Source organism: Eleutherodactylus coqui, chromosome 13, assembly GCF_035609145.1.
Source record: "Eleutherodactylus coqui strain aEleCoq1 chromosome 13, aEleCoq1.hap1, whole genome shotgun sequence".
NCBI classification, from domain to species: domain Eukaryota; kingdom Metazoa; phylum Chordata; class Amphibia; order Anura; family Eleutherodactylidae; genus Eleutherodactylus; species Eleutherodactylus coqui.
Genome location: NC_089849.1, coordinates 27,430,336 through 27,547,979, shown reverse-complemented (window position 1 = coordinate 27,547,979; position 117,644 = coordinate 27,430,336). Strand labels below are relative to the sequence as shown.

Here is a 117,644-nt window from a genome sequence, read left to right as displayed (position 1 = left end):
ATATTGAATATCAACTGCAAATACGGTATGAGTACATGCTTCACCTTGCAGTCAAAATGACAGAAGCCACAACGGAATTATTGGGGGCTGGATGGTATGTGCTGGTCTTTGCTCCTGGGGTTGATGTTATAGTGTAGCGTGGTGCAGGTTCCCCAGTGAAAAGGAGCTTTAGGAGTCAGGAAGGAGTTAATAGCAAAACTTATGCTATTTGTAGTTTCTGGTGGCAAACAGAGTGACATTCAATACAATCTGTTTCCATTCATCCAGCTAGGAAATGGTGACTGGAGATACCGTTGTTTATCAGAAAATTCCTGTATTGCTTATCCAGGTTTTTTACTGTGCCCCTGGGAAGAATCCTACAACGTATCTTGCACCTTGCTCCTACCTCAGGAATGGGGCTGTGGATGGCTTTTCCTTACCCAGCTCTATACACTTGGGGCCTTAGGTTTTTGTGGCCCACTCTATATACTGAATGGCCACTTTGTTAAAAACTTCACAATTAAAGTTTCCCGGTATGGAAATTCTCCCCGTGACCCCGGAGTGCGGCATAAAATCACCTGACAAGTTTTCCATGGATCAGTTACAGTGTGAATCCACATCAGATGGGAAAATCCAGCGATCTGAGCGACTTCCAGCAAGGCCGGTCATCGGTGGTAGACTAGCCGAGGCCGGGATGTCATGGCCAGCCACATGGGGTTTTCTCATGCAGCGGTGTGAAAAGCATACCGAGAATAGTGTGATTAAGGAAAAACATCCAGCAAAAAAAAATCCTTTGGATGTAAACAACACTGAAAGGGGTCAGAGGAGGATGTCAAAAATTGTTTTGATTAACGGGCTGCACAGTCAAGTAAACTGCAGCCAAATAAAACGCTGGTGCTCCAACTTATGTGTCTGAATGCACAATACTGCGTCCCCCAGAAGGTTCTCGCCCCGTCCCCTGCCCCTTTATCTGGTAGCGTCCACTCCTCGTTCTTCAGGTCTGCAGCATTTAAATAAATCTATTAATACAGAAAGCGCCGAGCGCCACGGAGACGCTTGCTCTGCAAATAACTTGTGCGTGGGCGACGTGAGAGGCAATGTGGGCATCACTCAGACTGTGCCAGTCTTTTAGGTAGATTTATGTCCTATCAACAACTCCATGTGTCATGTTTGTGTAAGTGCATGTAACATGTCCACGTGTCACTTGTATGTGCAGGTAGGTTCACACTATTCTGGAAAGATACAACTTGTGATCTGACTTTATGCTGATGGTGAATCCTCAGCAATGGAAATATCCATTACAGTTCATCTCCAACCTGTGTCTCTACAACCCCCAAGCATGTGGTGACGACTGCAGATGGTGCAGAGCCATATAGCAATAATCAGTGGAATCGGGCTGCAAAACAAATCGTAGTGTATAAAGCAAAATTTGTAAAAGAGGGATAGAGGGGTATTCCAACCATATATATATAGTAGTTATGGCACGTGCTATTAGGACTCCAGGCTACAATCTCCTCCCTGCACTAACAAACGGTAGCAAGCACTCAGAATAGCCGTTGTGGCTGTGGTAATCTGCAGGCGCCCGGAGGTCAGACCCCACTAATAATAATTCCTTAAGGATGCATCCTTTTTTTTTTTCATTTTTTCCTCCCCACTTTTGGGGTGGAGGCGGGGCGGAGGCGAAGCTAGGTCCTGCGACTTAGCTCCGCCCTGTCCCTCCCACTGCAAATAGTGCCGAGGGGCAGAGAGGGGGCGGGAGCTCAGTGCACTGCTCCCGACTCTTCCAGCCTCCTCCCCCTGTATAGAGGGACGCCGTATATCGCCCGACGTAAATACCCAGCCGATATACGGTCGTGTGAATAAGCCCTGTGGGCTTGTTTTTTGTGAGACGAGTTGTATTTTTCAATGGTGATATGTAATATACTATATAATTTACTGAAAAAATTCAAAGTGCCATAAAATGAAAAAAAAATAAAACAACAAATTCCACCATCTTTGGTGGGGTCTTGTTTCTACCGCATACACATTAGAGCAAAAATAATATAACTTTATTCTATAGGTCAGTATGATTGTGATGATACCAAATTTATATATATATATATATTGTGAGACGGTGACCGGCAAGGTGCTGGAGGGCAGGTATGTGTCGCCTAGGATGCTCTCCTATGAGGCCTTGGGGAGCGCTTGGGCAGATACGTGCCACCGAGCAGCCTGGGCTCGGTGGAGGAAGCCGGTAGTATGGTGTCAGTAACATTAAGTTACTGACACGGTGTAGTAAGTAAATGGCTCCAAGCCGCATAATCCGGGCCGGCTTTTCCTGGAGTGACCAAAGCGAAGGGTGGGATGGTCACTCCCACGTACCAGGTGGGGCTGGTACCAGGCCATATAAAGCCTGGTCCTACAGGGCTTATGGGAGAGCTGAGACCTCTGCAGGTCTGAGAGCCCTGGCTGGCTGTGTGCAGGAGCCATTTGTTACCAGTGTGTAGACAGGGACGCTACATGTATAGTAAGTGCTCGGATGAGCAGGATTTATGTTATGTTTGCCTGATGTTAGGGCCTGTATTTTGCTTTTGTTTGCTTGGAAATAAACCCAGGCAAAGCCTGGACTAAAGACTTTATCCTATGTGTCACTGTCTCTGACTGCTTATGCCCAGGTTGCTACCGATCCTAAACGCTAATCCCTCACATATGGTGTTTGGATGCGGGCAACGGTCTTAAAGAGACATACACCAATTAATGGACATTTTGCTGCAGCAGCTGGAGAACCGTTGCTAAGGGCAACCGCCCAACTGAGATTGACGGGAGAGTGCTGTAACCCCCAGGTCCTGGGTGAAAGCTGCAACGGCACAGCCATCAGATACTGCCAAGATGGAGGAACTGATAAAGCAGCTGGTACAAATGAACGTGCAGCAACAGCAAGCATTGGCCCAGCAGCAACAAGTGGCTGCAGCCAGAGGAGTCGTCCCCGACGGAGATCGTTCTGGACAAGTTCATCCGCTCGTTGCCCCCCGCAATTCAGCGCTGGGTGGGACAAGGGGGTCCCCAGGATGTGGGCCAACTCGTGAGCCTCGTCGAGAGGTATAAAGCCACAGAGGACTTACTGCAAGCCGTGCCTCCTCGACGTTCCAACCCCGGGAACAGCAAGTCGGCCGGAGCACCTGGTAAGACTGTTCCATATGTAAGGGGTGTCAAAAGTGTCCCCAGGGCAGGCGGCTCAGAGGGGGATCGTTTGGGGCAGAGGAGGAGCCCCAAATGGACATTCGGGTCCCGGGTAGAACCCCAAGGAGACTGGGCCCCCATACGATGTTGGCGCTGTCATGAGCACGGGCATCTTGCTGCCAACTGTCCTCTCACTGTGGAACCCATGGACTGTGACTCTGCCCGGCGGAGGTCGATGTTCGCACGGCCAGTATGTTCTGCAGAGACTGTGTCAGAGACTGATCGACCATTATGTCACCTAAAGGTGAATGACTTTGCGGTGACAGCTCTACTGGACTCAGGGAGCTTGGTTACGCTGGTGCACTCCAGCCTGGTCGATCCCACAACCTTCACCGGCTGTCGCATGGGGGTTGTGTGTGTGCATGGGGACACCAAGGAGTATCCTATTGCCCTTGTAAGACTTGAGACTCCGTGTGGACTTGCCACCCATGAGGTGGGCGTCGTAAAATCCCTAATGCACACCGTGATCCTTGGGAGAGACTTTCCCCTATTTTGGGACTTGTGGCGACACCGAGGGTCGTCTGCAAGTAATGTTCATGATAATGCAAATGTGTATGATGTGTGTCCAGAACCGTTTGACCCTGAGGGTACGGTTCCGGCAGTAGGGGTGACCCAAGAGAATGGGGATAACTTTCCCTTAACAGTATTGGCGGGTGAGACGGAGGTACAGGATGAAGTAATTGCTATGCCTGACTTAGAGGTCTCACATGCCAATTTCGGAACTGAGCAGCTCCGAGACCCCACCTTAGTAAAAGCCAGGGAAAATGTTAAAGTGATAAATGGGGAGCCTCAATTCCCAGGGACTGATACTGTGTTTCCACACCTGGCAGTCAACCAAGAATTGTTGTATCAGGTTGACAAGGTCCGTGGGGAGGTTGTGGAACAGCTGGTGGTACCTCAGTCCTATCGTAGGATGGTCTTAGACCTGGCGCACAAGCATGTGCTGGGAGGTCATCTCGGGAGCGAAAAGACTAAGAAACGCATCCTTCAGCGTTTTTTCTGGCCGGGGGTACATGGTGATGTAAAACGTTACTGTGAGTCGTGCCCGGAGTGTCAAATAACAGCTCCTATGCCCCATTACCGGAGCCCCTTAGTGCCCTTGCCCATCATAGAGGTGCCGTTTGAGCGGATCGCTATGGACCTAGTTGGGTCCTTGGTAAAGTCTGCCCGGGGTCACCAACATATATTAGTGGTTGTAGACTATGCCACCCGTTACCCCGAAGCCGTTCCTTTACGCAATACGTCATCCAAGGGTATTGCAAAGGAACTACTTCACATGTTCTCCCGCACGGGCATACCAAAAGAGATCCTGACGGACCAAGGAACCCCCTTTATGTCAAAGGTCATGAAGGAATTGTGTAAGCTGCTCAATATTAAGCACTTACGGACATCTGTGTACCACCCACAGACGGATGGTCTGGTTGAGAGATTTAATAAGACCCTAAAAAGCATGCTAAAAAAGGTAGTCAATAAGGATGCGAAGGACTGGGACTGTCTGCTGCCATATTTAATGTTCTCAATCCGTGAAGTCCCACAATCCTCCACTGGGTTCTCTCCCTTTGAATTAGTTTATGGTAGACATCCCCGAGGGCTCCTTGATGTAGCTAAGGAGACCTGGGAGCACGAGTCCACCCCCTACAGGAGTGTTATTGAACACATCTCCCTCATGCAAGATCGAATTGCGGCGGTCATGCCCATTGTTAGAGAACATTTACAGCAGGCTCAAGAAGCCCAAAGCCGGGTATATAACCGGTCCGCCAAGGTGAGAACCTTCAACCCTGGGGATCGGGTACTAGTGTTGGTGCCCACCCTAGAAAGTAAATTCCTAGCAAAATGGCAAGGGCCCTATGAAATAATTGAGAAAGTCGGAGAGGTAAATTATAAGGTATACCAGCCAGGTAGGCGGAAACCAGAGCAGTTGTACCATGTAAACCTAATTAAGCCATGGAAGGACAGAGAAGCCCTGACTGCAGTGAGCACCCCCCATGGTGGGGTCTCAGAGGTGTGTGTATCAGGGTCCCTGTCCAAATCCCAACAACAAGAGTCGAGGGAATTTATACAACGTAACTCAGATGTGTTCTCTGATATACCATGGCGTACTGGTGTCATAAAACACAACATTATAACTGAACCAGGGGTAAAGGTTCAGTTGAAACCATACAGGGTTCCAGAAGCCCGCAGACGAGCCATCTTAGAGGAGGTCAAGAAAATGCTAGACCTCTGAGTAATTGAGGAGTCGAAAAGCGAATGGTCCAGCCCCATCATGCTGATACCAAAACCTGATGGCTCTCTGCGCTTCTGGAAGCTTCCGGAAGCTAAATGACGTGTCAAAATTCAACGCATACCCAATGCCGAGAGTGGACGAGTTAATTGAGAGACTGGGTCATGCCAGGTACTTTTCCACTCTCGACCTTACTAAAGGCTACTGGCAGGTTCCCCTTACAGAGAGCGCGAAAGAAAAGACCGCGTTTGCCACACCAGAAGGGTTGTTTCAGTACATCTGCCTACCCTTCGGTTTGCATGGAGCCCCAGCAACCTTCCAAAGATTGATGGATATCATACTCAAACCCCATCGTCAATATGCGTCAGCATATTTAGATGATATCATCATCTTTAGCGAAGACTGGGACAGCCATCTACCCAAGGTACAGGCAGTACTGAACTCCCTTAGAAAAGCAGGGCTCACAGCAAACCCAAAGAAGTGCGCCCTAGGTCTTGAAGAAGCACGATACCTGGGGTATATAATAGGTAGGGGTATTATAAAACCCCAGGTCAATAAAGTTGAAGCCGTTCAGGACTGGCCACAACCCACTACTAAAAAGCAGGTGAGAGCTTTTTTAGGCATTGTAGGGTACTATAGGCGGTTCGTGCAGAACTTTGCTAGCATAGCAGCACCCCTAACAGACTTGACCAAGAACAGCAAGTCAGTCATGGTCAAGTGGAACCCTGACGCAGAAAAGGCGTTCCAAGAGTTAAAACGGGCCCTCTGTAGACGTCCAGTGTTGGTCACACCTAATTTTAAAAGAGAATTTATGGTCCAAACAGACGCGTCCGATGTGGGACTGGGAGCAGTTCTGTCCCAGGAAGTAGAAGGAGAGGAACATCCCGTAATTTATCTGAGCAGGAAGCTCACACCACCGGAAAAAAATTACTGTATCGTTGAGCGGGAGTGCCTAGCCATCAAGTGGGCTCTGGAATCCCTAAAATACTACCTGCTAGGTCGGCACTTCAGGCTGATCACAGACCACTCCCCCTTAACCTGGATGTCACAGGCAAAAGAAAGAAATGCCAGAGTCACTAGATGGTTCCTCACCCTTCAAAATTTTAGCTTTTCGGTAGAGCACAGGGCCGGAAAGCTACAGGGCAATGCCGATGCCTTATCAAGGACGCATTGCATGGCGGCTAAAGGTGTCCGACCCCACAGGCTCGAACAGAGGGGGAGGGTATGTGAGACGGTGACCGGCAAGGTGCTGGAGGGCAGGTATGTGTCGCCTAGGATGCTCTACTATGAGGCCTTGGGGAGCGCTTGGGCAGATACGTGCCACCGAGCAGCCTGGGCTCGGTGGAGGAAGCCGGCAGTATGGTGTCAGTAACATTAAGTTACTGACACGGTGTAGTAAGTAAGTGGCTCCAAGCCGCATAATCCGGGCCGGCTTTTCCTGTGGTGACCAAAGCGAAGGGTGGGATGGTCACTCCCACGTACCAGGTGGGGCTGGTACCAGGCCATATAAAGCCTGGTCCTACAGGGCCTATGGGAGAGCTGAGACCTCTGCAGGTCTAAGAGCCCCGGCTGGCCGTGTGCAGGAGCCATTTGTTACCAGTGTGTAGACAGGGACGCTACATGTATAGTAAGTGCTCGGACGAGCAGGATTTATGTTATGTTTGCCTGATGTTAAGGCCTGTATTTTGCTTTTGTTTGCTTGGAAATAAACCCAGGCAAAGCCTGGACTAAAGACTTTATCCTATGTGTCACTGTCTCTGACTGCTTATGCCCAGTTTGCTACCGATCCTAAACGCTAATCCCTCACAATATATATATATTTTTTTGGTGTACTAATTTTAAAAAATACAATACCTTTGGCAAAAAAATAATTTTCCGCCGGCATACATAACGTTTTTATTTTTGCGTTGATAGGTTTGTGTGAAGCCTCGATTTTTGCGAGACGTTCAATAGTTTCTAAACTTTTAATGCTTTTCACTTTTTTAATAAATAATGAAACTTTTTTTTACTGATTTTTACATTGTTTTTAGTCCCCATAGGGAACATGATCACTCCTGCAGTATAATGTAACAACATAGTATTACATTATACAGTGATCTGACAGGCAGTCTATAAGGTCACGCTACGGGTATTGCTTCTTAAGCAATCTGCAGTGTGAGCCCTGGGATCCTTCAGAAGGCTGTGCCATCTTAACACGTGAGCCTGATGGGCACTTGCCTGGGGGCCCCACACTAATCTATATATATTAACATTTTTAATGGACCTTGTATCATATATGATAATGTTGTGTGGCTCCAATCGGTCCATGCCACGTGTGAAGACGTTAATTTTGTCACTTTCTGTTTCACTTTCAAATTACACATAATTCCTGTTGTAAATGATCCATGATTTCTATGATATAAAGAGAGCTTTCCCACCAAATAGATGTGTGGATCATCTTGTGAAGCGTAGTACATCATCTCATTACTTTCTAGAGTAAAGTAGCCTGCCACTATGAACAAAGAGACGTCTACAGTGCAAGAGGAAAGTGGACCCTAGAGACTTAGACTTCCAGTTCTCCAGTCTAGGTCGCCAGTTACTAACTCCCTCTTCCTCCCGAGTTTTCTCAACTCTGTCCGGTGCCTGGTGCGACCTCCGAGGAGCAGGCCCTCAGCCGAGGAGACAGTGGGGTAGAGCAATACCTTGTCACTGGGCTTTACCATCTCCTCCCTAAGGGTAGCTTGGGACCTGACCTCGTTACCGACAGGGGGAGATCACGAATTAGTAACCGTGGTTACCTGAAGTCCTGTTTGTCACTCGTGACACCAACGTTCCATCCCCTGTGGTGAATCTTTCAGTTGGAATAAAGTAGTCCATGCACACAGAGTGTATTCCTGAACAAGAATCGTGAACATTCTGTTCTGTCCGTTTGCTTAAACGATAACAACAGATAATAATAAAACAGTTCTTACAGTGGTGAAGCAGGGAGGATTCACAGGGCATTTGTATATCTACAGTCCTAGTTATCTGCAGGAACTCACTCTCCTGGTAATTCTCTCCTCTCCTGTCAGTCAGTCACTGTCTTTTTCACTCTCTTGCGGTTACTCTGGACACACGTGGTTCTTCCCGGGTGTGGGCTCATGCACACTTTGTGGCTAGTCTCTATCTCGGGAAGGATAGTCCCAAGCGGGAACAGCAGACCACCTCTCGGCATCCTCCATGTCTCCCTTCTCTTGCTAGCTCTCCTCTCTGGAACTCCTAGAACTACTTCTGAGGCTGGCACCCCTAGAACTCCTGGGCTCCCACGTGTCCACACTTTTATATGACACACAAGACAAAACTATACATTTTTTCAGACATGACCAGACATTAACCTATTCATGCCTGCAGACATCCAATACACATAAACCTGATGCATACCACATATAAGTGCACAAGACAAACATATAACATGTATTTGAGGTGCTGGAGGGGAATCCAAACTCTGGGCCACTACACCTGCCGCATCCCCATTTTTGTTCCTGTGAGTAGTTGTCATAGTACACTGCTTTGCCCGGGGGCCACATTGTATTGAGCAGGATTGACCCCCCCATCCTGCTCCATACAAACCCCGAAACCTCCATGATGTAACTGTATGTCATGGAGCATTAAGGTGTTAAAGGGAACCTGTTATGTCCCCACATTGCATAGACTGAGTTATGGAGCTGTTAGGAGCGTGACAGGTACTTTTTATACTCACTTTCTGTGGTAATCCACCTGTGTCTCACACTGAAGTCGTCGCGCAGCACAAAAAGCTGACTCTTTTCAGAGTCCTGTGCACACGTTTTTCTATACAAGTCTATGGGAGAGCAGATATACGGGACTTATGATGGATTCTATTCAGGGGGTTGAATCATTCTGAGCAGGGCTGAGACACGGGGTGTGAAGGCACAGGGAGTTACCGGAATACATGAAGAGTTGTGCATATTAAGCACATCGGGTCTTACAAAACCCAGCATCAGAAATGCTGATCTTAGTAAATTTCCCCCATAGTACTTAGTGGTCAGTGGTATGGCCAATATCCAGTACCTGGTGGTCAGTAGTATTGCCAGTACCCAGTACTGGTGATCAGTGGTGTGGCCAATACAATATCCAGTACCTGGTGGTCAGTAGTATTGCCAGTACCCAGTACTGGTGGTCAGTGGTGTGGCCAATATCCAGTACCTGGTGGTCAGTAGTATTGCCAGTACCCAGTACTGGTGGTCAGTGGTGTGGCCAATATCCAGTACCTGGTGGTCAGTAGTATTGCCAGTACCCAGTACTGGTGGTCAGTGGTGTGGCCAATATCCAGTACCTGGTGGTCAGTAGTATTGCCAGTACCCAGTACTGGTGGTCAGTGGTGTGGCCAATATCCAGTACCTGGTGGTCAGTAGTATTGCCAGTACCCAGTACTGGTGGTCAGTGGTGTGGCCAATATCCAGTACCTGGTGGTCAGTAGTATTGCCAGTACCCAGTACTGGTGGTCAGTGGTGTGGCCAATATCCAGTACCTGGTGGTCAGTAGTATTGCCAGTACCCAGTACTGGTAGTCAGTGGTGTGGCCAATATCCAGTACCTGGTGGTCAGTAGTATTGCCAGTACCCAGTACTGGTAGTCAATGGTGTGACCAATATCCAGTACCTGGTGGTCAGTAGTATTGCCAGTACCCAGTACTGGTGGTCAGTGGTGTGGCCAATATTCAGTACCTGGTGGTCAGTAGTATTGCCAGTACCCAGTACTGGTGGTCAGTGCTATGGTCAATATCCAGTACTGGTGATCCCTGGTATCGCCAATATCTGGTGGTCAGTTGTATGGCCAGTATCCAGTACCGGATTGTTATTTGTCCTTTAAAATGCTCTGGTACTGCCACTTTAAAAAAAAATATGAGTGGTGGTTTTGACAGTTGGCATCTGAGAAGTTGCCTGATATAGATGGGTGGCATTTGAGTAATGAACAGAACGACATCCACATCTAGTAACACAATACATGAGCAGGTAATAGACCATAATTATCACAGCGCCATGTAGTTGTACGGTATGTAGCCGATGTAAATATAACTTAGCCTGATGATATCACAAGGTATGGGCAGCCGGTTATGGTATACAGGACACCAATACAATGTCATGAGGCACGATGGATTTAAAGTTCAAATTCAGTCTTGGACACCAAGGAGAAGCCGTTTGGAAAGAGTCTCCATAGCAGGTTCTCAGCAAAAAACTTTTTTCGTTTGCATTTTTGAGTTTTGTTTAAACTCAGTCCTACTAGACACTTGGGTTTTCAGTGTCTGAAGGCCACAAATGGGTTTGGTTAATAGTTTTTTGTAAATAGTATATGTTATAGGTATAAATAAGGCTCGGAGGGAAGAGGTTTTTTCTTAGGAAGCTAAACATTAGAACAAGGGGGCACAATCTGAGATTAGTTGGGGGAAAATCAGAAGTAATATCAGCAAATACTGTTTTACTAAAAGAGAAGTAGATGGTTGAAACAAACTTCCAGCAGACATGGTTGGAAAGTCAACAATAAAGGAATTCGTACTGCTTGGGATAAAATAGATCTGGCCAAAGAGAGGAATAATATAAGGGCAGAATAGATGGACCATGTGGACAACGAAGACGTTGCTGCTTCCCTGTCAGCAGGAACCAACAGCCACTCATCACTACACCTGCTGACATTACCTTCAAAAGTCAAAAGTTAGAAGGCTCAGGATCCTCCATCATGTGCAATATGTCTGATGGACTATGGACCTGAGGAGAAGCAAACCAATCTTGCCTGCACCCACCATTTTCATACTAGTGTAGTGTACAGAAGTTCATGTATGGAAGTTTCAGGAAGGTGCTGGATGATCTATGTAGTCTCGTGCTTATGTCTATTATCAATACGTTTTATGTTGCATGCATATGAAGTGTATTGCCTAGATGCAGCACTGAATGCGTTACTGTTAGGGTCAAGTCCGGAAATGTATCTTTTGTAAGTCATTTGACCGATTTTCATATATGTGTTTGCAAGTTGGGTCTTTTCGACTTTGCTAGAGTTTGGAGTGGAGTGTGACAAGAGAGCATGCTGAGGAGTGCTGGCCACATGCAGGTACCTTTAACCTGCATGTAGAGAAGATGGAAGAAACAGAGAGGTGACCTAGAAGTTTGTCTCTAGGATCTGTGTGTCTGAATTGGGGAGTCCGCTGTGCAGAGTTCAAGTCTGGCTAAATGAATCAGTGACCAGTAGAGCATTCGTGTTCTCCTATGAAGTATATATTTTTCCAGGAGCGGTGTGCTGCACAGATAACTTGGACTGTGGGCCTGGTGTCATCCTGTGTCTGCCTTCCTGTCCTCATCACTAATTCTGCCTGCACTTTGTGTTTATTACAATTTCTTCCATCCACCGTATTGCAATTTATGCGAGTTGCTCAAGTAACTCGTTCTCGGCAATTGTGTGTTTTTCACTACTACCCGTGTGGGTGGACTTTATTACACCGTCAGTTTCACCGCAGAGGAAGAAACAGGGGCATCACCCGTGACAACCACAGAGCCAAGTAAGCAACCAACCCATTTAATAGCCTGCCCTCAGCTGCTGGGACTTGTTCTCCGGTTACAAGGCCCTACTCTAATCCCCGCCGTCTCCTAGGCCGAGACCCGCTCCTCGGATGCTACACTAGATGGATTAAAAGATGGATGGAAGAGCATTATACATGTCCACTGTGCAGGCAAGATATCCAAGTTCTAGCTCCAGGCTGGCTGGAAAATGTCGGACAGATCTACATCAACATCGGACCCATTATAAACTATGAAGGCCATTTAATAGTCCAGATTTTGTTCCTTTTGTTCTATTTGCCTGGTGGTTGATCCTATTATGGAGCACCACTTAGTTCTTCATCTCTGGATACAGATTTCTAAGCTTTTTAAATTGTGGTTCTAATAAAGTGTTACATTTCTAGTTAACTATTGTGGGATGTCTGTTTCTTTTGTATTTCTCCATTTCATTCTTCTGTATCATGTATTGAGTAAGTGATTTACATTTCTTTAGTAATATCTTTACATTTTTAGTATGCCCGACTTTTCTTCTCTTGTTTCTAGTAGATAAAGACTCACACATTTGAGCTGCAGTATTGCTGGGGGGTAAAAGATGACTGGACTGGGGAAGGCAATGGCAAACCACCCCGCCAAAACAGTCTGCCAAGAAAACGTGACGTTGTGACGTCACCTGAGGAGTTAGTCATGACTCGGTGCTTGCACACACACATACACTGACTTGTCAAAAGCAATGGGACAGAAGCTAATATCCTGTAGGACACCCTCTAGCTTGGTGAAGTGCAACAACTCAATGTGACATCAATTCCAAGTGAACAGAAGATAGCTGGAGGGAAGTTGAGCTGCCTTGATAGGCACCCACAGCTCCATGGTATATGTAGTTGTAGGATCTTGGATGTGAATGGACCTCTCCACCACATCCCATAAATACTCAGTTGTGCTCATGACAGGTAAATGTGCAGGCCACATTATTTGTAACATAGTAACATAGTTTGAAAGGCCGAATGAAGACAATGTCCATCTAGTCCAGCCTGTAGAAACTCTTCAGAATGCTCCTCAACCCAATTCCTGACAACATGGGCCTAATGGCACAGTGCATTATCCTGTTGGAATATCCTAACATTGTTGGAGTACATAAAGTCCATGAAAGGCTGCACAAGGTCACCAAGCAGTGAAACATAGAGGGCACTGGCCATGGATGTGTGTAGCCGGACCAATGGACCTAATCAATGCCATGAGGACACACCCTACACCATTATGGAACCACCACCAGCCTGCGCAGTGCCTTGTTGATAATTGGTGTCCAAGGCTTCGTGGGGTCTATTCCATATATGAACCCTTGCATGAACCCTACCATCAACCTGAAACAATTGGTATTGACAACACATTGTCAGTCCTTAAGGGTCTAGTTAGCAACCTCGCAAGCCCAGGTGAGGCGCTGTGTCCGATGCCATGGTGTTAACAGAAACCCTTTGGTCTTCTGCTCCCATATCCCGTCGAAGCTAAAGAACATTTCACTGACCTGCGGGATATACGTGTGAGGAGCCTCCTGCACTGAACATGGATGTGATCTCTGCCAGAATCAGTTGTCTGGACAATTAAAGGCAAAAGCTGCTGGTCACAATCATTAGAGTTTACTGGAGAAACAAAGATGGTTGAACTGCTTACCTGATTACCTGCTGCATACTGTACATTAGTATGCATCGGTAGTCTTAGGCCTCATGCGCGTGATGCATAGGGATGCATTGGACACCCGCAGGTGAATAAATACCTGTAGATGTCATTTTCCCTTGAGGCGTGGATTGCGTGTGCGGGAAAACACCCGCAGCATGCTCCATTTTAGCGCGGGTCTCCCGCAGGGATGGCTCCCTCAGGCTTCTATTGAAGCCTATGGAAGCCATCCGGTTCTGCGGCACACCCGCAGCTGAATTCCTGCTCTCCGGCGCGGGAGAGCGGGAGAGCAGGAGTTAAAAAAGAAGGGGTGCACGGCGCATGCGCGCTGCACACTGCCGGCGTGCCGAGCACATCCGCCGGGCCAAAGAAAGAAGGTCTGGCCGCGATGGAGGGAAGATCCGCAGCGTCCGGACAGGTAAAAATCTTTTTTTAGGCCTCATGTTAGCGGGAAAGGAGGGACCCGCTGCAGGATTCTGCATCAAGAATCCGCGGCGGGCCTGATTTTCCCTGTGGACATGAGGCCTAAGTAGGACAGTACATGCTGATATGACTGGCTAGAACTGCTCACATGGGCAGCACGGGTCAATCAAGGTAGGTGTAGTGTCTTAAGGCCCTTTTACACGCAACAATTATCACTCAAAATTCGATCAAAAGCCATCTTTTGAGCGATAATCGTTGGGTGTAAATGTGCCCATTTTTCACTTTTCTGCTGAACAATGATTTTCAGTTCGGCATGAAATCAATCGTTTGGCAGAAGAGCTGATAAGACGGACCGCACGCTGTATTCTACCCAGGGAGCGCTGATAATATTTTCTCAGCCGTCAGCCCCGTGGCAGAACAAAGGGAATTTAATCAGAGAACAGCAGGTGGTCTGTTCCCTGAATACAGCTCCTGGCAGCTCACATGCTACTAATTGAAACTAATAGGCATTAGTACCAAGTAGCAGTTTATGCAAAATGATTGCTCAAAAGACATCTTTTGAGCGATCATCTTTGTGTGTAAAAGGGCCTTTAGACTAATCATGTATATACTAATGCACAGTGTGCATCAGGTAGTTAGAAAAGTGGTTTGGCCATCTTTGTTTCTCCAGGACCTGAGGGTCACTTTAAGGACTCATGTATGGCCACTGCGCTGTCTACCGTGGTGGTAATACCTTCTATAACGTTTTCACGGTACACGTGACACTGTGGATCGAGGAATGTTAAATGTCTGCACAGCTTTGGAAATGTAATGCCCCATCGATCTGGCGCCCACTATCTTACCCTGTTCGAACTCCATTCTGGGGGTCTGAGGACAAGCGACCTAAATTACATTCCCATCTCCAAACATTTCACTCCCATAAATACAGATGAAATATTTTAAGAATGAGACAAAGACAATGACTCCTACTGTGAATTGTTTTACTTGTACTAGTGTTATTGTGGGAGTGAAGCATCTTACAAACAAAATATAACACCTCAGCCATCCGACTGTCTGACAGTTCACTATTAAATGTCTGAAATTGGAATAAAAGTCAATATTTTACCTCCGAAACAGCGCCCCCTCTTGTCCATAGTCTGTATCTCATATTGCAGTTCAGCTTCGATTGAACGGGAGTCAGCTGCAATACCAGGCACTGTCTACACACTAGAGGGGTGCTGCTTTTCAGGAAAAGAAAAGTTTTTTTTCAATTTCAGTCACCTCCTTTAAATGACAAGTGTAACTCTGCTACATTCATGCGTCACTTTGACATGGATGAAAATCCGTCATAGCTGCCAGGGCTTTTCACGTAGACCCATTTTCGAAGTCTTTATATGGTTGGCTTCTACTTAGGTTGAGAACGAATGAAGTCATCTGTTTTAACTCATAAGACAAATGAGGCTTGGAAACCGCAAAGTTTATTCCTGAAGGACTTGAAGCACCTATCAGTTGGACGGAGGCGCTAACACTTTAGCCTTCTTTCACACAAGTGTTTTATCGCAGCTATTTTGTCGCGCTAAACCGGCAGCGTAAAATTGTGACCCTCTGATGCATTGGATTCTGGTGCGTAAAATTGGACGGACGGTCGATTTTACGTACGTCCGGAAAAGATAGGACTTGTCTTATCTTTTGCAGGAATACGCCGGTCGTTCCCATAGACTCCTATGGGAGCCACCAGAAAAGAAAAGGGGGAGGGAGTTTAGCAGCAGCTCGCGTTTCTAAAGTCGCCCCCCCTCTCCTTGCCGGCAGCTCCCATAGGCTGGGACGGAGAGGGGGAGGGAGTTCTTGTAGGGCACCTGAGTAGAAAAAGAGAGGCCTCTCCACTTGTCTCCTCCTATTTTCTTGAGTATAACAGTGTTTGTTCATTCAGACTAACGTAATTTTCTCCCCTTTTGCGGCCCTGATAATCACGTCCGCATAACAGGACAAGCCGAAATCACTGATTTCAATAGATTTTAGTGGTTTTGTATTCACTATCGGGATACCGTATGTCCAAGAAAAGATAGGACTTGCATTATCTTTCCTGCACGTAGTATTAACCCTTTCCAATCCACTGTCTGACATCTTCCTACATTCTGATTGAAGCTTGTACAACTCCAATGTCAGAAGACATCCGACAAGGTATTCTTACCGTCTATTGCCAGCCACTCTGCTGTTGGAGCCTCTCTGGCGCGCACACACTGGCTTCAGCCAGCAGATGGCACTGTTGTATAACAGCAAAAAGAGAAAGCCTTTTAGGAAACCCTGAATCCAAAATTGGATTGGAAAGGGTTAACACAGTCGTCCCGTATTAAGGTAGTATACCGGTAGTTCTGGAGTATCTGTTAATAGTAACAGCAGGGGGCACTATTAATCCTGGAATATCTGGAGATATGAACATTTGTAATAAGCGTAAATACCAAAAATAAATATGGGCGGGATGTAGCTGTAAACAATATTTTTGTGGAATGCCTTTATGGGCTTTTTTCAGACAACTGTATTTGAGCGTGTTTTGGAGTGTGCGCAAATGTATGTGCATAATGTACAGAGAATAGAACCCACTGATATCATCATGATGAACGTGTTTTATTCTATTTTTGTGTGCATTTGCCTTATAAAAGTCTATGGGAGGGGCGCAAAACCACACTCAGTATGCGCGCAATGGGCTACGCAGTTCTGTGAGAAAAAGAACACATCTGGACCTCATTAGGCTTAATACTAATTATATCACGGCAGGGGGTGCTGCGCATGCTTGTGAACTGGCCTTGTGAGCGCAAAAACGACAGTACTACGCACCGATGCACACGCAAATCTACCTCATCAAACCTCGTCCACGGCACAAATACGTTGCGCGGAAGCATGTGCAATTGCGCATACGATCGCCTGAAGCCACCCTAATAGATACATTCAATATCTGAAAACTTAAAGAAAGAGGAGGCGGACGCTGCCAGATGGGGGTAGGGGCGGTGTGAGAACCGCTGCTGGGCACAGTGTCGGCTCCTCATTAGTTTCTCAGTGCTCGGGGCTCTTTATTATACTTGAAGCCATATTATGGGTGTTATATAGGGATTATTACAATGTTTATCACTAGGGATGAGCGAGTATACTCGCTAAGGCACTACTCGCTCGAGTAATGTGCCTTAGCCGAGTATCTCCCTGCTCGTCCCGAAAGATTCGGGTGCCGCCGCGGGGCGGGGAGCTGCGGGGAAGAGCAGGGAGGAACGGAGGGGAGATCTCTCTCTCCCTCTCTCCCACCCGCTCTCCCCTGCTCCCCGCCGCAACTCACCTGTCAGCTGCGGCGGCCCCCGAATCTTTAGGGACGAGCAGGGAGATACTCGGCTAAGGCACATTACTCGAGCGAGTAGTGCCTTAGTGAGTATACTCGCTCATCCTTATTTATCACTATAGATGGTTTACTTAGTGCAATATCAATGTTGTGAGAATGGTAAGGGCCCTATAACTGGTGGCTGATCTGATTATGGAGCACTAGAGATGAGCGAGCGTACTCGGTTCTGGTGTTTTTGCACTTGAGCACCGCTTTTTCCGAGTAACTGACTACTCAGACGAAAATATTCGGGGGGCGCCGTGGTGGAGCGGGGGGTAGCAGTGGGGAACAGGGGGGAGCTCTCTCTCTCCCCCCCCACTCCCCTCTGCAACCCCCCGCTCACCCCTGGCGCCCCCCGAATCTTTTCGTCCGAGTAGTCAGTTACTCGGAAAAAGCGGTGCTCGAGTTCAAATACACCCGAACCGAGTATGCTCGCTCATCTCTATGGAGCACCACTTACAGTGCATATAAAAAGTCTACACACCCCTGTCATGTTAAAAAATCCAACATAGATGAATCAGTTCAGATTTATTTCCGCCTTCCTTGTGACCCGTTATCTCTACAATTCCATTATAAAACAGACTGAAATCATTTAGGTTGAAAAAAAAGCTAAAATAATGTGGTTGCATAAGTATACACACCTTAAAACTAATACTCTGTTGATGTACCCTTCGACTTTATGACAGCAGTCAGTCTTTTTGGGTCGGTGTCTATCAGCGGGGCACATCTTGGCTTGGCAATCTTTGCCCACTCTTCCTTGCAAAAGCCTTCCAAATCTGTCAGATTGCGAGGGCATCTCGGGTGTAGCGCCCTCTTAAGGTCAACCCACAGATCTGGGCTCTGGCCTTGCCATTCCAAAACATTGATCTTCTTCTGGCGTAGCCATTCTTTTATTGATTTGGAGCTTTGCTTTGGGTCGTTGTCGTGCTGAAAGGTGAAATTCATCTTAGCAGAGGTCTGAAGGTTTGTGCTAAAATGGGCTGATATTTGGAATTCTTCATAATTCCCTCCATTAAAGCCCCAGTTCCAGCAGCAGAAAATCAGCCCCACACATAAGGCTGCCTCCACCATCTTCACTGCGGGTCTGGTGGTCTTCTGGTGATGCGCAGTGTTGGCTTTGTACAGCATCCGAGGAGCGGGCCCTAGCCTAGGAGACAGTGGGGATTGGTGGTAGGCCCTTGTCACAGTGGCTCTATCATCTCCCACCCGGAATATAGCCAGGGGCTGTCCAGCAGAGCCTCAGGCAGGCTATTAAAGTGGGGGCAACCAGGGACTTGGTTACCTGGTTTCTTCTGCTGGATTGTCACGGGTGACGCCAACGCTCCTTCCTCTGCGGTGAAGCTGGATGGTAAAATGATGGTCCACACACAGAGTAGTATTTAAAAAAGAGAGCCGGAAAAGGTCAGCAATGTTGTTTTACTTTTAATTCAAGATTTAACAGTTCCAAAGTACACAAGTCCAATACAGGACGGCTATAGATAGAATTAATGGGAAGACAGGGAGGCAGAACACAGGATGAATAACCTTCCTTCTCCTCCATTCCTAGTAGCGCTGGCCAGACTACTTGCAGACAGACTAGACACAGACCAGTCACCTTGCAGACCGCTCTCTTCAACAACCACTCCACTCACTCACTGACTGACTTGCACTCACACTCTGCAAACAATAATATCAAGCATGGTCAGGTGACCACAGACTCACAGCACAAAAAGGATAGATTTCCAGACAGAGATGGCTCATGCAGACATTAACTCTTTCAGTGCTGCAGAGGTGCACCATACATACTTGCACACGGAAGTTGCAGACAATGCAGAGGCATAAGACAAATATAAAAGACCTTCTAAAATGCCTATATGTCTGGGCTACTACATTTGCACCAAACATACCTTTTGGAATTTTGGCCAACAAGTTCCCCCTCCATCCCATCAGATATAATGCGTTCTCCACAGACTGCTGGCAGACTTGATGGAGGTTGTGGTAAAACATAGCCGGGCTTGGAGGTTTTTCTTTGTTAGAAAAGGCTTTCGTCTTGCCCAACTATCCCAAAGCCCAAACATATACGGGAGATGGTTGTCACATGCACTAAACAACCAGGACTTGCCAGAAACTCCTGCAGCTCCTTTAATGTTGCTGTAGACCTCTTGGCAGAATCAGACATGGACCCATCATCAATCATCTGGTACCTTTCATTAATTTTTGAGTGATGTCCAGTTCTTTTTAATGTGACTGTTGTGCCAAATTTCCTCCACTTCTTGCTGCCCATCTTCACTGTGCTCCATGGTATATGTAATGCCTTGGACATTTTTGGTAATTCTCTTAGTTTCAGAAAACCCCTGAAAGGGGTTTACAGCACAAAACTTATTGATGACGTTTTAGCCTCAGAAAGCCTCTTTAAATGTTTTTTTTAGTGCAAATCTTATTGATGACCTATCCTCGGGATAGGCCATCAATATCAGATCAATGGGGACCCACCACGACTGCATAAGCACTGACCGTTCAGGAGCATCACCTGCAACATCATCAGTGCAACAGAGCCAGACTCCTCATCGGGCTCATAGGTGGAAGCATCAGAGAGGGCTTCACTAATCAGTGAGAGCTGAAGCCTATTATGCATCCCGTACTTCCAGCTCCTATACCAGGGTCAAAGGCGGAAGTGTAATAGGAGGCAGTGCTTCCATTGATTTCAATGCAAGTGAAGTCCCCTATCATGCTTCCGACCCCTATGACGACGTCCAGCCCCTCTCCACTGACAGTGGGCTAGGCGATCAACTGATTGCTGTGGATCCCAAACAGTGGGCCTTCAGCAATAAGCTATTGATGACCTATCCCAAGGATAGATCATCAATAGGATTTGCCCAGAAGACCTCTTTAACAGCAGCCATGCATGAGTTTCTCTGGGACCCGTACCCCAGTGGTCTCTATTCTGGGAGACTGAGGACAGGCGACCTAAATTACATTCCCATCTCCAAACATTTCACTCCCATAAATGTAGATGAATCGTTTTAATAATCAGACAAGGACAATTACTCTTACTGTGAATTGTTTTACTCGTAACAGTGTCATTGTGTGAGAGAAGCATCTTACAAACAGAATGTAACACCCCAACCATCCGACTGTCTGACAGTTCACTATTAATGTCTGAAATTGGAATAAGAGTCCATTTTTAACCTCCAAAATAGCGCCCCCTCTTGTCCATAGGCTGTGTGTCTTATTGCAGCTCAACCAATTTCAGTTGAATGAGTCAGCTGCAATACCACGCACCACCTACAGATGAGAGGGCGCTGTTTTTTAGAAAAAGAAAAGTTTTTTTTGTGTTTCCAGACATCTTCTTTAAATGATAAGTGTAACTCGGCTACATTCATACGTCACTTGCACATAGATGAGAATCAACATTAGTTGGTGAGGCTTTTCACATGGACCCGTTTTCCATCTCGATATAGACTTTATATGGTTGGCTTTTACTTGAGTTTAGGACCAATTAAATTATTTGTTCTGTTTCAACTCATAAGACGAATGCGATTTGGAAACCCCAAGATTTATTTTTGAAGGGCCTGAAGAGTCTATCGGAGGCCCTTACACTTTATGGTGTTGTCTCTCCTAATTAATGGATGCCTCTATTTCTTGACTTTCCTATTCGTCCTCACCCATCAATGCCATCACTATGCCCGGTTTTAGGGCCGGGGCACAATCCATAAATATCTTCAGTAGTAACCACATTATGGTGCTGCAAAGTATTGTACGGCGCAGATGAGCGACTACCAGCAAGCGGCAGCAAAGCAGATGGATGGCAGGTACAGAATGGCGCCAGGACAGCCTGAAGATGTATTAAAGACGCCAATACTGATGACCTAGTCTTACAACAAGTCATCCGTATTTGATCAGTGGGGTCTGTTTGACCGATCAGCTGTTTGAAGAGACGGTAGCCCCTTGGTGAGCGCTGCGCCCTCTTCCCAGGCATGTGACGTCACGTTCATTCATCACATAGCTTGAGGGCAGCTCAGTCCCATTCAAGTCAATGGGACTGGGTTGCTATACCAGGCATAGCCGTTAAGAAATGTACGCGGCCTCTTCAAACAGCTGATTGGAAGTAGTCCCAAGCAATGCATCCCCACCAATCAGATATTCATAAGTAAAGACACATATTGTTGACCTCATCTTAGGAAAGGGGCCATATCAGAGACCTGGAAACCCCCTGTAATAGACTTGTGCCGGGGCAATGTTTGCTTGGACTGGCATATAGAACGCTGGTCTAAATAAATCTGACGCTTGGTGTTTCAATTTCTTACCATTTTAAAGATCTCTGATTGCTATCGGTGAATGGAGACATTTTTTTTAACTGTCAGCTAAACGACTGCACAAGCACTGACGTCACGGCGAAGGTTGTTAGCAGCGCGTTTAGACAGGCAGATGCAAGCAGAGAGGTTGAAAATGGGGAGGAATTTAAATGCAAAGTATGTTAGAAAGTTGCAGAACTTTTCCTTATACAATAACTAAGGTTTTTTTTTTGGATAAACATGGAATGATGTCATCGCATGTGGCGTGGGGTGCAGGTAAGACGTTTGGGGTGCAAGACTTTGATGCTACGATTTTTCTTCCACCTATCTGAATAGGAGGCTTCATAAGAACCTTTTTTGAGATCCTGCCTTTCCTTTGGGTGCTCCTCTATCAGTATAAGGGCTTGATACATGGGTGTGATTTTGTCTCATTGTGCGGGACTGAGAAAAGATAGGACTTGCCCTATCTTTCCTGCACTTAGTTAATATTACATGCGAGAGAGGTTTCTGGGTCCTAGAAGTACAATGGTGACTGTAAGAGCTGCCAGTACAGCTATAGGGGTGCAGAGGTTGTAGTCACACCTGGTACATGTGGGGGCACCTCCGCCACACTACAGCACAGCACTACTATGGATGGGATGTGATGGTTGGGCATGGTTGGAGCTCAGGAGTTACGCCTCTGGTGCTGACCGCAGGATCATAGCCATAAATTTCTGTACGTTACATAAGTGAATAGTGCAAAAAATTGCTGGCAGTTGAAAAAAATATATATGTGCATTATAAATTGAGGTTCAATGTATAAGTATGGCTGCTCTGACCATAACTGTCTATTCAATTACCAAGAAAAGAAGGCACAGAAACTTGCTAGTGTGGGTTGTAAAGAGATTCTTTATATCACAACTAGTCAACCTCTTTATATGATGGCATCTTGAAATCCTATAGAAAGGCTACGCTGGTTGTTGCTGGTGCATCCATTAAACGGTTCCTGAAGCCACTATTAAAGGGGTTTTCCGAGCAAAAACTATTGATTACCTATCCTCAGATGCTGAAGCGGCTATTACACTTCTGTTCTCATCAATGGAGTTGGAGGTGCCGGAAGTGTAATAGCCGCCTTCATCTTCCATTGATTTCAATGGTAGTGAAGCCAGTTAGGCCACGTCCGCTCCCGTCTCCTATGATGCCCATCCACTCCGCTTTCAGTGATTGCAGAGGGTCCCGTGCGACTAGTCTCCGGGGATTACCTATTGATGACCTATATTGATGGGTCATGAACAGTTTTTGCCTGGAAAACCGTTTTAAGCATAAGTTAAGTGAAGATGAGCCTTTTTGGATATCTGTACCTCAAGCAGGGGCGTAACTATAGAGGATGCAGGGGATGTGGTTGCACCCGGGCCCAGGAGCCTTAGGGGGCCCATAAGGCCCCTCTCCTCCATATAGGGAACCCAGTACTATGAGTAAGGCATTATAGTTGGGGGCCCTGTTACAAGTTTTGCATTGGGGCCCGAGAGCTTCAAGTTATGCCTCTGACCTCAAGACCGACCTGGCTGGCGCTTCTGGACCAACTAAACCCTGTTTGAGCTGCAGGTCATCCAAGAGTGCGGATCCTTTACGCAAGCAGATTATCGCCTGCAACAACCACCGATTGACGATATAGCAGGCAATCGGTGATTTTACATTTACATGCTGCAAATATTGCGCAGTGATTCGTATGAACGATTGTGAACAAATCAGTTCACGTTATTGGCGGCAGCGCATCTTGTTTAAACGATGCGATGAGCGACAAAAAGCGTTTTATCATTCAAACATTGGGCATGTTTACACCAGGCAATGATGGGAAAAATGTGATCGCTCATCTGATCACCAGCCTACGTAAAAGGCGGGTCAATTCTGCATGTGCAGCTCTAACCACTGCTATATCCTTATAATGGCATGCTATAGGTCCTAATTTAGGCTCCGTTCACACATGCACTACAGTTTCTGTACATAATGGAAGCCACAACCCTTTGCAAAATACGTTCCATCAACTTATAATGGCGTCCATTGCAGTTTATGTCATTTTAATGGCAAGATGAAGAGTGTTTAAAATGCATCCATAGGCCCCCATTCACTCTTTTGGCTACCACTAGACTGACATTCATGTATGGGCATAGACACATGAGCATACTACAAAATACGCTCGACCCTGTGCAACTTTTTTGAGCAGCAAACGAGTGTACTTTGCGGCTAGCCTGTCCAAATACTGTATTTGTACAGGCACCGCTAGGTCACATGGGCGGGGGAATCACGCTGCCCTGATTTAAATGGCTATTAAGTCAAACGAGGTGCCGGTGTTCGCAGATAGGCGCAGCGTTTTACATATACCCGCACGTACATAGTTGCGCATTTCGTATAAACCTCTATGGCCTCTTTGGTGCGTAAATGTGCAAGAAATAGAGCAGGTCCTATTTTTTTTCACCCGTGAAGACTGCGTGCAAAAAAAAATGAGAATGAACCCTTTGAAATCAATTAGTTCAATTTTCCGTTTTTTGCTTGTGAGAATTTTTGCTTGTCTAAATGAGCCCTCACCTAATTCACCCTGTATTTGGGGCTGGCGATCCATTTTGCAATAGGATTTAATTACAAATGTTGTATGGTTTGTCTTTCTGCAGATTCTACATAGCGCTGTATACAGACACTGCAGTCTGAGTCTCAGTAGGAGATCCGTCAGTGAGGCCGGACCGATGGCTTAGTTTTCATGTGCTCTCTCCTATCCTGCACCTTCTTATCAGCTAATCTATGACAACATTTATCTCTGTTGTGGCCATAAACTAGCAGATAAGAAGGTGCTGGAGAGAAGAGATAGGAGCTGATAAACTAAACTGTCAGTCCAGCCTCACTGACGGATCTCCTACTGAGACATCGGCTGCAGTGTCTATATACAGTGATATGTAGAAGCTGCAGAAGACAAACAGGGCAAAATTTATAATGTAATCCTATTGCAAAAATGCTTGTCAGCCCCAAATAAATGCCTTAAACGTGTCCATAGTCTTTAAAAAGGTTTGACTGTTGATAACTTAACAACCATAAACTCATCCTCTGGATTGGAGATGGACCCTATTAACGTGCTTCAGCTCTGTATACGCTACTGGATTAAATCCGACTAGGACATATAATTTACAGCTAGATACAGCATATTTTAAGGTCATAGTCAAAACCCGTTACAAATACTCCATGTAGAAAGAAAATAAAAGAGCATCTGCAATTTTATAAATTGTCCACCGGGTGGCAGTATAAAGATAGGAAATACACTCAAAAGTACAACTCCCTGCTCACCACTACCCGGCGGACACCATTACTAGGGAGGTATTCATTTACAGTAAAGAACAGAGTTGTGATATTTATAAAAAAAAAACCTGAGCAACTTTTCACAGAACACAGTTCATCATTGTTTTAAGACCTATTGTTCTACATAAAATTAAAACGGTATCTTAAAAATTAACTTTTGGGCTGACCATCACAGTATCAATGACTGTAAGATGACGGGAGGTCACACTACTGGTTCTCTTTATGTTATAACACTATATACTAAGTCTGTAAATACGACTGTTGCCCTTTAAGGCCTGTACCGAAGGCAAGAAAGAAATATAGACCCTAAAACACCAAGGAAAATGAGTCTATAAAGTAGTCAGAGACTTAATTTCTCCCCCTGGGGTCTACAGTCAGTGATTTGGGGTAGTTGTTAATGTTCACTACATCAAGTGCATGTCTCAAGCATTGTTCCACCTTAAATAGGGAGAAATACCACCTTAAATAAAAATAATTTTTTACATTTCTGTATGCCATCACAATGGATCTTGCACCAAGTTTTCCTTCAACTCAGATATAAAGGCCAACGTTTTCCATCTTCTTAGGTACCGATACGTCCTGCGGGGTGGTGAGCAAACCAGTTCCATCATGTTTGAGAAGGGGGGTCTGCCGTGCGCTGCAGGGTCAACATTCCTGAGATACCGGTAGGATTTTTGAGGACAAAGACAATTTAATCTTCTGATCGTGTTGGAGCAAATAATTGGCGGTGCTGAGAGCCGCGAAGCGTCAGCTAGTCCAGGCCTCTGACCGATGGACACAATCAGATCTGTTCAGGGGTGTTCAGCTCAAGCAAAGCCCCGAAGCTCCTTGTGAAGCAAATTTTTTTTAGAACTGGCGCTGAGGAGCACCTGATGGCGTCACTAGCTCCGCAGCAGCAGGGGCAGGTGAGGGGCGTCATAGCAGCACCTCTTGTCCTTTTACTGAATAGTCCGTTGTTTCTTCAGGGACTTGAATCACTCCGAGTTCCCACGATACGTTATGTTGGTGAAGGTAGAAGTGGCGCCTTTGTACAGCGGGTTGTGCGCCTGAAACAAGAAAAGTGTTAGTGATGTGGTACAATTCCTGGGTTTAGCACTGGATGACAATCGGTCGCCCTTCCATGAAATAACAATTCTGAAGCATTGGTTATTATAAATCTGCATCCTGCTGTTCCTCTGTTATTCCTCCTGGAAAGGGATGGGTGTTAGCATTCCCTCTATCAAAGGGGTGTGTCTCCACAGTCAGCACTGAATGGAGAGTATTGGACTATGTAGAGACACGCCCTATCAACAAGGAGCTAATCTACAAATATGTGACCCCCAAGGGATTAGCTGTGATTTGTGGTAGAATCTGGCAGCAAGGGCCGTTTACATGGGATGATTGTTGGGCGCAGTGATAATAATTTCTGTGCAATCCAGCGAGAATCTTAATGATAATCGTTCTGTGTAAAAGGGCACTTAGTGTTCAAGTCATCTGCAGCGCCTCCGCAGGAATAATTGGGTATTACACAGTTCTCATGCAAATCTATGGACTGTCCATGCAATGTAAGGACACATAGGGTCCTCCAAAATGAGACACTCTTTGCCTTCTAATCTGATTGGTAGATGAGATTCCTGAGGCAGGGACGCTCTTCTATTAAAGCGGTTTGATGGGACTAAGAACATTTTAGCAGGAGGGTGTCAGCTCACCTGCATGAACACTGGAATGTGACCTCTGTGCACGGAAACAGGTTGACTCTATAGGCTTGGAGAAAGTCCAGCATGTCCAGAATTACATGAAAAAGATTTATTATGCAACAGGAGTAAAAACCATATGAAGGTCCAAAAATTGGCTATGTGTGTTGAGTGATAGGAAAAAGGCAAAAAAGGGGGTCCGGCTCGTCCAATGGGAAGATTGTTAAAAACACTGAGCTTTATTTTAGCATGCTTCTAAAAAAGTAGGTCATGTAGACCCAAAAATGACCATAAAACAGAAGATGCACTAAACCTCTCACGCATTTCCGGCGCCATCTAGCGCCCTTAGTCATGGCAAATAAAATAGTTTATTTAAAACCCGCGGATATCATCACATGGCACCAATTAGAGCCACATGATCAAAACAGCATTCCGTTAGTTTGCTGAGCCTGGTGAAGCGTGTCCGCGCTCTGTTCCTTCGGTGGGAATGGTTGGTCAGCTGGTTTTTATGTTTTTCCCCTTTTGTATTGTTTCGAGTGATAGCTCTTATTTTTAAGAAGATCAGGCACTGAACATGGGGGATTTGTCACAACCGAGCCAGGTAAGAGCTTCTTCAGACGGGCGCATGTGCAAATATGCTCGCAGCTACGGAGCGTCTCAGCGCATTAACCTGTCAAAGGTCTTTTTTCGGACAGTTCAAACATCGTGCTATTGAGCACGAGCAAAAAAACCCATGAAGTCCTATGTTTCCTCGGGTGTAGTAATATTGCATGAGAATCATACTAGTGAAAACAAAACCATTAAATCATTGGTCACGTTCCGATGTGATTCTCACATCCGAAAAACGTTGAGAAGACTCAGCCAGCTGGTGAAGCCCTAAGGAGTAGAAAATTCCAGGCTGCATGTTTTAATGCTAGAACAGCATCCTCATCTGGCCTTTTCCCAACCCAGGTATTAATATTCTATTTGTCACTACTGCTCTCTGTTATCATCTCATTTGTACCATGGAGCACCGTTTCTCTTTTAATTTAATATCTTATTCATGACATCTTGTATTCCTGTTGTGTATAATGTGACATGAATAAGAGCTATTGCTCGAAACACGTAGGGTTTCAGACCTATGTATGGTTTTTACTACTATTGTCTTGCATATTAAAGCTTTTGCATGTGATTCTTGAGCTGCTTGTTGTTCTCCAAGTCTAAAAAAATTTTAGCAGCAAGGAAAAGTGTTTAAAATAAAGAAATGAAGCATATTCTATCCTTCTGTGTCTCCATTCAGCACATGCCTGATCCTGGAGAAGCTCTCTGGTGGTCACATTCTGCAAGTGACCACTCAGCCAATCACAGGCTTCAGCAGTCATATGTTGGTCAATGGAGAATCACCACTGAAGTCTGTGATTGGCTGAGCAGTTGTGCGCCGAATCAATGCCATAGGTTCTTCTGGGACCAGGCTCCTGTGCTGGAGGGTAGCACTGAAGGAGGTGAGCATACTTTACTTCTTTTATACCACTCCTTGCCTATAATTTATTTTAGTGCCAGAAACCCCATTTAAATCAATTTCTTACTAAGGGTATTTGAAAATGGGTTTTCTACACCAAGAGCTCCTTTAGGGACCTTCCACAGGGGAGGGAATTACACCACAAGACGCAGCCAACTTCATAGCTGCAGAATCCCACACCAACATCTGCAGGTCTGACTGCGGATTGTGATGCAGAATTGCAGGCAGGTGTTAAGCCATTTTTAATTCCGCATCAAAATCTGCAGGAAGCCCGTGGATTTTAGTGCAGAATTTACTGCGGCGTGCGGCCTATTCCAGTCTGTGTGCAAAGTCCCTAAGGCCTCATGTCCACAGGCATGCACAGTTTCCAAGTGTGGAAACCCGCAGTGGTTTCCACCCGTGCCCGCAGCCATGAGGCCTAAAAAGACATTTTCTCACCTGTCCGGCTGCTGTCCGGATCTTTTTCGTTGTGGCTGGATCTTCTTTCTTCTGCACGGCCCAATGCGTCCAGACATGCTGGCGGTGTGCTTTTTTAGAAAAAAACTTTAGCTTTCCCGTGGGTCAGCGGCACGGACAAAGTGTCAGCTGCGTCTGTGCCGCGGATCGGACAGCTTCCATTGACTTCAATGGAAGCCGTCCATGTGGGAATCTGCAGAAAATGGAGCATACTGCTTTTTTTTGCCCGTGTGTGCAATCCGTGCCCAATGATTGTCTATGGGGCATATTGAACTGCGGATGGTTTGCAATTCAACTATGCCTGTGGATATGAGGCCTTAGTGTTGTGCTCTAGGACTACTGGCATTTCTGTACGGGTCTGTTCATATGTTGCTGATTTGCTGCTGACTTTGTTGCAGATTTTACCTTTTCAATTTAATTCACATGGAAGGGGTGTAATCTGTTGCCGTGTGAATTGGCTCTAATGATTTGGCACCTCCAGGAAAGCAGAGAGGGCACCAGTATTATGTTTTTACAGATGCCAATCTAATTACCCTACTAATGATATAAGTAATAGATCCAGCAGCTTCGATGACCATAAAGAAATATGTGTACATTCTCCAACTTCTTTACTACTTTCTGAAAACTTTCCCTAGAAAAATACTCACTAAATGATCCCAGAGAGGCAGTAATAGAACTATAAAGGAAATGTCCAACAATGGCAGGAAGCTTGTATACCCCAAGGGCCGGGCCTGACCTCATGTATTAACCCACTGATGAGAGTTCTCTCATCAGAAAATGTGCATTTGGTGCCCCAAGAGCCTTGGCAAAAGTACATCACATCATACATTACTATGTGAACCTGACAAGTTTAGTACCGTGTTAGCCACTAGAGCAAAGTGTGATTGTTCTCAGTAATCGAAGCCAAGTAATCTTGTAGATATGATACCTTTTAATGGCTAGCAAAAACACTTGATGACGTTGCAAGCTTTCAAACCTATGTAGGGTTCTTTCTCAGGCATAATGTAGCAGATCTAAAGACATAATTATATTAAAACATATACACATGATCACATGGGAGGGACAGACATGGTGAACTTAATTACTGCTCTGGGTTTCTCATCTTTGATACTATCAGTATGAATCTCGGAGGGCAGTTTATACACCAGTGGAGATTATGAGATATGAGAAACCCAGAGGAGAGGTAACATGTTGGCCTGGTGTTGACCCCCTAACAGCAATTTACAGACTATAAACTTTCACATTCACTAATTATTTACCGTTATGGTCATCCCTCCCTGGTATTTATCTAAGGGCTATTAATCACAATATCTGTCCCCTCTTGTCCTGTCTCTGGTATTTATCTAGTGCAAATTAAGTTCACCGTGTCTGTACCCTCCCATGTGATCATGTGTATATGTTTTAATATAAATACGTCTTTAGATTTGTTCCATTATGTCTGAGGAAGAACCCTGCGTTGGTTCTAAAGCTTGCTGTAACATCATGTATTTTTGTTAGCCATTATAAGGTATCATATCTACAAGATTACTTGGTTTCTCTTACTGAGAACAATCACATTATGTGAACCTGGTTTTGTACTGTTTCAGTATATGAAGCTGCCGCAGCTATGATACTGCTTTGGCTGCCATGCTGGGAGTTGTAGTTTTACACCAGCTGCTGGTTGTAGTCTTTACCATCAATCCTAGTGATATTATTAGTACAGTTCTCGTTCTTACCGTGTCCCACTTAGCCTTCGCTCTCTCCTCTTCAAACTTGGCAAACTCGCGCCGGTCGTGGATGGTAATAAGCAACTTCCAAATAAGTAGCGCCACAAGTCCAATGAGCAAAATGGCTCCCATGACTGACATTAAGACCACAAGGATGTCAGGACCCTGAGGACATTCTGTGGGGAACAAACGGGGATATTAACCATGGAGGTGAAACCTGGGAGTGCAACGTATGAAAGTGTTACCAAGCGCTTTCCAGGCACACCATTGCTACAGAGACCCTTTAAGACATTGGGGCAAATCCATGTGCAGCTGCCTGCTGAGGCTTCTGTGAGGAAACTACATCATGATTTGGTGCAGATTAGCATTTAATGGAATACTAAAATTGGGAAGATTCCACCATGGATTTGGGCGCAGAATCTTACACCGTGTGAACAGGGTCTGACTTTACTTTTTAATTACAGATTGGCTCTAAAATAATCCAACCAATAGAAACTATATGAATACATTGAATTACCTACTCTGTGTTGCATAGCCTGTATTGTGTTCCAGAGCTGCATTTATAATTCTGCTAGTCACTCAGAATATTCTGCCTATTTTGAGCCTCTACACCGCTTGCTATACGGCTGCGAATATGAAATCCATTATTTTGAATGGATTTATTCACATGAGCGAGAAAAAAAATAAATCACAGCATGGTCTATTTTTGGCAATTCCGTCAGAACGCCTCGCACGTAAGCGCAATACAGTTTCTCAGTTTTATATTGCGCTCACTCGCGATAATAATTAGCGGGAATCCTGGAGATTGGCCATCCACTGATGCTAAGGCCTTATTCACACGAGCATTTTTACACGACTAATTTAGCTAGTAGAGTTGAGCGAACGTACTCTGCCGAGCTTGATGCTCGTTCGAGTATGGTGCTCGTTACTTGAACGAGCATCAAGCTGTGTTCGACCCTGCCCCAGTTTTTGGCTCCGCCGCGACGCAGTGCGTGTCATTGGCAAAATTTTTGTCTGGGAGAGGGAGAGAGGGGGAGAGGGAGAGAGGGAGGGAGAGGGAGGAAGGGAGAGAGGGAGGGAGAGGGAGGCAGGGAGAGAGGGAGGGAGAGGGAGGCAGGGAGAGAGGGAGTGAGGGAGAGGGAGGGAGGGAGGGAGAGAGGGAGGCAGGGAGAGAGGGAGGCAGGGAGAGTGGGAGAGAGAGGGAGAGATGGAGAGAGGGAGAGAGAGAGAGAGAACCAAGAAAAAAAAAGCTCGGGACCCGGTTCCACATCCAAAAATGCTCGAGTCTCCCATTGTAGTCAATGGGGTTCGTTACTCGAGTAGAGCTCTCGAATTTTCCGAAAAGCTCGACTCGAATAGCGCGGACCCCAGCATTTAGGTGCTCGCTCATCTCTATTGGCTCAATAAAAAATCATTACCATCGGAAGCAATGGATTCAGTGCATTCATTCAGATGGCCGATTATTAGCCTCGTAAAAACGTCAGGCCAAGATAGGACATTGGCAGCCGAATATGCCAGCCGATGTTTTGACGCGGCCAGAAAAGGTAGGTCTTGCCCTATCTTTCGGCCCCGATCAGCTGGCGGCTCCCATAGGTTTCTATGACAGCTGCCGGTTTAAGGAGCGGGAAGGCGTTTAGCAGCAGCTAGTACTGCTTAAACATGTCAGCTGGCTCTATGGAGCCATTACAAGAATTTTCAAAGATTTATGCCACCCGAACGGAATTCCGGGCTGCAGTGTATGGACAGCACACCTGGTCAAGTGAATCGATGAGAAAACGCAAATTTTCTCGTTCATGTGTTTTCCAGATGCGATGCAGAAAAGCGCAACGTCCGTATGAATAAGGTCTAAAAGCGGTTTTCCAATTAAAGACATTTATGCCCTTTCCAACTACTGGACCCCCTGCGATATTAAGTCTGGCAAACCCGAATCCCCTTGTGAATGGATCGGCAGTCTCTATTCAGTTTAATGGGGCAGGAAAGATCAATGCACTCAACAACCTCCCTGCATCCCACAGAAGGCTGCATCCTTCACATGGAGTAATCTGTTGCACCGGTTTTGGGATCACTGGGGGTCCCAGTGGTCGGACCTCAGTGATCAGACATTTTTCTCCTATCTTTAGTGGGAAAACTTTTTTAAGATAGGCAATCAGTGTTAATGCCCGGAGAAGTCCTTTAACTATACTAGAGTCCACCCTTCCAGCATTTCATTCATAGTGGTTGGGAAGGAGGGAAGGAGGGGAATCTTCAGCCTTACCAATGTCTATATGCAAACTAGAACAGATCCCACTTTAGGGACAATTCATACCAGCTGCCAAAGAGTTAAGATCGCCGTTTCTGCATTTTGCGCTGTGTAATATATGACAGCTGATTAGAGGGTCTGGAAGCACCCTGTAAAGTTGATGTTTTTCTCACGCCCCTCCCTCCCGGCATCTGGGAGACGTTACGCATCGCGGCAGAAGGAGGGAACTTTAATAATGTTCAGGCAGAAAATCCTTTCTACCGTCACCAGATTCACCTACAAGCTGGATATTACATATGGCTGGCCGTCCGTGTACTCTGCCTGGAGATCGCTTGTAAAGAGAGCCATGATGGAGCTCTTCTTAGCTTCAAACATGGAAAAATGCCACTTTCCTGAGAATGCAGTAAATGTGCCAAAATCTGCAATTTGCAAAATACTTATACAACATCTTACTTTAAATTGTGTCATTCCTCTGTTATTCCTCCTGGAAATGCATGATTAAACTGACTGTGTGGTGTTACTATCTCTCATATCAAGTGGTTGTGTCCCGACACAGTCTGACACTGCAATGATTAGACTGCGCAAGGACATGCCCTACTGATGAAAGGAATGGTAGTACCGAGTTGTCGATTTATCATGCATTTCCAGGAGGAATAATAGGGGAACACCACATTACAGAATCCTAAGAAAAGATGATTCAAACTTGCTATTTCATGTGTGTAGTGTCCCAGCGGGCACTACAGAACACACACAGCACACCTGTCCTGTCTTACCTGTCCGTATGCCATCCTTGGATACAGAAGGTGCCGTCTGTGGGAGAGACCCTGCATCTCCCTTTCTGCTCTAAGTAACGAGCTCATCCCTGATGTCAGCTGCCATCTGATTGGCTGACAGTCAGGTTTAATCTCAATGGTGCAGAGCCCCAAGGGCGGGAAACAAACATGCAAGTCCCAGTGCAAGTGGGCGGGTAGAGAGAGAAGTGATATGAGGAGGAGACAATGGGCAGTTAGGGGGTTGTCGTCAGAGTCAGAAAGAAGGAGGACGTCAGACAGAGAAAGCAAGGAGTTCAGCACGTTTTTTACCCAAAGTCGAACGGGGTCAATACCCGTCCCCTTGACATCCCACAGCAGAGGAAGAGAAGCATCTCTGCGAGATCCACTTCTACAAAAATAGTCATAACTTTCCGCTGAAGTCAGAGTTGTGATCAATCTTCTATCACTTCGCCTCCTGCTTCAATTACTCTTCAGTTAATCTAAATCATATTTTCAGTCAAATCTACTAGTGGGGAAATTGTCTTATTTGTTAATCTTCAGTAAAGATAATAGAGAAAGCGTTGGTTCAAGTGTCAGCAATACAATTGTACTCAACCTGCTTGCTGCAACTATATTCCAACTACATTTTCATTAAGTACTGTAATTCACTGTGTTCATTGCAAATTACCCAAATTAGTAAATCTGCCATTTCCAGATTACTAAATGATAATGGACTTGTCTCCGTTATTTCTGCAGCATATCCTCCAGAGTGTCCAACTGGAGTGTGGCGTCACCGTGACAAGGACTTGGCCTCTGGCCATACACACTGTAAGTGTTTTGGGGTGTTACATGTGGAATACAAGTATTTATTATAACAGACATGTCAGAGGAGCAGATAGGTCATCCTTAAGGGATGATAAGTATGTTTTTTCTTAGCTCAGAGATTTATTCTGACACGTTGAGTTGTCACATGGCTCTCCAATGTTCTTAAATGGTGACCAGCTTTTCAACAAACTTGTACTTATGTAATAACTAGCAAAAGTGCAAATCTGTTTATTTACATGAAATTATGTAAGGTAGGGGGGTGCTGAAAAACCCTCTAAATTACTGATCACTAGGGCTCTCTCTTCCTTGTAATTTGCTGTCCACTAGCTGTTATTTGCAGTCCGCCTCTAGTAACAGAAGCATGGAGATGGGTTATAGGAAGTGAAGGAAGGACTGTCTCATGCTGCCCATAGAAGTCTATGAAGAGGAGAAGGATCTGCAGGAGAGCGACAGAGGCAGAGAGGCTCACAAAGACAAAACACAAGACCGTTTCGGTCTCATAGCTACTAAAGTTGCACCTACACTGCTCAGTTTCGCTGTGTAATGTCCTCCATGATGCTGTTATTTATGCTGGAACAATGAGAATAAGAGATACGGCCTGCATTAGGGACAAACTGGTGATAAATGCAGGAAGCAAGCCATATAATGGCCAGAAATTGTGTTATTCCTCATGTACACACACAGCTTTATTCAGAAAGCTCAGGAATGCTTTCAATGGAAAATGTGAATAACTATTGAGCAATAGAGCCACTGTCATACTGTCAGGGGTTACAGGGGTCGCAATCGCGACTGGGCCCTTGAGGGGGCCCAGAAGCCACCCTTTGCCATATACAAATGCACATACAGTGCATTAACAGCTGGTCGCACTGCTGGCCGTGTGATTGCTGCGGTGAGACAGACAATGCGAGCCGGAGAGGAAACCTGCCGAAGCACAGGAGGAAGGGAGGAGGGAGGCTGGCTGGCATAGAGCAGAGCAAGATGATGTCATCAACTTACTGCTCCTACTGACACACTGTACAGCGTCTGTGTGCCCTGCTGTTCTTCTCACACAAACGTCCGGCTGGGGTATGTATGTTTGTATCTATCTGTCTGTCTGTCTCAGTATCTATCTATCTATCTATCTATCTATCTATCTATCTCTCTCATGTCTATCTATCTTCTATTTATCTATCTATCTATCTACCTACCTATCTATCTATCTATCTATCTATCTATCTATCTATCTATCTATCTATCTATCTATCTATCTATCTATCTATCTATCTATCTATCTATCTATCTATCTATCTATCATTCTATCTATCTATCTATCTATCCATGGCTTGTATAAGGCCCAATATCTGATTTGCGGAGATTTGCGCAGATCAAACCGCCCATTGTCCGCACATGAATTAAAGCATGTGGATTTGTTTTGCGGATCTTTTTGGTCTGGAAAACAAATCACAGCATGCTCCAATTCAGTGCGGTTCCCACATGAATGGCTTCCATTGAAGTCAATGGAAGCGTTCGTTCCACAGCCCATCGGCAAATGAATTGCGGATTACGGATTCCGTGGGAAAGCAGGAGTTTGAAAAAAAGAACTCAACTGCACATGTGGCTGGCGCACTGGCTGGCGCTTCTGCACACATCCACAGTGAAGACAATAGAAGACCCGGACGGGTAAGCAGAAGACCCACAGTGTCCTCGGCTGTGGGCACGGTCAATTTCCACTGTGGGCTCCCGCATGCGGAATCTGATAGTTATAAATCTCCCTGTGTATACTGTATATAATTGCACACTTGAACCACAATTAAAAAGCGCATCAAAAACACATGTAGTTTTTAGTAGTGTATGCAGTTTCTTAAAAACGTATATGGTCTTTTAACACGACATGCAGTTTTTTTATGTGTTTTTCTTAACTGTGGTTCAAAAGTATACCAAAAACATGAACACACCCTGAGGCCACTGTCACATCGTGTCAAATCGTGGCATTTTTACCGCAATTTCGAGCTGTATTTTTGAGCGCATGGTACAGTGTCTGACAGCGCTTTTAATTGCACTCCATCATTGTGTTGCGTGAGAAGGTGCGTTAAAAAACGCTAAAGTAGAACAGACAGCTCTCGAAAATCGCGGCATTAGAAATACCACGTTCGAAAGCAGTCCTGAGTAGCCCCATTAAAATCAATGGTGGTGTTGTACTAGTTAGCATGGCGCTCGGGATGCCACGCTAATAGCAGTAAAAAGTAGTGTGTGAGTGGCATAAGGGGCTACAAACAAATTTACATGTAGTGCAGGAAATGAGTCATGTTTGGAAAGATTACACCAAGGGGTGGGATCATGTATGGAAATTTCTTTTGCAGATGAATACAGCACAGTTTAGGTATGGGTACAGGGTGGGGGCTCCAAGCTGAACTTTTGCACCTGGGCCCCTGAGCCTTTAGATACGCCCCTGAATAGAGTTTATTAGATTAGAAAAAGATAGCTGCTTTTCTTCTCAAGCAGCGCCACCCTTGTCTGTAGGCTTTGTCTGGTATTGCACCTTGGCCTCATTCATTTGAATGAGGCTGAGCTGTGATACAAAATTAAGGGTAAAAACGCATTGTCCGGTCAGGCTATACCACGGCAGCAACATATACAATGTATTCAAAAGCCATAGGCAGAGAGAAACCTGCAGCCCCACGCCTGAGCCACAGCCGCCTAACCGAATACATCAGCTGAGCTCCGTCTGAGCTACGCATCAATGACCATAGAAAACAATAAAAAAATAGACTTGACACAACCTCGTTGGACCCGGGCCGTGCATCTACAGCCGAAGTGATTGCGGTTCTTACAACAGCTGTCACGGATCTGCGCCGACCATCCAAAGTCTGACCACTATAAACATCATGATTTGTTTTAATTGCTAGGAAGCAACACAAACAACAAGCGGAGGCCGCTGATTCCTTCCAGCTGTAGGTCAGCGTATGATTCTATGGCAAGCAGATATCCAAAGGAGGTCCGCCCCTATTGAGGGGACATTCAAGTACTTGATATCATTTCTTGGCCCCTTTCTATGACGGTCACGGACAAGCTCTCAAGTAGATCTATGAAGAAACGCCACTTAGTCGTCACGATTACCTGCTTCATTAATGACGTACAGGACAGACTTCCCGCTGGAGTCCTCATGGTACTGGAACCGGACCACGCAGTCATTCTCGTCCTTATAGGTGCAGTTTACCGCATCCTTCCCGTTGTCAACTGAAGACGAAAACAGAAGAGATATGAGCTATCCAATAAAGGACTATAACCCTCATCAATGGCTGACAATCCTTCTAGGAAGCCAGGTCATGACTGGCATTGTAAGGGACCTTCACAGAGAGACCTGGACATCTGACAGAAGGCATTATTAACTAATTCAAGAGGACCGCACTTAAAGGGGGTGGCCAAGAATAGTTAAGAACTTTTTTCTCCTTGCAGTCACTCTTGTCCATAGACTGTAACTGATATTGCCGTTCAACCAAAGTCAAGTAAATGGAGCTTTGCTGCAATACCAGCTGTGGCCCATGGACAAGAGTGGCGCTGTTTTTCAAAAATAAAAATTAGATCCTAATCATAATTTCTAATCCCATCCTTTTGAATCTGACTTCTGGGTGGCTCACCGTTGGCTTATGCCAAGATTTATAGACCTGACACCTGGCTGGATAGAGTAAGGCTTCATCTTGAGACTATCATATTCTTTTTAGCAAGTGTGTTACTTACCTAGCTCGGCCACAGACACAATCTCGTCACGACAAATTCTCTTGCACAGAGCTTCCTCCTCAAACCAGGGACCACGCTCAAACTTCTTGCATTCCACGCAACCCCTGAGATGTAGAGGTAGATATAAGGGGACATGTAATAAAACTGATCAATAGGATGTAACTCAGGACAAGGACTGTGTACACCAGGGTCTTGATCACATCAGCATTAGGGGATCTCAGTTTTCCTGTTCCATTTGGGGACCAGGAAAATGGCAACATCCCCCCAACAGATCCTTCTTATGACAGAACCAAACAGTGTGGAATAAACTCCATTGACTATAATGGAGTCTTCTCAGTTTCCAGCCAGCCGGCTGGCATTTTACAGGATAGAAGAGCGCAGCATGCTGCACCACTTCATTGTGTTTATTAAGTTCCAAAAGGAACCTCCAATGCTGATGTGAACGAACTCTAACTCTTCAGCGGGAAGTTTGTAAAAAGGGGAGTAAAAAGGGTTGTTCCCATTAAAGACATTTATCTCTTATCCACAGGATCAGCCCCGCTAATGCTCACAAAGGCACACCCAAATGCCCCATATGATTGGAGTGGCAGTGCATATGTATGGCCACTGCTCCATTCACTTCTATGGGATGGAGGGGAATTGCCAAGTGCTTCAATTTCTATCTATTCCATAGTAGTGAATGGTGTGGTAGTCCCACATACATTTCATTCACATGGGGTATTCGGGGTGTGCACATCTTGGGTCCCAGTGATCAGACCTCCAGTGATCAGATATTCATTCCCTATCCTGTGGATAAGGGGATAAATGTCTTTAAAAGGAAAAAACCCTTTAAGGATTATGCAGGATAAATGATAAAATTCTGTATTTGCAGCCTCCACTAGGGGGAGCTTAAGAGCTTATTGCATTCAGTTATATTATTGAGTTCAGTGTATACACAGTATGCAGTAAGTTCTTGAGCTCCACCTAGTAGACAGCCTCTAATTTTAACTTGGAGCTTTATGGGGCAGATTTATTTCGATCGCTGTTTTTTACATGGGTCTAAGTAAAGTTTTGGCTAGGGTGAAGTGCAACAACTGTATTAAGAAGCACAAGCCTCCTAATACACTTGGCACATCGTCATGCTGTCCACATGCTAAATCTGAAATCTTCACCAGCTGGTGGAAATTGGAGTGATAATTTGCACCAGTTTCTAGCATAAATTAGTGAATCTGCTGGGCTGCAGCCACATGCCTATGGCCCACCCAGTTTTTGAAAGTGACAGCGCTAGTGCAAAATGGCAAAAAGTTGCAAATTCTGGTGCACATGTTGCTGTACACCAAAATATATGACTGTTATATGCCAGGATATATGTTTATACCGCAACATTGATAACAAGTAGAGAAATGTGATAGTGAGTAGTTATGTAAACTGTATACCAAGAGGGTGCAAGGGATAACACTCACTTCTTAAAGGTACAGGCATCCGGACAAGTTGGACATTTCTCGCAGGTGTCTCCGTAGGACCCTGGCTGGGTGCAGTCACACTTCCCGCAGACACACTGTCCTCTCCCGCTGCAGAGGAGCCCACTGCTGGACATACACATGTCTGTGCGGGTGGTGCAGTTACAGTAATCTCCGGTCCAGTCAGACTCGCATATACAATCCCCGCAGTTACACTGGCCATGTCCTGGGAGGGAGAACACAAGACACATAAGGATATATCAGACATGGGGTCGGGCTGTACAATACCGGAACGAGTGAGGAGACATGTGACTACTTAAAAAAAATGACTTCCACAAGTTAGTGTGACTTCCACACTTTTGGAGTAACTTGTTTGATTGGCTCATCTGTCTTCTAAGAATGTAATCACCTTTAACGCTAAGCGGTTTACTTATGGAACTGTGAGGCGGTGTTGGACTGCGACACAGGCTACCGAATATAACATAGACGATGGAGGTACAAAATTAGACATTTTTTACATTTTAAATAGAGATGAGCGAACTTACTTGTTTCGAGTAAGTACTTGGGTGAAAAGATTCGGGGGGCGCCAGGGGGCGGGGGGAGGCGTGGCGGCGCAGGGGGTAGCAGCGGGGGACAGGGGGGAGCCCTCTCTCTCTCCCCCTCCCCCCCCCACTCCCCGCTGCAACCCCCACTCACCCACGGCACCCCCCGAATCTTTTCGCCCGAGTACGGAAGTACTCGAAAATCACGGTACTCGGGCGAAAAAGGGGCGTGGCCGAGTACGCTCGCTCATATCTAATTTTAAACAAATAACCAAAAAAGAGCGGTATTATGTGGTTGAGGAAAACAGTTCAAGAAAAAAGCAACTGTCGCAGTACTGTAACGTAACCCTAACTATATCTTACTAAGGCCTGCAACTATTATGCTATGTCTGGCACTTCTTCACCTGCTCCCTGTACCCCTCATGGGCGGGTCCCGGATCGGTGTAGGTGGGGCCTAACATAGTGACCATCAGCTACTGCTGGTAAGGTCCCCTTACAGGGTTTAGCTTAGTGCATCTTTTCCGCACCTCTTGTTAACCCCTTCCTTCCCTTACCAAGCTCAGAGCTGCCTGCCTAAGTAAGGGGAAGAGTAGGACAGTGCTCCCTACTTACAACTGCATATTATAGGATTGCATCAAATATCAGATCCCACAGCTATATATAAGATTTGGAGGAAGATGGAGGTGCTGCCATCAACCTTTACATGTATACCTGTTCTGATGCTAAGTACTTCTGCTGGCAGAGAGCAGGCAGGGGATTCCTCCACCCAAGCATGGCATGGTGCTCCGCGCACGCCATAAATTGGGATCACAGAAGTCGCAGCGTGGAACATATTGCATCGCTCTCTTTTACCAGTGTAAGACTAGTAAGAGCTGTGTACGGGGGACAGACATTCCAGCCGCGGCACAGTCATTTCTACGAGGCCGCATGACAGACATAAATTGAATTTTGCAAATAGAAGCCAAGATGTAATGTTTATAAAAGAGCGAAGTCACCATATCAGTGGTTTATCCGCCCGCGTATCCCACACTGTCCGCCTTCTGTATCCTGTGGTGAAGCCAAAATTATACTCTTGTCCTATACAAAGTCTATTATACCCAGATAAGAAAACTCCCCCAATGTCTCCATTGTCTATTCGGTAAAACAAGAAAAAATAGTGCAGCACGCCAAAGGAATAGTTCTAAGCAGGAATATTGGCAGCCTCCCAGAGAGAATGGTAGCATCCCTAACAATTCAGTAGTGACTGAAGGAAGAAGGTGACTCGGCGCGGCGGACGGGAGATGCGGAGAATCGTTTATTAAACTAAGACGCGGCAAAGAATCGCAAAGAATAATTAAGAATCCTCCTCCTCTTCTGTCTCCTGTCCAGCGCGCCCAGTCCCCTTCTTCCTCCAGTGTCTACTGCATTGTCTATTCTGTCCGATAAGTGGTAACATAACCTCTCCCCAGATCTACTCTTAGGCCCTCTTCACACGGGCATATATGTGCACACTAGAGATGAGCGAGTATACTCGCTAAGGCACATTACTCGAATGAGTAGTGCCTTAGCCGAGTATTTCCCCGCTCGTATCTAAAGATTCGGAGGCCGGCGCGGGTGACAGGTGAGTTGCGGCGGGGAGCGGGGGGAGAGAGATCTCCCCTCCATTCCTCCCCGCTCTCCCCCGCCGCTCCCCGAATCTTTAGAGACGAGCGGGGAGATACTCGGCTAAGGCACTCCTCGCTCGAGTAATGTGCCTTAGTGAGTATACTCGCTCATCTCTAGTGCACACATAATTTGCACAAGCAATACGCAGAGAATAGAACCCATTGATTTCAATACATTCGTTCGCATGCGCATATTTTTTCTGTGCATTTCGGTCGCGCAAAAAACCCCAAAGAAACGCAGCATGCTCTATTTTCCAGAACATTTGCGACCCAAAGTTCCCATAAAAGTCAATGGGGATGTACAAATGTGCACGACATGCACTAGGAGATGCATGAAACACTGTGCAATTGTGCAGGAAAAAGAACACATCTGGAACTCATTAGACTAATTAGCCATTTCATACGCTGGTGTAAAGGGGGCCTTAGAGCCCTTTTACACGGGCCTATATATTGTTCAAATTTTTGTATCTGCCGGGAATTTGAAGGATTACCGTTCAGTGTAAATGTACCCCCCAACTGAATGACTAATTTTTTCGCTTCTTTATGCAGAAAACTGAACAATGTATCCGGCCCGTGTAAACAGGCAGTATCACTTGTGAGCGACTGCCTGTTTACTGTGAATGGAGGTGGGTGGACCAGAGTGATCCCCAGTCCGGTCCGCCTACATTCGCTGAGCGATGATGGTCCATGTGTAAAAGCATTGGAACGATTTTCACTGGGATGACTAGTCAGGCATCTGCACGGCACAGGTCGTTCCATGTAAAAGGGCCCTTAGTACTCCGTATAACTCCTGCGTCTTCTTCTGCTATCTACTATGTACTGTCGTAGGATACAATACAGAACTGTTCACAAAGAACCAACATGACTCTACAATAATAACAATCCCAGTAAAGTGTAAAATAACACCGTGACCTTTACGCCCGCTGTTATCAGCAGATCGGGTCAGCTCCGCCATCTATAAACATTTCCGTCTTTGTATGCTGTGGCATGTGTGATGATAAGCGACGGGTTACACCAGTGTGTGGTGGTTAGCTGGTGTCGCAACGCAGATACAGGATATGATGCAGACGGAGATACTCAAATATAAGCGAATGACGATATAATAACATATAAACAGTCACCTCCTACAGCAGATGTCCCTACTGCTAGATACAGCTAACTAAATCCTAAGAGTAATAATACTTTGTGCATACTAAGAAACAATACAGCATCAGTAATGCAATTCGAAGATCAGAAACATAAATTATCCGGTGTCACACGCAATTCTTCACTTTTTGAGATTAATATCTTGCTCAGTCTCTTCGGAAAGCTGGTTCCCTTATACCCATGTGAAGTTCCTTTATATAACACAGTCCTTAAACGGGTTTGAGCACCTGAAACTTACATAAAGTCTATAGCGTTAACTTTACTTTCTATAGCAGGTTTACTATTTAATGGACTAAGTCCATTTTCTGGTGTGAGGCCGGCCTCAGTTACAATTTGTTGCATAGGAATCGTCGCTACCACCAGCCCAGGCTAGTCCAAGATCACAAGGATGACTATGGTTCCTCATCACAGTTCTGATACCCCACTGGGTTGGAGATGTGGCACGTTCTCTTTCTCTTTGGTGGTTCCTGGCAGTAGGCAATCTCTATTTCCTCAGTCCACAGCCCACTATTCTTTCCTAACAGCCCATTTTCTCTTTCAGTCTCTGTGTTCCTGCTGCTTCTCCTCTGCTGCTCCCTGCAGTCTCTAGCAGCACTCTCTGATATTAACTCCTTCACTGCCCAAGACTAGCGGAGATCCTTACATTCAGCGGAGATCCCCTTCACTACCCAAACCCAACAGGGACACTAGAATTAAACCCTTCACTGTCCTAGACCAATGCATATACTGGCATTAAGTTAATTCCCAAGACCACTAGAGATTTTCACATTATTTCTCTTCACTCACTTAGGCCGGGCCAACATGGCCGCATACGGAATCCGCCTGTGGAGGCCCGCAGCCCTGATCCTACGTACGACCACGTAATGTATTGCGTATGACCATGTACTAATGCAGGCGGTCATGCGCAGTACAACTTTTTATTTTGTTTGTCTCTTTCTCCCGCACCATTGCTTAGTGATGATGTGGGTATCCACAGCCCATATGTAATGTAATTGTGTATGGGCTGTGAGTACATCCGCGACCACAGAGCACAATAGGCTCTATGTCACAGATAACCACGATAAAACAGAACATCCTGCGTTCTATTTTCTGCGAGCAGATTACATAACTCCGACCCGCTAATGGGAGCGGAATTGTGTAATCCAATGTATTTGTTTGAACAGCCTATTACCGCGGAGCAAACGCAGGCGGAATCTGCAATTCCTATCCGGTCGTGTGAGACCAGCTTTAGACCTCCGGAAATATTGACAGTAACCATTTCACTTCTTTAGATCAACAGGTATATTGACAGTAACCCCATTCACTGCCATAGACAACCAAAGATTTTGGCATTTACCCCTTCACTGGCCTAGAACACCAGGTATCCTAACATTAACCTATATATTTGCCTGCTTAATAGCTAAGTGTTAGCGCACAGTATGTTAACGTTAATATTTATTTATTGTGATTGTACATTGCACGGCTTAGTGGGAATAGTGTCTAAATTCTTAAATACTCCCCACTCCACACCTAAAAAGGCTCATGGGTAAACATTGCCAGCCATTCAGCTGAAAGTTATGGGCAGCCTGTGGCCAACAGTCAGAACCAATGCCATCCCATTTGAAAGGTCCCTTAGTCATAAAAGCAAAAGGGTTAATGCCCACCCCCATAACAGGGTAAGTTACTGCTGTCACGAGCTGATGAAAGTGGCTAGCAGCCTATATGAGCCTTTGCTTTGCAGTCCTTATGTAATGTTTCTATGTGAAATAATCTCCTGATGAACAACATATCGCCGATGAGTCCCTGTGTCAGGGACTCATCGGCAATATGGCTACCCTACTTTAATAATTTATCTGGACAGTTGTTGGGTGTTGGCTCTGCCGGGGCGGACTCGTGGGACTGGCTCTAAATTAGCCAGAGTGTGCAACTTGGTTATTGTTTGCATTTCGCTGTCATGTATAGAGTTACACTTGCCTTGGTGATGGACTGTGAATTGCTCTAAAAATTGAGCCAATATTACCATATTCACCAAAATTTGCACCAAATTTCAGCTATATGGAACTAAGCATACTCTGTGGGAGCATTCATGAGCCCAGTATGATGTGTGGAGGACTATAGGTGCTGTTGTGTCTGTCGGAGGGGAACTGAATGTAAAGTGGTGTCTGGAGTTGGGAAGCTGCTGCTTGGGAAGATGCAACAGTCTGCAGAGGAGAACAGAGACTGTCTGCTACCTGGAGCATTTGAGAGAGACCGTTTTACGCCCCAACCCAGAGGGTTTGAAACGACTGCGGCAAGGATTCTGAAAACTGTGATTAAAGAATGCTCCCAAATGCAGATTAGCCAGAGTTAATCGAAGTCAGTACTCCCAAGCAACGTACTGTAGATGAGGCCGGCCACAACTAATAGGTGTTCATACTGCTAGGAATAAAGTGTTAGGCAGCAGTAGGAACCTTGGTGAGCAAGAGTCCTACCCATCACCCAATAGCAAAGGAAACGAGACCAACCAAGGCTGGTCCACCATCTCTTCCAGGATCCCACAGCATCTGCATAGTCTGCTTCTGTGGTATGGGTACCCTTTTACTCCCTTGCAAACTAATATATAAGGTAATTGTATAAATAACCCAAATTTTGCATTTTTTAAAAACTGCATGTTAATGGCCATTGTGTTTATAGGGACCCAGTGGCCCCTGTGTCGTCCGATAAAAATAGAATATGAATGTCACACTTTGACCAGGACCTGGGGGCTCCATATTATATTACCTGCTATCAACAGAATACAGGCTGCCATTTACAGCATCTTGTAATCCATCACCTTTGTCACTTTCAGAGCCCAGCACTCCTTTTTTCAGCCTCATGATATTGGCCTTCTCCTATTCACCTTATATACAGTATTTATACTATAGACTAAGTTATTGGAATAATATCTGATGATATTGGTGTGCCTTAATCAGGGGTATAACTAGGAGGGGTGGGTGAGCTATTAGAGAATGTGCCCCAGGTACTGCCACTCTTCTTTGTGATGACTATCTAAATACAGGGCAAGGCAGTGAACTAAATTGTTGCCCAGAGTCTAGCCATTACTACATCTGTGCCTTAAGGTGGCCATACACATGAGAAGCATGTTGGCCAACCTGCTGATTTCACAGTGCGGGCCAACCATCTAGTGTGCATGGAGGAGTCCTGACTCTCTTCAAGGGAGAAAAGGGTTGGGCATGTTCTCAGGATTAGGTATGTTACTCACGTTGACCCAACATGAGCATGCTTGGCCAAGCCGAATATGCATGGGTGATGGTGAAGTAGAGTAGCTGTTGGTCGAACGAGAGTTTAGCCCACAGCCATGTGAAGCGTATGGCCACTGTTAGACTCTATTCACATTTCCCACAAAGCTCCTCGGGACTCGTTGCATGATGGACACCAACGGCACTCAACAGGCAACTTATATTGGGGTCTTTCAGATTCCACCATTGTTTTGACTGGAGAAACAGCATGCAGGACTATTTTTCCTTTTAGATATGATGAAATCTTAATTGGAGCCTCCAGCGCACAAGTGACCACAAGAGTATTTGGTAACTGGTTGTTCTAAACAGAGGAGATGTTTTTATATTGCAACACAGAATCATTACTTTTTGGGTGATGATTGGCAAGGGCGTGGGAGCTGCTCTAAATGACTTGGCCAATTACTAGAACAGGGTCAGTCCGGTCATTCTAGTAGAACTCCACCTTTTCCTATGATCAGCACTAAGGAAATTCCACTAGAAAACAGCTTTTCCCGTTATTTCACAAACTAGAAGAGCTGCTAACAATGTAACACTCTTCAGTCCCATATATGGGTGCAAATCTCCATCTACATCCTGAGTCGCAGTTAGCATTTGGACATGGATTAGGATGACAGTACAGAACTGCCAGAGCAGCAAGTGTTATCATGGGGAAATAGGCACGTAAACTCTTCTCAATTGTGAGATTCCACCTGTTTGTGGCTTCCTATTCTGGTTGATATACACTGAATGGCCACTTTATTTTTGGCCCTCAGAACCGCAGTAATTCCAGTATGGGATGATATTGTTCTGCAGGAATATCGGCCCCTGCGGACAGGAAGCTTCTTGCAGCTACAGCAGATTAGATGAAGGTGCTGATATGTTCTGACCAGCTGACAGAAAAGGTTCATCAATTCATGCTTTTTGTGCCAAATTCTGACCTCCCATCAGCACGGTGCAACAGAAATCTGGATTTATCTGACCAGGTAATGTTTCTCCACTGCTCGGTGATACCATTTTTTCGCTTTTTGCACCCTGGAGGCTCACCTTTCTCTTAGACACAATGGTGCTAAAACTGGTCATCTGCTGTTATAGCCCATCTGTGCAAAGGAACAATGAGTTGTGCATTTAAACACATTAGTTGGAGCACCAGCGTTTGCTACGATTTTCTTAATTTTGCAGCGCCTATTCATCACAACAATTCTTGACATCCTCCTCTGACCCCTTTCGGTGACGAGTTGTTTATATCCACAGGATCAGATCCCCTTTCATTGGATGTTTTCCTTGATCACACCATTCTCTGTATACTCTCCACACCATTACACAAGAAAACCCCACGTGGTTGGCAGTGACATCCTGGCTCCGGATAGTCTAGCACCGATGACCAGGCTTTGCTGGGAGACGCTCAGATCTCTGGATCTTTCCGTTTAATGTGGATTCATACTGAAACTGATCCATGGAAAACTTGTCATGCTGCACTCCAGGGTCACAGGTCTAATATCAATACCGGGAAGCTCCAATCGTGAAAAGACCAGGACTCTAATGTGTAATTTTTCAACAGCCCTTTGTGTGTCCATAAATGAGAACTTCTATTTCTTATGTCAAATGTTGCAGAATTATGGAGTAAAAGGTCGAAGTAGAACGCTTGAAATACCATTGTAGCTGCAGGTCCGTGCACGCTCCACATTCTTCAAATAGCCCTGAGATCTCAGTGATTGATAGGCAGTGGACACACCTAGCCCAAGTGAATACTCAGGTCATAGGGACTGATATTATTCTGCACAGCCAGGGTTGGCTTATAATACTGGCAACGGGGTTATTACATGCAACCCCTTTAAACAGCCGCATCAAAGCTGCGCTGCGACAAACACAGCATGTGAATACAGCCAGTTTTTGTTATAAATTTTCTGATAAGTGCACCAGATTGGAAACAAGCAGCAGAATTCTACACCAAAATCTGCAAATCTAATTGCAAATTTCCATGCGGAATGGCAGGCAGGTTTTAAGCCAATTTCAATTCTGCATCAAAATCCACAGGTAGCCTCCAGATTTTGGTGCAGAATTTACTGCGACTTCAGGTGTGTCATGTGGCCTATTCCGTCCCATGTGAAAGGTCCCTTACAGGTCCGTATTATGGACGTGTTACAATATGCTTGTGCGAAACTGAGCTAAAGGAACATTCCAAGTTTATAAAGTGGTAGCATATTGGTAGGATATACCATCACTTTATCATTGGTCGGGCTCGGGTGTCTGGGACCCCTTGTGATCCTGAGAATGAAGGGGACACAGCAATGGTTTAGCACTGAGTCCTTTTTTTTAAAAAAAACAAATAGCGGGAAGAAAGGTGCTGCCTGATCTTTCCCACACGTAGATCGGACGGCACCTATCTTCCCGCCTCTTTTTTCAAACTGGCGCAGAGTTTGAAAATCGGCGAAGGGGAAGATCTTTCTCTCGTTTAGGTGCAACTACGCTCCGGGACTCATCGGAGAAGGTAACCCTTTGCCAATCATTGGTGGTCCAGCATAGGTGTAGTGACCGTCCATCTGCTTCGGAGCTTTGTATGCGGTAGGGTTCACTGGACTGTTGTTTTAGACACACGTCTAGTAGCCCCCTGGTTCATTCACATGATGAGCTACTCCACTGTAGGGTATCAGTTGGCCCTTGCACACCTTCGTAGCCAACGTTCACCTGTCACATCATTGGCACGTGGTGCTCCACAGTTTCCACGTTGGTTAATCCCAATGGGACCGTTTGTCCACTCATGATACAGTTCCACCATAGCAGCATAAGAACAATTCACTAGTTGAACTGTTTGAGAAATACGGCCAACCTTGGCCCAAAAGCCAATAATTATCCCTTTTTGCAACTCTGATAAATTGCGCCTTTTACCCCTCGCACACCTTACATACCCTCCAAGCCCACCACACGTCACTAACTTCATGGACCATACACCACCGACGTTGAAAGTAGAAGGTGGTCATAATAATGACTCGACTATATGTGTCTTTTGTATATTGAATTGAACCGGATTTAGCCATAAAAACTACTGAACCAGAGCTGCAGTATGTCATTATACTGTACGTACGTAGAGTTTTCGGACAGGTATTTCCTCTTTGACGAATCTCTTAATGCCACCTAGTTACTCATCAATCCTCAAACTACTTTTCTGCTTGCTGACTATGTCACTCACACTGAAATCAGGAGGATTAGCCATGGTCAGCGGTTAATCCGTCATCTGCAGTTTTGTTAACGATTGCAGATGAGCTGTTGTAATGCGGGAAGGTGAGCGGTGAACCAGGCGGCAAGAATCCAAGCCCTGCAGGGGTAAATACCCGTCACAACACCACAATGATTAGTGAAACGTAGGTGGTAATATAATGGTGGTGAATCAGGAGCCGACTCACCGTGTTGTCTTATACAGATTAGAATAAATCCGATGTCCCAGACGAGGGAGATTATAATGTTTACTAATATTCACAGACGAGTTACACAAGACGACTACGTCACCAACTCCCATCATAAACCTGAGCGGGCCACCACGCCCATCACTGCCATCTCTACAAACCGAGTCTTGTATCTACAATGACTGTAGAGGGTTATTCCATTTCCTCCTCCCAAAAAAAAAAAGTTTTGTAATATGAAAGATCTAGCTATTAAAAAACAATATAACGAACCAGAAAAGGTCCAATCTAATACATGATGATAAAGGAGGGTATGGTAGGCCACTTAACCCATTTTCTGCTGCAGCCCTTTTCATCTTTCCATCCCCACTTTAACTTTCTAGTGACATAGCTTCCCGCTTATTTTGGGGGGGACAAGTTGTAGTTTTCTATGGTAACATTTAACGTTTCAAAAAAGGTGTTAGAAAACTTTTAAAAATTTCTAAGTGGGCTGAAAAGGATACAAAAAAACCACAATTTTGCCATTTTTAAGGGTTTTGCTTCGCTGGGACAACTGGGAAAAGTTTTCAATTACTTGTAATATTTCTTATTTTTTGTAACAATAAAAAAAAAGTTTTTACAAATTTTTACCTTTTCTTTTAGTCTCCATAGGGGAGTTGAACTTGCAATTGTTCGATCACTAATAATATACTGCAGTACTTAAGGGGTTAAAAATTAGTGAGGGGGTTGTTTGATGGGGTTTTAATTTAACTGGTGGAAGGAGAAGAAGGAAGGGGAAGGAATGAAGGGTACAGTACCTTACGGAGGTTTGGAGGAGTCTACCATTACCCTCTGGGAGCCTGGATCAGCAAGCAGCCTGTTCGCCAGCCCACCCTCTTTGGGGTGGTATTCTTAGTAGCGGTGTGAGAGTTGGTGGGCTTTGTCACAGCAGCTCCGGGGAGGTTGCACATGACAATCTGTCAGGTGTTTCAGGGACTCATCAGCGATATGGCTACCCCACTTTAATAATTTATCTGGACAGTTGTTGGGTGTTGGCTCTGCCGGGGCGGACTCGTGGGACTGGCTCTAAATTAGCCAACCAGTATATTAGACAGTTTTGTCATCTCCTGAGTTGGTACAATGGAACTGGGGTGCATGTTGGGTACTACTGTTAGTTGGGCATCCGGGCCTTTCTCTGTTCATGATAGTTCTTCTCGACAATTTGATGTTTTTAATGTGACTTTATATGAGAATGTTTTTGGCAAATTTTGTACTTGTTCAATGAAGAGGCCACAGGTAGTTGGGGGGGTATTAGGAAGTCTGGAAGGAAGTAATGGGAAATATACAATACATTTGGAAAGTCTTCGGACCCTTTTACTTTATTACATTTTGCTATGTTATTGCCTTGTGCATATTAAAAAAAAAACAAAAAAAAACAACTGTTTTTTTTGGGGTGTTGAGACAAGAATGATGGGAAAAACGTTTTTCGAAATTTGTAAAGGCCACAACAAAACAAAATGTAAAAAGAAAGTGGAAGCGTGTGAGGACTTTCTGAATGCATTGTAAATAAAGGACTTCTATTTCTTCTTCCTGCTGGATCAACTTCTGGTTTTCACTCAAAAACTGCATTGTGCAATTCTAGCCTAAACTGGACAACTTACGTCTATTTTAAGTTTATCTCTTTATCCACTATTTGACTTGTACCATTGAGGTTAAAGCTCCTTTAGTCACTGTAGATAGTTGCTTTCCTCCTACTCAACCAATCTTTCGGTTACTCATCACCAGTTGTGAAATCTACTTCCGTACATGAGTATGTCTTACCTGAGCACATCTCGCCCTTGAACCGTAGGCAGGAGAAGTCATCGCATTCACAGAATTTCCCCCACACTTTTCCGAAGTCATTGTTGTGACACACACACTGGCCACAGACGCACTCCCCTCTGCGGGAACAGATGCTGCCTTTCTCACTTTGGGTACAGCGGTCTTGTTGGGTGGGATCGTATTCTTCCTCTGAGCACTCACAGTGGGGTCCCAGCCATCCGGGATGACACTGGCAGATCCCACAGCTCAGGGTCCCATTGCCCTTGTTACATTCATCACTGTCGGGTACATCATTCTGCTGACATTGGCAGTCACACTGGAAGTGCACAGTCACCGTAAGAGTGTCCTTAAAGCCAACGGGCTTGATGGTGAATGTCTTCACCCTCTCCTCAGGGCAACCTCGTACTTTGGCTTCAATGGAGAAACTCACCTATTGGACAGATAGTTACATTAGTACAAAGGAAAATTTAGGTATGCACTTAAAATCATAGCCCAAACTTCTGGGAGAACGTAGGCCACCGGTTACATTTACAGGGACAGTAGAACAATGACATCATACTAATGGAAAATGCTGGAATCATGCAGCTATTGCAATATCCAGATGGAGACTTAGTCTTCAAGGCAGATCCTATACAGCAAACATAGGAAATAATATACACTGAATGGTTGCTTTATTGGAGACCCCCATCTAGTAGCAATTCGTCATAGCACAGATTCCACTTGATGTTACAATAGTTCTGCAGGAATATTGGCCCCTGTGGACGGAAGCTTCTTGTAGCTGCAGCAAATTAGATGGAGGTCCTAATATGATCTGACCAGCTGACAGGAAGGGGTCAGCGATTCATGCTGCTTGTGCCAAATTCTGACCTCCCATCAGCAACGTGCAACAGAAATCTGGATTAATCTGATCAGGCAATGGTTTTTCAATGCTCAGTGATCCAATTTTTGCGCTCTTTTACCCACTGGGTTCTCACCTTTCTGATTCTCTTAGACAACAATGGTGCTGGAACGTTTGCTGTTACAGACCATCCATGCTAAGGAGCAATACGTTGTGCATTCGGACATGTTAGCTGGAGCATCAGCGTTGTAGTTGTCTTCAATTTGCCTGACTGTGCAGCACCTGTTCATCAGAATGATTCTTGACATCCTCCTCTGACCCTTTGCATCGACAAGTTGTTTCCGTCCACAGGATTCCCTTTCGCCGGATGTTTTTTCTTGATCACACCATTCTCTTTATACTCTCCACACCATCACATGAGAAAATCCCACAAGGTTGGCAGTGACATCCCGGCCCTGGCTAGTCTAGCACCGGTGACCAGGCCTTGTTGGAAGTCGCTGGATTTTCCCATATAATGTGGATTCACACTGAAACTGATCTACAGAAAACTGTGATTTTATACTGCTCTCCGGGGTCACAGGGATAAACTCCATACAGCGAAGCTCCAATCGTGAAAGGCCGGGGGCTCTAATATAGTGACCATTGAGTGTATGTTAGAATACAAAGCTTTCTTGGCTAGCTGGTGGGTCCATATAATGTATATGCATTCTGCATGTGTGGATCGCACATATGATACTTAAAGGAACATAAATCCATCGTAAAGGGGAGTCCTCTACTTGAAGCCATAGCAGAGAGGTAGCTTCCACTAAGGCAGACCCGGCTTCTCCATGTTATTACATTGTCGACCCGTCATTTGTATGGTCGGCCTGTAATACCGCAAACTCCTCAATAAACTTCACCTGGCTAACCTAAGAATAGATAAGATCAAGTGTAAGTCAGTGGGGTAATAAAGGGATATATAGGCCCCTAATATGTTGTGCTCTTCTATTAATTGGATTCTTGTTTCACAACGTTTTTCAAGTAGTGTACCTTTTAGTGGGTGTTCGGTCTTGGCGAACGCGCACTGAAGGAGACACGTGCTATGGACTGGGGCTATGGCTTCAGAAAGCGAAAGGAGTTAAAGAGAGAGAGACCCCTAATAGAGCTCTGGGGCTGGAGGTCGAGGGAGCAGTAGCAAGTCACTGCAGTAGTTGTCCAGGGGATAGTTGAAGCATCGCTGAAAACGAGTTTAGTAGTGCGCACGGTATGGGGGTCATCTTCAGCAAGCACACCACCGAGCTAGGTCCCTTCTGAAAGACTAAGAGACTGCTTGATTTATTTTGGTCTGTTTCAGTAAAGAAAACCAGTTCATGTGGTTGCCCAAGGATTTGACGAAGAAATTGCGGTTGCTGCAACTTCATTGCAAACCAGGTAGGATGATCTATGGTCCTACCACAGCCTCCCCGCAAGTCTCCAACCTTGGGTACATCCTAGTTAGCTTTACCAGAGGGCCAACTACCGAGCCCCCTTGGGAATAGTTAAGCCCGATCTTTCTGGGGAAGCCCTCTTGCCCCCATTCTGATGGTTGCAGAAGCGCAGTGTTGTACTGTAATGTCACTTCTCTGGGAAGTCAACTGTGGTTATAAGGAACCACCTGGCCCCACGGCGTGTCCGTGACATAAAATCTAGATGGTAATCTTGACGTGTAACCCTGTCTGTACAGTTAATGCTGCAGGATAAGCCGGCGCTATATAAAATTCTGCACTTGTAGCTGCAACAGACCTCAAGATTCAACATATTGAAAACACATGATCCACCTTCCAGCGATACCAGGGAAATCATTGAGAAATGCATCGTAATATGTGCGCCTGATCGCAGCGCTGCATTAGTAATGCATCAGGACTATATTAGTATATATCCAACACTTTTTGTCCAAATTGTGGGCACATCGAATTACCAAGGAGCCCTGGTCTATACCTGGTTTCACTCCACATTTATGGTCCGTATTACAGACTCCATGGCCCTACTGAACCCAAGTTAGCTCCCCATAGACTCTTGGTAATATCACATCCAATAAAGAAGCAACATATAGAAATTGGGTGTCGCTCGCCAGTGGAGACTTTATGCTAAGGGTGCGTTCACACGGGTGAGAGTGAGTCACGCCCGACATTCTCGGGTGCAACTCGCAACGCACAAAAGTGGCGCTATTTTCTTGCCCATGTGAATGTACCCTAACAGAAAGTATTATGCAGAATCCTACAGCTGCTGGCAGAACATTTGATTGTTGTTATCTCTAGACATGAATCAAATCTGACATTGCGCAATTCTTTCTTTCTAGAGATGTGGTTAGCTTAACAGGAGGATGTCGTAAAGAAGAAAAATGTGTACACGAGCGTTTATTGTATTAATATGGAAAGTAGTACATAAAAGAACAAGCTACATATGTAGTAATGTCACATCATGCCGGAATCTGGTACGGCAGAAAACTGCAATGTCAATATAAGACATATTTGAGTCGCGTCCAGAGCCATGTATAATTCGAACTCATCAGAGGTGTTTCTTTAGGACCAACCCTGTCTATATGTCCTAGTAGATTATACATGTGGGTGTCATATATGAAAGTGGACAGTTGCTAACAGTGGACGGCGACTAACAGAATGGTATTTAACAAGGAGAAATGCAAAGTCCTACATCTGGGCAAGAAAAATGAAAAAAGCACATACAAAATGGGAGGACTTGGGTTAAGCAGCAGCACATGTGAAAAAGACTTGGGTATATTAATAGATCATAGACTGAGCATGAGTCAACAGTGTGATGCAGCAGCAAAAAAGGCAAACACAATTCTGGGATGTATCAAGAGAAGCACAGAGTCTAGATCACGTTCCAATTATCCTCCTCTACTCTTCCTTAGTCAAACCTCATCTGGAATACTGTGTCCAGTTCTGGGCGCCCCACTTTAAAAAAAAAGGCAGACAAACTGGAGCAAGTTCAGAGAAGAGTTACCAAGATGGTGAGCGGTCTGCAAACCATGTTCTATAAGGAACGGTTAAAGGATCTTAGAATGTTTAGCTTGTAAAAAAGAAGGCTGAGAGGAGACTTAATAGCTGTCTACAAATATCTGAAGGGCTATCACAGTGCAGAGGGATCAGCCCTATTCTCATCTGTACAAGGAAAGACTAGAAGCAATGGGATGAAACTGAAAGGGAGGAGACACAGATCAGATATTAGAGGGTGATCAATGAGTGGAACAGGTTACCACGGGAGGCGGTGAGTTCTTCAATAGAAGTGTTCAAACAGAGGCTGGACAGACATCTGTCTGGGATGATTTAGCGAATCCTGCACTGAGCAAGGGGTTGGACCCGATGACCCTGGAGGTCCCTTCCAACTACCATTCTATAATTCTATCCATCAATGAGCAAAAACTCCTCCCATGTGCAAAAGTCTTGCAAGTGTGGTATTTCTCAACTACAACCAACTTTATTACTTACGACTAATAAGGTTATTTTGGCAGTTTAAATTACAAGAACATGGGATGGTTGTTGGGTGGGTCATAACTCACCGTGTCCCCAATCTTCAGACCGGAGCAGGATTTCAGACCCGGTGTGACTTCATTGTTGGTACAGGTGGCATTGAATGAGAGCGACAGCTCCTCCGGCAGATCACGGACCTCTAGTTCTACTTTGGAGCGAATCTTCTGTGCTCGCCAAATAATGGAGATAAAATACATCTCAGTGTCTACATATATACTTTGCATTCCATTAAAAGGTTTTTTTGTGTTGACATCATCCATCTATTATTGTCTTGTGAACCATAATGTAGTCTCAAATTGGTGGCTTTCCAGATGTGCGTGTGTTTTCAATGGAAGGCGTAAGGTAAGGGCCTTTTACACGGGCTGTTAAATTGTTCAGATTCCCGCATCCCATGGGAATCTGAAGGATTATCGCTCAGTGTAAATGTATGCATCGACTGAAGGAAGGACGAACGATAACTTGCTTGCATTTCGTTCAGTTACTGCGTCCAACAGGTCATTGCATGTAAAAGGGCCCTAAGCTGCTACCACACACCTCTGGCAGCAGCTTTTTTTTCATGTAAGAACAAAAGGATTGGGCATATAAACTTCAACATGCCCCATCCTTCATTCCCACAACATCATTTTTCAGGGGAGACTTGGGAGGCCGGTAGTCAGCCAGTTGGGTTTGGTTAACTTTTCTTTTACGTGTATGGAGGCCTTTAGTTTTGCAACGGCTGGAGAGCTACAGGTTATAGGCAACTGATCTAAATGTTGTGAGAACTTGAAAGGATGCTGCAGAGACTTACCTCATAGGAATCCACAATGAGCTGGATAACATTGCTGGAGTCTCCGGATAATGAGCCTACTGTCGCCCCTGGAATTAAGTCACTGTATTTCTAAGAGAAATGCATGAAGATGAAGGTTTCAAAGGAAGTTCATATAGGGAACGGTTATAGTATTGGTATCATGTATGCACTGCCAAACAAATTTGCAGGGCCGGTACAAGGAGTAGGTAGTTGTCTAAGGCACCATAGAAGGGAGGACACAATTTATGAATCAGATGATGTGACAATGGTGGTGGGTGGATGAGGCCGGCAGCTGTTATCCCAATGGCTGTCCATCCAATTACTGCCATACTGAAATTTGGGGACTGAGAGATGCATTCTAAAGCTCATGTTTAGGCACTAGGAGAGTTTGTCCCACCCCTGCTTAGATATACATCATTATTATCCAATCAGGTTTCCATAAAAGTGGCAGTACATGAGCGTTAGCTACCGCCATTACTGCTTGCTACCTGGACTTACTGTTGTCTCCAATTTCAATTCCAGGTGCAACTGGCAATTAGCGGTAAACCAAGAGTGTTGGCGGAGACAGCTAACGGTCAAGTACTGGCACTTTGCAGGAAGTTTGTCTTCATATATGACGCCCATTTAGTATTCCTAACAATAGACAGGTGCCAAGGGTAGAAATGCAATGATATCTTATATTTATCTGATAATGCAGCCTTCGCGCCACATGCTGCATGTTAACCAGCTGTAAGCATTCCGATGAGCAATTTTGCAGCTCATACTGGTCTTGGCTCTTGCGCCGTCCTCTGTGGCTTGTAAATGTCAATCATTAGGTAAGGAGGGGGTTGGAGAGGACTCAAGAGCAAGCCAAGACGAGTATGAGCTGCAAGACTCTCCATCAGTTAAAAGGGCTGTATGGAAATTGGAAGATCATGTCTGCTTTTCTACTCACATACCTGTCCATAGGTTGTGTCTGGTTTTGCAGATCAACTCTATTGAAGTGAATGGGACTGAGCTGTGATACCACACACAGCCTGTGGACAAGTGTGGCGCTGTTTTTGGAAGAAGTTTGCAATTTTTTCCCATTTATATACTATAGTCATTATTACTACTACACGTTTTCTCCTCCCAAGCATTATTACATAGACGCAGCACTCACCCTGTAGAGTTCCAGGACTTCATTTGTGACAGCAAAGACGAGATTAATATTTTTCTGTGAGAGTTTCTCCGTCATGAGGCCAATAGATGGGTAATCCTAGGGAGGAGAGGAAAGTATATATGACAGTATATTAGTTGCACAACTATTGGAGGACACTAAGATAAGTCAGCCAAGTGTGAGATGAAGTTATCTTTAGGAATGTAGTTTGCATTCATCCGTCCTTTCTTCCTTACCAGGGTGGTTGATAGCGTATAATGGTTGTCTGCTCCTAGATGACAATGCCCATCGTTGGGTTGGACAATGCCAGCAAGTCTTCCATCCAAAGCAATGTGTGTCCGGGCATCTGTAGTAAAAACCAGCAGGTGGGACGATTCATTCCTCCAGCCAATTCTTTCCTGATGAGTAAAGTGAGCGGTTATCACCCTTCTCTGCCCGCTCATTCTCATATCCCCCATTGGCTAGCCATACTCACATCACATACTGCAGCCTGCATAACTGCATCAAATCCACCCTCGGGGGCATCACGGTTGCGGGACACACTCTGTTTTCCAACCTCCTCGTTGAATCGCTTCACCTCATTGGTGAGGCCTAAGACGTGCTTATAACCAAAGGTGGGCAAGCAGGTCGTATCAATGCTGAGCCATAAAAAGAAAGTTGGGGTTAGACAGAATGATAAGCTTTAGGATATTCCAGGCGCCATAAAAGGCAACATTGTATGAAGGCTAAGAGGTGGCATAACCCAACACCTACTTGCCTACAAATATGATGGTATAGGGATATCTATAGGCATGTGTACAGTCACTACCAGATCTGGTTGCTGGGGCAGGCCCAATCGCCTCTCTACTACATAAGATGACACCAGTATTATAAATGGCACACGGTAAAGTTGAGTTGATATGATAGAGCTGACCTGATCTGACATAATAGAGTTGAGTTGCAAAACCAGACAGGACCCATGAACAAGTCTAGGAGAAGAAACCAGACATTTTTTGCATTTGTGGCCCAAGAGCCTCAAGTTACTGCATTGTGGACTGTAGATGACGGATATGGGAACACAAAAACTTTAACCCTTTGCAATCCAATTTTAGATTCAGGGTTTTCTAGGGGGTTTTCTCTTTCTGCCATTATGCAATGGTGCCACCTGCTGGCTAGAGTCAGTACTGCGGTATTGGACATGCTGGAGAGGCACCCGACAACAGAGTGGCCAGTAATATAAAATAAGAATACCCTGCCAGACGTCTTCCGACATCATAAGCTGTACAGCCTTCAATCACAATGTCTTCAGACGTCAGACAGTGGATTGGAAAGGGTTAAAGGGCTTGTTCAGTTATAAACTACTGATGACCAATCCACAGGTCATCAATAATAGATCGATGGGTGTCTGCCACATTAGACCCCTGCTAATCAGATGCTCACTGGGCCGCGGTGCTTGTGCACTGATATGATTTCTGCAGCTCCATTCCCACTGCAGTGATCAGGCTTGGTATTACAGTCCATTCACTTCAATGGGAACTTTGCATGTAATGCCAAGCCAGGCCCCTGGAGTAGGATCGGAGCTGTCCACTTCCTGCAGAAATCAGCTCAGACAAAAGCACACCGGTCTAGCAAACAGCTGATTAGCAGGGGTCTCAGGTGACAGACTGATCTACTATTGATGACTTATCCTGCATATAGGCCATCATTAGATTATAATTGGACGACTCCTTTAAACACCACTTAAAGGTTCTGAATTAACAAAATGACTCCTTCTTAGAAGAAAGTCCCCCTATTGATTAGCCAAATGCCTCAATTATGGCTCCAGAAACTCCCAGCAATCAATGAGCAACCATTAAATACATGGATGTGCTGAGTCCTCCATGGGAGCTAGTTTCTCTGAATAGTGTCCTGCTAGGGCTCATAGAAGGGGGTCCTCTATTCTTGCTCTGTGCTATCCATATGCCTTAATGGGCATCTTAATAGCAGTTCTTCGTCATGCAAACTTCAGGCAGTCCTGGATGCCGTTAAGAGTCAGATACCCAACTAGGGCAATGTTGGTTAGTTGAAGTATTCTGTCCTCCCATGCGGCGCTGTACAGTCAAGGACATGTCACCGGTGCAAGCTCATAGTGATTCACATGGGGTGAGCTCTGCTGTAAATGAGTCTATGTGCAATAATCTAGATACATTTGGAAGTATGAGTCATAATGTAGAGGCCCAGGTTAGTCGGCAAAATGTAAACAACTTTATCCCTATTTGGCAGAACTTTTCGTCCAAAGCTAAATAAAATACAGAGTTTCTGGAACAGATCATAGTTGGGTAATAACTTCTAAAGGGGTTTTCAGGTACTACATTACTGATGACTAGAGATGAGCGAGTATACTTGCTAAGGCACATTACTTGAGCGAGTAGTGCCTTAGCCGAGTATCTGTCCGCTCGTCTCTTAAGATTCGGGGGTGACAGGTGAGTTGCGGCGGGGAGCGGGGGGGGAGAGAGGGAGAGAGAGATCTCTCCTCCGTTCCTCCCCGCTCTCCCCCGCTCTCCCCGCCCCCCGAATCTTTAGAGACGAGCGGGGAGATACTCGGCTAAGGCACTACTCGCTCGACCTGACAGGTCATCCCAGTAATCATTACTGTGCTTTTACACGGGGACGTTCATCGCTCAGTGAATGGATCGTTCCTGTCCGCCGGCCTCCATTCACTGTAAACAGGCAGATATTCATAAGTGAGTGACTGCCTGTTTACACGGATCGATCTGCCATTCAGTGTAGGTGCATGCAGAAACTGAGCAACGCACGAGAAGCAAACGAATTCTCATTCGCTGTTCAATCGGGGCATACATGTACACTGAATGATAATCATTCAGAATTCCGCTGAATGCAGGCATCCAAATGATATAAAACAACCCTAAGGCCTCCCTCACACGGGCGTATTTGTGCGCGTATTTACGCACGCAATACACAGAGAATAGAACCAAGTGATTTCAATGGGATCATTCACATGCGCCTATTTTCAGTTGCGCAAAAAAGCCAGCATCATTCTATTTTCCTAGGTATTTGCGTAATCAAAGTCTCCAAAGAAGTCAATGGGGATGCGCAAATTTGCCTGCAATGCACTAGAAGATGCATGAAACACTGCGTAATTGTGCAGGAAAAAGCACATTGGAATGCATTGGACTAATTAGCCATTACAATCGGTGTGTCTTTATTTACTGCGTGCAAATGATCATGCCTTGCAGGTGCTAAAAGTACCATAAAATACGCCGACGTATGTGTAAAAAAAACATCGTCCATTCCGCACACACAAATACGCATACGGTATACGATCACAAGCTGTATTTTTGTATAAACAGGTAAGAGGTGCAATGAGGCACGTGAAGGATGCAGAGGGACGAAGGTCAGACCATAGACTCAGGGTGGTGCCCTATGGTCTGAATGCCATTTTCAGCACGTCATACAGAACCCTCGGATGGAAATCTGGACGGGAGAACATATCGCATTGTGGATGCAGAATTATTCCTCCTGCGCTCGCACATGGCCGCTATCACTATGAGAGTGCAGGTACTGTATGGTTAAATCTGCACGGTGCTCCAAGAATAATTGACATACTTCCACTCCGGGCTCCCTGGGCATGAAAGTCTTCATGCATAACTAGCTCCTAGGCTATCCACCCTGTGTGGTCACTATGTTCTCTGCCTGCGTCCTCGGGAATATTCGGGCAGGAGGCCAGCGCACGTCTTAAAATATTTACAACAACTCCCTACTTTTTAGAATTGGAGATTATGTAAAGGAGATTTGCTTGGAGAACGTGTGAACACAAACCAACAGGAGGAATATGGAGGGGGGTTACTATTTAGGCAGGCAATAAACATCTTGGCAGGCCATAGCGCTACTTATTGAAGCTTGAAAGGACGGCTGCATCTCTGGAATATCTCTGAAATGTTTCAGAAATGATTCCCTCATAAACCCTGCTCTGTACTTTTACAAGTCTTAAACTGATCTCTGTCTTATGTTCCACTTTTAAAGAAGTTGTCTAGGACCTATATTATGGATGACCTACTGTATCCTCCGGATAGGTTGTCTATAGTTGATTGGCCAGGGTCCGACACCTGCAAATCCACTGATATCAAGTCAGCTGTCATTGTCATTGCAGATATAGCTCTGTCCATAGAGCAGCGACATGGGTTGGTATTACACCAAGTTCAATGTTGTGACTGCAATGTAATCCGGGCCGCTACACTATAGACGGAGCTTCCGGGTCCGTATGCATTGGGAGCTGCGTCTGCAATACCAACCCAGGCCACTGCGCTACTAGCAAAGCTGTCAACTTTCGTCCAATGACTGTGGGCCGGATGAACAACTGATTGTCTGGAATCCTAAGCCTTGCCAATCAGCTATTGATGACTTATCCTCATCAACTGTGAACCAGAACAACCACTTTAAGGTCAAAAAGGGTTATTCAGTGTGGGCTATATTTAAAAAGTTGCCTGTCAGGAAGACCTCTATTGTCTCTAACCTGTAGCAATTGCAAAACCACAACTCCTAGCATCCCTGTTCTATGGGAAAGGACTGAAGACTGCTACAGTGTAGAAACCTTACTATAAGGGCAGACGCCCAATGACGTTTTTTTTCTCCATTGCGCTGCGAGAGCAAGTAAAAACTCTCGCCTCGCAGAGCGAGAAAAAAAACGGGATGACGCCGGGATATCGCCAGTCTCTTCAATGGGGCCAGCGGCAGCAGCGCTAGCCCCATTAAAAAGATATGGAGAATACCACCGACTTCTGCCACAGCTGTCATAGCTGTGACAGCTGTGGCAGAAGTGCAGCATGCTATCCCATTGCTTTTCCATTGAAAGCAGTGGTTTTTGGCAAACCCTGCAGTATGATTTTCGAGGAAGGGCTTGAAATACAAGCCCTTCCCTGAAAATCATCAATAAGTGGTTAAAAAAGTTAAAAAAAAAAGTACTCACCTCTCCGTCGCTCACACGCGTCCTCCGGCTGGCTCCCCGACACTGCTATCCAGCACTTTCAGCTCCCTGGGATTCAAAAATCCCGCCTCCTGAAAGGACTGTGCTGATTGGCTGAGCGCTCAGCCAATAACAGCTAGTGCTTAGCTACTGGCTGAGCGCTCAGCCAATAACAGCTAGTGCTTAGCTACTGGCTGAGCGCTCAGCCAGTTACAGATAGTGCTTAGCTATTGGCTGAGCACTCAGCCAATTACAGATAGTGCTTAGGTATTCATTCATGAATAGCTGAGATAGTGCTATTCATTCATGAATAGCTAAGCATTATCTGACGCGTGTGAGTGGCGGAGAGGGGAGTACTTTTTTTAAAACTTTAACCACTTATTGATGATTTTCAGGGAAGGGCTTACATTTCAAGCCCTTCCCCGAAAATCATACTGCAGGGTTTGCCAAAAACCACTGTTTCAATGGGACCAGCAGCAGCGCCGATCCCATTGAAAGCAATGGGATAGCATGCTGCACTTCTGTCACAGCTGTGGCAGAAGTCCACGGTATTCTCCATATCTTTTCAGTGGGGCTAGCGTTGCTGCCACTGGCCCCATTGAAAAGACTGGCGATATCCCGGTCTCATTCCGGCGTCTTTCTTGCGCTGCAAGCCGAGTGTTTTCACTTGTTCTCGCAGCGCAAGACAGAAAAAAATATCGCCAGTGGGTGTCCGCTCTAACACTGATTACAAAGCATAAAACTTTGGGATGCCTGAAGCTTTCCTATATCGTGTAGCCATATTATCACAGTGCACTTGCAGTGCCTTAAAGCATGGTAGAAAAACTTCTTAGTACTTACTCTCTGCAAGGATTGGTGATAACCTCCGGAGGAGAGACGAACATGTAAGGAGACATGGGCTTATCAACAAAAGCTCCAAAACCAATACGTAGGTTGCTGGTCACTTTACGCATTCTATCTGCCAGTTTAGTGCCTAGTGTCTGGATATTCGCCAAGTCATCCTTCATTGAGTAAGACAAGTCCATAAGATAGTAGATGTCAAGCGGGTAGTCCTCCACCTGCCGCACTTGTACAGTGAAGACCTTTGAATCATCTGTAAAAAAAATATATATCGCAACTTCCATTACTATTTCATTGGAGATTGTTGCCCGTTGACTGTTTAAGGCACAGAGCTTCTAATGTCCCCAATATCATCAGTGCTTCCTGCATCGGGATGTCATGCCTGCAATATCACATAGCAATAAAGAGGTTGTCCACTTCTAAATACCCTTTTCATTATAAGGGTACTGGAAAAATTAGCTGATTACATGATGTTCCACAGCTGAGACCCTGCATGATCAACTGAGATCTGTGAGGCAAGCTTCCATGAAGTGTTACATTTTCCTGCAGCGCCACCGCAGGGGAAATGTAGCATTACATAATTACCATTGAAATCTATATGATGTCCGTATAATGCATGGACATGTCAGATCCTCTAGGGCAGTGTTTCTCAACTCCAGTCCTCAGGACCCCAAAACAGGCCATGTCTTCAGGATTTCCTTAGTATTGCACAGATGATGTAATTATTGTCAGTGCCTCAGACATTGCTACCAGTGATCTTACTATAGGCCATCTTGAAAACATGACCTGTTGGGTGTCCTGAGGACTGGAGTTGAGAAACACTGCTCTAGGGTGATGGACGCTCTTTGATGCCATTTACACTTTGGCTAGAAGTGGAATCCTAGCTCAAAAACCCTCGTAGGACTTTCTATACCAGATAACCCTTTAAAGGGATATCCTCTAAAATTAACTTTTGTCACGCATCCGTAGGATAGGTGATAAAGTCTGATCGGTGGGGGTATCACCACTGAGACCCCCACCAATTCCAAGAACGATGGTCCAGTGTCCTCCTCTTCTCCTCACTGCCCCAGAGGGGGGCCCTTCAGTGAGTAGGAGATTGAGTTGTGATTGAACATACTCAGTGCCGTTCCATTCATCTTCAAGGTTTTTTTATGGGCCAGCACCCTTTGAAGATTTATCATTCCACTGTATGACAGCTACTCTACATCATACAAAAAATGTGTGATACAATGGCTTAATTACTGGTCACAACATGACAGCAGATGTCTTCATGGTCCTTTACCTGGTCTTAGATACAGCTCTATCTTCTGTGGTGACATCTGGGTGATCTTTGCGGTTTCCCCACCAGAACCCTTGTTACTCAGTGGCTGGTTAGAGGAAAAGTTGATATCGCTGACGGGATATTCAATGTAGTTTCGGAGACAACCATTACTCTCAAGAGCTGACTTTGTATCACAGCGGGGAGCCCCCTTTCCAAAGTCCTACAGGAGAAAAGTAGACATATAAGACACAACAGTTATATTACTGATGATGATGGCACCATTGCATGCTCCTTTTGAGGCCATGATGATACTTTGAGATTAAGGCCTTATTCACACGACTGTGTATAAGCAGCTATTGTAGCCGTGTTAAAAGACCACAGCTGCTTCTCTTTGCTCAGATCAGGTTGAGCCACCTGTCCAGAGTGGATGCTCGCTGGCTAATAAGAAAAGAGTTCTAAAGGGAGCAGCTGACACTCCAAACCAAGATAAGTAATTAGAGAGGTAATCCATGGAGCAGAGAGTGGGAAGCAGGGGTGCATTGGAGTGGCATCAGAAGTTGGCAAGCCACCAAGAGAACCATCAGAGGAGCTGCTGGAGGATCTGTCCGGTGGGGTGAAGAGCAGCAGGACCTGGAGTGGTAGACGGACAGAAAGTTTGACCGTCGGTGAGAGAGAGGTCCTGACGCTGAACCTGAGCCTGGTGGATGACGTCATCGGGAGCCCAACCAGGCTGAAGAGGAGCTGTGAGAAAGAAAATTTCTGCTAACAACAGGCAGATAAGTATATTCTCAAGTGAGAAAGGGTGAACGAGTGAGTGCGTGTAAGGGAGGCAAATCAGTGTGATTGAGAGTGAGCAGCCAGTGGGAGAGTGTGATTTTAAAAAAGTGCGAATGGGAGGAGGCAAATGAGTGGTCGTGAACAGGTGGATGTACGTGAGTGAGCATGATCTAGTTGACTTTCGTTTCTTTTTCTGTAGATCCCCACTAGAATGTGCTCCATGCTTGGCAATGCTGTTCAGTGTGTGTCTTGTGCAATTTATATAGTCCTTGAACAGCTGGTCAAGGGTGCATACTACCATACGAGATTCGAGTATGTCGTACATTTGGAAGCCCAGATTCTGTATCTAAATGAGCGTCTGACAACACTGAGATACACTGACAATACGGAAAGGAGTTTGCTGCACACTGAGCAGGCACTCGCTGGGGTAGATGCGGGGGTGGAGGGTAGTTCTGGAGAGCAGGGTGAACAGCAGCTAGCTGGGTGACAGTTAGAAGGGGTAGAGGGAAGAGAACCTGGGAGGCTAGTCCTGAACTGGCACACCCCAACAAGTCTGCAAAGTTGGCAAATGACAGGGATGCCATTACAGGATTAGCACTGCTGCAGCACAACATGCCCTCTGACTGCCAGGGAGATGACTGCTCCAGTAAGAAGGGAACGGGGAGCGCAGGGCAGGTTAGACAGGTCATAGTGGTGGGGGACTCGATTATTAGGGGGACAGACAGGGCAATCTGCCACAAAGAATAGGATAGTTGTACAGTGTGTTGTCTTCCTGGCGCTCGAGTTCGACACATCGCAGATTGGGTTGACAGATTACAGGGCGGAGCTGATGAGGAGTCGGACCCATCAGTCATGGTACACATTAGCACCAATGACAAGGTTAGAGATCAATAGAGAACCCTTAAAAATGATTTCAGGGACCTAGGATCTAGGCTTAGGGTGAAGATCTCCAAGGTAGTTTTCTCAGTAATACTATCTGTACCACGAGCCACACCACAAAGGCAGCGGTAGATTAGGGAGGTAAACAAGTGGCTCCGGAGTTGGTGTAGCAAGGAGGGGTTTGAGTTCCTGGAGAACTGGGCTGACTTTGCTGTTGGCTACAGGCTGTACTGTACGGAAAGGCTGCATCTCAATGGGGAGGGGGCAGCTGTGCTGGGGGAGAAGATGGCTAGAAGGCTAAATAGAGGCAGCTGTCTTCTTTTCCAAGCAGTGGACCCAGTTAAACTCCCTCCACCTCCCTTTTTTTTCAGCTGTTATAGGAGTCTATGGTAGCCTCCAGCATATCTTGGCAAAAGATAGGGCAAGACCTATATTTCACGCACTGTATAAAATCGGTCGCTATTATCGAAGTGCTATTTTTTGCTTTAAAATTAAAAATTGGTTTACAAAAGTTTTAATAATTCTTAAAAAAATATTGGGTAGAGGAATAGCTGTCCATTTTCAGGGGTTTACACACTAGTTAAGCCTTTACCCTACTGTATATACCCTTCACCCTAACTTATGAGCGCCAAGGTCAGCTTTAAAGAAGGGGGGAGTTATAGTGTCCCAGATATAGGCACTACAAAAGCAATGTGGTCACTTGTATCTCAATATGTATATACGCTATTAAAATGTATATTTCATGTTTGTCACTCATTAGCTGATCTGCCTGACAACCAGCAGCGTTCCTGATTAGCTGACCCTTCCTTTATTCTTATTGGTTTGGGTAACACCCAGCAACAGCTTAGTGATTGGAGGACAAGCTTAGTAATTGAAGAAAGGACAGTTAAGAATGAGAGAGAGAGACCGTGATTGGAGGATCAGCCCTCCGCACAGTTTGGCTAGGGAAATTTAGTCAGAGCAGAGCAGTTGAGTGTAAGGAGTTGAAGAGAACAGAAGCAAAGACAAGACCAGAGCTTGAGAGAGAGACAGTGCAGTGAGAAGGAAGAGGTGTGAGTACAAACAGAGAATTGTAATTAAGAGAGAAAGTGATCAGGAAATACAGTTTATGTGGCAGGAAGAATAGGAAAAGAAGAATTGCTAGACAGAAAAAGAAGCAAAGAGAGAAAGAAAAGATCTACATACATAAACTAAGCCAGAGAGCTAAGCAGAAAGAAAAAGTAATGTGTACAGAAGTGTGTCCCTGTACTTAGAGTAAGCAGTCCTAAAGTAAAATGTACAGAAGTGGTTCCTGTACGTAAACCTGTAATCATCTACCTCAAAGAAGAGTAATGCTAATTGTATAAAGTGTATTTAAATGGTTTTAATGTTTTACTGTTCAACCTGAACGTCAGTGAATCAGTGTGTATATTTATACTAGTCTGTATAATGAGACAGGATGTCGCTCCTCTGCAAGCCAAGTAACACATAACATCATTCACTCTCAGAATGATGTCCTACTAGTCCATTAGTTTTTAACTAGAGACCTCATTCTACTATCAATTTTGCTACTGTTCCCACGCAAGTAACTATAGATATGATCTTGACATTTATTACAGTAGAATGGAAGAAGTATGTGAGTGTTTTATAGCTGGCACATATCTATTACCCTTGCAGCCAGCTGGTACCAACCCTCACAGATTCTGGCTCAGAAGTTCCCATCTATCACCCATTTATGTGCAGTTACAACCCTGTAAACTAGATATCCTGAAGCTATATAGGTGAGAAGGCAGGAAGGAGCCAAGATGTTGGGATGGGCCCACAGACTACAATGAACTCAGATTATCAAGTGATAAGTTGAACATTAGCCATAGATGTAACAATCCAACAAGATACTCGCCAGCAAAGGGGCAACTATTCTGAATGTTGCAGATATTGTTCATATGTATCCCTTTATATACTGTTATATATGTTTCACCATCTGATTATAATATTGGCCCATAAAGAACTCAGTAAGTGTTATATTTATCCATCTCATGGAAAATATCTCCATTGGGGTTCAACCAAAGACAGTGACAATTCTATTCACGTAGACATCAGTCGTAGGCTTATATTCGCTCATTAATGAGAACTATCTTGGTACTCATTTGTAACAATGTAAAGGTGGTTCGGTTCTCTCTCTTGTTTAATTATAGTTTTATTACTAATGTTATGTCTTGCTGAGTAGGAGTACTGTGGCTTTAAGAGAGGGCGGGAACGAGGACCAGGAGGCGTGTTTGTGTGACTACGCTGCTAGGAAGAGGACTGTGCTGGAGTCCCTCCTGTGATACTGCCAGGGTGCAGTTATTTGGCCCTATGGGCACAAAATCCTCAAGGCATACAGTGTGACAGATACTACTGAGTAGGATGAAAGAAAAACTCGGAGTACTCCCCTCCTTCTGCTCATGACCATTTGCTTGGCAACAATACAAGACTTTAACCCTTTCCAATCCACTGTGTGACCTCTGAAGACATTATAATTTAAGGCTGTACAGCTCCGATGTTGGAAGACGTCCGTCGGGGTTCTCTTACTGTATATTGCCAGCCTCTCTGCTGTCGGAGCCTATCCAATGTGTCACCTCATGCAGTACTGGCTTTAGCCAACATATAGCGCCGTTGTATAACGGCAGAAAAAGAGTAAGCCCCCTAGGAAAACCAGGATACAAATAGGATTGGGAAGGGTTAAGTCCTCGGTCACTGAGTAACGACTTTGTGGAGCCTGATATGTGGGTAAAAAATTTATAACGCACTTTGAGAAAGCTGATACATGGATAAAGAACTTCCAGTGAATACTGCTAATGCAGAATTGACACAAGGGCCTGTTGAAGGTCGAGAGAGATACCCGGAGATGGGATTTGCACTGTTTGACTTGCTTCTTTTGCTTATTAAACTTCATTGTTACAAACAACAATGTTGGCTGCCGGATCCTTCATGCACTATCACCGAAGCCTCCATGCGACTGCTAACAACAGAACATACTTTCATACTCGCCTACTCTCAAACCAGTCTGACCAGAACTGAGACATAAGTCAATGCTGGCACCCCCTGCAAGAGTATATGGACAGGGGCACCATGGTGACTGTGAAGGAACTGAGCCTAGCTTGCCTGGTTTCAGAGCAAGTACAGCCCTCAACACCTTAGATTGCATCACAGGGGCATCTGGAAGATGGGGAAGACCCCGAGCCTGAACTCTGTGCCCTTTCACAACATATCCTATTATGTTAATGTGAACTATAAGTAAAGTTCCCATTTGGGAAGCTAGGGAGATAGTGGTTCTGTTGAGGTGGAGTATTGCACCACAATGACTCAACGAAACCCATAGAAACCCAAGTTTTGTTGTTGCCGGCACTTCCTGTTTTCTGCAGGTAAAGTGCCCATACACAAAGGATTAACCAACTATTTGCAGCAGGACTGTAGAGCCACCAAATGTGTGTGGGGATGTCCTGAATGTCCCCCAACAGCAGATGTTGGTGGAAAGAAGGTTCAGACATCTTGGATTTCAACATGCCTGATCCTTTGTTCTCAAGGTGCATAAGCTGTTGCCAGGCATGGCTGTTAGTGGATTATTACACAGTTACATTGAGAACAGATGCATGCTCAACAGAGATGAGTGTGCACGTGTGTCGGGAATTTGAGAGGAATAGCTGTTGTTTGACTGGCAGTGATCTAAGGTGTATGCCTACCTTTACTTGTCAGCTTTGCTGTAAAGACTGGGATAGAGCCAGCAGAGCCATATCATGATCATTAGAGGCAGTGGATTTAATTACAGCTCTGTTATACTACTGGAAGACTAGATAAGGCTAGATGGTAAGGTGGCCATATATGTTAGACAGCTGTTGGCCAAATGTTCATTCAGCCAACAGCTATCTCCCTTAACCCCCTCATGAAAATGCGCACTCTGCTCAGCCAAGCGTGCACGTGTTCTCAATATGGAGAAAGCAGTAACAAACTGCCAGTGTTGTGAGTGTTGGTATGAAACGCAGGTTATAGGATATGAAGTGGACAACAGAGTTGCAAAAATAAAGTAATTATATTACAACTTATGAACTGCAAATAGAAGATGGTTAGAGAACAATTTTAGAGAACAATCAAGAAAATGTTACTTCCGCAGATACGTTACACAAACCCTGGCTATGGCTATCTGCAAATAACAACAGCTTTTGTATAAGTTATGTAATACAACAGTTAGCAATTACAATACCACTAATGCACATTAACAGTAATTGCAGCTTGCTGCACACAGTCCAACTTAAGTAAAGTCTTGTCCGAAGACTTATCTGTAACTAGCGGATACATACAGACCTATGGAAAAGCTCCTCAAAGTCCGTGACTGGACACCAGTAATGTCTCTGTTCTTTCGCTGCGTGCTTGAGCCAACAATTTACTTTTGTCCGACAGAATAGTGTATTGTGATTAGCAGGCCTGCATAGTCCCTGACAGTCTGTAGGCATGTGCAAATGTTTGGCTTTTATTGGGGGCCGACCTCACTTACAATACATTGCATGATTCCAAACGTTAATGGCAGCTCTTATGCAGGTGTGGATGCTCTCTGTCTTGTGGCTAGCACTCTGAGGAATCTCTGTATCTTCACTAAGCTCTAGTCCAGCTCCAGCAGCACCTGGCTCATACAGACTCACACAGTATGTACTCTTCCTGTGCTTGCACTCTCCACAGCACCCTGCAACTCAGGCCTCCACAGCAGTTCTGTGCACCTCACAGTCCCTGTGCTCATCTCCTGCAATGACACAGGAGACTTTCTTTATGTATTGCTCTAGAAGCTTCAGGCATATTCTCAGAGGCCCAGGGAGGAGTCTCTATAATTCTCCCTATGGCAGGGGGCAGTTTCCTAGGTGGTAACGCGCTAATCACTTCACCGCCATGTTACCCAGAAGCGGGGCCACCTCACAACACTTTCAAGCACTTTGCCTGATGCCCCTGTGAACCCTTTCCTTGTTCCCTTTCCCGGCAGAAAAGGGAACAGGGCTTTAATCTCAACCCATTTCTGGACCAGATGGAAGGAGACGGAGCTTAGTGCCCAAGACTGGGTCGCTCTACAGTGTGCTGTGTGCTGCTACAATGTGAGGAGGAGCACAGGGACAGTGTGGCGCTTCCCCCTTACACAAGAATTCTCTGGCAGTAACTATTTCTCCCTTTATAGCAAAAGGATGGGGCATATTGAAATGCAACTACCCGATCCTTCTCTCACCTGATATCTGCCATTAGTTGGGAACTGAAAGACTTCCACACACATTAGATGGTCAGCTCTGAAACTGACAGGTTAATTTAATGTAAAGGGTCAGCTTAACACTGGCAAACACAGAAGGGGCTCTTTGATTTTCTCTTGTGACTTTCTGGTCTCCATACTCCATAATTTCCTGGAAATTGTAAAAACCTTTGACTGTAAAAAGGAGTATTATCGAGAGTAAAACTTTTTCCAAGTTTTCACCCAATGGCTGGATGGGTGAAAACTAATGGATCAGTAGGGATCTGACTACTGGGACCCCCACCAATCCCACAAAACGGGCTAATCGTGTCCCCCTATTTCTCAATGCAGCATTGCTTCTCCTCATTTCTGGGCTGGTGGTTGATCATGTGTGGCCATGGCTTCATTCATTTCAATGGGCCAGACAGAGCTCAAAGCGCTTAACTATTTCCGTCAGTCCCACTGAAATGAATGGAGCAGCACCACACGCGTGCTTATGCTCCACTCATTTAAATGGGGCTGATGAAAGTAGCTGAAAATAACGCTCGGCTAGTCTGGCCCATTGAAAGGAATGGAGCCACGGTCACGCATGCGCAACTAGCGGCCCACTCACTGTAAGGGTACACAAATAGGGAAAAGCAACCCTGCATTGCGAAATAGGGAGGACATGGATCCCCCATTCTTGAGATTAGTAGGGGTCCAAGCTGTCGGACCCCCACCAATCTATCGGCTTTTTTTTTGTTTTTTTAACATTCGTTTTTTTTATTAAACTGCAAAGGCCAAAGAAAACAGTTTGCAAATCGTTTAAATTAATTTTCCAATTGCAAATTCACGTTAGTCTTACAGATTAATCTTGATGTCAATCCAAACAGGAGTACCATTATATACTCAGAAATGAGAGCTGAACATGAGATCATAATCAAGTAGTTCTTTAACATCTGAAAAACATTAGGGAACATGAGGGAGGGCAATCTATCAGTTGTCACCTATCCAGCGGATGGGTGAAAACTTGGAAAAAGTTTTACTCTCCGGAAAATCCCTTTAATTGCCATTCATTGCAGCTGCCATAAAGCACAGCCCACACATCCTGCTTTAGTGTCTATACTGGAAGTTCTATGGATGCTACTAAGGTTCACACATGGCATTTGTGTGACATTGAATGTGATAATTTACATATTACATACCAGTAAGATACCCCCAGTTCACACAAGGTGGTAATGTACCATACACCGCTGAGGTCTCACCCATGTCCCATCCCGGGTGGCTTCATGGTTAATTTACCCCCACTGACTTCCATTTTTTTCACTTACTACTGCTAGTAGTTATCAACAGGAAACAGTTCTAGAGTCATTTTTAGTTTTCGTCTCTTTAAAAAAGAAAAAAATGCAAATTTAGCTGTCCCCAATAACCTTATGTGACCTCGGCCATAACTGACCTTCAAGACAAACAAGTGATTCACATAGGGACAGGACATGACGTGTCTAGATGTAACATGATGTTCCATCAAATGCTCAGCTGAAGGCCTTCTTACTTGGTTGTCCCGACCACACGTCAAGTGATTCATGTGAAGTACTGAATAATAAATGATGATGTGACACAAGCGCTCCGTGCGCGTCCGGCCGAATGCGAAATGTGGAAGGAAATCTGTGCTAATAACTTCAGCTTATAAAATACTATTGGAATTTGTGGTTTTGAGTATTTGCAGCAATTAATACGGTACATACCGGTATATATATATACTGTTATAATACAGAAAATAATAAGTATTGGGGTTCAAATTCGTTTAAAGAGCTTTTTCAGGTTGGATAAAACCTATTTTTAAAAGGACCCCTTGGCAACAAGCTAATCACAAAGTGTCAGTGATCAGCTGTAGTCTGTGGCAGTTCAACTGCCCTGCAGCGCCTCCAAAGGGGAAATAAAGTATTACACAGTGCCCATTCATATCAATGCATTGTCTGTGTAATGCGGTACAGGACAGGTCCTCCAGAGCAAGAAACGCATTTTAGCAACTACTTTCCCATCTACTGGTAGCCAAGAAATGAGGATCCAGAAGTGTGGACTTCCCTCTATTAAAGGGGTTAGTCAGCTTACAATAATTGATGTCCTTTCCTCAGAATTTTCAACCCCTTTAACTTTCAAATAAGGTGATTTTCTAAATATGACAATCTCTTTTAAATATCTTTTACCATTTAATTGACTCTCTGGCTGAAGCGCTTATCTAAATACTTGAAGTACACTCTGCATTAGTATACATAATAAGCCTAAAGGGGCGATTATCGTAAAAAAAAAATCACTGGATTGTTCGAAGTTGAAGAATAATCGTTTAGTGTAAACACAGCCAACGATCGAATGATAATTTATTCGCTTATTGTTCATCGTTCATTTCCTGCAAGCATGAAAACCATTATTGGCTCATTTGCTAAGTGTTTCGTTTATATACCAATTGTTTAGTTGGTTTAGTCGCTGTTACTCACCGGTACAGTGAATGGGAACGACTGAACAATTTGCGAGCGAACAATTAATCTGCCTGTATAAGCGGGCTGCACGACTATACTCTGACGTTGATTGCTTGTGCGAATGATAAACCACTCCGTCTAAAAGCACCCTAAGGCCTCATTCACACCAGCGATGCGTCCTCACACTGGCCACATCGCAACTGAAAATCGCGTGAATAAAGAAGAGCCGCGATGAAGTCGCCAAAATTGGTGCTTTCTCATCCATTAATACAAGAGCGGCTGTGGCGTATATATGCCGCAGCCCGGAAATCCCTCGGACGGCATAAATCCTCGGAATGACTTCTAGTAGTTTAATTTTGGCAGCTGTCATGTTTTCGCAGTGTTAGACGCAGCTAAACTCTCTCCCCTCCTTTCTTTTGCAGCTCCTGTAGGAGTCTATACAGCGGCATTTAAAACCCCTGAACAATTTACAGGAGTCCCGTATGCCCCCCCCACGATGAGATCACAGGGTGCCATGTGGGTGTCATAGCAGCCGGGGGCCTTCTGAAAGGACCTATGGCTGTATTAGCAGAATGCCTATCAAGCCATCCCCGTGGGGTGGCTTGATAGACTGCCTGACAGATTGCAGTATGATGTAATGCCATCGCATTTTATCATACTACAGGAGCGATCAAAGCATCGCAAGTTGTCGTCCCCCCAGGGGACTAAAAAGAAAAGTAAAAATAAGATCAATAAAGTTTTACTAATTATTTAAAAGAAAAGTAATACAAGTTAAAAAAAAAAACAGCTTTTGCCATATTTATAATAAAAAAATCTAAATCATAAAACAAAAATATACATTTGGAATCGCTGCATTCGTAGAAGTCTGATCTATCAAAGTAACGCATGACGGTGAACGTCGTCAGAAAAAAAAAAAATAAAGAACGCCAGAAATGCGCTTTTTTGGTGACTCTGTCTCCAAGAAAAAATGCAATAAGAAGCGATCAAAAAGTTGTATGTATTCCAAAATGCTACCAATGCAAACTACAGGTCGTCCCGCATAAGAAAATGAGCCCTCGCACAACTATGTCGATGGAAAAGTAAAAAAGTTACTGCCCTCAGAAGTAATTAAAAAAAAAAATTAATTATCTTTGAGAAAAAAAAAAAGTAGCGCAAAATAAAAAAATGATACAAGTTTAGTATTGTAGTAATCGTCATCGAATAAAGTTATGTCATTTTTGTTGCAGTTTGTGCGCCATAGAAACAAGACCCACTGAAAATGGCGGAATGTCGTTTTTAGTTTTTTTTCATTTTACGCCATTTAGAATTTTTAAAAAGTTTTTCACTACATTATATGGTTCAACTACGTCGATGGATAAATAAAGGAGTTACGGTTTTTTAAAAGGTGGGAGGAAAAAAACGAAAATGGGGGAAAAAAAGAGCCATATCCTTAAGGGGTTAAACTACCATTTTTCGCAGGGAAATCTTTTTTTTGTCCAGCTGGTTCTACTACTTCCCCAGTGGTCACAGAATATCTTAGGAATGACTTAAACATATGAACCAATAGCTTGTTCGGTAGAAGCTTCAGCCCCAAGTACAAGGATTCCCAGATGTGAGATGTTCTGGAGGAGCCGAGGGTGGGGACCTGGCACGCCGTCAGGCTTTTCACTGCTACATCTGTCTGGGAGAAACGGCCCCACGTGTAGTATGAGCACAGGGAAACATTGCCTTATTAGGAGGCTGATGGAAAGCGGGAAGGAGCTGCAGACGGGATAAGGGAGGGCGAGCTGTACAAAGTCAACCAGACAACTGCATAGAATCCTATAACTACAGTACAATCGTCTATAGCGCATCATAGCAGAGTCAATATAGCTATCCAGGTTTCTAAATCCAGCATTAAACATATTCTTGCCCCAAGGAGCTGACAATCTACAGGTCCTTACCTCTTGGGAGCACCAAGCACATATTGGACTGACGGCTAGGCACTTCTGGCAGGAGCTCACCCCTCGTGAAGAGCAGATGGAGGCTGAAATATACAGATATTACATGTTACATATAGAAAATGTGTATAGATGTAGGATACTGACCTCGTTCTTTTGCGTAGAGGGAAGGGAAAGGGTTAATAAATTGCAGAATTTAATAGTAACACCCATGCAAGGGTGTTGGGGATTGAAAAATTTCCAATATTGTGGTCAGAATTTGACTGTTTTATGACAACCACTAGACTGAGGTCCATTAACAGACTTCGGAGAAACAGATGAATGAGTGCCACAATAATAAGTGACAAGGCACAACCACCTTATGGGAATGATGTAAAAAATAAAACTTAAGAGTCTATAAGAAAAAATGAGGTACACACCCGAATAGCAAAAAATATTACATTTTATTGTAAATCTCTAAATACATAAGAAAACAAGTATCAAAAGGTAAAGACATATAAAAGCTGAAAAAACATAACCCCCCTCCCAAAAATAAATAGAGGGAAAGCAAAATATGGGGGGCAAATACCATATATACTCGAGTATAAGCCTAGTTTTTCAGCACATTTTTTTATGCTGAAAAAGCCCCCCTTGGCTTATACTCGAGTGAGGTAAAAAAAAAGCAACAAAAACCCCGCAATACTCACCTCCCAGCCTACGTCTGTGTCCCTGGCACGATGGTCTTCCCGGTGGTGCGGCACGCTGCTTGAGAATTCTCGCCGCTGTCATCTCTCTGCTCAGCTTTGAATTACCCTGCCATCAGCGCTGTGTAGGTAAGCGCTGTGATTGGTTTGAGCGCAAGCCAATCACAGCCAGCGCTCGATCATTCACAGCCATTCAGTGAATGACATCACTGAATGGCTGTGATTGGTTTATTGAGCACCAGCGCTTACTTACACAGCTCTGACTGAGGGGGAATTGAGAACCGAGCAGGGAGATGAGAGCGAGGAGAAGTCTAAAGCAGCTTGCTGGACCGCCGGGGAGACCATCGCGCTGGGGACACAGACGCAGGCTGGGAGGTGAGTATTGCGGGGTTTCTTTTACCTAGTATATACTCGAGTATAGCTCAGCTTATACTCGAGTCAATAGGTTTTACCATTTTTTTGTGGTAAAACGTATTGACTCGGCTTATACTCGGGTCGGCTAATACTCGAGTATATACGGTAATCCATCTGCAAGTATTATTATTTTGCAAGTCTTCTCCTGTTTTCAGCTATCTGCTGTATATACTGTTTGTTGCCTAAGAACTTTGTTGCAATAGGAAACTCCAACAAATACCTTGCACCGCCAGGATCACGAACAAAACAGTTCTAGACCGCGTCAAACCAAAGTTTTCATTGAGGGCAAAATTAAGAAATAGACTTTCATGCTTCAACTACATAATGTGAGCTAATTCATTAGAAGCATTCATAATGCTTTGAGAGGTAAGTGGCAAAAGAAGATCTGGCATCAAAGTACTTGCTGGCCTGATATTATAAAAGCCCACATCAACATACAAATGATGGAACTGTAAGAACCATGTGGAGAGGGACGATCCATAAAGTGTGAGAGATTCGGCTCCAACTAAACAGATGGTTAAGGCAAAAATCAATATTTTCCATACAATATGCTTTCAGGGTTCCAAAATCTTAGTTAGAGGTAAACTGAGCTCAGGAGATTAACTCTCACTACAAACAGTATGGGATATGATCCAAAGTAATCTGTTTATTGACTGACAGACAGCAGCTTTTATAGAGGCACATGATCTAATTACAATAATTCAAATCTATTATAATTAATTTATTACCATTGGTCAAAGAAAAATAAACATGCAAGATAAGGAATTTAACATCTAAATTGCTGAAGGGAAAGCAGCACAGACACAGTAGAATCCTACATGATTCACTTCTCTGAACACAAAGGCACTTTAATTATAAACAGTAATTGTTTAGAGAGCGACAGGAGAACAGGGCGCAATGACCTGAGACATTCAATCTAGGTCCTTGGCATGTTGTAATCATCGAGGTCCCTTCTTATACTTCATTACATTTTAGCAAATCTTGTAAAAGGGGAAGTACACAATACATGACACAGAAAATGGCTACACATAGGATAGAACCTGGAGTCATATTCATCACTAACACAGGTGAAGATAGATACTGTATACACCGACAATACTTTCCCCTCTAGCTTCATTTTTGTGGATGTCATATTATGTATAACATTTTCTTTTACTCATCCAGACATGTGAAAAGGAGGAAAACCTGAGGGAAGGTGCAGAGTTCCCTGAAACCCTGGCCAGACAGAATCTGCAATCACCGATGTGGAGGGAGCTGAAGAGTCACTTAACTCTCTTTGCACCTGGCTATGGTTACGAGTAGCAGTCATGGTACCTTATTCCCACGCTTCTGGCAGCAGGGATATTAAAGGGGTTGTCCCGCGCCGAAACGGGTTTTTTTTTTTAACCCCCCCCCCCCCCCCCGTTCGGCGCGAGACAACCCCGATGCAGGGGTTAAAAAAACACACCGGGTAGTACTTACCCGAATCCCGGCGGTCCGGCGTCTTCATACTCACCTGCTGAAGATGGCCGCCGGGATCCTGTCTCTCTGTGGACCGCAGGGCTTCTGTGCGGTCCATTGCCGATTCCAGCCTCCTGATTGGCTGGAATCAGCACGTGACGGGGCGGAGCTACACGGAGTCGGCATTCTGCACGAGCGGCCCCATTGAAGACAGCAGAAGACCCGGACTGCGCAAGCGCGGCTAATTTGGCCATTGGAGGCCGAAAATTAGTCGGCACCATGGAGACGAGGACGCCAGCAACGGAGCAGGTAAGTATAAAACTTTTGATAACTTCTGTATGGCTCATAATTAATGCACAATGTACATTACAAAGTGCATTAATATGGCCATACAGAAGTGTATAGACCCACTTGCTGCCGCGGGACAACCCCTTTAAGCTATCATGACTGGGCTTGGGCCACTAGGTCGGTGTTAGGTTGTGCTGCTGGAGTTTGTTTTACATGGTTCCAGGAGCACACCTGCACAGGTGAGGGTTAATTGAGCTGGCTGGGTGTGGTTGTTCAGGTCAGCCAATCCCCTGGGTTTGAGGGAAAATATATTACCCAGCCCCTCTGCAATTAGGAAGCTGTATTTCCTCAGCCTTATCTGCTGTGTGAGTAGTGTGTGGTCAGCTTGCAGCTTGCTGTGTAGGTAGTGTGTGGTCAGCTTACAGCTTGCTGTGTTAGTAGTGTCTGGTCAGCTTGCAGCTTGCTGTGTGGGTAGTGTCCTGTGCTGCCTGTTTAGTGTCTTGCTAGAGTAGGGACTGCAAGACACAAGGAGCCTTGACCTGGCCTTGCAGCTTAAGCTCATTGGCCAATGTACAAACTAATCCCTCGCTTTTATATTCAGCTTTAGTGTGTGAGGTTGTGTGGTAAGTGAGTTTGTGCATTTAATGTGTAAGTTCCGTCTGGTTGCGAGTGTCACCCTTTCAGAGAGAGCAGGGCCGAGGTTCCAGTGTGGGGCTGCCTTTAAAGAGGTGATCGCTCTGCTTGTAGGTAGGGCCAAGTCATCTTCCCTGCATCAAAGGGTCAGTTTCCCCTAACCCGTGTTTTTGGGTCACGTTCGTGTGGGCCTGGTGCTATTTGCACACACAAACGTAACAGTCGGGTTATGGGGCGGTGCTCAGTCTCATTATAGAACACCCTTGAAAGTGGGATCCAGGAAAGCTCATGTAGTCAGACATTATATGATGCTTAAAACTTTTATTAAAAACAGCTCTTAGAAATTTGGGCTGATTCGGGCAAAATATGAGAAATACAACAAGTCCTCTGTCTCGGGAACAATAAATGGAGCCAGGTCATTTTCGACTGTAGAATTCTCAGTAGTTTAAGTTAGTTCACAAAGTCCAGAGGATGGTAGTTATCAGTATCCCTGAGTGCAGCCACGCAGCTTATGGTTCAAATTATCCAAGAAAGCAGTCTCTTGCTTCCCGCTTCATTATAGGCCGTACACCGGCGGCTGTAGTCCCCACACAAGCCACAGGATATGTTTCTTTGGGGGTGGCCGCTGATGACCCCTATAGAATGCGTGTCAGCAGAGAAAGCCTCAAACAGTCTGTAGTGCAGGCACTCTGCTCATGTCCCGTAGGGAAGAGCAGCACACACAAGCTCACTTCAGCTACATAGCAGCCCGCCATCTGCGCCTCTCTTCCGGCTTGCAAAGGAAGCCCCGAAACCTTTTTTTTCACCATTGACAGACTCAAGTTCCCTGCACTCCTGTGCCCAAAGCTAGTGATCCCTAAAATATCAGGGAACCCTTAGTTAAGTTATTCTGTATTATATGGTATTAGATTCACCAAGAGACGTAAAATGCTTTAAAATGATTAAAGAGGTTTTCCGGATCTAAATAATTGCTGACGTATTGTGCAATGTTCATAAATTGTAAGGGTCCTCAGGACTGGAGCATGGACTGGTGATAAGGTGCCACGAGCAGGAATGGTAGGCATAGGCATAACTAAGAAAAGACTTTGGTGTTAGGTCTGGAGGTGACTGGTAAAGAGAGCTGGTTCTGCCCGCTAAGCAGGCTCTGGTTTAGAGAAAGTCAACGTCTGACTAAAGACGAGTGCTGCACCTATGGGGTGGAATGGAAGTCCCCAGGACTGTCGTGGCACTAGAACCCTGTCCTGCTCTTGTTCCTGAGGGAAGATGCCTGTTAAACTGCACCGAATCATTGAGTGGGTTTCTCCTGTGGATGGGAAGCAACAGGGCCGGGCCTAGGGAAACCCTGTGGTCATATTCATGGTGAGCGTGAATCCGATGCCAGCATCGGTCACTGTCGTCAGCCCTGGTACTAAACCGGTGTGTGCCTTGGCTTCTTTCCACAACCCCCTGGCTCTGGAGTGCCAAGATCCGACCTTGATCCATAATCTGCCTGCCAGTCCCTGGTTGTAGTATCCTGAGGGCTGAGTGGAGTATCCACACTGATCTGATACTAAGGATGTGCCATCAATATCCTAGTGCTGGAAAACCCCTTTAGCTCCTTAAGGACACAGACAATTTTGGCAATAAAGACGCAACGATTTTTGGGCGATTGTCATCTCCACTCTTCAAAAGTCATAACTTTTTATTTTTCCGTCGACATGGCCTTACGTGGGCTTGTTTTTCGCTTGGCAACCTGTAACTTTTATTGGTACCATTTTGGGGTACATATAATGTATTGTAAAACTTTCATAAATTTTTTGGGAGGGCAGGGAGAGAAAACATCAATTCTCCCATTTTTTTACAGCGTTGATTATGCAGCATAAATGATACGATCATTTTTTTTCTACGTTTTTTTTTCTAAATCATTTTCTTTTTACATTGTTGCATTCAAAGTCACATCATTTGTTTTATTTTTCCATGGATGGAGCTCTATAAGGGCTGTTTTTTTGCGCAATGAGCTATAGTTTTTGTTGGTATACTTTGGGCTACATTCTTTTTGATCACTTTTATTGCATTTTTTTGGGAGGCAAAATGAACAAAATAAGCATTTTGCCTGTTTTTATTTATTTTTTTACAGTTTGTCCCATGCAGAATAATTAGCTTGTTTAATTTATTGTACAGGTCATTACGGATATGATCCCAAATATGTGGGTTTTAAAATTATTTTTATACAAACGTGAAAGTGTACAAAGAGGTTTTTTTGTTATTTTTTACACAACTTTTAGTTTTTTATTACATTTTTTTATGTCCCCGTATGGGGCTTGAACCACAGAAGCTCGGATCGCTAAGATAATGCTTATTTTGTTCATTTTGCCTCCCAAAAAAGATGAACTAAAAGTGATCAAAAAAGCCGTATGTACCCCAAACTAGTACCCATAAAAACTACAAGTTGTCACACAAAAAATAAGCCTTCACAGAGCTCCGTCCATGGAAGAATAAAAAAGTTATGCGACTTTGAATCGGGAGGGGTGTCTTCTCTCCCCAAGGAGAGCACCCAAAAGGGGTGTGGAGACACCTAGAAGGTGAGTGAGGAGACTTATAAGGCCATGCATGCTCCTCTGCGTAACATATGCAAAGCTTCCTTATTTGCATCTTCCTTATTTACGACTTTAAAGGCAACAATGTAAAAAAATTTTTAAAAAAGCGTTTTTATTGCGCAAAAGTGGAAAAACCTAAAAAAAAAAGTTCTGGCTTTTGAAGAGTGAAGATGAAAATCCCCTCAAAATCATCACGTCCTTATCACCACAATAGGTTGTGTCCATAAGGGGTAAATAGGACATACTGTATGTACAAGGCTTATTCTGATAGGTCTTTTCCTTTCCAAAATACCGCAGCACACCAGACCTTGTGCAATCACTCTCTGCATGTTCAAAGCAAATAAACATTAATAGAGATGAAGGTCGCATACTCCACGTTCCTCTTACATGACTCCTATGCCCACAACTGACCTGACCGCCCGCTCCCGTTTCCCTTTTCTCCACAGCCTTTGTTTTCTTCATTATAGCTTCGCCATTTCTATGGTATTTCATTGTGATCTGAGATGTTGGGTCACAATGATGAGTTCAAGTCTGTGGGAGAGCATGCATGTCTCTGTTTGCCCAGAGGAGTTGTATAAAGGGCATAATGGGGTGTGAGATTTTCTGGCAATAGAGCTCTATGACAGCTTGGTTTTTACAGGAAGAGTTGTAGTTTTTATTGGTACCAATTTGGGGTACATTTGACTTTTGGATTGCTTTGTATTTCATTTTTTGAGAAGCAAACAAAAAAAAAATTGCAATTCTGGCATTACTTTTTTACAGCGTTCACCATACTTGATAAATAACGGTATATTTTCCTTATCTGGTTCATCGCAAGAATCCGCTCCGCAGCGCCCCCCTATATTGCCTCCCTCATCTCAATCCATCAACCAGCCCGGGCTCTCCGCTCTGCTAATGAAACCAGACTGAGCGCCCCTTTAATTCGAACTTCTCATTCCCGCCTCCAAGACTTCTCCAGAGCAGCACCGGTCCTCTGGAACGCACTACCAAAGGCTACCCGAGCAATCCAGGACTCGCAGAACTTCAGGCGTGCTCTAAAAACGCACCTCTTCAGGGAGGTATACGGCACTCCCTAAACAAACCCCTCTGTACTCCGCCTGATAACATGCTCCCTGACCTACTGACTGCAATCCCTGCTAGCCATCATAAACCGCTCCTGCAGTCATACCGATTCGCCTGGCACACGGCTAAACGTCTGACCATTGTTTGTGTATAGCATCCCTCACTCTACACTTCGCAAAACCGTGCACATCTCCAGACCCTTTACCTTCTGTTTCACCACACTATTCGTAGTATGTAAGCTCGTTGGAGCAGGACCCTCACCCCTATTGTTTCCATCAATTGATTACTATGTAACCGTGGTTCTGTAATTTTTGTACTTTTGTCTTTCTGTATTCCCCGTCTATGTAAGCGCTGCGGAATATGTTGGCGCTATACAAATATAATTGATTATTATTACAAATGCGGTAATACCTATTACGTGCTGCTTTTCATAGCTTTTGTGGATAAAAATTAATATTTTTGTTAAAGTGGATTTTTTTCTTAAAATTTAGTTTTATTGTTTTATTTAACACTGTTTTTTAGTCCTTAAATGGACTGGAAGATTTAATTATTCAATTGCTAGGATAGTACACTGCATTACTTATGTAGTGCATTCTACTAAGCCTATGACAGCATCCTACTAGACTCTGCCGGAGGCGGGGCCTAATAGTCTGAGTTATATGGCAGACATGGAGGCGTTTGTCAGGTGTCCGGCTGCCATAAGAACCCATTGGTAACTTGCAATCATACTGCGGGGTTCCCCTTTCCCTGTCATCTGCTTACATAATGCAGTTGCCATTGATTGTGCCATGTAAGGAGTTAAACTACCAGGATCTGAGATTTCTCCATTCCTGGCTGTTAAAGCAGGAGCCTGAGGCTTTGTTCCCACAAGCGTATATCGGACGCCGTTTTCACGGCTGGCCGATATAAGCTTCAATCTGAGCAGTTAAAACTCGTGAGCGGGTGCACAAATCTAACGTTTGTGCGCCCGTTCAGATGCCATGGGCCCCGGCGCATATACGCCGAGGCCGCCATGCCATTGCCCCTTCCCTCCCCCTCGTCGGCTCACCTTCTCTCTCCTCCCCTCCGGCTGATTGCAATGGGAAGGACGGGGGTGGAGCTAAGCGCCGCCCCATCCCATCTTCTCCTATTGCTGGCTGCGAACAAGGGGTGAGAGCTTAGCTCCCCCTCTCATTGCAATCAGCTGGAGGGGAGGATAGAAGAGGGAGGGAGTTTAGCAGTCACACTGTTAAACTCCCTCCCACCTCCCTTCTCCGGCCGCTGTCATTGGCTCCCATGCAGCGGCCGACGTATTCCGGCTCAAAAGATAGTTCCAGGACTATCTTTTGGGTCCGATATAAAAACGCCCGGCGCTTTATTGGCCGGTTGGGCACTTTAACATCACGGAAATATGGCCATGCGATCAGATGCATTGGAATCCAATGCATCAGATCACAGCGTATATCGTCCGACTGTGAAAACGGCGGGCCGATACACGCTTGTGGGAACAAAGCCTCACTGTCAGTAATCAGTAGTCAGGCAAGCCACCACCTTAAAAAGATGTATGAGCAGGTTTAAAGCCCATTAATGAGGTCAGTAAAAAGGTGTATTGCAATCAAGGAGTTAAGCAGGGGTGTAACCAAGGGGGCTCCATTGCAAAACATATGATGGGGCCTTAATCAACCATGACTACCTTCATTAGTAAGTTCAGAACATAAAAGGCTTGTGATTATTTTAGTCTCTATGATACACAGACCTAATTTATGAAGTAATGTATGAAAAGAGGGATAATGCACACAATGATGTCACAGTACAGAGATAATGTATATAGTGATGTCACAGTACAGGGATAGTATACACAGTGATGACACAGTAAAAAAATAAAAATCCCACTAAAAGTATATGGAACACAGTGATATCACAGTACAGGGATTATGAACACTGTGATGTCACAGTAGAGGAATAATAATCCCACTAAAAGCATATGGAGCACAGTGATGTCACAGTACAGGGATAATGCACACAATGATATCACAGTACAGGGATAATGTACACAGTGATGTCACAGTACAGGGATAATGCACAGAATGATATCACAGTACAGGGATAATGCACACAGTGATGTCACAGTACAGGGATAATGTACACAGTGATGTCACAGTACAGGGATAATGCACAGAATGATATCACAGTACAGGGATAATGCACAGAATGATATCACAGTACAGGGATAATGCACACAGTGATGTCACAGTACAGGGATAATGTACACAGTGATGTCACAGTACAGGGATAATGCACACAATGATATCACAGTACAGGGATAATGCACACAGTGATGTCACAGTACAGGGATAATGAACACTTTGATGTCACACTAAGAGCATATGGAACACAGTGATGTCACAGTACAAATGATTTCACATTATAGAGTTGATAAAAAGTGATGTCACAGTACAGGCACAAGGCACAAAAGACAGCTCGCCATGACATCACAGTATATGAAAAAAGCATTACAGCAATAATGTATAAGAGACGCAATAATGCACACAGCCGGGGTAATTATGGGTCTCTATAGTTCAACTTAGAACAGCGACACTGTTCCTTTGTCCATCGTCATCACTAACTAATGTCTGAGTGGTTATGGGCCCCCTTAATTGTTGGACTACATAGCAGCTGTTGTCTGCCCCTGATTGGTACTCCCAAGCCCATAAAGTCAGTGGTGGAGCTACAAGATTACCGCTGCAGCAGATTTCTATCTACCTAATTCCCCATCTAGCGTGACACGGTGGGGTTGGACGCTGTGAGCTCAGTGCATTATATATGTGGGATTAGGACATGAGTAATTATAATCAGCCCTCAGACGTTACACAATGCACATAGAGGAGCTATAATCACCTCCTGAGGGTGTCCGGGGGTTCTGGGGATTGGCATCAGACTACGTGATGGTGCGCGGAGTCAGGTGGTTTTAATATGACGAGCTGTGCAACATCCTGACGATGCAGAACTGTACGAAGAAACAGCCAAGTACTGCGGACCACAGATCTGTCTGCGCTGCGTGACATGCGGTATTCACAAATCTCTCACCAAGTGGCGGAAGTACATTCCCACATCTTTTCTAGCAGCCTTTTACTGACATTTCTGACACATTTGGGCAAAATGTAACAAATTGTGTTGCAACACAATAACCAAAATAAACAATAGAGCAACATAGTGCCGCAGTACACATGTCAAACACAAGGCTCACGGAATGAATATAGTCGCACGTGTCCGTGTGCGCTGTCCTGTACGCTATCAGTCACAGACCGCTAACTTGCCTCCAGACCGTAGCTGCGGGTTGGGTGAGTGGAAAGTATGTAGAGATGCTGCCCAGCCAGAGGCCAACAGGGGGTCGCTATTACTACTGGGGCCACTATGGGGGTTACTTTTACTACTGCAACAATTATGGGGGTCACTGTTACTATTGTGGCCACTATGTGGGTCACTATTACTACTGGGGGATTCCTGCTGCGGAGTTCGACCCGTTGCCTGGCCGGTGACCCCAGCTTACCTGTCCAAAGGCTTCTGCACAAGCTGTGGATGTGCTGGCTGGCACTCAGTCGCGCATGCGCAGTGCTCATTGCGGAAGTTCCGCGGGACAGACGACTTCCATTGACTTAAATGGAAGCCGTCGGTGCGTAGCCGCACAAAATCACAGCACGCTGTGATTTATTCTCTGTGAGCAGAAAATCAAATCGATTTCCGCTCGTGGAGATGAAATGGCATTTTGCCATTGAATACTATGGGCTGTATTTGCTGCGGAGTCTGGAGGTGGACTCTGCAATGCAAATACACCCATGTGAGGGAGACCTAAGTCACAAGTATAGACAAATGCAATATAACTAATAGTACACAAACGGTTGTATCATTTGTGCCTTTTATTGAGCACATTGAAGTCCACAGTGCAGGAGGAGAAAGTAAGTGAACCCTTGAATTTAATAAACCTATTGATCCCATTTAGCAGCAATTGCCCTCACCAAACATTTCCTGTAGCTGTTAATAAGATTTGCATAATGTTGCGGAGGAATTTTGAACCATTAGTTCCTGCAAATGTCTTTCAGTTCATCAATATTTCTGGGATGCCTTCCTTGCTCAGCCCTCTTTAGGTCATAAAACAGCATCTCCATGGGGTTAAAGTGGTTATCTGGGTACATTCATTTTTTCAAAACTACCTGGTCTATTAAAGGAGTAATCACATCTCAGTAAGTTAGCACCTACTCACAGAATAGGGAATAACTTGCTGATCAGTGGGGATCTGACCACTAGGACTGCAAACAATCCCAAGATATCATCCCCAGCGTGTCCTGAAGAGTCACCACCACTTCATTCACTTCAATAGGACTACCTTAGATAGCTGAGTTCAAGTGCCCCTCAATCCCCAGCGGTAGCATTAAAGTGAATGGAGTGGTGGCACACATGTACAGCCAGCACTGTCGAAACCTTAGGACAAACCATGGATGATATCTCAGGATCGGTAGGTGTCCCAGCAGTCGGACCCACACCAATCAGCAAGTTATCCTCTATCCTGTGGTTATGGGGATAATTTGCTGAGCCAGGATTAACCCTTTAACACACAAGAAGATCTACTCAACATTCCCCCTCCACACAACTTTTGTTCTACTGCTACCTGGTCCCTGCCAATCTTCACTTCTGGACCATGTGATTGGCTGTAGTGGTCACATGGCCCTGGGGTTGGTAATGTCATTGCTGACTCCCTGCACCCAGAGGTGAAGACCAGCAGGGACTGAGCAGTGGCAGAACAAAAGCTGCAAAGGAGTGGAGAAAGTGTATATTACTAGAGCAGACTGAGTCACTTTGGGGGAAAAAAGTGTCCCCGTATAACCCCTTTAAGATCAGGACTCTGACTTGGTCATGACAAAAAATAAAACTTCTATTTCCAGCATTCTGTGGTTGATTTACTTGTGTGCTTTGAACGTTGGTGTTCTTGGCACACACCATAAATCAGTGATACATGACACATCCTGGGGGTCCTATACAGCCAGGTCTCTAAGGAGTTAATGAATGACATTAGACATATTTGTGACAGTGTGTCATGTAGAAGTGTTCCCTACGACAGGTCTGAGTTGTCAGCCACCAAGTGACCGAGCAAGAGTCTTCAGAACTGATCAGATATCGACGCGTCTATTTTTTGGCCTATTTTTGGAGCGCCGACACTCAGCCTTCAATACACCCATTCCTCATAATCGTCCCAATGTTTGTGGGATTGTACTGCGAAAGTCAGTGGAGCCTGAGCAAATTAGCATAAAAGTGTGCCTTCCTTGGGTTCGGGCTTAAAAGTGTTCCGCGAGTGGACACTCAGATGTTGGGAGGTATGGCTATACTACTGTGCGGTGATGTACCAGGATGAGGGTCTTTCTCCTATCACGATACTTGGATTATTTTCTCGGGTCATCCCATACATGTAACTGTCCATTTAAGGCAAAACCAGTGGAGTATCCTGTAGGAACAGGGTGTATGTGCGCTGTAGACCTGACATCACTCATGAGTGGAAATGTTCTCCAAATTAAAGCAAATTCTCAAGTGGACATGGAGCCCTGCCAAGGAATGACACACAGTATAGAAACATATGTCTCGGGGCACGAGACATAACTGTACAAGCCTATATACTGTGTGTGTATGTATATGTATGCTGCTCTCCTAGATAGATAGATAGATAGATAGATAGATAGATAGATAGATAGATAGATAGATAGATAGATAGATAGATAGATAGATAGATAGATAGATAGATAGGATCTGAGGTCTATCTATCTATCTCATATCTATCTATCTATCTATCTATCTATCTATCTATCTATCTATCTATCTATCTATCTCATATCTATCTCCTATCTATCTATCTATCTATCTATCTATCTATCTATCTATCTATCTATCTATCTATCTATCTATCTATCTATCTATCTATCTATCTATCTATCTATCTATCTATCCTACATCTTATGTAGTTCTATAGCTACTGGTGGCGACTGTTCACTCGTTCTACAACTCTCAGCATGCCCTAATACCTCTAGTGTTGGTAGAACTACAACTCTCAGCATACCCTAACATGTCCAGCTGTTGTGAACCGGCAACTTCCACCTTTTTGTGACATCTGTGTTATTAAGCTACAACTCCCAGCATACTGTAATTTCTCCTGCTATGTTGGAACTACAAGTCCCAGCATACACTGACACCTCTACTTGTTGCAGAACCAAAACTTTCAGGATACCCTGACATCTCCAGCTGTTGTGAAGTGACAACTTCCAACTTTCTGTGACACCTGTAACTGTTATAAATCTACATACGCTCAGACATCTAGTGGTCGTAGAACTACAACTCCCAGCATACACTGACACATCTAGTGGTTGTAGAACTACAGCTTCCAAGATACCGTGTTATCTCCAGCTCTTGTGCAGCTGCGACTCCCAACATCATGTTTAGTAATACTACCTTTAGTAACCGGGGAGGTTGTGGAACTACAACTCCCAGTATGACACAAGATGCTGGGACCTGTAGTTTCTCAAACTCTGGAGAAACACAAGTTGCAGATCACTGTTCTACAAGATAGTAATATCCCTTATTTATAGCGCCGTATATATATTCCCCAGCACTGTACAAGCAGGGGAAGCAATAAATATACTGCACATTCCCCTAACCTTAAGAGCTTACAATCTACCTCTGCAGTTACCAGCTGCAGGGACATACACAGATCTCTAGGGCTATAAATCAAAGTCCACATCTGATTCTCTGTCCACTTACCACAACTTGTAGAAGAGACCCATAATACAAGCAGCAGACCTCTGTACATAAGGGACACCATTATCACCCAGAATTGGGGAGGGGGGCAGCTCGGTACAGTCTCCTGGAACCCCCCACCAGCTTGTATGCTGACAGTCAGCTGGGCGCTGGAGTGTAAGTACCAACTCTAGTCATCCCAACTCCTCCCTTGTTCACACCCTACAACTCCTTTACTTGTTCTTAATAGACCCCTTATATTTGGAGAATTCATCTGCTCTCCACTGCCTCCCTCTGGCTAATTTATAAAGTGCAGGTAAGACGTTCATTTGTTATATTCCCCTCTTGAATAATTATATAAAACTGATTTTGTAACACTAGATATGAATGCAAAATTAGGTGTTCGCTTACAAAATCATGTACTTTTCCAGGATGTGATGTCAGAGCCGGATTAGGGCTTGTGGAGGCTGTTGGATAAAACATATACACTGAATGGCGACTTTGTTAGAGCTTCCAGCCATTTCATGATTGGCGCTTCCCTGTGTGGAAATTATCCCCATGCCCCCGAAGTGCGGCATAAATCACGTGAAAGCTTTTCCGTGGATTAGTGTCAGCGTGAATCCACATTAGATGGGAAAATCTAGCAATCTGAGCCGAGGTTGGGTCATCGGTGCTAGACTAGCTGGACCAGGATGCCACTGCCAACCACATGGGGGTTTTCTTGTGCAGCGATGTGGAGAGTATTCCGAGAATTCTGTGAACAAGAAAAATCACCCAGAGAATCCTGTGGACAGAAACAACTCATCACAGAAAGGGGTCAGAAGAGGATGTCAGGAATCGTTCTGATGAACAGATGTTGTATAGTCAAGGAAGCAATAGCTGACTGCAATGCTGGTGCTCCAGCTAGCATGACTGAATGCACAACTTATCATTCCCTAATAGAGATGAGAGAGTATACTCGCTAAGGATAACTACTCGACCGAGTAGTGCCTTAGCTGAGTATTTCCCCGCTCATCTCTAAAGATTCGGGGGCCAGCGCGGGTGACAGGTGAGTTGCGCTGGGGAGAGAGGGAGAGAAAGATCTCCCCTCCGTTCCTCCCCGCTCCCCCCCCCCCCCGAATCTTTAGAGACGAGCGGGGAGATACTCGGCTAAGGCACTACTCGTTCGAGTAATGTGCCTTAGCGAGTATACTCGCTCATCTCTATTCCCTAGCACAGATGGGCTATAACAGCAGACAACCAGTTCCAGTGCGATTGATGTCTAAGAGAATCAGAAAGGCGAAACTCCAGTGGGCAAAAGAGCGCAAAAATTGTTTTATTGACCAAATTAAAAATGTTGCTTGGTCAGCTGAATCCAAATTTCCCATGCTGGCACAAGCAGTATGAATCAATGAGCTCTTACTCATCGAGGTGTCAACAGTTCGGGCTGGTGGAGGTGACGCAATGGTGTGGAGGGTATGTTCTTGCACACCCTAGGTCCTCTGACCTCTGTGGATGAACGCCATGATGAATCGCCGCTATTCTGAAAGCCGAAGGAAGGAATGACTACTGGATGAGTGTCTCTAAAAAAGTGACCATTCAGTGTATATAGGCTCCACATCTCATATACAATTCATTAGAGGGGTTGTGTCAAGTTATAAAATTATCCCCTATCCACAAGATAGGGAGTAACTTTATGATTGATGGGGTCTGTCCACATTGACCCACACCGAATGCATGAATAGGGGTCTGGTCCATTCCCAAGTGAATAGAGCAGAGGTATCACAAGCGCACCACTGCTCCATTCTCTTCAGTGACAGTGCTGGAGATGACCTAGTTCAAGCGCTTTGCCAATCTCCGGTGCTTTCATTGAAGTGAATAGAGCACCGGCTCACCTCTGTTCCATTCACTTGGGGACTGACTAGACCTCTGTTCTTGTGATCGGTGTTGGCCCCAGTGGATGAAGCCCACCGATCATAAAGTCATGCCAGGATAACTTTACAACTTGGCACAACCCCTCTAAGAGTGTACATAGAAGAAGACCGTACAAATGCTATGGGGCCCTGGGAGAAGAAGGAACCAGTCCTGGTTAGTCTCATTCCCCTAAGACTAGGTAGGGAGAACCTGTGCAGGACTCAATCCTCCAAGTACATTTTTAGCAAACTAGGGATGGTGAATATGGTCAAGGGCAGTCTCTTCTGTCCAGGGGGCAAAACCCGGAACCATCATATGGACTCCTTTTGACATCTGCTATAGGTTGTGCAACTTGTACATATGTACACCAATGAATTACAGCACTTTTATTTAAGACTGACACTTTTCTTAAACTGCTCTATAGAACATTTCTATATGGTGTATGCCACCCTCAGATAACACTTTAATGTTTTTCGAGGAAACTAAAAAAGGATATACAAGTTCTGCATGAAGAGATTATTAGGTGATAATTTGTTGCAGAGGCCACAATGTGACACGAGCTTAACATAGAGGAAGTTTGGAAAGGGTCTGATAACTTAGGAAAAGCTTAATATAATTCTGCAGAAAGGGGAAGGGGAAGAGGGGAATTTACAAAATTATTGCAAGGTGTGAGTGTCATCCTCATCACACCTTGGAAATTGTCGGGGGGGGGGGGGGCGTTTTCCCGTGGTCATCAGTAAAAAACAATATATATTGCACTGATAGGCAATCTGCCTGGTCTGCTGTATTCTACATGTGCAAAAAGTAGCAGCACACACACACACACAAGAACAGTCCAGTAAATAAGTACAGCACTGGAACCAAGCTCAGTACATAAATACACTCCCAGAACCAAGCTTATAGCATAAATGCATCATCAGAGCCAAGTTCATAACATTAATGTATCACCAGAACCAAGCTCAGTACAAAAATACACTCTCAGAACATTGCTCATAACAGAAATGCATCACCAGCACTAAGCTCGGCGCATAAATACAGCACCAGAACCAAGCTCATACCACAAATACAATAGCAGAACTAAGCAATTGTGCTGTGATGGCACCCATGGGTTGATACAGCCGTGCCATCTTAGAAGACCAAAAACAGGGCAGAGGATGGAAATAGTATGGTATCATAACTCTCCCCTCTGGTCCCTGTACAGAATTTTGTTCCAAGACAAGAGTGTGGCTTTAAGTAAGTGGACATGAGGTGCAATACTGTGGATGGACAAGGGTGGCGCTGTTTCTATAAAGGAGCAGACCCTTTTTTCTTACGTTGCAGACAACTGCCTTTCTGTCTTGACATGTGAAATAGTCACTTGTGTTTTTCTTAACACTCCCTATCTGCTTCCCAGAACGTTTCAGTTCAACCAGATCATAAAAACAGCAAACTAATCAAAGTTACAGAACACGACAAAACTCCAAAAACAATACACAGCGCAGAAACAGAAACAGAGCTGCACTTTTTCGAGCCAGATAAAACATCTGTAAATCACTCCTACAATAGGGCTATTTAGGGGGAAAGGGCAAATCTTGATGAAAAAGAGCGGTATAATTCTGAAATATGTGTTAACTACAAGTCCCAGAATGTGAATGGTAAGTATGGACATGGGAGTCAGCAGAGGACAGGCACTGATCAATACAGGAGGCTCTTTAAAGAGGATCTGTACTTTATTTTGAGTCTCTTTTAGTAAATACTTATTATTTCCCATAGAATTTCTGCAGCGCCTTTTTTAGAACATTGTGTTGCTTTGTTCCTCTTTTATTCCCCCTGGAAATGTATGAATAAGTTGACCACTGGGTGTTACTATTCCCCTTGTCAGTGGGTTGTGTCTACACACCCTGGTAATATCTGATCAGCGCTGTCTGTGTCAGTATGTGAAGGGATTAGAGATGAGCGAGCACGCTCGGATAAGACAGTTACTTGAGTGAGCATCGCTTTTCTCGAGTAACTGCATTCTCGTCCGAGCAGGCTCGGGGGGGCGGTGGTGAGCAGGGGACGGTGGGGGGTAGCGGGGGAAGAGAAAGAGCTCTCTCTCACTCTCCTCCCAACTAACACCCTCCTCTCCCCCCGAGCCTGCCCGGACGAGATGCAGTTACTCAAGAAGAGCGATGCCTTATCCGAGCGTGCTCGCTCATCTCTAGTAGGGATACATTCTGTTGATGAGGGAATGATAATATGCATTTAGTCATTTATTTCCTGGGGTAATGTTCAGCGAATCTAAACAGCGGAACCCTGTTTCAGGTCAAACTTTGCTAAAAGTTTGGTTCTGCGCGAACCTAAACCTCGGGCAGTTCTCCTCTTTCAGGCACTACAATTTTTCTTTCTCCTCAATAAAAGTGATTATTATTACGGAAACTCACACAAACTCCATGCAGATGTTGTTCTTGGCCAGATATGAACCTAGGACCCCAGTACTGCAAGGCAACAGTGCTGACCACTAAGAAATTATACTGCATCTTCAACCTTCTCCTCAATAAATGCATGCACTATATAAATAAAGGTGATTATTGTGAAGACGAAACCCACACAAACACAGGGAGAACATACAAACTCCATGCAGATGTTGTCCTTTATCAGATTTGAACCTAAGACTTCCGCACGGTAAGGCAACAGTGCTAACCACTGAGCCACGATGCTTCTTCCTCCTCTTCCTTAATAAATGTATGTACTATATAAATAAAGGTGATTATTATGAAGAAGAAACACACAGAGACAGAGGGAGAATGTACAAACTCCATGCAGATGTTGTCCTTGGTCAGAGTTGAACATCTGGAGGAAGGAGGAAGATGGAGGAGAAAGCAGGTAGAATCAGGGTGGCTCAGTGGTTAGAATTGTTACCCTTTGGGCCTGTGTTTAAAACTGACCAGGTAAAACATCTGCATGGAGTTTGTATGTTCTACCTTTGCTTGTGTGGGTTTCCCCTTCATAATAATAATCACCTTTATTTATATAGCACATATATTTATTACGAAAAAGGAGAAGAACTTTTATGGCTCTCGGACATTGTTAAACACTGGTTTTAGGGGTATTGATGAAGTTTTGGTTCAGTTCAAACTAATTTGGACCGAACCAAACTTTTTACCAAAATGCACCGAACTGGCCTAATTGAACTTTTCAAAATTTTACCCAACACTATCCAGGAGGAGTAACGTTAGTTCAGTCCCTCATATGCAATCTAGTATGAATTAGGAAGCTGCTTGTAGAATAGCAGTGGGCCAATTTACATAATAAGACCCTTTGCAATTGCACAAGTTGCATGCAGGTATGTCCACCCCTGCTAGACACTTGTTATGCAACCATGTGTGGCGGGGACCGAAGTGTGACCTGTGGATGCAGATACAATAAAGAGTGGAGATTGCCAGTGCTGGGGGGACAGGCAGGAGGCCAGGGAAAGTGGCTCTGGTGGCCATGCCTAAGCATGTTATTGATAAGATACCCCTTATATGTTCTTCTTGTGGAGAAAACCATTGGGATGACTTTCAAGCACTATTATGTAGATTCATGGCTGTGCTACTGCAATTCCAAGTATGCCATATGTACCAATAGCCAAGAGGATATTCTGACAGTCCCGTTAGTCCATGGTGTAGTACCACAGGTATAAGCAGGGGCTGTCCATGGGATATGGCATAATATACCTGAACTTGTACCTGGTTGTAATCCACAGGCGCTAAAGGGAAGCCTATTCCCTGCTGTGTAGTGTGATGAGAGGAAGTGGGATTACACTAATGATACAGCGCAGCCGTGTAGTGAGGTCAGGTAGACTGGGCTCAGTGGCACAGAAGAAGGAATTAGTTGTCCATCCAGACGTGTTGTCTGAGGTGGAAGGAATGAGTCTGTTGTCTGGAGGAAATTATATATTCTGTCGCTTTGTGTGAGCTTTTCCCTCTCTGCTCCATGATTCATCCCCATGAGACATAACATGGCAGAGTGTGTCAATGCAGGCGGCCGGCACACAAGGAAGGAAGGTGGGGATACGGAGTCCGATACTGGACGACACCCTCCATGCTGACTACTCGTCTGCTGAGCTGACGCAAATATCAATAGCCAGTAATACTCACTCTATCTATCTATCTATCTATCTATCTATCTATCTATCTATCTATCTATCTATCTATCTATCTATCTCATATCTATGTATCTATCTATCTATCTATCTATCTCATATCTATCTATCTATCTATCTATCTCTCTCATATCTATTTATCTATCTATCTATCTCTTATCTATCTATCTATCTATCTCTCTCATATCTATCATCTATCATCTATCTATCTCATATCTATCTATCTATCTATCTATCTCCTATCTATCTATCTACCGTATCTATCTGTCTATCTATCTCATATCTTTCTATCTATCTATCTCTCTCATATCTATCATCTATCTATCATCTATCTATCTCCTATCTATCTATCTATCTATCTATCTATCTATCTATCTATCTATCTATCTATCTTCATGTCAGTGCACGCACCAAAGATAATAAAGTTACGTGCAAAATGCTGTATATACCCACAAACTCAGCACCTTGTTTGGCTTAATAACCATTTAAATCAGGACGGGGTGATTCCCCCACCCATGTGAACTAGCAGTGCCTGCGTAAATGGTAGCCGAGAGCCTGGAGCTGTCATCAGGGGCTGCGGTATGCGGTCTCCAGTTACGCGATCGTCGTTACCCAATGGATAATGGTGATCATGTAAAAGTTAAAAAAAGTTGAAGTTTAGTCTCCCCTTACCGAAGCGATCGGTGAGAGGAGATGAAACTTCTGACCGGAGGCCTCCACATTTGAACCCCTATGCGATCATCCTCTATGGACCTTCCTGCTAGAAAAAAGGCCAGGCTCATGTGCAGCAGCCGGAGAGCCTGGGAAATTTAAAATCCAAGAGCCTGGAGCAGTGGCCGGTGGACTCGTTAAGCGGTCCCCGGTCACGTGATAAAAAGGTAGCGATCTACCATTAGGCCGGTCTCACTCGAGCGGATAAGAATTGCGGATACTGCATGCGTTTGATCTGCGGTAATATGCTGTTTAATCAAATGCATTGGATTACACAATTCTGCTCACATTAGCGGGTTGGAATTACGTAATCCACTCACAGAAAATAGAACGCAGCATGTTCTATTTTACCGCAACATAGAACCCATTGTGCACTATGGTTGCAGATATACCTGCAGCCCATATGTAACTACATTGTGTACGGGCTGCGGATATAAATATAAACAAAAAAGGGTGTACTGCGCAAGACCGCCTGTATGCGCAGTACATTACGCGGCCGTACGCAGTGTCACGGCGGCCTCACAGCTGGGATCCGCTGTGGGCCTCCGCAAGTGGATTCCACATACAGCCGTGTGAGCCCAGCCTTATTCAAATCGCTACCTGTAATACGTAATTTACAAGAGGCCCCAGGAACGCTCGCCTTCCTGCAGTGCCAGGAGCAGCTTGAGCGCCTTCTGTGTGAGACCGACGAACCTTAGCAAGATTACAAAGCTTCACAGACCCCTTTTTCCTACACCCCATCCCTGCCGCTGAGGTCAAGAAATACCCCCCCAAAAGTGTTGGGTTTGCAGCAAGCATGGCAGGAGGAGGGATACCCGATTTTATTGCCCCATGTGCCCGTCCCAACCAGGCCTCTGTAATTACCCCTGTTTTCAGACATACCACACAGTTTACATTACTACTATTATCTAAGATTCGGAGAATGCCAAAAAGGGTGGGAGGAGGGGGGGATTATTTTTAGGGAGTCAATTTGTTTTCTACACAAGTGAGCAATTAGGCCTGGGATTTATTCAGTTGAGCCTATTCCTTCCATTACAGGCCTAACCATGTGTCCTATATGTAGATTGGATCTAGAATGGGCATATTTCTGAACATGGGACAAACAGGGGGATCCATTTTGGGGTGAACGTCTTCATTCCTATGTATGCTGTACAAAAAAAAATATTTTTAAAGTGATACAATTGCCAAAAAAAATGAAAATTGTAATTTTTTCCTTCTGCTTTGCTTAGATTCATTCAAAAACGGTGGGGTCAAAATATGCAGCACAGCCCTAGATGAAGGCGTTAAGGGGGTCTAGGTTTCAAAATGGGGTCATTTGTGGGGGTTCTTCATCATTTTGGCCGCTCAAGGGCTCTACAAGTGGGCAATGGGAACTAAATCACCTTCAAGCAAAATTTCTGTTCTGAAAGCCACCAGCTGCTACTTTTGGTTTGGGCCCCGTTCTGCATCCAGACATAAGATTAGGGCCACAGTGGGTATGTTTCTGATCACAGGACAAACAGGGGTATGCATTTTGGATGCAAATCCTCATTTTCATGTGCACTACAGAAAAAGAAACTGTCTTTAAAATGACATATTTACAAAAATATGAATTTTTATTTCTCTAAGGCCTCATGTCCACAGGCAAAAGAAGAATTAAAATCCGCAGCGGATTTTAACTCTTCTCCCGCACGCGGATCCGCACCCCATAGGGATGCATTGACCACCCGCGGGTAGATAAATACCCGCGGATGGTCAATAAAAGGGATTTAAAAAAAAATGGAGCATGAAAAAATCTGGACCATGCTCCATTTTTGTGCGGGTCTCCCGCGGGCTTCTATTGAAGCCCATGGAAGCCGTCCGGATCCGCGAGAGACCTAAAATAGGAATTTAAAAGAATTAACTCACCCGCAGCGGACTGGGAAGGTCTTCTCTTCCTCACGGCCGGATCTTTCTTGCTTCGGCTCGGCGGATGTGCCCGGCGCATGCGCGCGGCACGTCGGCGACGTGCCGCCGGCGTGACGAGTTCATCCGCCGGCCGAAAAAGAAGATCCGGCCGTGAGGAAGAGAAGACCTTCCCGGTCCGCTGCGGGTGAGTTAATTCTTTTAAATTCAGATTTTCAGCACTCATGTCCGCGGGGCAGGAGGGACCCGCTGCAGATTCTACATGGAGAATCCGTAGCGGGCCTGATTTTCCCCGTGGACATGAGGCCTAAATTGCATTAACTCCTGAAAAGAAACTACAGGGTCAAAATACTCCTGATCCCCCTCAGTGAGTACATTAAGATGTGTGTTTTTTTAAAATGGGGTCATTTGTGGGGGTATCTATCATTCTGACACCTATGAGCCTTTGCAAACTTGGCTTGGTGCAGGAAAACAAAATGTTCCTCAAAATGTTAATAATTAATGTTAGATTTGTACATCTCCTAAAAGGTTAAAAAAAAACAAAAGTTTTTCCAATGTGCATCCAGAATAAAGTAAACAGAAGGAAATATACATCTTATCGAAAATTTGTGCCGTCGGTTTGCACATATTTGAGATATTACAGTATAAAATATAAAAAAAATAATTTTTCAAAATTTTCCCAATATTGGCACTTTTAATAAATATACACAAATTCTATCGGTCTATTTTTAACACCTAAATGAAGAACAATATGCGAAGTCCAATTTTTCAGCAAAACTTCACACTAGGCCATGTGAATGGATGAGAAAACACTAATTAAGCTCAGGACTTGTTCATGGAAAATTGTTCAGTGACGCGATTTTCGGCAGAGATGGTTGCGATTTTTTTGCATGGCTATCTTAGGCGCGATATTAATGCTCACGTGAAAGAGGCCTAACCGCGTAAAAATGTTGCGCTACCGTGTGATTTTTTTGTGCTTATCCTCGTGTGAAGCCACCGTAACACAGGACGATCGTTGCTGGAATAATCGCTCAAATGAGTGATTATGAGCAGCTGTTGGCCCGTTCACTCACGGCCGATGAAAGAGTACCGAGCAAGAGGTCGCTCAGTAGTCGCTAGTCCTTTCCACTTTAGTGAGCTGAAACAGAACTACTGAGCGACTTCTCATTCAGTGTAAACAGGAGTCGCTCAATCTTTTAACGACTGCCTGTTTGCAGTGAATGGAGGTGGCTGGAGGAGATCACCGGCCGCTCCTCCTCTATTCTCTGACAGACTATTGCTACTCTGAATGGAGCAGCAGGATGCACGCTCGATCAATGGTCCATGCAAACTCCTCCTAGCCACAATATTCTGATAGATCCCCCATTTTGATGATTGGTGGAGGTCTCAGCAGGACCATTCAAGCACTTCATTTCTCCAGTTGGCGTCTAAGTTGCCCTCTTCTGGAGGTTGGTGGTAGTCCTAGTGGTCAAATCCCTGTCGATCTAACCAGCTTCTGGCTGGATACCCCTATAATGGCTGAGATGGAACTACTCCTTCAGTAGGCACATGTCAATGGATGATTGGTAGAGGAAAAAGTTTGTGGTTAGAGATGAGCGAACGTGCTCGTTTAGAGCAATTACTTGAACAAGTATCGCTTTTTTCGAGTAACTGCCTAATCCGGCGAAAAGATTCGGGGGGCGCCGGGGTGGAGCGGGTGTAGGAGGGGGGAACAGTAGGAGCTCTCTCTCCCCTCCACCCCCCCAACCCTCCGCTCACCCCAGGCACCCCCCGAATCTTTTTGCCCAAGCAGGCAATTACTCGAAAAAAGTGATACTCATTCGAGTAATTGCTCTAAACGAGCACGTTCGCTCATCTCTATTTGTGGTGCCTATTACTTGTTACATACACAGTGTTGCAGCCGTTCTGAGGTTCCCTCCTTGCTTTCAGGCCAGTCCAGGGTTTAGCAGCATTCCTATCTCTCCTGGAGCTGAGAGGTGTGGTAGTTGCAAGATTAATGTCAGTCAGCACCTGGCGCTAAGTAGCTCTGCTGCTATTTAAGCAGGGCTAACTGTTACTCCTGTGCTGGTCAATCACTTCAGTTCTCTGTTGGACAGCGACGGAGCAGCACAGTGTGGTGCAAGCTCTGCTCGATAAGCTAAGTGCTTTACTGTTTGGTTTAGTTTTGCTCTCCTTTTGTTTTGCGCTAGGGCTCCCAGTTAGGGACTGGTTAGTGGCCCAGGTTCGAGTGCAGGCTCGCACTTATCAGCGCGGTCGGTCTGCCTAGTAGGCAGGGTCCCCTCCCGGGTTAGGGGACGATAGGGAGAGCATTCTCCTTTAGTTTTTGTTTCCTTTTGCACGGTTGTGCCTTTGATTTATGTTATTGAGGTTGCACGTTCTTAGGACGCAACAGATTGACCAGCCCTTACCTACTCAGGGAGATTCTGTGCTGTTACTATGAATCCCCTTGAAGTTTTGTCGCACCAGTTCGGCACGCTGGCTGCGGAGGTCGCAGAGATTAAACAGCGACAAACTGCGCTGCAGGTTCCCAGCAAGGAACCAAAAATTGAGCTACCCGACCGTTTTTCTGGGGATAGGCAGAAATTCGGATCCTTTCGAGATGCCTGTAAGCTCTACTTTAGACTGCGTCCAGTATCTTCAGGGGACGACGCCCAGAAGGTGGGCATTGTCATGTCTAGACTGCAGGGGGCGCCACAGGCATGGGCTTTTTCATTGCCCCCGACGTCTGAGGTCTTGGACTCAGTGGATAACTTTTTTGCTGCATTGGGTCTTATCTATGATGACCCAGATAAGATATCGGTGGCTGAAGGGAATATCAGACGTTTACGACAGGGAGACTCCTCTGTCGAAGATTATTGTGCTGGGTTTCAACGTTGGGCAGCAGAAACCCAGTGGAATGACCCTGCTTTAAAGAGCCAGTTCCATTGGGGTCTATCCAATAAAATCAAGAATGTACTGGTAGGTTATCCAGTACCCCGCAGTCTTGATGATGCCATGTCTCTGGCTATCAAAGCTGGGAGACGGATCAGGGAGAGACATCAGGAATTCTCCATAGATTCTGGCTTCTTATCAGCAGATGTGGAGGAGCCCATGCAGTTGGGGTTTCTGGCTGCCAGGGCTAGGAATGGGAACAAAGTACAGTGTAAAGGTCGATGCTTTTCCTGTAACCGCATTGGTCGCATGGCTCAGTGTTGTCCCCATCATAATTGCCAGTCAGGACTTTATGACCGGGAGATTACTGAGCGGGCCCCTCTAGGCCATCAAAATTGCCTGGATATCACCCTCCAGACTGGTGCTTCCTGCTGAGATCCTGTCTGATAGTGTGGGCAGCCCCATAAGAGTCCTTCTGGATTGTGGAGCTAGTATTAATTTAATACATCGGGAGACGGTTAGACGTTTAGGCTTAGAGATGAAGGCTCTGGAGTTTCCCATTCCCGTATCCGCCATTGATGCTGCTCCACTATCGCAGAGAAGTCTGAGGTTTTGTGTGCCTAACGTCCGTTTAAAAATTGTGCTGTTCCACAGGGAGATTATAACATTATATGTCATAGAATCCCTCCCTTCGCAAGTAGTCTTGGGGCTGCCTTGGCTACGTCTACACAACCCGGTAGTAGACTGGGAGAAGGGGGACATTGTTGAATGGAACCGTGGTTGTCTGTCCGGTTACGTTTCTGTTGATATAGCTTCTACTCAGACAGAAGAGCTGCCGGAAGTCATCCCCGACCTCTCTGAGGTGCTTCCCCCAGTGGGGGCAGACAAATTACCACCGCACAGACAGGGGGATTGTGCTATTAAACTTCTCACTGACTACGAGTTCCCCAGGAGCCGCATACCCCCTCCTGAGAGACTGACCCTCAAAGCTTATACCCAAGAGGGTTTTGAGATGGATCCTGAGAGGGTTCAGAAATTGAAGAAGTGTGTTGCTACGGCTCCGGCACCGGGGCAGCCGGATTCTTCTGGGCCTTTTATGGCCGAGGTCCAGAGAGAGTTACAGCGAGCAGTTCAGCGGAGAAAGCGAGTTGCTAACAGTCACCGCCCAGAGGGAGCGGAATTCTGTGTTGGAGACTTGGTTTGGTTGTCTACCAGAAATATAAAACTCAAACAACCATCCGCTAAACTGGGCCCGCAATTTATTGGTCCATTTAAAATAATGGAGAAGATTAATGCGGTGGCCTTCTGGTTAGAAATTCCCAGGGCGATGAAAATTAACAATGTTTTCCACAAATCTCTGCTCAAAAGATTCATCGATCCTGGGAATGACCCTCCACCCCCGGCTCCTGTGCTAGTGGATGGGGAGGAGCAGTTGGTAATAAGTCACATTTTGGACTCCCGTCGAGTCAAAAAATTTCACAGATCAAACCCTGGTCATCCTGATCTTAAGGGTCCTGAGGCCCCTCCTAGAAGGGGAGGTACTGTTGCAGCCGTTCTGAGGTTCCCACCTTGCTTTCAGGCCAGTTCAAGGTTTAGCAGCATTCCTATCTCTCCTGGAGCTGAGAGGTGTGGTGGTTGCAAGATTAATGTCAGTCAGCACCTGGCGCTAAGTAGCTCTGCTGCTATTTAAGCAGGGCTAACTGTTACTCCTGTGCTGGTCAATCACTTCCATTCTCTGTTGGACAGCGACGGAGCAGCACAGTGTGGTGGAAGCTCTTCTGGATAAGCTAAGTGCTTTACTGTTTGGTTTGGTTTTGCTCTCCTTTTGTTTTGCACTAGGGCTCCCAGTTAGGGACTGGTTAGTGGCCCAGGTTCGAGTGCAGGCTCGCACTTATCAGCGCGGTCGGTCTGCCGAGTAGGCAGGGTCCCCTCCCGGGTTAGGGGACGATAGGGAGAGCATTCCCCTTTAGTTTTTGCTTCCTTTTGCATGGTTGTGCCTTTGATTTATGTTATTGAGGTTGCACGTTCTTAGGACGCAACACACAGTTTATTGCAGGACATCAGTACATGGAGTCATATGCAGCCACAAAGTCCCTTCTACCAGGGATGCCCTAAGTTCAAGGACTACATCTACTGGCACTTTATCCATCTGGATGATTTATTAGAACCTTTATGGCGATACAGATGGAAGGCGTGAAAGGCAGCATTGTATGTTTCTGTTGTACTAATATCTGTTTGTGTGTTGGGGGAGGGGTTCTTGAGTCGTTTTATCCTTGAGCGCTGACGGCTGTAGAAAATAAGTCTCTTTGTTTAGCATTTCTGTTGGGCAATAAAGGTGACAATGATCCTTTCAGCATCACCTGACAATTATTTGACTCATGCTTTCGTGGAGTTTTTTTTAGAGCTGTAAATAGAAATAAGCAATTATTGTAATTACCATACATTGGGGACATAGCTGAGGGAAAATTCAGTGCCTTTCCTTACGTATTTACATCACTCCAGGCAAACCACTGTTTATGCCTATTTGTAGCTCAAATAATACTACTATACAATGTACAAGATACGGAGTTCTCAAATGTCTCGGAAATAGTTTGTTTCAGCACAAGGCTGAGTTTGATGATGTCACTGCATTGGAATAGTGATGTCATTCAAGGGCATAGTCTAATGGAGAAGTTTTGGGCTGACGTTGGAGCAGAAATTGTCTTCTTTAGTGTCAGACCGACATGCGGGCTAATTATCCTTGACTGGTGAAGCTGGACTCTGGAGTTCACCTGGTGGGAAGGTGGCCAAGAATCCAAGTTGTTAGAGACCTCAAGGACATTGCTCATCTTAATTTGGTTGTTAATCTGTGTCCTCCTTGGTCTCATCTATCCTTGAGTTGTCATAGTATCTATTTTCCTTATTTATACACTGAATGTTTGCTGCATTATAAATACCTACTCAATAACAGGTTGACCCACCTTCTTGGTGGATCACTACTTTCAGACATCGGGGAACAAGGTGGCGAACATTCTTCATACTCAATGCTCACTGCAGTAACTCCATAAATTGTGAATCCGTAAAGAAAATTGATCAAGTGCCCGCAGGGTAAAGTACAAATAAGTGTAGGATAGAAAGCACTTACAATTGAGGGGGTATCATGACTGTAGACCTCCCAAAGTGACTCCCAAGAAGAATACTTGTCTTAAAGGTCATAAATTGGTGAAAATTTTGAGGATAAGTGGGAACAGATCTCACAGCCCTTTCCAGTGCAAACCAAACATGTTCAATGGGGTTACAGTCTGGTGAGTTTTGGTGTCAAGGCAATGTGGAGAATTCATTGTCGGGTTCCTCCAACCACTCCCTAGTGATCCAAGCTCAATTATGGAGAGCATTGTCCTGTTGAAAGATGGCACTGTTGTCAAGGAATACTTCCAGAAGATATGGGTGCCAATGGTCAGCCAACAGGTCCTTGTAGCACTCACCATTGAAGGATTGTGGTATGATGACCAACAGTTAGTTCTAGGCCATGCCAGGAAAATGCTTGCCAGACTATGACACCACCACCGGCCTGTTGGACCCCAAGATTACACCCATGGGATATGGTTTCATGCTCCTTATACCAAAGGGGGACCCAGCCATCCATATGGCTCTGCAGAAAATGGAATTAATCACTCCAGACAATCTTCTGCCATGTGTCCAAGGTCCACTGAAGTCTTTTCTAGGACCATGTGAGGCACTGTGGGCGATGATGCAAGGTCATCAGAGGCACCCCTTTCCGGTCTTTGGCTACTGAACCCTAGTCTGATCAAAGTACGCCACATGGTTATTGTGGAAATTTGTCTAACTTTCCCGCTGTTGTATTGCTGGATCGGTTGGTTCACTGTGGCACATCATTAATGAGATGCCAGATGTGCCACCCGACACCCACTTCTAGGATCAACCACGTGTGGCCTGCCGCTGTGTGATCTTCTGTCGAATGTCTGTCCATGGTTTAGTTAGTCTTGGTACACTCTTGATACCGTGGTTCAAGAACAGTTACCAAGTGCGACTATTTCAGAAACGATGGCACCACACTTCCAGGCACCAACAATCAATGGCCAAAGTCATTCAAGTCACCACGCTTACCCATGACTGCCAAATGTTGCCTTGTGACTTTGTATATTTACCTTAAATGTGCATTTAACAAACAGCAGCATGAGATTTGGCATCAACATATCAACATCTGTGCTGCCCTATGTATTCATTTAAATTTTCTTTTTTACTCTTTCCAGTCTGGACAGCGCAGCGAGTGCCAGTGTTTGTAAACTAAATGCCCCCTACTTAAATAAATGACGTTAAAGCACTCTCAAAACTATGGTCATACATTGTTCATAGTATAAGGAAAGTGTTAGTGCCTCCTACACATATGGTTTGCACCCCTTTTGTTCTACATGTCACAAGTTGAGAACCTAGAGCTTAGAGGGGCCACTGGTTCACACAAGTATTGCTAGGATCAAAACCACAAATAGTTCGCCATAGGGTGAGTAACAGTACGGAGATAACATAGCGGATCATGAAGACTCACCTTTGAAGGTTGTACAATGTTATATCTATAGTTAGGGTATGGACCGGCCGAATAGGAGTGATAGTGCAAACAGGAACCCGACATAGTTCCATAGACTCTTTAGGAGTTCCATAGACTCTTTAGGGAATATCCTTTCTCAGGCCCCTCCAACATAGGGAACATACAGTGGAGTGGTAATAGAGTGCACTGGATGTGACCACCTGACGATGATCTAATGCTCCAAAGAAACGTTTATTACAACAAAAACAGTCCAAACTGGGAGGTGATCCACAGGCGACTATTTCAAACTCAAGCTAATGAGGCTTCCCGTTTCTCGGCATAGCCAAATTGAGCAGGCGTCAGTAGTAGATCCTGCTGCTTCCTATACCAGGGGTAGCCAAAGTCGTAGGGCACACAGCATTTTTATTAATCGTACTCCAGCAGCGTTCCCATCTCTTCACAACTCTCCATGCCCAGAACTGCAGACAAAGTCCACCAACTTCCCTATATCTACTGACCTCCCCTATAGCGAGAGGCCATCACCTATCTGCACTCCGCAATATCCTTAATTTATTAAGGACCAGGCACAGTAAATATAATGCATTTCTGAATGTGAAAACCTAGCCCGCATAACGTGACAATGCGTCGCCTTCGATTTCAAAAGATTCGTTCAGACGAACGTGGTTTTTCTTTGTCTACAAAAAGATAGAATGGTTGGAAGGGATCTTCAGGGTCAATGGGAAGGGGGACATTCACTTTTTTTTTTATTTGACACTTTCCCACTGTAGCTGGGGCATCCATAGAAGCCGCATCCATAGTAGCCCCAGTTACAGGGAAAACAATCCCTGCAGTGACATAAGTCACTGGCAGAGCTGGCCAGGGTCTAGTATGACCCTCCAGCTCTGCTGTAGCAGGGAACCCCAGCGGTCACATTGGGCACTGTGTACTTGGGAATGCAGAAGGCAGAAAGGGTTAAAAACCCCTCCTGTTTTCTCCTCCGGGTTATGGGTTATCAGCTGTCACTAACAGCTGATAACCCGTCATCAGCTTAAAGCCCCACCGTAATTTTACTATCGTCCCGTCCCGCCTCTCCACATTGAAAATAGTGCAGAGGGGCGGAGAGGAGGCAGAGAGGAGGCGGGAGCTCAGAGCACTGCTCCCGCCTCTTCCAGTCTCCTCCCCCTGCAGAGAGAGACGCCGTATATCGGCTGGGCGTGAAAACCCAGCCGATATACGGTCGTCTGAATGCAGCCTAAGGGTGACTACTAGAGATGAGCGAATATACTCATTTCGAGTAATTACTCGATCGAGTACCGCGATTTTCGAGTACTTCCGTACTCGGGTGAAAAGATTCGGAGGGCGCTGGGGGCGGGGGGAGGCATGGCGGAGCGGGGGGTAGCAGCGGGGAACAGGGGGGAGCCCTCTCCCTCTCCCCCCCACTCCCCGCTGCAACCCCCCACTCACCCACGGCGCCCCCCGAATCTTTTCGCCCGAGTACGGAAGTACTCGAAAATCGTGTCGCTCGGGCGAAAAAGGGGCGTGGGCGAGTAGGTTCGCTCATCTCTAGTGACTACCCACTAGCGCTTTTTTTTCCACTGCGAATTCGCTGCATTTTTTTTGCAATTGTCAATGGGACTTTCCAATGTTAAAAACGCAATGCGGCGCAACGCAACATGCGTTTTTGGTGCATTGCATTTTTAACATTAGAAAGTCCCATTGACAATTGGAAAAAAAATGCAGCGAATTCGCAGCGGAAAAAAAACGCTAGAGGGTAGTCACCCTTAGGCTAGCTTCACACTGGCGAGCGTGATACAGGGCCATGATTCGCACCCTCATATCGTGCTCCCCACCACGTGAAATCCCCACTTCAGAGATGTAGCAATTTTCTCCTATTGACTTCAATAGCAGATCTCGCATCGCGTGCACTTGGCATGTGGTGCGATTCTGCCGCCTGCCCCATTGAGAGCAAGACAGAACATTCCGCGATGTGTTTTCCGCATAGCATCACATCACGGTGCCATGCAGGAAGACATCGCTCATGTGCACGACGCCATTCAAAAGAATGGGGTTCAGATTTGTGCATCTCGCAACAGACAAATCTCGGGTGATTTTTGACGCCTGTGTGAAGGCAGCCTGAGGCTAGTTTCGCACGAGCGATCGCGATTTTGCGGCAAGAAAATGATGGCAAAATCGCCTGTTTGTTCTCGCGATTTTTGGGCATCAGCAATGCTTTTTTTTTAGAATAATCTTAGCGCTAAAGTCAATAGGACTTTCTAATGTTAATATCACATCGCATCACAACGCAAGGCTCCATAGGGGAACATGGGTTATTAAAAAACGTACAACGCAGAGAGATAGAGCGTGCCGCGATTTTTTGTTTTCTCAACATCGCATGAGTGAAAACATCGCAGATGGGAAGGAAATCATTGTTAAATCATTGGTTTCATATAGAGATGAGCGAGCGTACTCGGATAAGCACTACTCGCTCGAGTAATTGGCTTTATCCGAGTATCACTGTACTCGGGGCTAAAGATTCGGGTGCCGGCACGGAGCGGGGAGCTGCAGGGGAGAGCAGGGAGGAACGGAGGTAAGATCTTTCTCTCCTTCTCTCCCGCCCGCTCTCCCCTGCTCCCCTCTGCGACTCACCTGTCAGCCGCAGCGGCACCCGAATCTTTAGCCCCGAGCACAGCGATACTCGGATAAAGCCAATTACTCGAGCGAGTAGTGCTTATCCGAGTACGCTCGCTCATCTCTAGTTTCATAACTCTGCATTTCACTCACTCTCGCATCGCGGGAAAATAGCGTGGTTTTCTCGCCACTGTGAAGGAACACGAAGGAAAGCGTAACACGGGTTCTCATGTTATTTATTATCAAATATGATAGCAGCAGTCTGCTCACTGGGTGCGTGGCTTGGTACATCATATCACAACTTTCACAGGTCAGTTGGACGTTATTAGTACAGGTTTTCAAACTCTGGATGTAAACAAGTATATTTCTATCCATTGACAGCAAGCAGAGATCTTGACAATGGCTAGGTATTATAACAGGAAGTATATTACATTTACTGACCCTTTTAATACATAAGGATTAAACTTTTTTACATCCAGCTGGAAAATTCTAACCAGATAGATAGACTGCCTGTCTGAAAATGACCTAATCCGCTCCGCCATCTAGTGGTCAATTTATGTCACTGCAATTTTTCTAGTTTTAGCTCACAAATGGAAGGTATTGCAGTGCCTCGGCAATATTACATCTCCAATTTGCATATCAAATTTCCCGGAGGAGTATTGCATGGCCTTTTAAGTCTCTTCACATCTCGTAGGTGGTCTCCACAAGGAGAAACCGAACCCCTCCCTACCCTAGTTTTAGATTTCTTGTGCAGAATAATACACTTCAGTGGTCTGCAGCCTGCGGTTCCCCAGCTGTTGTGAAACACCTTTTGCCAATTAGCTCTTGGAGAAGTCATTAACACAGAGGTTCACTTACTTTTTCTCCCAGCACTGTGGATGTTACGCAATATGCTCAATAAAAGACATGAACAATACAAACTGTGTTATTCATTACATTGTATTTGTCTGTAATTGGGAGTTAGATGACAATCAGACCACATTTATTAGTAATCAATGCAGAAATCCTGCTAATGCCAAAGGGTTCACTTACTTTTTCTATCAACTGCACGCTAGTGGGGGTCCCTAGTTACATTTCTTAGGCTTCACTCACATCCCTATTTGAAGGTTCCATCAAAGTTTCCATCACATTGGACAGCAAAAATCATATTCTTGCTTTGAAAATGATGGAAACCTCTAAGGAACCCCAAAGAGTCCGATAATAAGTCAGTGGGGTCCATTGGGGGCCATTCGGATCCACCACATGAAAGCCGTATTCCTGATGTGCACAGAGGATTGCAGATGCTCTATCAGATATAGGTCATCAAGCCCATAGAAGTTCTGATTCTTATCAGATTCATACCAAATGGAGGATTGAGTTAAAAAAATGGACATTTTAACTGTTTATGTTCTGTACTTCTCAGCTTAGAGAGAAGATGAATCATTTGCGCCTCATAATCTACAGTGCCTGAGGGGGCGCTGCATGAAGCCCCATTTACACACAGAGATGATCGCTCAAAATGCGTCAGAAAATGACAGTTTTGAGTGATCATTTCGAGTAGGTACTAATGGGCTACTCAGCCCATCAGTAGCTAACTAGCTTCATTTGCATGTATTTAGAGAACAGCGGGTGGTCTGTTCTCTAAATACATTGCTATTGTTCTATTGTGCTATTGCTATTGAGCGGAACAGCAGCTGAAAGAATGTTATCAGCGCTGCCTTCGGAGAACTCAGCATGCGGTCCACCTTATCAGGGACCAGGGAGTATAAGCTGAGCTGAACTTAGCGATGGACGAAAAGTGCATGACGGGCACACATTTACACGCAACAATTTTCGCTCGAAAGATGGCTTTTGAGTGAATTTTGAGTGATAATCGTTGTGTAAAAGGGCCTTAACACAGGGATTCAAAGGACACTAAAGATTCAGGCCGTAGTTTCTCGGACGCAACTCATATCACACAGAACACAGACACGGCGTCTGTACTGTGTGATGTGTGGGACAACGTACATTTGCATGCATTACTCTTGAGTGAGACTCGCGCGGAAATAGGACATGCTGTGATTTATCCGCTGTGATGCTGCTAGAGCAAAATTGCCCATGTAAAAAAAAAGCGTTGCAACAATGGGGTCTATTTTCATGTGCGATTTGTGAAACTCGAGTTAGAATATGGTCAGAGTAAATTAGGCTTCACACTGCACCCTATCAGGTCCGGCTCTAGGTGTGATGCTACATAGTGCAGCAATCAGGCCGGTGGACTCAAGATCATTGCAGCACACAGAGGATTCTTCATCATGTCATTGGAGGCCATTAAATATTTAAAGGGGTTTTCCAGTGAAATACTACTGATGACCTATCATCAGGATAGGTCATCAATAGTTGATTGGCTGAGGTCCGTTGCTTGGGACCCCAACCGATCAGCTGTGCGGGCGCATGCTGTCAGCGCCGCAATAACACAGAGGTCGGATTGAAAGTCTCCACGCCGATCTGCGTGTAGTGGCCAGCGCTTGTAACTGTAGGCCCAGCTCTGCCTGCACTTACAAGCACCGCCCACTATAAGGCTGGGTTCACACAGGACGGATTTGCCGCGGTTTTGCCGCGGTTTTTCCATTGCGGTTTTGCCGCAGAAGAACCGCTTCTGCGGCAAAACCGCTTCAAAGGTTAATTTGGGCTTGCGGATTTTCGTGCAGAAAAATCCGCAAGCGTTTTTTTTCGCAGCGCTTTTTTACTTTTTGCCGCGGATTTGGCTGAGCCCATAGAGGTCTATGGACAAAACAGTGCTGCGGAAAAGACCGAAGAATGAACATGCTGCATCTTTGAAAACCGCGCCGCAGTTGCATTTCCGCACTGCGGCTGTGCGGAAAAAATCCGCACTGTGAGAACAGCTTTTTGGTAAATCTCATTTGTGCTGCATTGCACTGCAAACACAGCGGATTTGCCGCAGTGCGGATATGCAACGGCAATCCGCGGCAAAACCACGGCAAATCTGCCCTGTGTGAACCCAGCCTAAGGAGGTCAGTGCGGAGGCTTCTGCTCCGACCTCTGTGTATTTGGAGCAGAAGTCTCCGCGCCAACCTCCCATGTAGTGGCTGGCGCTTGTAACTGCAAGAACAGCTCCCATTGATTTTAATGAGAGCTGTGCCGGCCACTACACAGAGGTCGGCGCGGAGGCTTTTGCTCCGACCTCCGTGTTATTGCAGTGCAGACAGCATACGCCCGCTCAGCTGATCGGTTGGGGTCCCAAGCGACAGATCCTTGCCGATCAACTATTGATGACCTATCCTGATGATCGGTCATCAACAGTATTTCCCTGGAAAACCCCTTTAACGTTGCAAACACAATTTCAAACACCACAATGGGCTTCATGCCTACTACATGGACAGTGTCTCAACTAGGTCTTATCACCTATTTCCATCTGTTCTGCATCGTCATGAGGGCTTCAGGGCTTCTTCACAGGTGCGTATGTGCAACTACTCTCGCAGCTATGGAGGGTAGTTGCGCATGAACAAGGTAAAAATCTTTTTTTTTTTAACCTTTCAAACTCCACTCTATTCTGCGTAAGTTTGAGAAAAAAAGCGGGAAGAGAGGTCCTGCCCTCTCTTTATCATACGTAGTCCTAACAACCAAGAATCCCGATAGGGGAAACCAAACCAATAATTGTGAAACCAATGATTTTCAATGGTTTCCTTCACATTTGCAATGTTTTCACTCATGCGATGTTGCGAGAGAAAGAAATGGCGTTATGCCCTATCTTTCTGCATTTTGCGTTTGCTTTATCTCCCATGTTTCCCTATGGAGCCTCCTTTTTATTGCATCGCAAAGTATGAACTTCTGAGTTTTTAACATTAGAAAGTCCTTTTGAAAAAGAAGCGCGAGAAAAATCACAAGTGGCATCGATATTTTTATGAGAAAAAGCAACACTGACACTCAAAATTTGCGGGAAAAAAGTTGCGATTTTGCAGCGATTTTCTCACGGCGCTATCGAGATCGCCCGTATGAAGGAGCCCTTAGTCACCGGTACAATGCGCACAACTACCGGCTGTGGTGGTGACACTCCAGCAACAGCTTCTTGGCCTTTACTCTCAGCCTGCAGACTTTGGCGCTTGTGCCTATTACCCCAGACATTCCTTCTTCTGGCCAGACCTCAAGTGACCTCTCTGCCTCACGTGGACTGGACTGTTCAGGGCCAACAGCACAACGCCCTCCGCAATCTATGTCCATCTCTCGCCGCGCTGGTCTGCTGTGCCTCACAAGTCCTCGCTACACCAGCTGCCTCTGAGGCCGCTGCCATCTTACCGGAAAAGTTGCCATCTTGGTCAGTCTCATCAATGGGTAAGCAAGGAGAGATCCTCCCACGTACATCGGGGTCTTGGCTGCATCGGTCATCTGCAGCTGTCATCTGCTACCCGCAGCGGTGATAAATGCTCTCATTGGTCCTGGTCATCTTTATCCGAACAGGCCTTTACAGTTTGGGTCTTTACAGGGCCATCAGCCTCACTGCTATTAGTGGCCTCAGGCTCACTTGGCCCTGCTCTTCAGGCTTCTTCTTTCATGCTGGCCCATTTTGGCCCCCTCCATCGTCACCTGCTGCAGCAACAACAGGCCTTTACAGGGACCTCTGGTCTAATGCATGCTACAGGGTCTCTCCTGCACATCTAGCAGGGGGGTGTACCCGTTCATATGGCATATTCCGTGGTCTCATAAAATGGTGGCCACTGGTGCTAGTTATTGGACCGCTCTTATTTGCTGGCATCCCTGGTGGCAGGAACCAGAGCTTCTTCACTTGTGTCATCTCATTGGTTTGACCTTCACTCCCCTGGCGAGTGATGGGCGGCCATATCACTAACAGGGGGCATGGCTTGTAGTTGTACTTGGAGCATCTGTTGGAGCGACAATGGCCATTCATTCTCCAAGTAGAGGAAGCTGAAATCCCTTCCACTCCCTTACATGCTCATACCGCAGTCTATCAGTCTTGCCTGGAGTGTTAGCATTTCTTATCCCTTTACCCGTCATCTCCGGAGTTTTGAACATAATGGGAAATATTGGAAGTTGTTTATAGATTCAGTTATTGACGCTCATGCGGGGTCATGTTAATTAATGGAATTGCACCATAAATTAAATGTCATTGGTAAAACACTGCCTCATTCTTTATCGAATTCTAGAGGAATAAAAATCTGAAATATGTCAACTCGGCCCTAAATGAGAGTCACAGAGTCATCACAAGTGAGTCTAATTCTTGAAGATTTATGGACTGGTCTCCTGGGCATCCTGAAAGCCATTTATTTAATAGATGTGAAGCAATACCACTAGTTGATAATGTAGTACCACTCCGACATTGGACCAAGTTTTGTGTGGACCCGTTATCGGTGGTAGTGAAACTGCTGACAAAACCATTAACTTGGCTGTCAGATAGGTCTGGGTCTGTAAGGGGGTCAGTACATGCTTGGTGAAGACGGGGATTTTCAGCTGACACGGTACTGGTAATGATGTCTAAGTTGGCTAATGGTGCGTAGGACTCTCTGAGATCTTGGTGCTGATACTCTCCAACCTCAATACCTCCCTCAGTTGGCAGAAGTTGGCATCTCCATACTAGAGGGTGGTGAACACTTAGGCTCATATAAGTCATTGCGTCCCATTCTTAATGACACTGAAGCATACTGGACCCAGAACAGCTGATCATATGGCAGCCATGGAATCATTTTGGACGTTGAAATAGAACATCTTCTTATTTCTTTATTTTACTCATTTATGTAACATACGTATTCCACAATGCTCCACACCACAAACTAAACTCATCCATTTTATTATGTTTTTTGGAGTATGAGAGAAAAGAAGAGTACCCAGAGGAAGCCCACGCAAACTCCATGCAGATGTTGTTCCAGGTCAGAGATGAACCTAGGACCTCAGCACTGCAAGACAACAGTGCTAACCACTGAGCCACCATGCTGCCTGCAGCCCTTACAGCATACGTTTCCATTGCTGGCGGCAGCAGCAGGGTGCACGCACTTGAGTAGGCCCTTCAGCAGTCACATCGGTCTTTCGTTCTCTCTCAGGCTGTTAGTTCCTCCTCTCTAAATTTCTCAGTGGTCCCTTTATTTTATGCCCCTCTAACACTCTTGACCAACTCTTTCTCTGCAGCTGACTTCAGTTACTCTGCACACCCTTATTATCGTACAATCACACACCAGTCACCGATCGTCTCCTTTTGATGCCTGGAGTCCTGATACCTGTTTGCCCTAGGATCGGTCTCTCTCTCAATCCTTTCGGTAAAAGGCCTCTCTCCCGAGACATAACTTGAAGCTCCTGGGCCCCAATGCAAAATCTGTAACAGGGCCCCAAACTATAATGCTTTATTTATATGGTAGGCCTCTCTTCTCCATATAGCTCCCTATACGCGGCGTCCTCCTCGTGTCACAGCTGTCTTCTGCTAATGACGGGGCTTTGAATACCCCGCCTCCAGCAAAGCGAGCACTGTGATTGGCTCATCAAGCACAGGCACTCGATGAGCCAATCACAGCCATTCAGTGATGTCATTCGAGCGCCGACTGTAATTGGCTGCCAGCGCCCGATTAGCCAATCACAGCGCTCGTTTTGCTGGAGGCGGGGTATTCAAAGCCCCGTCACCAGCAGAAGATCAGCTGTGAGATGAGGAGGACGCCACGCTGCTGAAATGCCGCCAAAGACTATCGGGGCGCCGCGGACCAGGTGAGCATTGATTATTTTTGTTTACGGGCACATTAGCTAGGTCCTATTTTTGGCGGAGGCCTTATATTTCAAGCCTCCCCTGAAAACCTGATAGGTCTTACTATCGGGGTAGGACCTATTTTCAGGGAAACACAGTATCAGCTGAAAAATTGCTCAAACCAGCGCTTTTGAGTGATAAATGTCCCGTGACCTTTCCAGGATACTGAGAGAGAAATTGCTAATTTAGTTGCTAATCACTTCATTGCAGCTCATCAAAATGAAGTGACTAATGAGCAACACTAACTAGGCAGTCATTCATCTTTGACCGACTACCTGTTCACAGCAAATTGATCCAGATGACCAGAAGTGATCTCCAACGTGCTCTGCCCCCATTCACTGAACAACTATGACCAATAGTCATCCTATGTAAAGCCACCCTAACTTTCTATGGCTCCCCCCACCCACATCACTCAGTTATTCTGCTGCACACCATTACACAATGAAGGGGCCCATTACACACTTTTTCTTTAAAGAAGAAGGGGTAAACAAATTAATTTTTTACACTAATAACAAAAAGATTTTAAAACAATAACCACCTCCTTACAGGAGGAGGTAAGTGCACAAAGAAATGTGTTGTGCACAAAATCCACTTTGTAACATTTCTTTCTGTTAGATACGTCCCCAATGGTAAGCTGATTGCAGCTGGGATAACAAATATTCAGTTTCTCTGCAGCACCCCCACGGGAGAAATGCAGCATTGCATAGTGCACATTGAAATCAATAAGCTATTCAAGTAATGCATGATCATCTTGGGTCCTCCAGCACACAAGACACTCTTTCTAGCCAATCTCTGCCTTAAAAAAAATAGGACTCCCCCCTTTATTCAATGGTGGATCTACATATAGGCGGTTTGGGTGTCTGCCTGGGGCTCAAGACTTCCAGGGACCCATGACTGCCCAAACTGCTCACCAGCTGCCCAACAGATTTAGATTCTGCCCAGGGACTGCTATTTTCCTCTGTGTAATGCGAGGTATCCTAATGTGCAGCATGAATCTTTCGACTCCCTGGCTCCATCTTCTCCACTCCAACATCTTAGAACAGAAAGGCCAGGAGACAGAGTCATGGAGGAGGATTCTGCACCATCATGAAGTTACTACAGGTTGGAGTGGAGCATATGTAGTCAGAGAGGAAGAGGAGTATCCATGATACACATGAAGATGCGCTGGGCCATGCAGAGGAAGTAAAGCAGCACAAGTAACAGTGAGATCAGAGAGTGTTGTGCGGCACAAAGGGAGCACAACTAACTTATAGGGGCATAAAGAGTAAACTATTAACTAATGGGGTCACAAAGGGGTACTATTACCTAATGAGGTCTCAACTAAGGACTATTACCAAATCATGAAACAAGAGGGACTTTCTTAGCTAATTGAAGAACAAAGAGGGCACTATTAACTAATGTGGGCACTATAGGGTCTTTATTACTTTTTGGAGTCACACAGATGGAATTTGTACTACATGGGAGGATAGTATTTTTGTGTAGTGTCCACTGGTGGACCTGCTTCTTTTTTATACTGGTAGTCAATGTCTTTTTCTTTTGTCAGAAACAAACATATGCTTCATTCTGTTACCGTATCTATATAGTAAGCTTTGTTCTGGTACCCTTTATATGTAGGAAGCTTGATTCTATTAATGTATTTATATAGTAAGCCTGGTTCTGGTACCATATCTACATAGTAAGCTTGCTTCTGGTACCCTATCTCAGTAGTAAGCTCAGTTCTGGTATCATATCTAGGCAGTAAATGTCACATAATTTTAAATCTTCAGATTGGATGGGGAGCCACAATCTTCATACAGCCCTTGGTACACTACATCTACCCCTGTGTCTATTCATTCAGAATTACCTTTATTTTCAGTATCACCCAAAGTTTGGATTGGGACAAAGACTTTGGCTACAAAAGAAGCTGCGTTTTAGTATAAATCAATTTTGCATCCTGATACATATGTTACAATAAGGATACTTTGTCTGTTTTCCTCTACACAATATGTAGCAATGCAGACTGTCTGTAAGGTATACTTAGCTCTAGTCTTCTTTATAGTACAGATTCTGGAATCTGCCTATCTTTCCAGCATAACACGAGTTAAATTAATCATACGGATTTCCTACACTGCTGCTCAGGGAGACAGGACACATCCAGCCTGCTGGACTGTGAAGCATAAAGTGCTGTCTTTAAGACTGAAGTGTCAACTTCAGTCCATCACTACCCCCCTTTGCCTGCCAGGCTAATGGATTCTCCCAGCAATATATAAGATCAGTGAGCACCATCTCACCTCAGCGTAGATAGTGAGGAGAGAAGAGTTGGTGTGGATGAGATGCTCCAGCACTACTTCACTGCAATGGATATATTCCATATCTGAGGTGGTTGTCCTCTCCAGCTTCACCCCAACCGTACCCATTGAAGATGATACCTTGGACATTTGGAAAATTGTCCTAAAGAGGTTGCTGAAGTTGTGTCTCCACTTTTCCAAGCTCCAAAGAGGTCCACACCTCCAAAGATGAATGGGACTTTCTTTAACCAGACCGTCCTGGACCAAGGGTCCTACAACAACTCATCCCAGGGTCTTGGATCTTTGATTGAATGTTGCAATGGGACCAGGGCTGTCATCACAAGCGATGGAGGTTCTCTTGTCTTAACTCCAGATGAACGAAGCTTGTTCATCACCAGGGTGGTCCAGATAGCGGTCCTCTGTGTCCTATCCATCACTGTCTTATTTGGCATATTCTTCCTTGGCTGCAACTTGCTCATCAAGTCTGAAAGTATGATAAACTTCTTAGTGAAGGACAGGCGGCCATCAAAAGATGTGGGTGCAGTGATTCTGGGTCTCTACTGAATGACAGGATCAATT

At 45.1% G+C, this 117,644-nt stretch overlaps 2 protein-coding genes across 2 annotated transcripts in view; one reads left to right on the top strand and one right to left on the bottom strand.

Annotated features, from left to right (window-relative positions):
- Window positions 1-20,403: 20,403 nt before the first annotated feature.
- Window positions 20,404-89,654, bottom strand: LOC136587754 (integrin beta-3-like). Its single transcript, XM_066586512.1, has 15 exons — window positions 89,488-89,654; window positions 75,615-75,697; window positions 64,381-64,579; window positions 63,099-63,351; window positions 57,792-57,954; window positions 57,553-57,714; window positions 57,320-57,415; window positions 56,179-56,268; window positions 55,421-55,555; window positions 51,045-51,474; window positions 39,283-39,505; window positions 37,841-37,944; window positions 37,220-37,339; window positions 30,317-30,483; window positions 20,404-26,020 (listed from the first exon to the last, which is right to left on the bottom strand). The coding sequence occupies exons 1-15, from the start codon at window positions 89,546-89,548 to the stop codon at window positions 25,949-25,951; spliced, it is 2,358 nt and encodes a 785-aa protein (XP_066442609.1). The 5' UTR covers window positions 89,549-89,654; the 3' UTR covers window positions 20,404-25,948.
- A 27,435-nt stretch (window positions 89,655-117,089) lies between these two features.
- Window positions 117,090-117,644, top strand: part of RPRML (reprimo like) — a 1,053-nt gene continuing 498 nt past the window's right edge. The window contains exon 1 of the mRNA XM_066586539.1: window positions 117,090-117,644. This exon is cut by the window's right edge and continues 498 nt beyond it. Coding sequence (XP_066442636.1) covers window positions 117,294-117,629 — 336 coding nt within the window. The 5' untranslated portion in view covers window positions 117,090-117,293 and the 3' untranslated portion in view covers window positions 117,630-117,644.

Bases quoted from the DNA above. Each gene is read 5' to 3' on its own strand.
- LOC136587754 (XM_066586512.1), bottom strand. From the start codon at position 89,548: ATGGTGTCCCTTATGTACAGAGGTCTGCTGCTTGTATTATGGGTCTCT. The intron at 57,715-57,791 runs GTGAGTATGGCT...TTTACTCATCAG, and splicing joins TGCAGGCTGCAGTATGTGAT to GAAAGAATTGGCTGGAGGAA. The intron at 37,340-37,840 runs GTAAGTAACACA...TTTCGTCTTCAG, and splicing joins TGTGTCTGTGGCCGAGCTAG to TTGACAACGGGAAGGATGCG.